Source organism: Dromiciops gliroides, chromosome 3 (genome assembly GCF_019393635.1).
Source record: "Dromiciops gliroides isolate mDroGli1 chromosome 3, mDroGli1.pri, whole genome shotgun sequence".
Lineage (NCBI taxonomy): Eukaryota > Metazoa > Chordata > Mammalia > Microbiotheria > Microbiotheriidae > Dromiciops > Dromiciops gliroides.
The window spans coordinates 649,496,587-649,629,245 of NC_057863.1; the positions used below are offsets into that span (position 1 = coordinate 649,496,587).

Sequence of the window (132,659 nt, forward strand, 5' to 3'; positions counted from 1 at the left end):
GAATCTGTAACTGCAGCAGACAGTTGGGGACCCAATGGAGAGACGGGGAACCAAAGAGGGTCCACAAAAGATTCTGTATTTTAATACTTTGGACCCTGGATTAAATGATTTAGCCCAAATGTAGACACCGCCACATCTTGGGTTTGAGGGTGTGGTACCCAGTGGAGGGTTCAGTGTCTTCTGGTGATGAACAGGAATACTGATGTTTCTTGGAAAAGTGATTTCTAAGCAACATGCCTGACAAGGTTCAATGGTTGACTCAAGTGTCACTTGGTAGGCAAATCAGATAATCAAATGCCCATATTGGATAATTAATACTGTGACATGCCGTCTATCAGAAGTGGAACCACACAACCCAAAGGGTCCAAGTGGGGCACCAATGTCACAAAAAGGAAGTTGATCCTTATATTGACCCTAAATCTACTTCTCTGCAATTTCCATCTACTGATCCTTTTTTTACTCCATGAGGCTAAAAAGAGTAAGTCCAATTTCTCTTCCAAGTAAGAGCCTTCCAAATCCCTGAAGATAGTTATTATAACCCTCCCAAATCTTTCTTTCTCTAATCTAAAACATCCCTGATCCCTTTCAGTGGTTCTCACATGAAATGAACTTGACTGTCTTCACTGTCCTAGTTGACCTCCCTTTCTCTAAAAGCTGGTGGGATGGCAGATGCCATTCCAAATCTATGGTGTGCAAAATTGAGCACTATACTCCAGGTGTGCTCCGAATAGGGCACTGGTACTAAGACCTCTCAATGCTACACCCAAGAGCAAACTGACTTCTATTGAACCTGAGAGCACCACTCCACTTGCACATAGGAAGCATAGATAAAGTACCCCAGGTTCAAGGTACTAGGGATTGAAGGGCCGGGCTTCATTGTTCAAAACAAAGCTCAGGAGCCTGCACCAGTGTGTCTACTTTTGCTAATTATCCAAAGGACAGAAAAAGCTCAATGTAAAGGTGTGTAATAAAGAAACAACATGCATTCCCCCATAAACCCGGGGCACATTCTAAGTCAAATATGTTCATTCATTCAGTTGTGTCCAACTCTTTGTGATCCTGTGGACCATAGAATGCCAATAATGTTCATGGGGTTTTCTTGGCAAAGATACTGGAATGATTTACCATTTCCTTCTCTGTTGAATGAAGGCAGACAGAGATTAAGTGACTTGCCCAGGGTAACACAGCTACTGTCTGAAGTCGGATTTGAACTCTTCCTGATTCCAGGCCCAGTGCTCTATCCACTGCAGCACTTCCTAGGTGCCCTCTACCACAAATATACACCCCCTAAATGAGAAAAATAGACACATGCAGGAATCCCAGGGGAAGCATACACATAGGGAATATCTATGTCCAGGGTGCTTTGTAGACTCCAATGCTGCTGCAGGCTACACTCTCTCCTGGGGATGTTGTCCTGAGCCTCCTTCCCTAGGAACCTTGAGCACAATGCCTAGCACAGAGTAGGTGCTTAACTAGTGCTGGTTGACATGACCAGTTCTATTGAGCCAAGGCAGCCCTCTATGCACCTCTGCTGCCACCAACTGGGCTTTGGGAAGTCCTCAGCTGAGGTCCTGCCACTTTCTGTTTCTCTTTGACTAAAGCCAGAAGCAAAGCTCAGGCTCTTTAAAAATGGCGAGTCTCCTCCCGCACTCAACATTCAAGGTTTTCTGGAACATGGATCACTGCCCAGTGACTTGCGAGTTTTTCATTCTTTAGTCTTGGAAATCCCTCTGATTCAAGTCTCTTTCTGACTTTCTGAGTTAAAAGATTCTTTTGCCTCCCCTTTGATCCCTTGGGGGAATCCTATGTCCCCACTACCCATACCAGGGGGCTGTACCCAAGAAAGACTACAGAGGTGAATGGTTCTGAGGGACCACTGAGACCTCTCAAATCTTCTAGAACAGCCATGAAAATGAGACAAGAACTAAGAGGCTGGAGTACCCCTCTCCAATCAAGGGATCTCAGAGATCATTTACTTCAAGGCTTCTTAAACTTTTTCCTCTCATGGCTCCTTTGCACCTGAGAAATTTTATGCAGCCCCAGGCATATAGGTATATAAAATAGGTATATGTAACCTTTTACTATTGCCAAATTTTTTGCAACCCCCACATTCAGTTATGTGACCTCATATGGGGTCATGACACATGAAGCTTTGATTTAGTTCAATCTCCTTACAACATCAAAGTGATGTGGGATGGAATTAGGGTGATCAGATTAGGGTGATCGTGAGTCGTCCCAAAAGAATTACAAGATCCAGTGACTCAGTTTCCCAAGTTTTATTGCAATACTGTGAGTGACCACAGGGAGAGCATCATGGAAGTATCTCTCGAATAGGGAAAGGAAAGACAATTATATTTATAGTTTAGATAAACTGATTATCAGTCTCATTATAATAATCTCCACCTTAGGGGCAGCTAGGTGGCACAGTGGATAGAGCACTGGCTTTGGACTCAGGAGGACCTGAGTTCAAATCTGACCTCAGACACTTAACACTTACTAGCTGTGTGACCCTGGGCAAGTCACTTAACCCCAATTGCCTCACTAAAAAAAATAATAATAATAATCTCCACCTTAGGGAGGTACAAGAGAGGGCCTATCCTAATTTGGAGTTCCTGGGGTCCTAAGCCAACCCCCAAGGTGGGTACTTTTTTCCATGGAGGTGTGTTTTGGGGGTTTTCATGTCATAAGGTGAATCTGGAGACAAATTTGGCCTTTTCTACACATGTGACCTCCTATGTTTTTCATTCTCAGGTGTAACGATTGGAATGACGCCACCTGCTGGATACTTACTGTAGAAGAGTTCTGCCCATGAAGCGAAGGTCTTTGAGGGCAAGACCAGGAGTCTTTTCTTTGGCATCAGGAAGTGACAGGGACTAGTGGGAGGAGGAAGGAAGAGACTGGCGCTCAGTCTCGGGCTCTTTCCTTTGGACTCTGGCGGAGAAGGGAGCGAGAAATGTGCTCTCCCTTTAATAGATAGATGAATGTAGGCCTTTCTCTCTCTCTTTACCAAATTCTTATTCTCCTTAATAAATGCTTAAAAATCTAACTCTTGCTAAAGCTTATAATTTATTGGCGACCACTCATTGGATATTGTAGACAGACTAGCTAGAATTTTAACCCTTAACAGATGGCTGACCACGAAGAGGAAAGCTAAACCTCAGTCTTCTTCTGATCTTCTGGTTGGGTAAGAAATTTCCCCTACCCTTTAAATTGCTAAGTACTGGTGTACTGGCTGTGTTTTCCCTTTAAATTTTTTCAAATGGACCTTTTAAACTCCCTAATTACCTTATTTTTTATTTTAGTCTGTTTAACCAGACAAATGGGAGATAAGATCATGTTAATGCTTTGTTTTTGTGGATTTTCTATTTTTCTTTTTCTTTTTGTTAAAAGAGCCAGCAACTTACTCACACAAGGAACCATGCTTTTTCAGAGAAACCTGAAGAGATTCCCGCAGCTTTTCCCAGTTCTAACAGTAATTGTTGCTCTAATTTTGCATGCCTGGAGGCAATGACCCACCCTCTAGAAGCTTTTAATCCCCTAGCACCTGGAGGCAAAGTGGGGGAAGAGGAATCCAGGCCTGAGTTCAAAATCAAGTCTGATTCAAATTGCTCTGGTCCCTCCCCTCCTCTCCAGACCCCACCCTCTATTCCTCCTATGGCCAAGCCCATTGCTTCCCCTGCCTGGAAAGTCCAGAGATCTAATGCTCATGCGCAACTTTCTCTAACTACATTTGCAGCTTCAGGCTCAGCCCTTCCCCAGCCTGGCTGTGCTTCTGAGACAACCTTAGAAAACCCTTTAAATTCCAGATATGCTCGTTTTGTTCATAATTTTGCTAACCTGCTTTTCTCTTTCATTAGTAATCTTATAAAGCATTTGTATGGTGAAAAGACTGACAGACAATATAGAGGGGTTAAAGAAGAAAAACTTACGCTGAATAAGAATGACAATCATCAACATAGTTCAAGACTCTGCTTCTTTTGCCATGGAAGGGTAGATATTATACAGAAATGTAGAAGTAAGAAGCAAGGTATTGATATGAGTATTGGGGATTTTAGATATCGGAATCAAAAGTGTTCTGAATTCACTCAGAGTAATAATGTCAGTTCAGAAGTTACATAGGATTTCTATGCTATCACATATACATTTTGAAATTAATGGTATGGGTTTATTTTCATAGAGATTTTCATGATTTTGAGATTGTGTTTTATACTTAGTTTTTAAAACAAGGAGAATATTTGTAAAAGCTTTTTATAGTCATGTGATCAAGTTTATATTTTATAATACTCTTATTAATATTAAGTTCATATTCATTTAGATTTCCCTAGTTTGAATTTCATTGTCTTTTATTATTCCACGTGTATTTTCTTCTATTCATTCATCTATCTAATTTTGAAACATGGTTTTGATTTCATAATACAATGTTAATTCTAGGAGTATTGTGCTCCCATATTCTGAGTTGTTTGTTTTTGTTATTTTTTCTCAACTGATTATTTGATCAAACTCTTTAAAGCATTTCCTTGGCAAATTGGTTGCCATGGCAAGTGTAAATTGATTCTAGAAGTATTATTTTTGATAAGCATATTCCAAAAAAAAAAAAAAAAGAGGGGAACATTTGTAAAAGTTTTCTTTGAGATTCTGTTGTGCTTTAACTTGTATTTAAATATGTTCTGATTTTTCACAATAGTGAATGTATACTAAGTAAAAAAAGGGGTATTATTTGAAATTGTTGCATAATTATATATTGTGTTCTGAGTCAAGATGTATTCACATTTTTTGCAATTATTTATTATCCTCAATTTTTAAATCCATATGAGACTTAGATTATGGGAATTTATCATTTAAGACACTAATTGCCTTTATTCTGAGTTATCAGATGCCAGTTGGCCAAGATGCCATCCAATCACAAGAGGAATACATGCAAGAGCAGACACTGAACTGTCACATGAGGGGAGACATGCATGAAGTCAAGGTATGGCCGAGAGAACGGCTTTTGACAAATGTTGAGGTTGGATTCTCTTGGTTTAATATTTTATTTTATTTTTCCCCACAATATATTGTACAGATGGCTGGAAGTATTGATCCCACCCATCTCACTTCTACACTTGGCTTCTATGCTCCCTCCTATATGCCTGATGCCATGGACCATCTCAATCCCATGCATCTGATTAAGTCTGACTCAGTTTCCTCCAATATGTTCGGTGGCATGGACATATATTCCATCCACCTATTTTAAGCCTGGCATACTGTATGGGTAGTACATATTGCTCAAGTGTGGGAATGCTCATATCCCATCATTTCTCTGTTCTTTTATGGTAACCCCCATAATTATCTCAGGTGTCATGATAAATACACTGTTGAATTTGGCCTTGACATCTGTTACCAATTATATAAGATTTAAAAATTTCTCATAATGGCATGAGGATAATTAGGCAGATGATGCAAAAAGTGATGAAACAGATAAAAATTATTTTTAATAATTAATATTGCAGCAATTGTCTTCTCAATTACCCTCCATAAGGGGGGGACTATAGTAATATTATAATTTTAAAGAATGTTTCAATTTTTGTTTTATTATATGTTTCATGTGTAACAACTAAGATTCTGTATTCCCTTAGACATGTTTTTGAGAACTTTCATTGTTTGATTTGATTATTGACAAAGCTATTTTAAAGTTGTGTTAAGCTCAATTTTGTAGGAAATTTTCCTGGCTGATTACCAGCATCCACACCTCAACCCCTGAAAAGACTTCCATTCCACGACTACACCTAGAGGACATCTGAGAAAGGACTTTCAGAGACTTTAAATGAACAGTTTTGTTTTGTTGTTTTTGTTGTTTTTTTTCTCTTTCTGTTATAATATACACCATCTGTAACATGTATTCTCTGCAGAGGCCCTCCCTTTGCAAGACTAATGTCAAAGCATCGGTTCATGAGGACAAAAAAAAATCGCTCCTCTGGACAAAACTTTCCTCTCTTCCTTTTCTATATTGTTGTTCACATATTATTAGTTAGCAATAGTTATTATATTGTTTTTACTGTTCCGTCAAGGAAACATTTTGTTTCTTGAGGAACAACAGGGGGGACTGTAACGATTGAAATAACGCCACCTGCTGGATACTTACTGTAGAAGAGTTCTGCCCATGAAGCGAAGGTCTTTGAGGGCAAGACCAGGAGTCTTTTCTTTGGCATCAGGAAGTGACAGGGACTAGTGGGAGGAGGAAGGAAGAGACTGGCGCTCGGTCTCGGGCTCTTTCCTTTGGACTCTGGTGGAGAGCGGAGCGAGAAATGTGCTCTCCCTTTAATAGATAGGAATCTAGGCCTTTCTCTCTCTCTTTACCAAATTCTTATTCTCCTTAATAAATGCTTAAAAATCTAACTCTTGCTAAAGCTTATAATTTATTGGCAACCACTCATTAAATATTTTAGACAGACTAGCTAGAATTTTAGCCCTTAACACAGGCCTAGTTTAACATTTAGCAATTAGAATTTCTATAGCCTGTCTCTGTTTTTGTTATAACTAAGGTATCTATGACCTGCCTCTTTATGTTCTTGTTATGAGTGGTGATTAATGTGGGTAACAAGAGCCTAGGCCCTGACTTGTAAGGCCCAAGTCTTTAAGTTATCCATTAATCCCTTTGGGAGCTGGGGTCTGTAAGTTATAGCCCATCTTGGAGCTCAGATCTAAATTAGAGCTTGGGTCATAAGTTTGTCTTCTAACCCTTTTTTTGCCTCCTACATCAAAAGGGGAATGAAGCCTTTCTTACAAATTCTTAATTTCATATGAAAATGTAGTAGTTACCAACCACAAGCCCTCCAGGCTAGGAGCTGACAGATACTTATTTAGTTACCATATCTTTTTTTTTAACTTTAGAATTTTTTTCCCAAAATTACATGTAAAAACAAATTTTTAACATCAATTTTTAAAACTTTGTGTTCAAATTCTCTGCCTCCCTCCCTTCCCAACCCCCAATAAGAACACAAGCAGTTCAATATAAGTTATACATGTGTAGTCGTGCAAAACATTTCTCCATCTTTTTTTTAATTTATTTAATTTATTTATTTATTATTTATTTATTTGTTTGTTTGTTTGTTTTAGTGAGGCAATTGGGGTTAAGTGACTTGCCCAGGGTCACACAACTAGTAAGTGTTAAGTGTCTGAGGCCGGATTTGAATTCAGGTACTCCTGACTCCAAGGCCGGTGCTCTATCCACTGCACATGCAAAACATTTCTACATTAGTCAGGTTGTGAAAAAAAACAGACAGAAAACCTTCATAAAAAGGAACTAAAAAAATATTATGCTTCAATCTGTATTCAGATACCATCAGTTCTTTCTCTGTAGATGGACTGCATTTTTCATAAGTCCTTCAGAGTTGTCTTGGATCATTTTATTGCTGAAAACATTAGTAACCATATCTTACTTGTTTAGTTCTTTTTCAATCCTGTCCTACTTTTCTTGACCCATTTGGGGTTTTCTTGGCAAAGATATTGGAACAATTTGCTGTTTCTTTCTCCAGCTCATTTTATAAATGAGGAAACAGGCAAATAGGGTTGTGACTTGAACAGAGTCACACAGATAGTAAGGGTCTGAATTCTGTCTCTGACTGATGGAGAGCAATTGCTAAGAGGATACAGAGGATCATGAAAAAAAACACTACTGGAGGGAAAGCAACTCCGGCACAGGTGCATTTGTGGAATCAATAAAAGGTTCCAAGAGCTGGGGCAGAGAAAAGAATTGAGGGAGACAAAGGTAATAGTGACTGGGTGGGGCTAGGCAAACAAGTCTGGACTTCCTCTAGAAAGTCAGGGAGAATCATATCACCATAATAATAGTTGTATTTAGGTTAAACTATTGGGCTTGCAACACTTTACAAGTATTATCTCATTCGATCTAATAGCATGAATGTTCCAGTCCTTGCTAGCAGCTGCTGTTAAAATAAACCATCACAGTATAGAGACAGACAGGGAAACTGCAGTTTATTAATGATATATACCACTAGCAGGAAATGGACATGCACATCTCACAATTCTGCAAAAGACATGTAGAGTGTGTGGTGCGTAAGGGGCTAAAATTCTAGCTAGTCTGTCTAAAATATCTAATGAGTGGTCGCATTTATTTTATCACACAAGGGCAATGTGCCTAACCAATTTCAAATGAAGCTGCTACTTTTATAGTCAACTTTTCTTAATAAGAGCAAGACAATCCTGATGGGTACATGTTTCCAAAAGGGGATGGGCCATTGATTCTCAGCATTACAGCATCATAGGGAAATGAGATTAGCTATAAAAGAGGTGAGATGAAAGCACGGGTGACTGTGCTAACAGCACTTGATACAAAGGACAAGGGCATGGGATCAAAGTACATGATGCCTCTTCCAACAGCCAAGTTGACTTCTACCAGAAAGACAAGCAAGACTGGAAACAATGGGGTCACTCAGCCCTAATCAGCACAAATTTCAATAATTGCATTGTTATATCATAATTTCTTTGATCATTCTCCAACCAATGGCCATGCTCCCTACCCAGTTTCTCATTTTTTTGCCACTACAAAAAAGAGCTGCTATAAATATTTTTTTAGTATATGGATCCTTTTTCTCTTTTGGGGGGGGTGTGGGGGGGTGGCATTAAAGACCTAGTTTAACCAATTTTGGGGTGTAATTCCAAATTGTTTTTCATAATGGTTGAAATAGTTCACAGTTTCACCAACAATGCCCTGGTACACCTATTTTCCCACATCCCCTCCTTTCCTTTTTTTTTGTCACCTTAGTCCATGTGATGTGGCTAAGTTGTTTTAATTTGTATTTCCCTAATTATTAGTGAGGGCAGCTAGGTGGCTCATTGGATAGCACATGGGCCTGGAGTCAGGAAGACCTAAGTTCAAATTCAGCCTGAGATCCTTTTTGCCAGTGTGATCCTAGGCAAGTCACTTCACCCTGTTTGCCTCAGTTTCCTCATCTGTAAAATGAGCTGGAGAAGGAAACAACAAACTACTCTAGTATCTTTGCCAAGAAAGTCCCAAATGGAATCACAGTCAGTCATCACTGAAAATCAGCACCAAATTGTTTTAATCATTATAGCTTTGTGATATAGTTTAAGATCTGATATTGCTAGGCCCCATTCATTCCCATTTTTAAAAATTTATTCTCCTGATATTCTTGACCTTTTTTCCTCCAGGTGAATTGTTATTTTTTTCTAGCTCTATAAATTAATTCATTACTAGTTTGATTGGTATGGCACTGAATAAGTAAATTAATTCAGGTAGTAGTATCAATTTTATTATATTGGCTCAGCCCACCCATGAGCAATTACTATTTCTCCAATTATTTAGTTCTTTATTTGTGTGAAGAATATTTTATAATTGTGTTCCTATAGTTCTCATGTATTTCTTTTTCTTTTCTTTTTTGTGGGGCAATGAGGGTTAAGTGACTTGCCCAGGGTCACACAGCTAGTAAGTATCAAGCATCTGAGGCTGGATTTGAACTCAGGTCCTCCTGAATCCAGGGCTGGTGCTTTATCCACTGCTCCACCTAGCTGCCCCAGTTCCCATGTATTTCTTGACCGGTATACTCCCAAGTATTTTATACTGTCCATAGTTATTTTAAATGAAATTTCTCTACCTTTTCCTGCTAGTTTTTGCTGTTAAATATAAAAATGCAGATGATTTGTGTGAATTCATTTTATATCCTGCAAACTTTCCTGAAGTTGTTCATTGTTTCCATGAGTTTTTTTAGTTGACTCTAGGGTTCTTTAAGCAATCCATCACATCTGCAAAAAGTGATAGTTTTGTTTCTTATTTATCTATGTTTATTCCTTCAATTTCTTTCTCTTGTCTTATTGCTATCACTATTATTTCTAGCAAAAAAAAATATTGAATAGTAATTGTGATAATGGACATCCTTGCTTCATTCTTGATCTTCTTGAAAAGGCTTCTAGCTTATTGCCATTACAGATAATACGTGTTCTTGGTTTTAGATATTACTAATCATTTTGTTTAATTTAAAAAAAAACCTTTTTCTAAATCTATTGAAATAATATTCTTTTTGATGGTTTTATCATTAATCTATCATTAATGGTCCATCATGCTTATAGTTGTTCTAATACTGAACCAGCCTTGCAGTCCTGGTATAAATCCATTCTGATAATAGTGACTAGTCATGGACTTTGTGATGGATTTCTGCAGTCTTCTTGCTAATATTTTATTTAAAGCTCTTTATTTGCATCAATATTTATTAGGGAAATGCTGCATTGCTTTCCAGTACAAGAATGTCGATGGAAAGAACCCTTGGGCTCATTTGGTCCCACCTTATTTCATAAATTAGGAAAATGAAACCTGGAAGATAACCCACATCCTCCAAGGTTACACAGCTAGTTTGTAGCAGAGAGGAAAAGAGTATAATGTCACCTAACTTTCTGAGTGAAGAAGCAATGTGATAAATATGCCAGGAGGCTTACAAAGGTGCTCTAGGCATAGGAGCCTATAGCTAGGGCAAAACTCTACCAAGTTCTTTGAGGGCCCAGAATTTATATGTTCAACTGAAAACAACAAGGAGGTAAACAGTATGAAAAGAGTAGAATACATTATAAATAGAGAGAACAGGCTTCAAGACCTGGTTTTGCACTGGAAAATCAGGAGACTGTTATTGACTGTGACTTTGGGCAAGTCCCTTCTCCTGTCTCTCTGTGAGACTCATTCCCCACTTGAAAAATGAAGCAATTTATTTAGATTATATAATCTCTTAAAGTGAACAGCATAGAGGTCCTTTCCAAGTTCTAAGATTGTCTATTCCAAGGCCCCTCCTTAGCATTAACAGTCTATAGTCTTTCCAGTTCCAGCATTCCACTTTCCAAGGCTCCTTCTAGGTCTGATATGCCAATGTTTCACATTGGTATCTCCCAGTTCTGCCATTCCATGCTCTAAGGCCTAACTTCTCAAACAGGGCAACTAAGTGGTGCAATGAATAGAGCACTGGCCCTGAAGTCAGGAGGACAAAAAAATTGGCAACAGTAAAAGATTACGTATACCTATTTTATATACCTCTATACCCAGAGTTCCTTTTTCTCAGCCAAAAAAGGATTGCAGGCAGTAAAAGTTTTAGAAGCCCTGTTCTAAGGGCCATCCAGTTCTAGCATTTCCCAATCTATAATCTTTACCCCCTACCACACTTTCTTTCTCCTTCTCTTCTCCCTCTCTCCTCTGTCTGTCTGTATATATACATATATATTATACATATAATACACATATACATATATATGTCTTTCCCTCTTTGTCTCTGATTCTCTGTCTCTCTATTTCTATGTCTCTTCCTCTCTGTCTCTCTTGGTTTCTCTGTCTCTGGTTATCTCTGTCCATATACCTTTCTCTGTGCCTTTCTTTGTGCCTTTCTCTCTGTCTCACTCCTTTTTCTCTGTGTCTCTTTATTCTCTCTCTTACCCTCTCTCTGTGTCTCTGCTGCTCTCACTGTCTCTATCCCTCTCTGGACCTCCTCATCTGTGTGTGTGTGTGTGTGTCTGTCTGTCTGTCTGTCTGTCTCTCTCCCTCTGTCTCTCCCTCTGTCTCTCTCTGTCTCTGTCTCTCTCTGTATCTGTCTCTCTCTCTGTATCTCTGTCTCTCCCTCTCTCTGTCTCTGTCTCTGTCTCTCTGTCTCTGTCTCTCTCTCCCTCTCTCTCTCTGTATCTGTCTCTCTGTCTCTCTCTGTCTCTCTGTCTCTCTCTCCCTCTCTCTTCCTCTCTCTCCCTCTCTCTCTCTGTCTTTCTGTCTCTCTCTCTGTCTCTCTGTCTCTCACACACACACACACACACACACACACACATTTCAGAGTCAGCTAGAAAAGCTCCTTTTCATCTTAAGATGCAAAGAGGAAGAAAAGAATGTGAGATGTGTTTACAGATTGGATTTCAGTCTCAGCTTCAAGCCTTCATATCTCAAGAACCCCTCTGGCTCTGGTACTGGACAGCGATCATGCAAAATATTAGTGAGGGAAGTCTGCCCCCTTGTGGCAATACATGGAGTATGCTTCTACTTTGTTTTCCACAGACCACCACCAACCAGAAGATTAAATCCAAAACTATAACCATTCCTTACAGAGAGGAATTGCTGAAGATGGAAGGTTTGCATTACATAAGCAAGCCTCACAAAACAGATGTCAAGCAGCTGGAAGCTTGGGGCAGTGTGGGCAAGAGACTGCAGGGGGTCTATGAACTAGGGTAGGGAAGAAAAAAAACATCTCTATGTACATTTATATATATTTCCATTTAATTGGTTTATTTTGTAATATTATGTGTTTTATTTTATGAATTTAAAAGCAGTATTCTGACAAATTCATAGGCTTCACCAGACTGACTACCAAAGGGGTCTAAGATGTAAAAAAGATTTAAGGGTGCCTAACCCTCCCCCTCCCCCCGCCCGTGTCCCACAGAGATTAAAGAAAAAGGAAAAGTACCTATATACACAAAAATTGTATATATACAAAATTGTAGCCTCTCTTTTTGTGGTGGCAAGGAATTAGAAATTGTGGAGCTGCTCATTAATTGGTAATGGCTGAACAAATTGTGGTATTATGATTGTGCTTTTGTTTTGTTTTGTTTTTAGTGAGGCAATTGGGGTTAAGTGACTTGCCCAGGGTCACACAGCTAGTAAGTGTTAAGTGTCTGAGGCCGGATTTGAACTCAGGTACTCCTGACTCCAGGGCCAGTGCTCTATCCACTGCTCCATCTAGCTTCCCCTGCTCATCATTTTTTTTTTTTTTGGTGGGGCAATGGGGGTTAAGTGACTTGCCGAGGGTCACACAGCTAGTGTCAAGTGTGTGAGGTGGGATTTGAACTCAGGTACTCCTGAATCCAGGGCCGGTGCTTTATCCACTACGCCATCTAGCTGTCCCCAATTGTGCTTTAAGAAAAGGGGGCAGCTAGATGGCGTAGTGGATAAAGCACCGGCCCTGGATTCAGGAGTACCTGAGTTCAAATCCCACCTCACACACTTGACACTAGCTGTGTGACCCTCGGCAAGTCACTTAACCCCATTGCCCCGCAAAAAACAAAAAAAACTGGGCAAGTGACTTAACCCCCATTGCCCCACAAAAAAAAAAAAAAAGAAAGAAAGAAATGATAAGCAGGGGCAGCTAGATGGAGCAGTGAATAGAGCACCGACCCTGGAGTCAGGAGTACCTGAGTTCAAATCCGGCCTCAGACACTTAACACTTACTAGCTGTGTGACCCTGGGCAAGTCACTTAACCCCAATTGCCTCACTAAAAAAAAAAAAAAAAGAAAGAAAGAAAGAAAAGAAAAGAAAAAGAAATGATGAGCAGGATGTTCCCAGAAAAATCTGGGAAGATTTATATGACTTCATGCAAAGTGAAGTGAGCAGAAAGAAGCGAGAGAAGATGATATACAGTAACAACCATGTTGTAATAATGATGATCTACTGTAAATGACTTAGCTACTCTGATCAAGGCAATGATCCAAGACAATTCCAAAGGACCCATGATGAAAAATGCTATCCACCTCCAGAAAGAGAACTGATGAACTACGAATACAGATTGAAGCATACTCTTTTTACTATATTTGTTTTTATTGTTCTGTTTTGTTTGTGTTTTCTTTTGCAACATGGCTAATATGGAAATAAATTTAACTTGACCTCTCATGTATAATGGAAATCAAATTGCTTGCCTTCTCAAAGCAGGGAAGGGGTGAGAAGGAGAGAGAGAATTTGGAATTCAAAATTTTTTTAATGATTATTGTTGGGAGGGGGTGTTTTGTTTTTGTGGGGCAAGGAGGATTAAGTGACTTGCCCAGAGTCACACAGCTATTAAGTGTCAAGTGTCTGAGGCTGGATCTGAACTCAGGTCCTCCTGAGTCCAGGGCCAGTGCTTTATCCACTGTGCCACTTAGCTACCCCCTAAAATGATTGTTAATAAAAAGCTTATATGTAATTAGGAAATATCTAATGAAATAAATAAAAATAGTTTCAATTACTTTGGAAATATCATTGTGTTAGAAATATTCATTACAGGGGACAGCTAGGTGGCACAGTGGATAGAGCACTGGCCCTGGAGTCAGGAGGACCTGAGTTCAAATCCAGCCTCAGACACTTGACATTTACTAGCTGTGTGACCCTGGGCAAGTCATTTAACCCCAATTGCCTCACCAAAAAAAATTAATAATTTTTTAAAAAAAGAAATATTCATTACAGGCTCATAATCAGAAAGACTCATCTTCAAATCCAGCCTCAGACACTTAATTGTGTGACCCTGGGCAAGTCACTTATCCCCATTTGCCTCATTTTTCTACTCTATAAAATGAGCTGGAGAAGGAAATGGCAGTATCTTTGCCAAGAAAACCCTAAATGGGGTCATGGAGAGTCAGATGCTACTGGAAAATGACTGAACAAAAAAATTCCTCTGGTCCTTTTTTTAAAAAATACAAAGCATGGGGCAGCTAGATGGTGCAGTGGTAAAGCACCAGCCCTGGATTCAGGAGTACCTGGGTTCAAATCCGACCTCAGATATTTGACATTTACTAGCTGTGTGACCCTAGGCAAGTCACTTAACCCTCATTGCCCTGGAAAAAAAAAACAAAAACAAAGCAGGGCAGCTAGGTGGCACAGTGGATAAAGCACTGGCTCTGGAGTCAGGAGGATCTGAGTTCAATTCCAGCCTCAGACACTTGACACCTACTTAGCTGTGTGACCCTGGGCAAGTCACTTAACCCTCATTTCCCTGCCCCCCCAAAAAAAAACTACAAAGCATCTTCCTTACTAGAATCCTGTTTTGTAAGTGTAATGAAGTTGACTCGGGCCCACTCTCTCAAGGCCAGGCTTTCTATATCACCCATGAGGATTTCAGGGTGCCCTGAGGGCTTGGGGGTATCTCTTCTCATCACTGACTCAAGCCCCCACCAGCTGTGTTCCCCCTATTTTAAGGGGGCAGCAACCAATACCCAGGTCTATTAAACCAGCTAAAATCTATTGGGTTTTTTTTTAGAAAAGGATATTAAATAAATGCTTTTTACTAAGTGATTTATCAGTAAGTGGCTAAGTTGGAACCACATTATGCCTCATTTGCTGTCAGTCCTCCTGGGTTTAAATTCTGACTCTTACTAACTACATGTAGGGTGACCTTGGACAAGTCCTCCCTGACCACAGTTTCTTCCTCTATAAAATAATGCTGATTTCTAGGATCCCTTCCAAATTGGAATTCTATGTCCAATCCTCTGCAATGGAAGGGTAGGTGATGGGAAAATGGGAAAGAAAGAAAAGGGGGAAGAAGTAACCCCGAGTCCTTATAGCTAAGTCACAGCAATAAAGAGGAATGATCTGGGCCCTCTGAGGCATAAGCAGTTCTTTGTCTTCCAAAGAATTAAGCTGTGGGTCCAAAGATACTTTCAGGTATGAGCTCACCCATGAAGGAACAGAAGAAGAAGAGCTGTGTAGTGACTCTCAGCCCAAGAATACTAAGGCAGCTATTTGTCAATCTGACAATAACAAGAGGGAGGTCCTCTACTGCCTTCTTGAAGCATGCAACCTTCCAAGATTCGTTCAGCTTGATGACTAATACCTATTCCTGGTAACATACATGGGCAAAAAAATGATACTGCCAGAAGGAATTTAGAAAGCATTGCAAAAGATTATGAAATTGTGAGCGAGATCTTAAGGACACAGGACAGGTGATGATCACTGCTGCCTATCAAAGAACAGGAAGGACAATTTGAGTAATAATAGCTGGTTGAGAAGATGGTATCTGAAAAACAGGATTTTGGAATCCCATACTAGAAGTGTCAAACTCACAGGAACAGAACCAGATTAAAATCTAATCGAAAAATGCTTAACAAAGTAAGAGTACAATATGACATAGGTAATGTTAATTTGTGGCTTTCTAGGACAGAATGTAGCCTGCAGGGAGTTTGACACCACTGTCTTAGACCATGACTGAAAATATAGGTATAACAGGTTCTTGGGAAGGGATGGAGAGGACCTAACAAGGGCCAGTAAGAATATATTTGCCTTGAAGGTTGAAAATCTCTTTACAGGGATTTAAGCATCAGCCCACTTTCCAGACTGATGTCCCATTACTCCAGTCAGACTAGTCCCCATACATGAAATTCCATCTCCCAATTCTATATCTTTGCACAAACTGTCCTCCATGCCTGGAATGTTTCCTATTCACCCTTACTTCTTGAAACTTGTAATTCACTTCAAGGTTCAGCTCAGTTGTGATATACCTCCCTAGACCTCTCCCATTTTCCCCAATTCTTGGTTCCTAGGCTTCACCACTTCCCTCAAAAAACACTTTGTAGGTGATAAGAGTTCTGAGCCTGGAGTCAGGAAGACCTCATTTCAAATCTGGCCTCAAACACTCACTCACCCACTCACTAGTTGCATGACCCCAAGCAAGTCACTAAACCTCTATTTGCCTCAGTTTCCTCACTTGTAAAATGAGGATAAAATAATAGCACCAACCTCACAGGGTTGTTGTGTGGATCTAAGGAGATAAAAATTATAAAGTGCTTAGCACAATGCCTGGCACATAGTAGGCACTATATAAATGTTAGTAATCATATACTTATCTGAGAACACGCTGAATCTCCCCAATAGAATGTGTGTTCTATGAAGAGAGGGGACACATTGTAAGCACTATATGTTAGTTGTTGTTGTTAGTATTTTTCTTTTTCTTTTTTTCTTTTTTTTTTGGCCGGGCAATGAGGATTAAGTGACTTGCCCAGGGTCACACAGCTAGTAAGTGTCAAGTGTCTGAGGTCAGATTTGAACTCAGGTCCTCCTGACTCCAGGGCCGCTGCTTTATCACTGTGTCACCTAGCTGCCCCCTGTTAGTACTTTTCTGAGAATACACAATATCTCTCCAGCAGAACATGCATTCTGAAGAAAGGGACTGTCTCATTGCTGTCTTTGTCTAGCACTTAACGAATGCTCATCCTAGCTCGGTCATTGGCAACAAACTGACCCTGGGCACATTATTCCCCCTCTCTAGGCCTCAATTTCCACATCTAGACAATGCCAAGATTGCACCAGGTGACATCACAGGTCTCTTTCTGTCCCTAACTCGATACTATTATGACTGACTAATTGAGGTGACATGTGGGCTGAGCTCTGAAGGAAGCCAGAGATGCCAAGAGGCCAAGGTGAGAATGAAGAACATTCCGTGAATGGGAGGCAGGGTGTGGCAGGGGTGGGGGGGGGGGTTGAGGGAACAGAAGGGAAGGAGGCCAGTTCTGAGGAAACAGGGAGGGCATGAAGGGGAAGTACGATGAAGTAAGTCTCAAAAGGTCCACTGGAGCGGATGGTGAAAGGCTTTAAATGACAGCCAAGAGAGTTTGTTTTTACCCCCTTTGGAAACTAAGCTCCTGAGAAGTGCCTCTACTTCCTTTCCCCCCTCTCTTCTAAACTCTCTGCAGGCTTCTGACCTCACCACTCAACTTAAACCTCTCTCCAAACTTACCGGTCACCTCTTAATTGCCAAGCTCTTTTCTCTAATTTTCCCCCTTCTTGACCTCTCTGTAGCCCTTGAGATTGCCCAGCACCCTCTTCTCCTTCCTCTTCTCCTCTCACCTCCTTCTCTTACCTGGCCAAGCCTTCCTTCCCAGTCTTTTTTTTTTCTTTTCTGGATATTCTTGCAAGTAACGGCCACAAATCATGACTGTCCCCCAAGGCTTTGTCCTGGAGCCTCTTTTCTTTTCCTTCTGGATTTTTTCAGTGATCTCATCAGCTCCTGTAGATTCAATGATCATCTCTATGCAGATCACCCTCGGATCTATTTATCAAGCCTCAATGTCTCTGCTTCCTTCCAGTCTTGCACCTCCAACTGTTTACTGAACACCTTGAACTTCAAGTCCCATAGAGATGTGACCCTCCACATGTCCATAACTGAATTCATTATCTTTTCCCCCAAAACCCTCCCCTCATCCCAAATTCCCTTTTACTGCCAAGGGTACTGCCCCTCTCCTGGGGTACCTAGGCTCCCAATCTAGGCGTCATCTTTGATTCCTCAGTCTCTCTCACCTTCCAAATCCATTCTGTTGTCAAGTCCTATCAATTATTCTCCTTTTGTAACATCTCTCACATATGCCCCCTTTTCTCCTCGGACACTGCTCCACCCCGCTGTAGGCCCTCATCACCTCGTGCCTGGACTATTGCAATAGCTACTGACAGAGAGGGATCGCTCCACTTCAAGTCTCTCCCCACTCCAATCCATCCTCCGCTATCACCAAAGTATCTTCCTAAGGCATAAGGCTAACTCTTTAATAAACTCCAGTGGCTTCCTTTCATCCCCAGAATTGAATATACAATCCTCTGTTTGGCTTTTAAAGACCGGAATAACCTGGCCCCTTCCTGCCTTCCCAGTCTTTGTCATGCCTTCCTCCTCTCCACGTACTCGGAGATTCAGAGACACTGGCCTCTTTGCCATTCCAGGGCACGCCAAGCCAGAGAAATTCTCTCCTCATCTCTTATCTCCTGACTTCCCTGGCTCTCCTTTAGGTCACAGTTAAAATCCCTCCTTTTTCCTGAAGCCTTTCACAATCCCCTTAATGCTGGTAATTTCCCTCTGTTGATTATTTCCAATTTATGCTAGGTGTACATTGATGTTTTCATGTTATCTCCCCATTAGACTGTAAACTCCTTTAGAGGAAGGACTGGGTTTTGTTTGTTTTGGGTGGGTTGGTTGTTTTGGGGGAGTTTTGGGGGGGAGGGGTGTTTATTTACTTATTTAATTGATTTTTGCATTTTCCCATATCTCCGGTCAGTGCTTAGCCCCATGTAGGCTCTCAATAAATGCTTCTTCTTATTGTTTGTTGTTCAGTCGTGTCCAATTCTCCATCACCCCTCTTTGGGGGTTTTCTTGGCAAAGGTGCTGGAGTGGTTGGCCATTTCCTTCTGCAGCTCATTTTACAGAGGAGGAAACTGAGGCCAACGGGGTCACACAACTAGCAAGTGTCTGAGGCCATATTTGAACTTAGGAAGATAAGTTTTCCTGACTCCAGGCCCAGTTCCAACCACTGCTGCCACCTTGTGATTGTTGATTTGATTTGAATTAGGAACCGCTGAAGATTCATGAGGAAGGGAGGGGTGTGGTCAGACTCGTTGTGCCTTGGGAAGACTGTGGCATCTGGTGGCTGTGTGGAAGAAATTGATGGTACCCCAGAGCAGAATGGCCTAGAGCGGGGAGGCTTGAAGCAAGGAGAGATCGGTTCAGCACCTCAGGCAACAGTTCAGGTGAGAGTCAATGGCCTGAGGGCCTGCACTCAAGGAGGATGAAGAAGAGGTTGAGGAGGGGGAAAGCAGAGGGAGGGATTGAAACACTGGTGGCCCAGATCCAAGAGAAGGATTTCTGAGTCCTGGCGATGAAGGAAGAGCAGTTACCGGGGATGGTGAGATAACAATGTATGTCTGAAGTGGAAGGTGAAAGTCAGGGGAGTCAAGGAGGCTGGTGACCATGGAGGCCAGGATGGGGCTGGCGACCATGGAGGCCAGGATGGGGCTGGCGACCAGGGAGGCCAGGATGGGGCTGGCGACCAGGGAGGCCAGCATGGGGCTGGCGACCAGGGAGGCCAGGATGGGGCTGGCGACCAGGGAGGCCAGGATGGGGCTGGCGACCAGGGAGGCCAGCATGGGGCTGGTGACCAGGGAGGCCAGGATATTCATGTAGACAACTACCTTCATGTTAAAGTACCAAGTACTTGGGGCAGCTAGATGGCGCAGTGGATAGAGCACTGGCCTTGGATTCAGGAGTACCTGAGTTCAAATCCGGCCTCAGACACTTAACACTTACTAGCTGTGTGACCCTGGGCAAGTCACTTAACCCCCATTGCCTTACTAAAAAAAAAAAAAAAAAGATAAAGTACCAAGTACCAACCAGTAAGTCTTTATTAAACACCCACTATGTGCCAGCAAACAATCTAGGTGCTAGGGAATCCAAAGATAAAAATGAGCCATGTATGAGCATGGGAGTTGGGGGGGAGAAGGTGATTGTGAATCAGGTACTAAGCCTCTTGGGGAAGGTAATATGCCAGCACAGATGAGAAGAGGGAAGAGAGAGCTGACATTTCGATAGAGCTTTAGTTTGCAAGCATCTTATTTGAGTCCAACTAGGACATTGGCAAATAGCTGGTATTAACTCAATGGAGAAACTGAGGCTTAATAAGTTCAAGTGACAATAGTTACACAATGACTAAGGGCCAATGGAAGAATCTGAATTCCAGTCTTCCTGACTCCAGGTACAGTACACTAACCATTCCACCGCCTCTCAGGAAATGACTGCAAGCAGGCTCTGGACAGGGTGATGTAGACAGATAGAAGAGAGCTTCCCAGTGATGGAGAGAAAGGGAGATAGGATGTGACTATAAGTGTCAGTGAGACGACAAGAGGATGCCTATCCTTCTCCTGGTCTAGAACAAGCAAAGGAGCACGCAGGACTGAAAAGGTCTATTGGGTCTTCTGAAGAAAGCCAGCAAGAAGATGGAAAGGAGGGGCAGCTAGGTGGCACAGTGGATAGAGCACCGGCCCTGGAGTCAGGAGTACCTGAGTTCAAATCCGGCCTCAGACACTTAACACTTACTAGCTGTGTGACCCTGGGCAAGTCACTTAACCCCAATTGCCTCACTAAAAAAAAAAAAAAAAAAAAAAAAAAAAAGAAGATGGAAAGGATGTGGGGGAAGAGACCTGGGCTGAAAGGAAATTTGTTAACAGTAGAGCAGGTTTCTAGGGGGCCCAAAGGGCATGATGAAAGGGGAAGGAAGAATAGGACAGGAACTTGAGAGGGCCTAGAACAAAGAAGCTGCTTGATTAGTGTTTACTGATTGCAGAACAGAGCTGAGATGAATAAGAGCATGGATAGGGCACCAGGGAAGGGGGTCTTCTCTCAGGCAGCTGGGCATTCTGAATCATAGGGTTTGGAAGAGAAGGTGGAAGCTTTCTAGTCATAGAACTGAGAAGTAAGATTCACAGAGTTAGAGTGTGAAGGGATCTCAGGCCAACCCCTTTGTTTTATAGATGACAAAAATGGTACGGAGGATTTGCCCAAGGTGGTGCAATGGATAGAGCATTGGGCTCAAAGTCGGGAAGACTTATCTTTACGAGTTCAAATCTAGCCTCAGATATTTACTAGCTGTGTGACCCTGGGCAAGTCACTTAACTCCGCCTCAGTTTCCTCATCAGTAAAAGAAGCCAGAGAAGGAAACACCAAACTACTCCAGTATCTTTGCCAAAAAAAAAGACAAAAAGGGATCACAAAGAGTCAGACACAACTGAAAAACAACTAAACAATACAACAGAGGTGGAAAGTCCTATTTTCAAGTATCTAAAGGTATACTCTTCACACGTTTGTAGGCTGTCATGTGAAAAAAGAGATTGAATATGTTTGGCTTGGCCAGATTTTGGATTGCTCTAAGGTGGTGGCGATGGGCTTGATGCAGACCAGCCCTTCTCCACTCACAGCTTTTACCGCACCAAAAAATATACTATAAATATGGCCTTTTCCCTGGACAAAGACCTGAAGTTTGCCTATAACGGTTACAGCTGATGAGTAATTGTGAAGCAGGTCATTTTCCACATTCTCTAAGCTCTTTTTTTATCATGGTTTTCAGGTAGTCCAATAATTTTCAAATTATCTCTCCTGGATCTATTTTCCAAGTCAGCTGTTTTTCCAAGGAGATATTTCACATTGCCCTCTATTTTTTTCATTCATTTGGATTTGCTTTATTGTGTCTTGATTTCTCATAACGTCATTAGCTTCCATTTGCTCAATCCTAATTCTTAAGCAATTATTTTCTTCAGAGAGCCTTTCCATTTGGCTTTTCAAGCTGTTGACTTTTTTTTTCAGGACTTTCCTGCATCACCATTTCTCTTTCCATTTTTTCCTCTACCTCTCTTACTTTATCTTCAAAGTCTTTTTTTGAGTGCTTCTATGGCCTGAGACCAATTCATGTTTTTCTTGGAAACTTTGGATTTAGGAGCTTTGACGTTATCTTCTTCTGAGGGTATATTTTGATCTTCCTTGTCACCAAAGAAACTTTCAATGGTCCACATTTTTTCTGTCTGTTCATTTTCCTAGCCTATTTCTTGACTTTTAACTCCTTTTTTTTTTCAGTGAGGCAATTGGGGTTAAGTGACTTGCCCAGGGTCACACAGCTAGTAAGTGTTAAGTGTCTGAGGCCGGATTTGAACTCAGGTATTCCTGACTCCAGAGCCGGTGCTCTATCCTTAACTCCTTCTTAAAGTGGGGCACTGCCTCTAGGACACAATGTCCCAAGCTTCAGGAGTCATTTTCCATACTCTCAATGTTTGTCAAGGAAGTAATTTTGCAGAATCTAGTGATGCTCAAAATGTTCCCTAATGTATCAATCACTTTGGAACAAATTCAAAACACACATAATAGCATAACCAACTGACCAGGGGTCCTAGGTTCCCTTTACTAGGATTTGCCAAGCAAGGCTGGATGGTCCCTGACGTCCCCCAGCTATCTCTGAGGTCCTTCAATACTATAAATTCCCCCAGATTTCCTGGACAGTCCTCTCTGAATCTCTCTACCCTCCAAGGTCCAGATCAAGCCCCACTTCGCTCAGACAGCCTTCCCTGCTCAGCCCAGCCCATAGCAATCAATTCCTGTCCTGACGCCCCCCATAGCTTGTTGGCTGGTAGGGGTGTAGTGTGGGATTGACCTTCCTGCTCTCTTGTGCTGCTGCTCTGCTTGTTTGAACTTGGAATAGCCAATGGTCATTTTTTCCCCTTCTGGCTCCCTTTCTCTGCCCCAAAACATGAACCTTTGTGTGACCCCTTTACCTTTCCCCAAGGAATTAATGCTTAAAAATTCTGACTTTAAATGAACATTTTAAAGTGATCTAAAAAAAAAATAATGGAAAGAGGACTAGACTTGGAATCAGAAGACCAGAGTCCATATCCTTAGCTCTGTTTCATCAACAAATCAGCAAGCATTTTGGAACATCTCCTATACAAGAATATAGACATCTACAAATACTTGTGACCTCATGTGGGATTTCCTAGGCAAAGATACTGGAGTGGTTGGCCATTTCCTTCTCCAGCTCGTTTGACAGATGAGGAAACTGAAGTAAGCAGAGTTGAGTGACTTGCCCAGCATCATACAGCTAATAAGTGTCTGAGGCCAGATTTAGAGTCTTCCTGACTCTAAGACCAATGTTCAATCCACTGCACCACCTAGCTGCCCTGACATTTACCATTTGTTGTTTTCTATTGTTCCACTTTGGGTTTTTAATGTGTATATATAGGGTATGCTGGAGACAGCTCATCCTGACTCAAGAGAACCAACTGTTAAGTTTTCAGTTTGATCATTTACACCTTGGAAATTAGTCCATGCTGTAAATCAGGGCTTGGTTTGTCATTTTGATGATTTGTCTAGACTTAAGAAAGTCATGGAGGACACAGTAATACTGGAGCTTAAACTAAAAATGCACAGGGCATACATTTTTCTTTCAGAGAGTCAGTAAACCCTTACCAGCACACAATCATATGTACTTCACTGCTACTCCCCTCCTGAGCTAGCTGGCTCCTTGCAGGCCACGACTGTCTAAAAATCTACAATTCTGGTCAGACTAGAAGGGATCTTAGAGACCAATTAATCCCACCACCTCATTTTAAGATATGGAAGCATATCAGAAAGCCTTTTTGGTTTTTTTCCTCAAAAGATGAAGAAATACTATTTTTCAAGCCTAAAACTTCTCAGATTTATTCCTTTAGGAAAGTAGGAAGAACAAAAGCTGAGACCTTCCTCATTTGAAAGAGAGTAAGGCTGATCACCAAACCCAACTCTTGTCTAAACAAGATCACTGCCTTCCCACCAACCTGGAGAGCCTGACTCCACCACCCACTGGGGACAGCATCGTCTCTCTTTAAATTCAAGGTTAAAGGGGCAGTCAATAAAGTCACAGTCAATAAAGCACCAGCCCTGGATTCAGGAGGACCTGAGTTCAAATTCAGCCTCAGACACTTGATGTTTACTAACTGTGTGACCCTGGGCAACTCACTTAACCCTCATTGCCCCACAAGAAAAAAGAAAAAGAAATTCAAGATTAATATATTGATCACTGGAAGGGACTCTTAAGGGTCAGTGGTCCAGGAAGGAACTGAATGGGGAGCAATTAGGTGGTGCAGTGGATTGAGAACTAGCCCTGAAATTGGGAAGACCTGAGTTCAAATCTGACCTCAGACACTTATTGGCAATTGCCTTAAACATCTGGGGGCCATCTCCAGTCATCCTAGTATATATCTTGCAACTAGACCCAGATGGCCCTGGAAGAAAGTGAATTTGGTGACTTTGCACAACCCTGCCTCACTTAAATCCAATTCAGTGGAAGTCATGACATCACCCTGAGGTCACAGTCCTCTTGGAGAATGAAGGACAAACAACAACAACAACGACAAATGGTGGCCATTCTGGAATGTTTAACCCAAAGCAGTATTTTAACATACCATGATCTTTGCCTCATTCAATATTCCTATAAATGTTACCTCAAATTGTCTTGGGGGCAATCAAGTTAGAAAGCCTGGGAGACTATACCAGCTTGGACATCTCTAAGCTAGAAATGCCTTGGATACATATTAAATAAGATTATGTCTGGGAGACCTGACCCTAATCCCAGAATATATTATTACTATTAATTTTCAATATAAATTAGCACGAATTTTTTCCACCCAGATGAAGAAATGGAGGCTGAAAGAGAAGGTTCTAAGTTAGAGGCAGGCCTCCCGAACCCCTGCTTTACCAGGCCATGTCACTCTGTGTCTTCCTTTTCTCCTCCCCCACAGTACCAGGCACAGCGCTCTGCACATTTCTAGACACTCGGTAAATATTTGTTGATCCACTGCAAAGTTTCTACAAGGAAGGAACTCTTTAGAAAGTAGGAGAGCAAGGAAAGTTTTTCAAGTGTTTGGCCTATTCCTTGTCCTTTCATTTCATCTATAGGAAACAAGTCATGCTCTTCTTTCCCCCTTTTGCCCAGACTCAGTTCTAGGAAAGATCAACTTTAGGAACCAGACCTTCTAGCCCAAACCCTCTGATTCCCTAAGGGTAGGCCCTCCCTTTCTTACCCAGCCTTGGAAATAGGTGCAAGGCCTAACACACTGGGGAACACTTGACATTTCACTTTTTAAAAAATGATAGAATTATAAAATATTATGTTCAGAGCCTCATCCACCATTTCCCTCAAGCTTCCAGACACAATCTAGGAAGCCTGCATGCCTCAAGTAGTTCTAAGGACAAAGGCTGCCATCACTACCTGCTTCCTTCCTGTAGTTTCAATTCTCCAAAAGCCTCTCCCTTAGCCCCTGGGTCAAAGCTAGCTAATTCTCCCATTGTTCCTTAGAGGTCCTGTGGGGAGAAGAAATTAACCTGGTCTCCAGTTGTGAAAAAAGGATACCTTGATTTGTTTGAGCCCCCACCCCCAGTCATACAGATAAACAGAAGGACCGTATGAGGACTTGGCTGACATACCAAGATCCTTTGCAGTGACCAAGAGGAGGCCCAGCTGGACAATAACTCTGAAGCCCTCTGAGCACATATCAGCTTATCTTCAGAAACTCCCCCCACCCAGTTCATTTGGTGGTTTGTTGACTTTCCAGAAATATCCTTATCTGCAGATACTTCTTGTTTTGTGTTTCTTTGTCTTGTCATTATCAGCACCACTGGCAGATTCCCCTTGCACAAGCATCTTGTTTACCAGAAGAAAAAAGCCACAGAACTTAACTGTACCCCCTAAAACTGTGACCCTACTGTTAAACTATTCCCCCTTTCCTTAGTTTGTGCTGAACTCCTCTCCTGAGCTGTTCCCATGCATGCATGTGTACTGGTTTTGCTGAGCAGAATAATAATAAATGGGTGCTTTGTCTTACTAAGCTGTATCTTACCCTGTTTTCTGTGAAATTTCTGTTTCTATAAGGGACAGGTTGTTTTTTTCTATTTGACATAATAAATGGAAAGATAGTAGAGGATGGAAGGGCCTGGCATGCTATGGTCCATGGGGTCATGAAGAGTCAATGACTGGGGCAGCTAGGTGGCGAAGTGGATAGAGCACCGGCCCTGAAGTCAGGAGTACCTGAGTTCAAATCCGGCCTCAGACACTTAACACTTACTAGCTGTGTGACCCTGGGCAAGTCACTTAACCCAATTGCCTCACTAAAAAAAAAAAAAAAGAGTCAATGACTGATGGACTCAAAACCAACAACAGCCCAGCTCTTGAGCCAGTTACTAGCTCTCTGAGCTTCAGTTTCCTCATCTATCAAACGAACAAGTCAGACAATATGATTTTTTTTTTTTTGCGGGGCAATGGGGGTTAAGTGACTTGCCCAGGGTCACACAGCTAGTAAGTATCAAGTGTCTGAGGTGGGATTTGAACTCAGGTACTCCTGAATCCAGGGCCAGTACTTTATCCACTGTACCACCTAGCTGCTCCCAAAGTTCTTTCTTTGAAACCTCAGAATATAGTCCCAATAAAATTCATGTCTATGTAATAGGAAAGTGGCCAATGAGGTGGCTGTCTGGTGAGCCTGCTTCCAGGCCTATGTGATGGAAGGTCCTGGGAAACTATAACTGTCTGCGCTCCAGGTAAGGAAAGCCTTGTAGACTGGCTTCTGAGCAGGAACTGAGTACACATATAAAAGGTCTCGAAGACTTGATTTTGCTTTCTTTTTTTCATGGCTGCATCCATGGCAGTGAGGGGGCTAGCTGCTGTAGGCCTCCAGGCAGAGAAGGGACCTCAAGCATCTGGGCCCTAAACCTAAGCCCATGGTCCTGTTGTTGTCTCTGTCCTGTTATAAACATTCTTTCCTGCCTTAGGTAAAGGAGCTTCGGAGATGGGACCAATTAGCTGCGACCACGTGAGCTCAGAAAGGTCAAGAGAGTACCAAGGGGTCCAGGAACTAACAGTCATATCAGAGTTTACAGGCAGCTGAGCCCAGGGAGAAATGAAACCCTGAACAATACTTATGTCCCATTCTAGCAGGGGCTCAACGCTGGTTTAGATACTAGGTTTTGCCAACAAGAGAGTAACTTACTACATGCACACATTGTGCTTAGTGGGGCCAAGGGACCAAAGTGGCATCACCAAGGGTGCCTCCAGCTGGAGGGGGGCAGGGAGGAGGGGGGCAATGTTTGTATTCCTATTCTTGCTACATCTTTTTGCTTTATCTTCTCTACAGATATTTCTTGGTTAAAGCCAATTGATGTTCATTGGTTAAATAACACTAATAATTGGTGGTTGATATAGGGTAGAATACCCTCGAATGGGAGCCCAAGCCAATAGCATTAGAGAGATCGCCAACTCCTCAAGTGTGATAGGCCCAGCTCTCCCTTACACAGCTCCCTCCTCCACTCTTCTCCCCCACTTCCCCACCCCAACAGAAAGAGACTTCACCCAAAACAAGAAAAAGCTGCCCCTGGGACCTGAGTGGCCCAAGCTTCCCTGACACAGCTTCCTGATCATCTAGGAAAAGGAGAAATTCAAACCACATGGAGTCAGGCCTCTCAGTCTTAGTGGGTCCCTAAAACCAGAGGTGTCAGCCTGAACCAGATGAAAATGTAACTAGGAATTTGTGGGAGCTAATGCAAAGTGAAGTAAGCAGAACCAGGAGTACATTGTACCTAGTAACAGCAATATTGCAACAATGACCATGGCGACTAGGTGGTGCAGTGGATAAAGCACCGGCCCTGGATTCAGGAGTTCCTGAGTTCAAATCCGGCCTCAGACACTTGACACTTACTGGTTGTATGACCCTGGGCAAGTCACTTAACCCCACTGCCCCGTAAAAAAAAAGAAAAAAGAAACAATGACCAACTGTGAAAGTCTCGGGATTAAAAATGCTCTCTGCCTCTGGAGAGAAATAAACCCCAAGGGTGGATTGAAGTATATTTTTTTCTTTTTCTTTATTTTTCTTGCTTTCCTGCCTTCCCCCACCCCCAACCCCCAACAGAGCTAATGTGGAAATATGTTTGGCATGATTTCATATGTATAATGGGTATCATATTTCTTGATTTCTCAATGGGTGGATGAGGGGGTGAGGGAGGGAAAGAATTTGGAACAATTTAAAAGGTAATTGGGAAATATTTAACAAAATGAATAAAAATCTAATAAGACAGATAATATCAATTATATGGGTTTCTAAAGCAATATGAGGCTCACTCATAAGGGATCCTTTTGTATAATTTAGTGGCCCCCATTTCTTCTTGAGTTTGACATCACTGACTAAGACCATGTGAGCCTTCATTCCCTGATAACCTACTGAACAGACACATTTCCATAAGGAGACAAGGGAGGCTTCATCCAGAGAACCTTGGTGCCAGTGTGTCCTTTGGTGCACACGTCCTTGCTGTGTTAGGGCATGGTAAACCTCCTTTTGTAAATGGTCAATAACTTCCAAGGGCCTCGTTTCATCCACAAATCAAACTTGAACTAAGAGAATGTTGGCATTAGAGCTGTTGTGCCTCTTAAGAATCCCTAGGAACCCTGTAAGATTGTTCCTTCTTCTGGCAACCCAACTTGCCAACAAGAGCAAGAGTTAGAACAAAGGGCCTTAGAGTTGATGTGGGCTGCAGGAATGTATTTCTACTTCTGATCTTGCCATATCATCTCAACAAAAGCTAATTGAGAGTCATTGGTTAAATAACTCATCTAATCAACTAATCATTGCAATTCTTTGGGTAGGAAATATATCGGAATAAGGGGTTGAGCCAATAGCCTTAGAAAGACACCCCAACCCCTCAGGCTATAACTTTGCTCAAATATAACTTTGCTCTGGGAATCTGACTTAACAGAGAGAGTGGAAATTGGGATAAAGACCCCCAGAGTCCATAGCCCGCTGTGCCCTTGGGGACCTGATTTGCTGATGGGAGTGAGAGATGGGATAAGGAACCTCAGAACTTAGAAAGGTGACAACCCCTAGATGTGACTCAGAGGGTACTAAGCTTCTGGGCAGATACAAGAGAATCCCTGATTTCATCACACCTATGCAAGAAATGCAGAAAATCCCTAAAAGACTCTCAAATGCCTACAAACAGTCTGATGATTAATCCCCCTCCCTCTCCAGTGAGTCTTGTCTCCTACCCTGGCTCAGCACAGGCCCCTAGACTAGGGGCAACATGCTATTGTTCAAACTCCCCTCAGAAAGGCTTCTGGGGGGCAACCTTCCCAACTGCTTGTGAGCCCCACTTTACTGCAAGGACTTGGTAAAGATGTCCAGCCTTGGAGTTCTATCCTGAGTCCCTAAAGAGGCAACTCCCTTCCCATGAAATCTGCATTGTTCAAGTGAGTCATGGCCAGGAACCAGATTCTCACATACTGTGCGTTCATCTCTCACAGCTCTTCAATCATTTTTGTCACCAAGCATTTATTTAATGCCAGGGACCTAGGACCCGGATACAAAGGTGATCCAGACCTGCATACAAGGAGCTCACATTCTCCTAGGTGAGGGGAGACACAACACATTCACAAAGAAGTGAATGCATAATGTACACTAGAAAATACACAGTTGGGGGGACTGGGGAGAGTATGCTAACAACTAAGGGAACCAAGAAAGGCCTCTTGACGGGTGTGGCATTTGAACTGAACCATGAGGGAAGCTGAGATTCCAAGAGGCATCTGTAAAGTGGATTGGACAGCCTGTGCAGAGTCAGGGTGGAGTCACATGGAAAGAGCCTCAAGCAGGCTTATTTGGAGACAATGCAGAGTGAGGGATCTCAACTGGGTGGGAGAACTTGTTTTGTATTTTATGTTTTGCATTTAAAGTCATGCTTCTGAGAAGGGGTCCATAGACTTCACCAGACTGCCTGCCAAAGGGGTCTAGGACCCGAAAAGGTGAAGGTAAGGAGTAAGATAGCCAAAGAGACAGGCTGGAGGCAAACCATGAAGAGCTTTAAATGCCCAACAGAAATGAGAGAGCCCTTGAAGCTTCTTGGGCAGAGAAGTGACCCTACTGACCTCCAGCGGGTAGAGAAGGGTGTGTATGATCCCAGTAGGCTGATCCTTCCTGGGAACTCCCCCTTCTCTCTGGGAAACTGGATTCCTGGATTCTCCTGGACAATACCAGGAAGCTAGTACTGTGCAGAAACTAAAAATTGTCTAGAAAATCTCTCTCCACCCCCATCCCCATCCAGAATTCAGGCGCTCTCCTCATGGGCTGAGTGAGGGCACCCAAGACTGCTATTTGCCAGTGTCCCAGGTCAACCATTACTGGCTCCCAGGATGACGATCAGAGACTGTTACAGGCACAGGCTCCCAGCAATCCTCACCCCTGGGGTACAGGCTGATTGTAGATTTTCTAATGTTTTTTCAACAAAGATGGGAAGAGGAAAAGGCTAACTCTTCAGATAACCTCTATTTTTATACAATAGCGCAGAGGGGTGGCTCCCACAGTCCAGCCCACAGCCAATCCACAGCCACCCAAACCAATCACTTCATCTTCCATTGATGACCCCTGTCCAAGCCCTTACACAGAGATTATCAAATGTGTGGATCTTTTGAAGGGAGAAGGAACACTAAGAACTGGAAGAGATGGTGGGTGAGCTGAGCCCTGATGGAGGATCAAGACTTTGAGAGGCAGAGATGCGGAGGAAGGACATTGGAAGCAGCCAATGCAAGGGGGCAGGAGATGGAATGTCCAGTCTGAAGAATAGCTTAGTGAGTTAGTTGGGCTGCAGCATCAAGTCTATGAAAAAGAAGAATTCCATGACATAAGGCCTAAGGGCAGGTTGGAGCAGGCCTGGGAAGGGACTTCAATGACACGCCACAAAGTTCAGATTTTATCCCAGAGGTAACAGGGAACCCTGAAGCTTCTTGAGTAGGGAAATAACATGGCACCTGCATAGATTGACCAGCCTGTGCCTGAAGATGGTGATTATGGCACCTCTGTGGAAGAGGAAGGAGAAACTCAGAGCAGCAACACCAAGCAGGCAGCTGTCATAGCTGTAACAATCCAGGCAAGAGAATCATCTCAACAAGAGCAATGGACATGTGAGTGGAAAGAAGGGGAGGGACTAAAGAAACACTATGAAGGTAGGGACAGCAAGATTTGGCAACTGACTGAATAAGTGAGGTCAGGGAGAGAAAGTGTTTAGGACCACAGGCCCATAGGTGTAGAACTGGGCGGCACCTTGAAGACCATCAACCTCTTCTTTTTACAGATGGGGTAACTGAGGGCTGGAGAGGTTTAATGATTGCCCAAGATCATACAGCTGGTCAGTATCTGGGACAGGATTCAAAACCAGAGTTTTCTGCCTGAAAGTCCAGGCCCCTGTCTTACTCTCATGACTTGAAGGTTTTGGTCATTTGGAAGATGGTAGAGCCTGTGACCAAACCAAGGAGGTTTGGGGAAGTGAGTTTAGGCGAGAAGATGTGCCCCAGTTTGACATGTCAAGTCTGAAGTACCAAGAGAACAACAAAGCCCATTAGGCTGTCATCCCCCTGGCTCTCACTGAGGATCCCTTCCATTTGTAGGGGTACCCAATAGAGACGCAAGCAGGGAATAAATCCCCTGTCTTCCCCTTCTTCCTCTCCACCCATTTCTCTGTTGGACTTCCAGCTGTCCCCCCAACAAGAAAATAGAGACTGGCAGGAGAAAGTGTAGTCCACAAGAGGTGGAGAGTAGGTACACTCTGAGGGACCTGGGGCTGCTGCCAAGCTGTCACTCACTTACCCAAACTCTCAAAGTTGTTTTTCTTTCCTTTGTTTAATCACTTTTGCCTCTTAGGTTCCCATAATACACATGGTCTCACCTGTAACCTGAATACCAACTTCATACCACCCTCCAAGCCAGCGTGCTCCTCCAATGAGAAGACCTGCCCAGGATTAAAGAGCAGGCCACCACACCCATTAGCCCACACCTGAGCCAGCTTCCTCCCCAACTAGGACCCAACTCCCACACACTGGAGCCAAGACTCAGTAGGACCAGCAGCAAAATGAGAAGCCCACTGCTCTCCCTCCTCTTTCTCCTCCTGCTGCTGCTGCCGCTGTCTATCGCCTCCTTCAGCCCCAATCCAGGTAAAAGAAAGCAGCTTTCCATGTGAGGGAGAAAGAAGCTCCTGGGCACCCCATAAGTAGAAGCAGGAGGTACAGTCAAGATCGGGGAAGGAGGGAGAAATGCTCTCACTTTCTGAACAACGTTGGCTAGAAACCAGGGAGTCCACACGCAGGCTTCAGTGTCCAGACCAAGCCCATCAAGGGCTCCAGCCTCACAGAGCACCCTGCCCAACCTTCCTGGTCTGGGCTTGACTCAGAGATGGAACTAGACTGGGACTCAGAGGATCTGGGTTTTCATCCTGAGTCTGCTCTTGAAATTGGCCATTTCCATTCTCCTCTCTCTGGGCCTGTTACCTCATTAGTAAAACTAAGGTATGAGACTAGGCATTCTCTAAAGCCAAGGAGGCACTGCCATTCCACATTTCATGAGGAAGACAGCGCCTGGTAGAGTGAAAAAGGGAATGTTGGGGGCCAGCTAGGTGGTGCAGAGGATAAAGCACTGGCCCTGGATTCATGAGGACCTGAGTTCAAATTTGACCTCAGACACTTACCACTTACTAGCTATGTGACTCTGGGCAAGTCACTTAACCCTCATTGCCCTGCAAAAAGAAAGAAAGAAAGAAAGAAAGGAAGGAAGGAAGGAAGGAAGGAAGGAAGGAAGGAAGGAAGGAAGGAAGGAAGGAAGGAAGGAAGGAAGGAAGGAAGGAAGGAAGGAAGGAAGGAAGGAATTACCCTCACTGAGTCTCATCTCCCTCACCTGCAAAATGTCCATGGGGGAAGGGTGGGGGAGGGAGAGGTGATTGCTAATGTCCATTTTAGCTTTAAAATTCTAATTTGTATTGTGATACTGTTACCTTGGACAAGTTATTTAATATCTCTTTTCTGAGGCTGTTTCTTTATCTGAAACCCTTGAAGGTTTGGTCAAAGGAGGAAGCAACCCATCCTGGTCATCCCGTCCCTTGACTATGGCCTCTTTGTGGGCTGAGAAGGCAAGGAGGCTCCCTCTTTCCCACTCCTAAGGGAATCTGCCTAAGGTTTCATGGAAAGGGAGAGGTGCAGTAAACCAGTTTTCAAGAGTCAGCAGGGCTTGGGCTGTACACTTTCCCCATCCCCCACTTGACCACACTGCCTTTTTACCAAAAAAAAAAAAAAATTGAGGGAATTTGAGTCTAAGGCCCTTTCAAGCAGAAATTCCAAAAAAGACTTGTGCCCTGCCATATCAAGCAGGAAAGTGTCTAGTTCAAGCCCTCACATTTCATATACAATGACTTCTTGACAGTCACACAGTTTGTAGCAGAACCAGGGAAAGAACCAGGTCTCTGGACTCCTAAGTCCAATATTCATAGTAAATGGTGATCAAATCACAGTTTTAAAACTCTTTAGTTAACCCAGTCACAGAAGGGTAAAGCTTGAGTGAACCTCAGAGATGCTCTAATTCAGAGGTGTTCAGTTAGAAGCCTGGAGCCCAATCAGATTAAAATGTTGTTGGGAAATATTTAAGAAAATAAATTAAAAAGACAATACAGCATAGATAATGTTAGTCTGTGGTTTTCTAAGTCCATATGCACCTGCAGGGATCCATTTCTACTTGAATTTGATTCCACTGCTCTAAAAAGCCCTTGTTTTACAGAAGTAAACTCAGAATGATGGGGAAAGAACACAGCCCAAGGGGGCCAGAAGGCTGAGGGAGTTTGGGTCCTAAGGTGGAAAGAGCCCTGAACTGGAGGGACTGAGGTCCTCCCTCAGGTTCTCCCAGTAGCCACCTATACAACCTTAGAAAAGACATTTTCAACCCATCAGCACTAACCAGCTTTCTCACCTGTAAAGGGAAGGGTTATATTAAATTATTGTTGGAGAAATGACAATGTTGAGTTTAAGATGTCAATGAGAGCTTTGAATGTTGCACAGATTTTCAGACTTTTTCAATATATTAATCAGTTGTGTCTAATCCCCCCCATTTTCTTTTTTTTTTTTTTTGCCTTAAAAATACTATTTGTTATACAAAATTACTCTGGAAGAGGGGAAGCTATGGTGATATTAAAAAATACATGGGGGAGCGGCGCTGCAGCTAGGTGGCACAGTGGATAAAGCACTGGCCCTCGATTCAGGAGGACCTGAGTTCAAATCCAGCCTCAGACATTTGACACTGACTAGCTTTGTGACCCTGGGCAAGTCACTTAATCCTCACTGCCCTACAAAAAACCCAAAACCATATAGATAGATAGATAGATATATTTTGTTTAATTTTTAAGCCAACTATTAGGCATCCAGTTTGAGATGTCCAATAGGCAGTTGGGAATGTAAGACTGGAGGTCAGGAGAGAAGCCAGTGTTGGACAAGCAGATCTGAATCATCTGCATAGAGATGAGAATTGACACCCAGAAGCTAATAAGATCACCTAATGAAATACTATACAGAGAGAAGAGGGTCCAGGCCAGAGTTCCTGAACCAGACCTCTCTGACCTGGATCAAAAAGGAAAAATCATACAGGGAAGAGAGGAACCAGAAAGAAGCAACGTCATGAAAACTTAAGAGAAAGAGAATATCAAAAAGAAGAGTGATTCACAGTGTCAAAGGCTGCAGAGAGATCAGGAAAGGGGAAGGTTGACATTTAAGAGATCTCCCGGGGGGTGCAGCTAGTTGGCACAGTGTAACACTAACACTGACTAGCTTTGTGACCCTAGGAAAGTCACTTAACCCTTATGGCCCCGCAAAAAGAGAGAGAGAGAGAGAGACAGAGAGAGACAGAGAGAGACAGAGAAAGAGAGATCTTTCAGTTGATGACTTTGGAGAGAACACTTTCAGTGGAATGATGAGTTTGGAAGCCAGACTGCAGAGTTAAGAAGAAAGTGAGAGGACAAGAAGTGGAGGTATCGAATGGGATTATGAAGCAATTGGTGAGGTGTAAAAAGATTGTCTTGCCAAAGTAAAGACTCAGTGAGATTATGTGAGATAAATTTGAGCCCTATGACACTGAGTGTCACCTCCTCAGGTAACTGGGAAAACCAGGACTCAGAAAGGGGAAACAGATTAGCCTGAAGTCACAAAGTAAGCTGGTCTATCCATCTGAAAGGTGCTAAGGAAAGGACTGCATTTACAGCCAAGAGATCTAAGAAGGGACCTCAGAGACCCTCTCTCCCTAAGCCCAACTGACAGAGGAGCCCTGCTACTACATCTCCAACAAGTGGTCCCCCAGCCTTTGCTGGCATGGCTCCAGTGAGCAGGATCCCCAGGGCCTTGGCAAACAGGTTTGAAAGTTTGTCACTAGCCAGAAGGGCAGATTCTCTTGCCCTCCCACCTTTCTTCCTGCTGCTTTGCTGAGGGATTTGGCCCAGTATCAGCCTCTGTCCCCAGGACCAACTTCGAGCTAAGATCCTCGGGCTGGCTACCCCACAGTTGTCAGAGAGAGAGAGAGTCAGCATTACAATGAAGAGAACAAGGCAGCCCTGGGTCAGAGGAGTCCAAAGTGGGAAGGAGAGAATGGTCCAGATATGGGGCAAAGGGAGAGGCTATTTTTCTAAATTAGAATTTTAGATTCAGCTTCCAGGTGACCCAACAACTTAGGAGATTAAAGGGAAGGAAGTTCTGGTTTACCAATCTCCTTAATTCTTTTTTTTTTCTTTTTGGTGAGACAATTGGGGTTAAGTGACTTGCCCAGGGTCACACAGCTAGTAAGTGTCAAGTGTCTGAGGCCAGATTTGAACTCAGGTCCTCCTGAATCCAGAACTGGTGCTTTATCCACTGTGCCACCCAGCTGCCCCAATCTCCTTAATTTTTTTTCTTTTTCTTTTTTCTTTTTGGTGAGGCAATTGGGGTTAAGTTACTTGCCCAGGGTCACACAGCTAGTGTTAAGTGTCCGAGGCTGGATTTGAACTCAGGTCCTCCTGAATCCAGGGACGGTGCTCTATCTACTGTGCCACCTAGCTTCCCCAATCTCCTTAATTTTTAAGGTTACCATGAGGCATTTATGGTGAGAGAAAGAGATTCCAAATCTTTAAATTCTACCAATCTGGAGAAAAAGACAATCCTCATCTCCTCGATGCAGACTGTGAAATCCAATTTCTCATCCCCAAAAGTGAACAGCCTAATCTCCCTGCAATAGGAGAGGAGGTGAAATAATGAGACATTGACAGAGTAGTTTAGGACTCACAAGATGCCTTCCATCTGTTATCTTCTTTGCTTCTCACACTCTATGAAATGGGGATTGTAAATGTTATTGTTCCCATTTTATGGATGAGGAAACCGTTAGCCTATTGAGATGGATTAGCTTGCCTATGATCATACAGCTAGATGGGGCTGAATTTGAACCCGAGTCTCCACACTCCAAATGGAGTACATTTTCCAGTCAATCCCCCCACCAAATGCAGTGCAAAGTGACCTCTGTTTCCTTCCCACAGAGCTTGTTGAAGGCCAGAGGGACCGCAAAGTGCCTGCAGAGAGGCACCGCAGGGGCAGAAAGCAGGAATGTCGGTGTGAAGGTCAGTGACGGCATCTATGCATGCCATCATCCCCCCTCCTCCCTTGAGGCCCTCTCAGCACTGGGGAAGGGGGTCAAGATGCCATCTCATTGACAGCCTTTCCCCTTTCTCCCCGCACTGGCATCATCAGATGCTGTGCTCACATTTCTGTTTCCTAAGGGGTGGAGTGCCAGGCAGCACTGGAAGCCCACTTAAGCAATACCCACAGCATGATAAAACCCAAAGATTCGATGAACTCTGAAGTTCTCTCCCATTCTCAGTCTAATACGCTCCTCCTTCCAATTCTAAAGCCTAGCTAGGAGGAGCTAGGAGGAATTCAATGGCACCCTTCAGCTGATGGATGGGAAGACTGATGCCCACAGAGAGGAAGGGACACTCCCATGAGCACAATGACCCCCTTCCATGTGTCTCTGCCAGTACAAAGAACCACAGACTCTCAGCTGGAAAGTTCAGGCTAACATACGGCCCGCTCCACCTGCACAGAAAAGCCCTTAACAACAGAGCCAATGACATGGAGCCACCCAGGCTTTATCAATGATGAGGTATCAGTTAAGCCCTGCACTGCCCCTTCACTTTGGGGCAGATTGGAGAAAGGGCTTCTGGACAGCCTCCCCGGTTACTTCTAGGCTTGTCCTTCGGGCTCAAAGAGCCTGAGTCTGTGCTGCTTCTTGAATGAAGGAAAAGGCCTATGTTAAGTGCTCATTCTATGCCAGCTCCACGGCTCAGCACTGGGGGCATATGTACAAAGGCCAAGGAAGGGGGTTTTGTTCTGGAAAGCCACAAGGATGGTGAGCGGATCAATGGGACAGGCCATTAACATGGCCAAGGCAGGCAGCAGGAGGGGAGGTGGGTACGGCCTGCTCCACAGCTGGGCAGCCATCATCCGGGCGGCCAGGATGCTACCTGGGCTGAGTCCTCAAGGTGACTTAGCCCCTCTAGGGCCCTGTTTCTGGAGCTCCTCTCAGGCTCTGAGCTCTGCTACCCAGCCTGCGCACAGCTTCCCACATTTTCCCAATTCACTTGTCTCACTCGATTACTCTGCTGCCTGGAAGCCTTCAAGGGTCCCCTAATGTCCATGGGAGAAAAGAGAAACTCCTTTGCCAAGAACTTTGATCCTTTCCAAAATCATTTCATTCTCTTCTCTTTCCCACACTCTGTTTTCCAACCAGACCAGACCAGACCAGACCAGACCAGCTCTAACTCAGTCTCATCCTATGCTCTCCTGGCTTTAGGTGGGCCCTCCCTCCCTCCCTTCAGGAGGTCTGGAAAGCATTTCCTCCCATCTCTGCCCACTGACATGCTCCTTTTCCTCCAAGTCCCGGCTCAGGCGCCACCTCCCCACCCCAATGATTGAGGATTCTCCCCAGATTCCTGAGAGTGGTTCATCTTGGCTTCTCCTTTCTACCATGCATCCAACTTATCTGCGTGTCTCTCCCCTATTAGGCAACAAGTTCTCTGAGGTGTCATTTTTTATTTAATATCCTTGGCAGCTAGTTGGATACCTTGCAAATCATATGTCCTTAATACGTTTGCTAAATTTTCATTTGATTGATGACTTTTAAATGAAGTGCAAGGTCCCCGTGAAATCCACTCAAAAATTTTAAGGAACCTAATGGTGAAAAACATGGTCTTCTCCAAGTGACCCTTTGAGCCACTGACGACAGTGCTCAGAGCCCCCTCCACCCCACCCCACAGGGAGTTATCTCCTTACTAAGTAAAATACCCCTCATTCTTTTTTTTTTCTTTTTTTTGTGGGGCAGTGAGGGTTAAGTGACTTGTCCAGGGTCACACAGCTACTCAGTGTCAAGTGTCTGAGGCTGTGGGCAGCTAGGTGGCACAGTGGATAAAGCACCAGTTCTGGATTCAGGAGTACCTGAGTTCAAATCCAGCCTCAGACACTTGACATTTATTAGCTGTGTGACCCTGAGCAAGTCACTTAACCCCCATTGCCCTGCAAAAAAAAAAAAAAAGTGTCTGAGGCTGGATTTGAACTCAGGTCCTCCTGGATCCAGGGCCAGTGCTTCATCCACTGTGCCACCTAGCTGCCCCCCCACACCCCTGCCTTGTTCTTTCAACTGCTCCTTGTAGACCATGTTGCAATCCTGTAAGAGCCCAGCTCTGGGCTCTCCCCTCCCTTCTCTAATGCCTCAGCTATAAAAAGGCGATGCTAATGCCTACACTGCCTTCTGCACAACTATTCCAATCGGCAAGCATTTATTAAGCGCCTACTATGTGCCAGGCATTATGCTAAGCACTGAGGCTCCAAAGAAGGGCTCTCCAGAGCTCCTGGCCTAATGGGGGAGACCGCATATATACAACGACATACAAACAAGCTACATACAGGCCAAATTGGAAAGAATCTACAGAGAGAAGGCCCTAGGAGTAAGGACATTTGAAAAGGCTTCTTGTACATGAGGTTTAAACTGGGCCCTGAAGGAAACCAGGAGGCAGAGGGACAATAAGGAGATAGAGTACGCAGGTATGGGAGTCAGCGGGTAAAGATGCCCAAAGTCTGGAGGTGGATCATCAGCCAGGAGGCTGGGGTCGCCCTGAGGAAAGAACTGGGCGGTCACTCAAGTACCCTCTAACTCCAAATCCTTGATCCCATATAGACATGGGTTGGGAATAATGACCAGTGTCAACTTGGGCAGACAGTTTCCTCTCTGCAGGGCTCAGTTTCATCATCTGTAAAATGGGTTCGATGATCTCTAAAGGTCCTTTCCCGTTCTAAATGTCACAACCCTTTTATTAACTGTCCTTACCCTGAACTTGAGGGCTCCAGAGTGGGAAATGGGGGTATTTCAGATGTCTTCCAGAACACTCATGGAGGAAAGAGGGTACGGGTAGCCAAGCCGCCTTCAAGCCACTGCCCATGTGACCATCTTAAATACAAACGGAAAAAAACAGGTGAGTTGTTGGAGAAGGGCCAGTCTAAATAAGATGGTCCTTTGGGAGGGAGGGGGAGTAAATCCAGGAAAGTTAAGACTGAGCCCAAGATTCTCTGCTTAGTCATGACTCAAAGAGTTTAGAGCTCTTGTCGAAGTCTATCCCTCTGGGAGAAACTGAGGCCCAGCAAAGTGAGGGAGTTTGTTGGAGATTACACTGTAGTCAATAGCACAGCTGTAAACTCAGGTCCTTTGACCCCAAACACTTCCTCCTCCCTATCCCACCCTGGCCCTGACCAGTCTATGTCTAAGCAGGGAGCTGTTGGGGGGAGACCTGAAGGAGAGAAGATGCTCACTTGGACTAACTTTGCATCCTCCTCATGCAGGGGAGGTGGTAACACCCTGAATGTCCATCACTGTGTCACAGACTGACCTCCATAAGACCTAACTCTGACTCCCCACCTGTAGGACTATGGGCTTCCCATTTGACTGTTCTAAGCCTCAGTTTCCTCCTCTGTCCAATGAGGATAATAATCGCCCTGAGCCATTGGGAAGGAAACAGTCTTCCTTTAGAGCACAATGATGAAGAGAGAGAGGTACCACACGGCTGCAGAACCAATGTACCCCAAGGGCAGGTACCAGCTCTGGCCCTTCCAAGGCCTGTGACCATCAGAGGTGGCCACCTCCCAGAGGCTGCTTCTGCCTCTTTCCCAGGGCTGTCCAAGAAGTGCTTCACACACCTCCAAGTGTTAAGAGAAGCATGGGGGATTCTGTTTCAAAAGCACCAGAACAATACTGAGGTCCACTAAAATTTAGCTGGTTCTAAGTATCTTGTGTGTCTTGGCTGCCTTGGGCAGTCTGGTGAAGTCAGCAGAGCCCTTCTCAGAATAATGCTTTGAAATGTGTAAAATGAAGGACAAAAGATTACAGTGGGAACCCATCCTATTGAAAAGGTTGTTAAAATACTAAAAAAAAATGGACCCCCCCCATGGGAAGAATCCTTGGGCTAAGTGAGTGGGGGGAGGAAATGAGTTCTAAAAGATTATGGGGGGCAGCTAGGTGGTACAGTGGATAAAGCACTGGCCCTGGATTCAGGAGGACCTGAGTTCAAATCTGGCCTCAGACACTTGACACTTACTAGCTGTGTGACCCTGGGCAAGTCACTTAAGCCTCATTGCCCCACCAAAAAAAAGACAAATGGAAGGGGGAGTGTGTCCTAAGTAAAGGAAGTGGCCTAAGCAAAAGGATGGAGATAGGCAGGCACAGCAGGACAAGAACAAGGATGACTAGAATGGAGGAAGAGAATAAGCATTTATTAAGCACCTACTATGTGCCAGGTATTATGCTAAGTGCTTTTTTTTTTTGATCCTCACAACCATGGGGGAGGGGGGTTGGTGCTATTAATATCATCACCATTTTACAACTGAGGTAGCTGAGGCAAGCAGAGGTTAAGTGACTTGACCAGGGTCACACAGGTAGTGTCTGGGGCCAGACTGAAACTCAGGTTTTCCTGACTCTGGATTCAGCACTCTGTCCACTGTGCCACCAGCTGCCTCACAAAGGGCGAGCTTCAGTGAGATTGTGGTGGACCTTGAATGCCAGAGCGAGCAGCTTAGACCCTCTAGTAAGATCGTGAAGCTAAGATGGTGGAGGGAATGTCCACACCAAAAGAATCATGGGTCTTTGGGAGAGGCCAAGGAAGAAGGTTAGACCTAAAAGGCATCACAGGCTGTCGTGGTGAAGAGAATCTCACTTGTCACGGGAAGAACAGGAGGTTTGGAGAGGAAGACTGAAGCCAGTAAAGGCAGAGCCAGAAGGGAGCACAGCACCATGGGCAGGACCCCCTAGCACTTGCTGCCCCTGTGGTCTTGGGCAGGTCACTTAACTTTTCTTCTCTGTACAACCCGGGGCTCTGAAGCTGGGGATTTCTGGTGGAAGCCCAGCTTTCCCACCTTCTAGTCCCAAGTCCTTTCTGAGCCCCAGACCCAGCTCTTGGACCAGAGAAGGGCTCACCTCGAGTCTCTCACCCTTCTGGGCTTAGGGCATCAGAAGCACCGGAGACAAAGCTGCCTCAGGTTTCTGAAGCAATGTCAGCTGCGGGACATGGTTCTGCCTTTGTAAGAGCTCAGCCCATCCCTCTGAAGGTAATTAATATCACCGGGGTCATGTGGCCTTGGGTGGCCAGTCCTCAGCTTGATCCCTCCGGGCAGAAAGCACCTGACCTCTCTTCCCTATCTCTGCCTGTCCTTTCACAGCTCCAAGATGGGCCAAGCAAGCATCAGTCCTTGAGATCTCTAATCACCCGGGAAACTTGCCTCCCTGGACTTCGGCCTGACTGAACATAGCCAGGCCAGCAGCACACAGCTCAGGGGCCTTCAATAAAGACACAAACATTTCACCAGCTGCAGTGGTTGGATTGGTTCCTAAGGCCTGGCGGCCCCCACTTAACCTAAAGAAGCCTGCCTGAACCCCTCGGGCCAATCCAATTCCCCAGACACTGGGGAGCCCTTAGGAGAGACCAGAGGCATCAGACCTGAGAGAAGTCTTGGGAATCACCACCAACTCCCACCTTGTCTTTTATTTGTTTTTGTTTTTTGCAGGCAATGGGGGTTAAGTGACTTGCCCAGGGTCACACAGCTAGTAAGTGTCAAGTGTCTGAGGGCAGATTTGAACTCAGGTACTCCTGAATCCCAGGGCCGGTGCTTTAACCACTGCGCCATCTAGCTGCCCCCACCACCTTGTCTTTTAAAGAGGAAGCAGGCCGGGAAGTGGCCTGAATTTTCTCCAGGATGGAGGATGGAGGATGAACCCAGAACCCAATCGAATGAACAAGAAGTCACTGATTCTCTGGCATCTGGGATGGGTTCTAAAGAATGGGTGGGAGGGTCCAAAGGGGCATGGCACAGCGCCTTGGAGCCTGGCTCCTGGCTTTGTGTGCTCTGGAGGAAAGCGTCGGCTCTCGTATCAGGGCCCCAGACAACCCTCAAAGCTGTAAATGCCTGAGTCCGCGCAGAGCTGACTTAGCATAGGGAGTCTATTCACCAGGATTTCCCCACACCAGAACAGTCACAAGCCCCCTACAAAAACTCCAATAATAAACGACCCATTCATAAGGAACCTGCATCACCACAAGTGCCCCTTTGCATGCAGGAAGGTCGCAGTATCAGGGCCATGGTCAAGAGCACAGAGAGGCAGGCCCAGATGCCAAAGATATCATGGAGGTGAGAACATCTATAGGAATGGTTTGGCTAGGGGAGATAGGAGACAAATCAGAGACAACCCCAACAGAGGCCACCCCAGGGGAGTGGGAAACCCAGCTGGCTTAAAGGGAAAGGGCATGAGCCCGGCACTCAGTTTGGGGCATGTTAAGTTTGCGGTGTTGGGGGGACCAGGGGAAGTGTTCTCTGGGCGTCTGGAGATCAGGAATGATTGCTGATGCAGATGGGAGAACCACCTGGTAGAGAGGCCCAACCGCCTCTGAAGTCATCTGACCGAACAAGATGGCCAAGAGAACAAAGGAAGGAAGCCTTTATCAAGGGCACTATGTGTATGCCAAGAACTGTGCTAAATGCAGGAGATATAAAGAAACAAATAAGTCTCCCCTCTGAAGGAGCCCTCACTTTCATTGGGGGTGACAATACCTGAAAGAGCTGAGGTCCAGGCTGGAAGGAAAGGCCCCAAACCCTAGGGGAGCAGCAGTGGGACAGGACAAGCCCAAGGGTCTTTAGGGATGGGGACCGAGCAACAGGGCAGACGGGAGGGCCCAGAGGCCCTGAGGACAAGTGGTGAGGCCTGGTGGTCAGTCGCCGGAAGGAATCCAGTTGTCACTTCCTTCCTCACTCAAGTGATGTAAGCAGCTGTGTCACTTTGCCCAACCAGTGCTCCCAAATGGAGTCGAGGCATGCCAGGGGTCTTAGGGCAGGGCAGAGACATCCACACGGAGCCAAAGTTGCCCAGGTGTTGGAGAAGACTGGAGAAAGGGTGGATCTCTAGCTAATAGGTCAGAGCCTTGGGAAATGAAAGAGGTCATATCAAAAGAGCATTCAGGGGGCAGCTAGGTGGTGCAGTGGATAAAGCACCAGCCCTGGATTCAGGAGTACCTGAGTTCAAATCCAGCCTCAGACACTTGACACTTACTAGCTGTGTGACCCTGGGCAAGTCACTTAACCCCCACTGCCCTGAAAAAAAAAAAGAGCATTCAGACCCCAACTCAGCCACTTACCTGTGTGACTCTGACAAAGTCCCTTCCCCCTCTCTGGGCCTCAGTTTCTCATTTGTTCAATGAGCTGGTGGGACTCCCTTCCACCTCTAAACCCTATATTCCTAAGGGTTTGTGAAAAGATGTTAAAGAGGTCCCTAGAGAGGTCAGCAGGTGGAGAAGCAGAAGCAGGTATCAGCTCTAAAGGCAAGGCATTAGAAAGTATCCTCTAGGAGGGCAGCCCGGGTGTCAGAAGACCCCCATCTATCTCTGTGACCAGCACCCTTTCCTCAAACACCAAGACACTCTTCCAGAAAAGAGAGGCCTTTGTTCCAAGGCCCAGGACTTTACCTCTGAAAGACCATAAAAAGCAGGGGACAAAGTCAGGATGCCTGCTGGGGAGAGGAGATGGGGTCCCCTGCATGGATGAGGGGGCGGGGCCCTGTCTATGACACAAGAGACCAAGCCCCTCCCCTGCCAGGGGAGAGCCAGGAACATGGGCCCCTCCTTTCCTCACCCCAGTGGAAAGGACAGAGGTGGCATCATTGGGCACAACAGAAGGGGTCAAGTGTTCAACACACACACACACACACACACACACACACACACACACACACACACACACACACAGAGCAGCCAGTCTCAAGTGTGGGGAATCAGAGATGCCAGGATGAAGGAGAACATGGAAATCCAAAGGATGCACAGACATGAGGAACCAGTGAGAGATCTGTGAAGGGGGTGACCTGGGGGGTCAGAGGGATGGAGGCTGGGCTGACAATGTCTCCCATAACAACAGAGGAGCAGGGGCTTAGATCACAGCAGGGATCTGCCTCTGAACAAGGACCCAGATCACAGAAGGGCCCTGCCTCCAGGCAGGGACCTGGATCACAACAGGAAACTTCATTAGAGGAGGAACCTGCCACTGAGAATGAACCTGTACACCAGCAGAGCTCAGCATCTGAGCAGACACCAATAGCAGAGCTGGGACCATGTGCCCCTGAGCAGATCCCTCTAGCACAGCTGGGACCGTGTGCCCCTGAACAGATCCCTCTAGCCGAGCTGGGATCACATGCCCCTGAGCAGATCCCTCTAGCACAGCTGGGACCGTGTGCCCCTGAACAGATCCCTCTAGCACAGCTGGGACCTGCCTCTGAACAAAAGCCAACATTCCAGCCAGGATCTCTATCCCAGCCAGAATCTGTCCCCGAGAGAGGCCCATCCCTCCTATCAAAGCACAGCCATGCCTTCCAACACCAATCAATGATGCATCTAGAACTTAAATCCCTGCAGGACTCTGCCTCAGAGACAGGATTCCATCAAGGCTCCCAAGATGGATATACATCCCAAATCAGAGCTACAGCAGAAGTAACTGGACCCCAGCCCGAAGAGGCCTCCGAGGGCAAGCCTCCAACACAGCCCAGACCAGACTCTAAGCAGGAGACCATAGTACAAGGGGAATCCACCGGGAACCTCATATCCAAGTCAAAACCAGAATCTACTTCTGAGCAAGAACCCGTTTCAGGGCAGTCCTCTCCCTTACAGCAGAGACCCACCTCACAGCCAGAAGCTCCCTTACAGCAGCAACAGACCACGCGCGAGCAAGAAGCCGGCTCCGAGAAGGGCCCTATCCCCCAGTGGCCACCTACCCCCCAGACTTCCCCAGGACAGCCGCTTGTAGTGGAGAAGGAAAGCAATGCCCTGGACAGCACAGCCAAGGAGGAGCCTCCCGTGCTCCAGGATCCTCCTTCCAGCCAGAACTATGCACCCCATAAGGCGGTGTCAGTGGCAGAGGGGACCGCAGGTCACGACGGGAAGATGCATATCAATCAGGGCGTTCGCAGGGATGCTGGTGAGTAAGGGATGAAAAGAGGTGAGTGGGGGAGAAGAAGGGCAGCGACGGGGTCTAAGCCGACTCCCCAAATCCCAAATTCAAAGACTCCAAGAGTTAGGGGTTGGTGCTGTCCAAGGGCCTGGGTTCGGTTGTCACGGTGGTCACTCAACCTAGGCAGCCTTGGGCAGTCAATTTCATTAGGCTTGAAATCTCCTACATGCACCAGGAGGGTCGGCCCTTTCCAGCCCTAACTCTACGGATCCCTGGGGGAGAGAATGGGCAGGAAGGAGGGGAGGGAAGTCACGTGAAAGATGGGGGGCTGACATCTCACTGTCCCCAAGTGGCTGTGGTCTGCTCTGAAACAGGCATGTGTAGGGCCTCTGGGCTCCCTTTCTTGGGGTGATGGGGGAGCCTCAGGCCAGCCTCTCAGGGCCCCCGGGCTGTGGGCTCCAGCGCCTTTGGGAAGCACCCCCACTGCAACCCACTAAGCCTGTACCCCGACTAAGGCCATGGTGGTGAAGCCGGGAGTCCTAGCTCTCCCGCTGACATCCTACAAAATCTCCGCCCCCGCCCATGCGAGGGGTCTGCCCCCAGAGGCTCAGACCCTGAGCCCCCTTCTGGGGTGCTGTGGTCAGACCCCGCAGACCCACCCCCGGGCTTCCAGCCAGATGGTTGGGGGCGGAGGAATGGATAAGAATGGCCCACCCCACCTGCCGAGCCATGCCCACACGTCTGCGCCACCTGGCCTAGGCCAAGCCTCTCTTTAAGTCGCACGTAAATACTCCCCAGGCCACGCCTTCACTTAGGCCACACCCACGACTAGACCACGCCCTATGCTGGGCCCCAGGCCCAAGACTGGGACAGAAAGACCTCGCACTCTCCCTTCCCGCTTTTTCCTGGCCTGTGTGAAACAGAGATCACGTGTCACCCATGCGCAGGCGCTATGCCCGGTCCCTCCTCGCTTGAATGGACGCGGCACAGGGCACGCACGCGCAATCCATAGGGAGGGCTGGGGGGGGGGCGGGTTGGAGGAAAATAGCATGTGCCCCATCATTCTCTCTCGAGGAAGACAGAGGTGGTCCCGCCCCCGCCTTCTGCCTCGCTCTAGGGAAGCGCGCCTGCGCAGTGCCCTGAGCCCTCTGTAGCTTCCCTCCAGCTTGAGGAAGGATCAGCATGGGGGTGAGGGAAAGAGTAGCGGCTGCTCAGCCCGGGCCCCGCCCCTACTCCCGGGTCAGAAGAGAGCGCAGAGGGCGGGAAAGGGGAGGAGGGGGTCGCGGTAAGGCCATCCCATCGGCTTCCGCCCCCGCGGCCCTTTAAGGGCCTTGGAGGGCGGGGCCCCAACCGCCCAGATTCGACACCGATTGGTCCGCGGGGCAGAGGCCGGGCTGTGGCGCGGGGAGGGGATTGGTCCGGCGGCAGGGAACGGCCGAGGACGATGGAGCCGGCGGGGGGAGACGGGGTCTCCGGGACCAAGGAGAGACCGGGCAGCCGCAGCCGCCGGAGATGGCGGCGTGGCCGGGCCAAAGGTGAGAGGGAGCCGAGCTGGCCTTGGGTCCGAGTGCGGGGGGAGAGCGGGGCTGTGATCCGGCCCGCCTGTCCCACTGAAGGGTCCCCCTGTCACTGGTGGGAAAAGAGCAGGGTGTCCCACTGTCACTGGACACGCGGGGGAGGAAGGGGTGTCGAGGCAGTGGGATGTACCATGTGAGGGGGAGATAGGGATAGGGCGGAATTGTAGAGTGGGATGTACCATGGGGGAAGGGACTTAGAATGGGGTTTCGGGGGTTAGAGTGGGATGCCCCATGGGAAGGGGATACGGAGCGGGATGTCGTGTCGGGGCTGGAAGATCGGGAATGGAACGTCCCGTGTAGAGTGGAAGTATGCTGGAGAGTGTCGGATATACCACTGTCCCCTGGGAGGAAGCGGGGAGAGGTGGGATGGCCCACTCTCTTGGGGGGCAGGGTTCATTGTCTAGGAGGCCGAGCGGAATGCCCCCTCCCCACCCCCATCCCTGTGACCTGGGCAAGGGGAGAGGGGGATGCCTCTGAGGCAGCATGGGTAGGGGAGTTGGAGCTCTGGTTCTTGAAGTCAGGGGCTCAAGAAAATGACCATGGGTCCCGTCCCAGCTTGGGCCAATAGGATTGTGAACCTTTAAGGGAATCCCTGACTTTACAGAACTAAGTCGTTGCCCTAAGTCACACCAGTACCAAATGTTTGAGGCAGGATTTGAACCCAAGCCCCTAAGACTGTAGGTACAGTGTTGGAAAGAACCCCAGAGATCATTCTGGTTTAACTTCATTTTACAGAAGGGGAAACTGAGGTGCAGGGAAGTTGTGCCTTGCCCAAGATCATATATGGAGTAAGCATCAGAGCTGGGATTCGAACCCAGATCCTCTGACTCTTTCCAATGTCTCCTAATTCACCTCTCTGAAACTCAGTTTTCCCATCTGTATGGTAAAGACAACAGCATCAAAAATGTGAGATATTCATTGGGATGTCCCAAGGGAAAGGAGGCTCACTCTAGGGGGGAACTACTTGTCCTTGCATTACATTTGGGGGTGTCCTCCAGATACCTAAGGAAGCTTGGGATGGGATGACTCATGTATATGGGAAGAGGAAGAAGGGGATGCCCACAATAAAAACCCAGCTTGATGAATCCTCACCCCGCCCCCACAACCTAGTTTGGAGGATATGGTCCAGCTTGGAAGACCTTACCCCAGCCCCAGCCCAATGGCCCTGGGTATACTGGGAGACTAGTCCCCCCGGGCACATCCATAGTCATCTTTGGGTATCCACCCAAGCCTCCCACAACAACTTCTCCACTGATCTCCTTGATTCCCGCCCCTACTCCCCGGTCAGAAGAGAGCGCAGAGGGCGGGAAAGGGGAGGAGGGGGTCACGGTAAGGCGATCCCATCGGCTTCCGCCCCCGCGGCCCTTTAAAAGTTGGGGTGACACTGTTCCACTCCCTCCATACAAGGAGGGTAAGTGTTGGAAGGGTCATTCTCCCCTTACCTACTACCCAGGACAGGGTGGGGATCCTGAAGCTAAGTTTCTCTAGGGTTAAGCCCTGGGGACCTGGGGTGGGGGGAGGATCCCTTTCAACAAAAAAGCCCATCCTTATACTTTCTCAGAGAATCCCAGGACTTCTCAGGAACTAGAGAAACCTCTCTCCCAATCCATAAAAAAGAGCCTGCCTTGGGGCAGCAAGCACCCCATGCCATCTGGGGCCACAGCTCCACCTCAGCACAGAGAGTGGCTTCTAACAGGAGATCCTTTTCTATCCATAAAAAAGAGCCTGCCTTGGAGTAGCAAGCACCCCACGCCATCTGGGGCCACAGCTCCACCTCAGCACAGAGAGTGGCTCATAAGAGGATGGGACCAAATGAGGCAGATGACTGTACACTATTATGATGCCCACACCCCCCTGACAGTCTGAGACACAGGCCACGCATGCCCTGGTGTTTTTACCCAGCCCTCCCTGGAGTCAGCAGGAGGTGATATTGAAGAATTTGGCAGAGGCATCTCCCTAGCTTGGGCCCTGCCCCCAGGGCCATATCTTACCTTTCCAGACAAATAATTAAGCAAGGGGTAGATGGGAATCACCTTCCCAGACACGGGGACACCAGCTCCCTGTCCAGGGCCCGGGGCTATACCCACACTGAGCTCTCTCACACTTATATCACACTCCATACACCCTTTCCCCTGAGCCCTGGGATTATACCCACCCACACCCTTCTGAGTTCCAACCTGGGGCCCCAGGACTATACACCTCCACAGGCATGCTCTGGGAGCCCAGACAGTGGGCACAAGGTCCACATTGTTCCACTGCCCACTTCCTTCTGATCTCAAGCCCCAGGGCTACACAGTCACACTCCCCAGCTCCCCTAAGCTCCTGAACTGGGATAACTGGCTAGGCCCCCCCACCCCCACCCCCGGCCTCAGGTCTCCAACCAAGCTCCATCCAGCTCCCTCCTGCAGCTCACTGACCCTCCTTCACCTTTCCCTCCTTCTTCCCAGGAAATCCTTGTTTTCTGACTTCTCACACACTTGCTACCCCAGGAGACTCTCTCTTGGCTGCTGGCCTCCTCTGTCGTCATCCCAAGCCCTCACCCTCCTCTAACCCTTCTGGGACAGACTGGATCCAAGGCTTCATGCCCTCCCCCCATGCCCTGCCCAGGCTTTCCTGGGACAAAGTCTAAGACGTTGGGTTAGGCCGCATACATTCCTTTACAGGGCAAAGGGACAAGCTGGCCCTTCCTAGGCCCTGGGCTCCTCCCAGGCCGCCTCCCCATCCTGCCCTTATTCCCCAGCCCTCTCCCTCGTGCCTTCACTCATTTCTGAGCATCTATTTAGAGTTGGAAGGCAGATGAGAGGGCCTGAAGAAACAGGCCCAGAGTTAAGTGACTTGCCCAGGGCCACACAGGTAGAAGTGGCCGAGGCAGGCCAGGCCCTCCCACTCCAAGGCCAGCTCACAAGTTGTTTTCTGCCCTCTGCCCCAATCCCTCACCACCACCCGTGCCCCCTGTCCCCATTCCCTCTGTCAGTGTCTCAATCTCCAGACCTCTGGCCCATTCCCGGTCAGCCCCTTGTCCAAGCACTGGGCACCCTCTGGCCCAGTTCTCCAATGGGCACCTACCCCAAACCACAGCAGCATCTGCTCTCACTCCCCTCTAACCCAGTCTCTCTGTCCCAGGCGGCCCTAGTGCCCAGTCTGCTCCCTGGCCACCCCTGCCGCACCCCAATAGTCACCAAACAGGTCAGCCCCCAGCCCTAACCACTGGACCTCGAGCCTCCCTCCCCACCCCTGCCCCCAGCTCTGGCTCTGAAGGGCTTGCTGCTAATCAGCTTTTGTTCTTGAAGCTGGGGGTGGGAGGAAAGATGGGGCACACCCTCAGCTGGATCACCCAGTGCCAGGCAGTGGGGTGGGCCCCAGCCCTCAGCCTGAATGGCCCTCTGTTAGTTACCCCTCAGGCTGCAATGGAGAGTAGGGGTGATCCAGCCTCCCCCCCACATGACCAGTTATTTTGACTCATAACACTAAGTCACACAACCAGCATCCACTTTTTAGTGATCTGCTCTCTCTCTGGTGCCTCACTTTCCTTTTCTGTTAAAATGAAGAAGAGGTTGGAGTAGATCTGTAAGGTTGTTACTAGCTGGAGACCCACTCATCCATCCATCCATCCATCCATCCATCCATCCATCCATCCATCCATCCATCCATCCATCCATCCCTAGGAGATGGAGGCCAAGGATGATATCTGGCTTCTCCTTGGGGAGTAGGGGGGCAGGAACTAGGGGCTCAAAGAATTCTGGGGGGCCAGACTAGACCATTGAGCAGCCAGGGGGTGGAGCCAGGTACTGAAATCCCAGGCTTGTAGGATAGAGAAGGATGCCTGAAGTCTGGAGGCTGGGGCCAAGGTGGGGGACACTTGGGTCCCTGAGAGCCAGAGCAGGAGCTAGGTAAAGGAATTGGGGTGGGGGAGGGAGGACTAAATGTGGGACCTACTATGTGGCAGACACTGCGCTAAGTGCTGGGGTTACAAAACGGCAAAAATTCAATCCCTGCTCCCTAGGACCTCAGTCTGGTGGGGAGGCAAGAGGCAAACAAGCTAGAGACAGTGTAGACTGAAGACAGTTAGCCACTAGAATTAAAGGGGGGGGGGGCCTTCCGGTAGTTGGTGGGATTTTAGCTGGTATTTGAACAAAGCCAGAAGGAAGGGATGGGGAGGGAGAGCCGCCGGGCATGAAGGACAATGCCTGGAGTAGAGAGTGGCCAGCATCCCTGGAATTCCAAGCTGGGGAGGGGGCGCAGACGATTTCCTATTGGATCCTGGAGGGGATGGGGAGCCCTAGAGGTTTGTTGACATCACGTGCTTCCCCTCCATGTGCCAGAAACTGCCGCCAGAGGGGGAAGGAGGGGACTGGGGGCGTGGTCCTTGCCCCAGTGGGTGGAGTCCGGTCCCCTCCCTGCCTTTATAGGCCAGGAGGGAGCGCCTCTCTGGGCAGGCTGGAGTAGCTAACTGCCCCAGGGCCTGGATTCGTCCGGGAGATGCTGGGGATAAACAAGGAAAGGAAAATGGGTGAGTGCATGGGCCCTGGTCTGGCTGACTGTCCCACATGCCCGGCAGCCCTCCCTCCTCACCCCTTTCTTCTGGCTTTGTTCAAGCCCCAGCCCAGATCCCACCTTCTACAGGAAGTCCCCCCACCTTAATTCTAGCGGCTGACTATCTAGTCTATCTTCAGGAGCCAATGGAGAGGACGATGAATGGCTGGGCCCTGAGACGGGAGACGGGGCTTTGCCATGGTTTGGGGGGCACTAGAGGAAGAGGACTTGGGGAGAAAACCAGAGCCTGAGTCCTTCTAGGAGGGGGCAGGGTAGACCAGACACCTGAGGCTTTGCAGGGAGAGAACCTGGAATCAGACATCTCTGACCTGGAAACAGGATGCTCGGGTCCTTGCAGGGAAACCTAGAAACTGGATCACCTGGGCCCAGGGAGGGGGGAGGCTGGATGCTCAGGAGAGAGGGCTCCGACCTGCATCCTTGGGGAGAACTGGCCCCGAGAGTCTGGGGTCTGATGGCAGCAGGGATGGAGGAGGGAAAGTCTGGAGAGGGATGCCCTGGTTTCCTTGGACAGGGGACCACAGGGGTCCCTGAGTGGCACTGGGCCTTTGGGTCCTGGGGACAGAGACAGGAGGTGAAAAGCACTTGGCGTGGGGGCCTGTGCCCATCCCCCAGCCACCATCCCTGTCCCCACCCACCCACAGCCTCCCGCCTGACCCATGGCATGGACCTACGGGCCATGACGCAGTCGCTGGTGGCCCTGTCGGAGGACAACGCCACCTACTTTGCCAGCCAGGGCCCCGGGGAGACCGCGCGCCGCCTGGCAGGAGCCTTCACAGGGATCCGGGAGCAGGCGCTGGGCCTGGAGCCGGCCCTAGGCCAGCTGCTCGGGGTGGCCCACCTCTTTGACCTGGACGCCGAGACACCGGCCAATGGCTACCGCAGCCTGGTGCACACGGCGCGCTGCTGCCTGGCCCACCTGCTCCACAAAGCCCGCTACGTGGCCGCCAGCCGCAAGAGCATCTTCTTCCGGGCCGGCCACAACCTGGCCGAGCTGGAGGCCTACCTGGCCGCCCTGACGCAGCTGCGTGCCCTGACCTACTATGCCCAGCGTCTGCTGGCTGCCAACCGGCCTGGCGGCCTCTTCTTCGAGGGTGATGGGGGGCTCAGCGCTGACTTCCTCCGCGAGTACGGCACCCTGCACAAGGGCTGCTTCTATGGCCGCTGCCTGGGCTTCCAGGTGAGAGGGGCGGGGTGGGGCGGGCTCCCCAGGGCAAGGGGGAGAGGGGGCTCCCCAGGGGCCAGGGGAGGGGTGGGCTCCCCAGGAGCAATGGGAGCAGAGTGCTCCCCAGGGGCCAGAGGAGGGGTGGGCTCCCTGGGGGGGCAGGGGAAGGCAGGGCTCCCTCTCGGGGGAGCTGGGCAGGACCCCCCTTTTCTGAAGCCTTCTCCCCCAGGGCAGACAAGGCCATCTAGCAGAGGGGACTTTGGGACCCAGAACAGAGCTGGGAGGAACCCTAGGATGGGGTGGGGGTGTCCGAAGTGGAAGCTCTATTGACCACAAATGGAGAGGAAGCAGGGGCCCACTGAGGGGGCCCAGCCTCCCCAAGGGCAGAACCTTGAAGCTCCTTCCCACACTGCCTCTCCCCCCACCTCCGGAATCTCCCCAGTGTCCTCGGCCCCAAAGGGCCTGTGCCCATGGCCACGACCTCTAGGGAGTTCCCTGGAGTTGGCAAGAACTTAGCTCACCTGCAAGGGGGCTCAGGGCCTCCAGAGAGGGCTTTGACCGGGATACACGGGACCGGGATACACGGGATCTGGACATGGCCTTGTCCTCCACCCTTCCCCCAACCAAAAAGAATAATAATAAGTCAGCAGATGTTGACCGAGTGCTTGGCACATGGACGAGAAGGGCCCTGTGCTCATAAATACCCGGTTCTGACCTTGGGGTCCCAGGGCTTTCTTCAGAGTGCCAGCCCTCCCCTCCCCCCACTCCCACCCCCACCCTAGGAATCCCCTGGCAGGCCCGCTGACCTTTCTCTCACTGGGCCAGGAAGCTCCGAGTGGGTGGTTCAACTGGACCTGCCCCGGCTGGGGGGGTGGTCGTTACAGGGAGACAAGCCCCCCTGGGTTATCGTGTCCCTGGGGGGCACAAGGGGGCCTGTTGGTGGCCTGCAGCCACTCTGTGTCTCCCCGTCTCTCTCCTCTTCCTCTCTGGCTGCTTGGATGTATCCCCGTCTCTCTTGAGAAGTGTGAGAGTGACAGCCCTGCCCCCACAGCACCTGCCCCACTGGTGGAGAGGTCATGCAGACCCCTGCATGAGGCAAAGCTGTCAGCATGTAGTATGTCTGGGGGTGCAGGTCTGGTTCAGGACCCTCTCTGTACTACACTGGCCCAGGAGGCCCAAGAAGAGGTGTTGACCTACCCTGGTGGCAGGAGTTCCCTCCTGCGGGAGTCCTCTGTGCCAGTGAAATCCAGGGTGAGGCCTTCCAGCCTGAGCTGGAAGTGGGCTCAGAGCCCACCGGTCCAGCTTCCCTCATTTTACAGGAGAGGAAACAGGCCCAGATGGGGCAGGTGGGCCATTCCGCTGCCCCCCCTCAGCTTTCCGTCCACCAGGACTCCCCTTCTCCAGAACTCCTATCTCATCATCTCCTCTCACTGTCCCTGTTCTGACTCCTGTCTCAGCTTCCCAGGGCCCCGGCCTGGCCAGGCGCTAATGGAGGATCTGTCCCTGCCCCCACACTCACACTGGCAGGTTTCCCCGACATCTGGCCTCAATCAGCCTCCCTTGCAGCTTCCGCCTATTGTCCCCAGCACTGCCCTCCTGAGGCAAGGTCCCTCCCAGCGGAACAGCCCCGCAGCACCAGATTTTGTGCAGCCCTGCTGCGTGCCAGGCCTCGTGCTGCATGCTTCCAATGCAGGCACAACCAACCTGAAGATGCTCCCAGTCAGTCAGGAGACAACATGCGCCCAAATACTGAAACAAACGACATGTGAAATAAGCACAAGGGGATTTGGAGGAAAGGCTGGGGAGCCAAGGGGCCAGGCAGGGCCGACTGGCAGAGGCAGGGTGTAAGGCAGGTCTGGAGGGAGATGGAGATGTGCGAGAGGTGGAGAAGAGGATGAGCAGGGAGAAGGCCCTTGGATGCCCGACGGGGCACGAAGCCTGCTCCCAGTCTGGCTCCTGAGCATCATGAGTGCTCCTCATGGGCCAACATGATCCCAACAGGCCAGGAGACAGCCCCACCACTGGCATGAATGCCAGGGAGATGGGACCAGGCCTGAAAGCAGGGCTGCCCAGGGACCAAGAAGGAGCCCTAGCTAGAGCTGAAGCCAGTGCCCATTTGGGGCCACCAAGATTCAGGCAGAAGCCAGAAACTGAAGCAATGAGTGGGGCCTCGTCCCCGGGGAGCCCTAATAATGAGCACCTCAGTGGTTCAGTGGATAGAACGCCAGTCCTGCAGTCAGGAGAACCCGAGTTCAAATCTAGCCTCAGACACTTCCTAGCTGTGTGACCCTGGGCAAGTCACTTCACCCTGTTTGCTTCAGTTTCCTTATCCGTAAAATGAGCTGGAGAAGGAAACCAAACCACTCCAGTGTCTGCCAAGAAAGGGGGTTGAGACTGAAATGAACACCTGAACAAGGGCAGCCTGCACTCACAGACCCCCCCCACTCACCCAGCAGGGGCCCAACTGCTTCTCCCAGCTCAGGGCTGCCCGAGGGGCCAGAGCTCACTCTCCTATCAGTGTGAGCCCCCATTCCAAGGCTTTCTCCCTGATATCGCTGGCCCCCCCAAAGATCCTTTAGCCAAGCAGCACTTGGAGAAGATAGAGACGGGCCCTGACACTGGCAGCTCTTCTTTGCCATGTCGGACCGGCTAGGGTCCTGGGCAGCTGCCAGACGCCAGTGTGGGCACCGACCTCCCCGCCCTCTGGAGCTCTCAAGGTCATGGCTTCATCTGCCCTACCTCCAGTAGTCCTCCTGAGAGTGAGAAAGAAGGGAAGTGGCAAGAGGCCTCCTATGGACTGGGCTGAAACCTAGACATGGACCCTCTCACCTTGTGGGGGCCAGGGAGCACCACCCCCCCCCCAGCAGCAAATCAAAGTGGGCCTTTCTTGGCCAGGTAACAATAATGATAACAATAGCTAACATTTGTATGGTGCCTACTGTGCGCCAGGCACAATGCTAAGGGCTTTCTACAAATGTGATCTCATTTGAGCCTCACAACAACCCAGGAAGGTCGGCACTCTTATGATCCTCATTTTACAAATGAGAAAACTGAGGCAAAGAGAGGTTAAGTGACTTGCCCAGGGTCACACAGCTAGGAAATGTCTGAGGCTGGATTTGAACTCAAGTCTTCCCAACTCCAGGCCCTGCACTCTATCCACTGTGGGCACAAAGGAGAGTTCAGCAGGCAGTCAATTCCTAAGGACACACCAGCTTCAGGCCCAGGTCCTGGTAGGGCTCCACTTCCTGGCCCAGAGAGCAGCCTCGTGTCAGCTGACCTCAGAGGACACAAGGCTGGGATGCTGCAAACTAAGTGACCTCAGTCAGATAGTCAGGATTTGTCAAGGGCAGCGTTCGAATTCTCTTTCCTGTACAAATGACATCCAGCCCTCACCTCTATCGTTGTATTCTGGGGATGAAGCAAACTCCACATTGTCTAATCAGAGCCCAGGTCCCTCCCTGCTGTCAATCCACCCTCTTCCCCCCTCCCCCCCCAGAAGCCCTTGCTGTTTCTTCCTGTTCTTAGGCCTCATGTAGCCCCGCCCTGGGTGAGGGTCTCCTCCTGGGTGGTCCCCCACCTCAGGTGTGCTCAACTCTGTCACTCTTCTCTATAAACTCTGTGGCTCCCTATTCCTCCAGGTTGGCAGTGGTAGGGACATGGGTCTCCCACCTGGTGCCTCTGTCTTGGCTGGGAACACTTGATAAACAGTGTTAGCTATTGTTAGTGCCACCTCCTCCCCACCCTCCCAGGCTTCTGATTTGTATGAATGGAAGCAGCTACAGGGCAGGACTGCTTCATCCTGGTCGGTATCTTCTGAGCCTGGGGCACATAGGGCCGTCCCCCATCCGCCTGCCTCTGCCCCCTTCCCCGGTGATCATCTCTAATTCCCTTGCTCTTCCTCCCCCCAGTTCACTCCAGCCATCCGGCCTTTCCTGCAGACCATCTCCATCGGGCTGGTCTCCTTTGGGGAACACTACAAACGCAATGAGTCAGGAATTGGTGAGTGCCCCCCAAGCCTCCTGTGCTCGGACTCCCCCTCGTCTCCTGCTGCTCACCACTCTCTCCCCTCTTGAACCCTCCCCTTCCCCCCAACCTAAGCTGCACAGAGGTAGCAGTCCCCACCCGTGGTAAGTCCAGGGCACCGGAGGACAGGGGCCTCGACACCATGGCCCTCCCTGAGCACCCCCCTCCCCCTGCCTTTCCCAGGTGTGGCTGCCAGCTCCCTCTTCACCGGTGGCCGCTTTGCTATCGACCCAGAGCTGCGAGGGGCCGAGTTTGAACGGATCACCCAGAATTTGGACGTGCATTTCTGGAAAGCCTTCTGGAATGTAACAGAAATCGAGGTCCTGTCGGTGAGTCAGGCCAGCCTGTGCAAGGAAGAGGCAGGGGAACCACTTACTTTATTGACCCACCGCGTGGACTTAGGCAGCTCTCCCTTCTCAGCCTCTATCTCCCCATCTGTAATGTGAAACAGGAGAGGCTTGAACTAGATGACTTTTTTTTTTTTTTTTTGGTGAGGCAATTGGGGTTAAGTGACTTGCCCAGGGTCACACAGCTAGTGTCAAGTGTCTGAGGTTGGATTTGAAGTCAGGTCCTCCTGACTCCAGGGCCGGTGCTCTATCCACTGTGCCGCCTAGCTGCCCTAGATGACTTTTAAGGTCTCTGTTCTAATTGCCCTCCCAGCTCTGACATCCCCTGTTCTAAGGCCCCTCAAAGCCTTGATATTCTAATAACTCCCCTGGGTCCAGCATTTTCCTCTCTGTTCTTTCCTTTGATCCCTGAATGCTGTTTTGAGAGGGGTTTTTTCACCCAGACCATCAGGGTTGAGAACTCTGCACGAGGCAGCTCCCTTGGGGTCCCCCCCTGACCAGCCTCAGACCGTCCTCCCCCCGGCCCCATCTCCCTGCCACTAAGGCCGTCCCTCTGTCCATCACACAAGGGGTTTTTATGCTTGTTACAGAGGATAGAAGGGAAGGGACTCTGAAAGTGACCAGCAGAGCGAGGCCTAGAACCTGAATCTTGGTCTGGGCCTGGGCCTTGTTCTGTGACTCCGCGCTGTGGTAGTTGGGGAGGCGAGGAGAGGTTCAGCAGGTCTCAGAGGGAGGGCAAGGGGCATGACCCTTGCCCATCATTCCCAGCTCACCCTCGCCACCCTCTCTCCCACAGTCTCTGGCCAACATGGCATCGGCCACGGTGCGGGTGTGCCGGGCCCTCAGCTTGCCTCCTCAAGCCTTCGAGATACCCCTGGCCAACAACCCCCAGCTCAATGTCACCATCTCGCCACCCGTGGCCCACACGGGCCCAGGCCCTGTGCTGGTGCGACTCATCTCATATGACCTTCGAGAGGGCCAGGTGCGGGCAGGGGACCCTCTGTCCTGCCTCCCATTCCATCCCCCTTTCCAAGCCCATCCACACCTGCCACCACCCCCATGACCCTTCTCCTAACTATCCATCCCCTTTCAGGCCCGTCTCCTGTCTCCCATCCCTCAGCCCCCCTTTCTCCTGTGTTTTGTCCCATTGGCCCCTTCCCCCATCTCTCCAATCCCCCTCCCCATCCGTGATGAGACGGGGGGGGGGGGGGCCATTAAGAGGAGGTTATACCCACACTCCCTTTGTCTGCCCTCCCCCAAGGACAGCGAGGAGCTGAACATCCTGGCACGGTCGGAGGGCCCGAGGAGCCTGGAGCTGCGGCCCCGCCCCCACCACGCCCCGCGCTCCAAGTCCCTGGTTATCCATATTCATGGCGGGGGCTTCGTGGCGCAGACCTCTAAGTCCCATGAGCCCTACCTCAAGAGCTGGGCCCAGGAGCTGGGGGTGCCCATCCTCTCCATCGACTACTCCCTGGCCCCTGAGGCCCCCTTCCCCCGAGCCCTGGAGGAGTGCTTCTACGCTTACTGCTGGGCCCTCAAAAACTGTCGCCTCCTGGGTGAGCTGACCCCTGCCCTCCCAGGAGACCCAGACCCTGCCAGCCAGCCTCCCCTCAGGAGGCCCATTTAGGGAAGAGACACCCCTCATCTCTGACCCCACCCTGCCTCCCGAGCTGGCCAGTGACTTTGTCTCCCTCTCGCTGGCTCTAACCCTCCTCATAGACCTTTGATCTCTGAATGCCCAACCTCTGACCATACGGGCCACCATGGAGCCCAGGGGCAGTGCCTCTGTTCTTGGGACTCCCCATTGGGGTGGGGTAGATGGGACCCTGCCCATGAGGCCAGCAAGGCTGGGGTGGAGATCCCAGATACTCAGCAGCGCCATGTTAGGCAAGGGTCCCCTCTCTGAGCCTCCCTGTCCTCCCCTCTAAAACGAGGGGGCTGCACCTGGGGGCCTCTGAAGTCCCCGTCAGCCCTAAATCTAGAAACTCTGACCTCTCAACTGCAGCAGGCCCCCAATTTCTAAAGCCCAGCCCCTGCCCATCACTTCCTCAACCTCCGACCTCCGTCCTCCCAAGTTCTCCAGTGATTTCTTGGACTGAGAGCCTTCTTGAGTTCTTAGCCTCCCTTGAATTCCCTGAGCTTCTGAAATTCTGACACCCCCCCCCCAAATTTGGCCTCTGATCTCTGACCTCCAACCACTGGCCAACCAGCTGGGGTAGGGGGGTCCTGGCTGCTGCTAGCCCCAGCCCCTTGTGTTACCATTGGGGGAACAGGTCGGGTGACTGGGGATGTTCATCAGTCAAGTCAGGTTATGGGCATCAGATCCAATCCCTGGCCAGGCTACCTGGGAATGCAGGGCTCCTGGCTGCACCAGCGGGCTCTCTTCCCACTGGACCATGCTGAACCCCGGCCTTTGTCCCCAGCTCTCGGTTTGGGGCAGTGACCCCTTCTCCTCTGCCTTCCCACAGGCTCGACAGGGGAGCGGGTGTGCCTGGCCGGAGACAGCGCGGGGGGTAACCTCTGCCTCACAGTGTCCCTTCGGGCGGCAGCCTATGGCGTGAGGCTGCCCGACGGCGTCATGGCCGCCTACCCAGCCACCATGCTCCAGGCCTCTGCCTCACCTTCGCGCCTCATGAGCCTCATGGACCCCCTGCTCCCCCTCAGCGTCCTCTCCAAGTGCCTCAGTGCCTACGCCGGTGAGCTGGGGGCCGGGCACCGGAAGGGTGGGAGCTGGTGGCCAAGACCCCCAAGGAGAGCACAGGTGTGGGAAGCTGGAGGGGCAGCACCTCCAGGGGATGAGGATGGGACCACCCAGAGGGGGAGGAGCAGGAGGCCTAAGGGGCCCCTGCTCCTCCCCCTCCACTCCCCACAGGCGTAGAGCCCGAGGCTCAGGAAGACCAAGAGCAGCAGGCCCTGGGTGTGATGGGGCTGGTGAAGAGGGACACAGCCTTGCTGCTCCGCGACCTGCGCCTGGGCGCCTCGTCCTGGCTCAACACCTTCCTGGAGCTCGGAGGCCGGAGACCCGCCGATGACTGCTCCCAGTCAGCTACCGGTGAGTCCCGTGGGGCCTGCCCTGGGGGCACTGGGACCAAAAGGGGACGCCCAGATGAGAGGAGGAGGCAGAGCTTCAAAAAGGCTACACGGCCTTAGGCACACGATGTGCCCCCTTTCCGGCCCTCGGTTTCCCCTCATGAGTGCCAGGACGTTGTCTGAGGCACTGTCGGCTCTGCCAGCCTGGATGTTCTGTGATTCTTAGGCCTGGGCCGGGGCCCTCCCAGCAAGAAAACCAGGAGACAGCAAAGGCCCACCTGGGGAGTGGGGATGGGGAACATTGCCCCCACAGAGGGAGCAGCCAGGCCGGTCCACGAGTCCTTTTTTTCTTTTTCTTTTTTTTTGGTGAGGCATTTGGGGTTAAGTGACTTGCCCAGGGTCACACAGCTAGTAAGTGTCAAGTATCTGAGGCTGGATTTGAACTCGGGTCCTCCTGAATCCAGGGCCGGTGCTCTATCTACTGCGCCACCTAGCTGCCCCCACAAGTCCTTGAATGTTGGGGAAGGCTGTGGTGGCCTCAGAACCAGGTAGACCCAGCATCTGATGCCTACTCAACAGATGACTGCCTTCCCACACCCCAGACTCAGTTTCCTTCCCTGGAAGATGGGGCAGCACCTACTTGCCAGGGTTCCAGGAAGATGATGTGTGGAAATCTTGGGGTGGGCCTTACAAGTTCTATGTCAGGGGCCACTGTGAGGATTTTCAAGTATATGCAGGACTACCCTGTGGAAGCAGGATGAGATTCGTTCTTGGCTTGAGAGGACAAAACTAGGAGCAGTGGGTGGAATCAGACAGACCTCAGTTTGATGTGAGGAGAAAGAGCCCAGCAGCCATCCCAAAGAGGAGTCGGGGGAAGCCAGCAAGGAGTGAGCTTCCCATCGGCTAGCTGGATGACACTTGTGGGGAATCCCAGAGGTTCTGGTTCAGGTCGCCTCCCAAGTCCCTTCTCAGTGAGTCTGGGAAGAGGAGAAAGAACTCAATCATAGCCTTCCTCCACCATGGCAGAAGGGTGGCGATGCCCAAAGTTCCTGTTTCTAGTATTTCAAGGTTTCTGGCTGAAGGACTGGGGCTCATCTGGAGGTTAAGTGGTGCTCAAAACAAGAAAGTTGTCAGAGCCTGGATTTGAACCTGTGTCTCCTGAGCCAACTGGGGTGGGGTGGGGTGGAAACGGGGATCCAACTTGAGAAGGTAGGAAGGAGGGATGATGGGGACACGTCAGAGACTAGGGAGGGAGGGAAGGGACTCCGATTGGTGGTGGAGAGAAAATGGATGGATTGGACAAGAATGAAGAGACCCCCCCCCCAGGTCCAACCCTAGGAGAGTTTGATGGAGATAGAGAAGAGGACAGGGCTCTAGAAGGGCCAGGAGCAGGTCAGGGTCTGGTGGGACAGCTGGCCACATCCGGACTTAGAGCGCCCCAGATGGAGAGCCAGGAAATGCCCAGACGCCCCCTAAGCCCACCCCCTCATTCGGGGATAAGAAACAGGCCCAGAGAGGGGAAGGGGTCTTTCCGAAGTCACACAGCCAGCCAGGGCCAAGCTGGGGCTCGGACCAAGTCGTTTGCCAGCAGCCGGATCCTGTGACCTGTCGCAGGGAGCTGGCCGCCGGAGCTCCGCGCTGGCTGAGCCACAGGAGAGCGGAGGGGCCTGGGACGTCCCCAGGAGGGGGAGGCTGCAGGGCCAGGGAGCTCACCACCTTCTCCCTTCCTCCCGACTTCCAGAGACGATGCGCCGCAGCGTGTCTGAGGCCGCCCTGCAGGACCACTCCAGCCTGCCCAGGGAGTCCCCTAAAAGTTTGACCTTACAAGACCTGAGCCTGGTGGGGGGCTCCACCCCCCCAGTCCTGTCCTCATCAGAAGAGACCCTGTCATCGGTCCCCCAGGAAGTGAACTTCTTCCTGCCCCCTTCGGGGACCGAGGATGAGACCACGGAAGAAGAGGAGGATAACAGGGAGAATCGGGACAGCCTGGGCTCCACCTTCCCCGACGGCTTCCAGCCCCGGCGCTCCAGCCAAGGCAGGGCCAACCTGTCCCTGCAGACGTCCCCCATTGTCAAGAACCCCTTCATGTCCCCGCTGCTGGCCCCTGACTCCATGCTGCAGTCCCTGCCCCCCATCCACATCGTGGTGAGCTGGGGGGGGGGGGGGCGCGGGGCGGGACACTGAGATGGGGGCGGGTCTGAGATGGGGCGGGGCCGGCCAGGTCTACCTGGAGACACAAAAATGGGGAAGTAAAGGGGTCAGAGAGGGAAGGGGGAGGAGCCCCTCCTAACGGCTCTCTCTCTCCCCCCATCTCATTCTCTCCCTCTTTCTGTCTCCCCCCCCATTCTCTCTCTCTCTCCCCCCCCCCCCCTCCCTCCCTCCCTCCCTCCCTCCGTCATCTGGCTTGCTGTTTCTCTCACCTCCATGCTGATGTCCACCCTCTCCCTCCTGGTCCGTCTTTGGCTCTGTCTTGGCCATTCTCACTCCCCTCCTTTGGGGGTTTCTGCATCGCCCTCGTCTCTGGCTCCCTGTCTCTCGCCCCCCCCCCTTCCTCCTGGTCTTCTTTCCTTCCTCTGTGCTCTATCCTCCATCTTCTCCACCCCCTTCTCTCGCTCCTTCCTGGCTGTTGATCCCGGCCCTGGTCCGGCTGCCCGGCCCCCTGCACCACGTGGCCCCGCGTGCCTACGCCAGGCCTGTGCCCTGGACCCCATGCTGGATGACTCGGTGATGTTTGCCCGCCGCCTTCGGGGCCTGGGGCGCCCGGTGACCCTGCGCGTGGTGGAGGACCTGCCCCACGGCTTCCTGAGCCTGGCGGCCCTGTGCCGTGAGACTCGCCAGGCCACCGCCCTGTGCGTGGAGCGCATCCGCCTCATCCTCACGCCGGGGGCAGAGCCGCAGGTGCCCCCCGCGCCCACCAAGCCCCGGTGGTCTGAGCGGTCCCGGAACAAGCATTCCCCTCAGACCCCGGCCTCAGCCGCGAGCTCGCCCCCCAGCCTGCGGAACCCGGGCCTGAGCCAGGCCCAGCCTTCCCGTCATTCTGGCCTCAGCCCTGCCCGCTCCTGACTAAAGGCCTCATGCTCTCTCGGTCGGTTTTGTTTTGCACTGTAGACTCATGGTGATTCCTGGGGTGGGGGACCCCTCTATCCCCACTCCACCTCACACTCCTCCCCTCTGGGGGGGGGGCTAATACTCCCGGGGGGGCCGCCCATCCCAGCGCTCTGTGAAACCTGGGCAGGTCAGAGTCACCAATGCTAACACTGGAAGGTGCTTTGAAATCCAGCGTCCTCACTCTACTAGGTGGGAAACTGAAGCAACACTCCACAGCGGGAGGAGCGATGAATTCAGGTCGGGGCCCCTGTGTGACCTTGCAGGCCCCAGCTTCCCCCTAAGTACAATGAGAGCTGGGCTGGCTAGCGCTAAGTCCTGTGCCTGCCCTGCAGGAAGCTCCCAGTTCTGGGCCCAGCTCCGCCCCAGCCTTGCCTGGGGACCTAGGACAGGTTATGGAATTGCAGATTGTGAGAGGGGGAAGGTGCTGCCCAAGTTCCCCACCTGCTTCCCCTCTGGGCACCCGTTTCCCTGTGTGTGATAGTTGGCCCATTACCACTGGGGAGGGAGTGCCTTAGGCCCAGTGGGGGGGGGGGAGGGAACTCTGATGCCCTGTGCCCCCTGACGCTTTTCACTCACTGTGAGCCCCAAGTGGGGGGGAGCCTCCCAAGCTGCTCTCTCCCACCCCCAGCCACTGCCTTCTGCTGCTGCTGCTGCTGCTGCTCAGGGAGGCCCCTGGGCCTCCTGTGCTCCCTGTTTTGTAAATAAATGTATTTGATTCACCCTGCTCCTCCATGACTGGACCCTAGAGGGAGGGTTCCCCAGGGAGGCACAGTACTAAGACCTTCCACCAGGGGGTGGCTCACACCTGGGCAAGCTGGCTGCCCAGAGGACTGAGGGATGGACCAGGCCTCCCAGATGCCTGTGTGGGGTTCTGAGGGGGCTTGGAGGCCAAGATCAGAAACCTGGCCTCCTGGGTCCTACAGACATCGAGGCTGGAGGGGATGGGCTTTGGGACCTGGGCTTTATGGGGCTGTTTACAGGCTGGGGCCAAACCACAGGGAGCCTGGGGCAGGAGTGGGGATCCTGAGCCAGAAGGGGAGATGCAGAAGGGAGGCTGAGCCCCGAGGGTTCCTCCTGACACCCTAGACCCCAAGGCAAGAGAGAGAAGCTGGAAGAGACAGCCCAGGGGGAGAGACTGAGCTGCCCAACTGAGAGGGAAGGACCTAGTGCTGGGGCAGGCACGAAGCCTTCCAGGATTCCTGCTAGGCACTGGTACAAAAACAGCCCCACCATGAGGGAAACTGAGAAAGATGATGATGATGGACAACAGCAGCCTGCTTCCAGGCTCAGGTGTAGTGAGGTGTCCTAGGAAAGGTGAGCGAAGATTTGAACCCAGAGCTCCAGACTCCAAAGCCAGACCCCATGAGAGATCCCAAGGGAGCAGAGTACATGGGTCAGAGACAAAGGGACTAACCAACCAAGATGGGAGGGATCCCCACACCATAGCAACTGGGGCCCCGGTGAGCCTTGAATGGGTTGGAACCATGGTTGGGAGGGGACTGCTTCCTCAGGGCAGGTCACCATGGGCAGATAAAGCATCTAAGGATGACCAGTCTCACCTCATTCCTCAACCAGCTGCCCTGGGTGCGGATACTCCACCCCAGCCTGGCCCAGCTCCTGGAGAGAACCCAGTGTCAATGCCTGGGTTCATGACTGTCACCACCACCAGTGGGAGCCAGGAGATGGGGACATCTCTGTCCTTAGGGAAAGGCTTTGGTATCTGGACACCAAGGTCTCGGAACCTGCCTCCAGCCAATCGTGGAGCCAGAGGGGAGGTGTGGGCCCAGCCAAAGCTGGAAATAGTCATTAGGGCTTGTGGGGGTGTAAAGGGGGAGCAGGGAAATAGGTCATTAACCCATTAGGAGTTGATAAGAGAGTGAGTCACGGTGATGGGGAGTGGAGAGAGATGCTGAGGGCCTTGGGAGTGGATCTTCCCAACCTCACCTCCCCTGGCTCTAGCTTGAGGTCTTTGGCTGGGGTTGGAGGGGGCAGTAGGGTAAGGATGGAGTTAGGGGCCTCCCTACCCCTTCTGTATCTCAGGCCTGTTTCTTCCTCTTTCAGTCCCTCTGGTTCTGTTTCCGCCTCCATCTCTTTTTATATAATCATAGATGGAATTCAGGGTTACCTGGTTTAGCTCTTATTTTACAGGTAAGGGAAACTGAGGCCCACAGAGGGAGGTACTGGGGCAGCCAGGTGGCGCAGTGGATAAAGCACCAGCCCTGGATGCAGGAGGACCTGAGTTCAAATCCGGCCTCAAACACTTGACACACTAGCTGTGTGACCCTGGGCAAGTCACTTAACCCTCATTGCCCTTTGAAAAAAAAAGGAGAGAGGGAATACTTGCCCCAGATCATATGCCAAGTCAGGGGGCAGATCCAAGTGGGGTCTGAATGCCAACCCTGGACTCTTTCCCACCATGCCTTGGGGTTTCTATGTGGGTCGGAGACAATCGGAGATTGTGACTGTGTGTCCGTCTCTGTGTGTGCAGTTGTGTCTGTGTTGGGAGTAGGGGGGAGGAGGGAAGGAAGAGATTGTGTATGAGTGAAAAGAGTGCTGGGGGGTTTCAAGTCAGAAGCCCAGAGTTCAAAGGCCACCCAATGCAGCAGCCACTGTGGGACCCTGAGGGGGCTTCCTCCCCTCATCTCTAAAAGGAAGGTGTTGGGGCAGCTAGACGGCACAGTGGATAGAGCACCGGCCCTGGATGCAGGAGGACCTGAGTTCAAATCCGGCCTCAGGCACTTAACACTTACTACCTGTGTGACCCTGGGCAAGTCACTTAACTCCAATTGCCTCACCAAAAAAAAATTAAAATTAAAATTAAATAAAAATAAAAGGAAGGTGTTGGGACTCAATGCTCACTAAAGAGCCAGCCCTTCCACCTCCCAAATTCTATGGGCTGTGTGTGTGTGTGTGTGTGTGTGTGTGTGTGTGTGTGTGTGTGTTTGACATATACACACTGGTCTGCTCTTCCCTCCATCTGTCCTCCCTTTCACCCCCATCTTGGTTCCTCTGGGCGCCTCCCTCCCTCCCAGCTCCACCCATCCAGTCATCCCCATTCCTGGAGAAACTGAGGCTAGGAAGGAATGACTCCCAGGGTCCACCTCCAGGGCAAGGGAGGATCCCTGCAGGACTGACTTCCAGGTCTCAACACTCACACACACACATCTACCTTCTATCCCCACCCCACCTGCAGGAGAAGATCAGCAACTTGAGGGCAGGGGGCTTCTTTTTGTTTTTGCAGCCCCCTCGTCCTAGAACAGTGGATGGAGTGCCAGCCCTATAGTCAGGAGGACCAAAGTTCAAATCTTGCCTCAGACGCTCACTAGCTGTGTGACCCTGGGCAAGTCATTTCACCCTGTTTGCCTCAGTTCCCTCATCTGTCAAATGAGCTGGAGAAGGAAATGGCAAACTCCTTCCAGTATCTTTTTTTTTCTTTTGGTGAGGCAATTGGGGTTGTGACTTGCCTAGGGTCACACAGCTAGTAAGTGAGGCCGGATTTGAACTCAGGTCCTCCTGACTCCAGAGCTGGTGCTCTATCTACTGCACCACCTGGCTGTCCCCCGCTTCCAGTATCTTTGCCAAGAAAACCCCCAATGGAGTCACAGATCAGATATGACTGAAATAACTCAACAACAACATCCTAGCACAGAACCTGTTATTCAGTAAGCACTTAAAAAAAATACTTATTCTATTCAATTAGAAGGGGCTGGGGCAGCTAGGTGGCACCGTGCATAGAGCACAGGCCCTGGATTCAGGAGGAATTGAGTTCAAATCCAGCCTCAGACACTTGACACTACCCTCACCAAAAAAAAAAAAGAAGGGGCCTTAGGAGGTCCCATGGAAAGTAGTCAAGTGTGAATTCAAATTCAGGTCCAGAGAGAAGCAGCAACTCCATGCCCAGGCTGTACCACACTGCCCCTTGTTACCTCAGAGACAGAGAAACCAGCAAATACAGAGAGACAATAAGCCCCCCGCCCAGAGACACACAAATGTAAACACTGGAAATACAGCAGTGAGATGTGCTAACCCCCCCACCCCGACCCCTAACACCTTCACCCGAGACTTGCTCAGAACCTCAGAATATCAGAGCTAGAAAGGACCAGGAACGTTGTCTGGTGCCATCTCTTCATTCAGATCAAGGGGAAACTGAGGCCCAAAGAGAAGTGACTTGGTCAAGGGCACTCGGCTAATATAAACTGCTGAGTGAGGAAGTGAGACACCAGATTCCCAGACCAAAGCCCTCTCCACTCACACATGACCCACAGATGCAGCTGGTCTTTCCAGTGAGATGTTCACACACAGGGAGACTCCAAACAAGGGGAGGCGTCCCCTTTGGTGGGCTCTTAACAATCAATTAACAGGAGCGATTTTCCAGTGCCTCCTCACTGCCAGCCACTGTGCCAGGCCCCGAGGGTGCTGCCACAAAAGAGAAGCAGGCCCTGCCCTAGGGGACTTCCATTCTACAGGGAGAGCCCTCCACAGAGCAGAATAGAAGGAACACAGATCATATGTACCTTTACCCAGAGGCACACTGTGGGTCACACACGAGCACGCGCACGCACACACACACGCACATGCACACAGTCAGCCTCACAGGACCAGCTTGAGCACTGACAGGCACACCCGGGTGTCTCCCATTCCCTATCCTGGGCGGAGCCAGGAAGAAGCAGCCAGTTTGGGAAGGGGAGGGAAGGGGGTGCTGGGCTACCCCGCCTGTCCCCTGTCCTGTCTGCTTGGCTCGACCGGTTTCCCAAGGAGAGCCCGCCTGAAGTAACCTCCATTGGGCAACCCCTCCCTTCAAGAACTCAGGCATCCAGCTTCCCATCCCCCATCCAATCAGAGACCCGGGGAGCCCTAGGCTCTGGATTCCTAGGCCCTAGGCCTTTAGGTGTGTGGGGGCTGGGGGCTAAGACGTCTGGGTCACTGAGAGAAAGGGGCCGGGGGCCAGGACCCCAGAGCCCCAGAGCCACACCTATCCCCCCCCACTCCAGCCACCTCACCACTGGGTCAGTCTCAAGTTTCCTCACCGGGCCTGAGCCAAGTGTGGCTAATTGGTGCCCCGGGGGTGTGAGGGAAGGAGAGGGACGGGGGAAGTGGAGGGCATACCAGGCCCCTGTTAGCATTAGCTCATTCCCTATGCTTTCCCCATCCAGGCTTCCCAGAGGATGCCATCAGCAAGGCAGGACTAGGGTTGGGAGGGCATGAGGAAGTGAGGAGGCCAAGGATGGGGGACAGGGGAACCCCCCAGTTCAGAGGTGGAGGAAACAAAGACAGAGACATAGACAGCAAGGCTGAGAATGGGGATGCAGGGAACAGAACTACGGAATAAACTACTGCTTCCCCTTTTGGGACCTCAGTTTCCCTTTCTGTACAATGAGGAAATTGGACTAAATTTTCTGACTCTAAGAGGCACAGATTCAGAGATTAAAATTTAAGACTAAGACTTAAGGAAAGAGACCAATACAGGAAGGGAACAGGCATTTCTTAAGCGCCCATGTTCCAAGCACTGTGCTAAACCATTTACAATTACGACTTCATTGGATGCTCACAACAACCTTGGGAGAAGGATGGGAGGCTCAAAGTTACCCAGAGATCTGGAGATGAGGATACTGTGTTCCTGAAGGGGTGGGGACTGGGGCCCTGGATGCCTGGGTCCCTGAGAAGCGGCTGCCCCACCTAGGCCAACAACATCACCCCATCCTTGCCCAACCCTGCCTGCCAGGTGACAGCACCTTCTCCCCAATGGGTGACTCCCCACTTTTCCGGTGGCTCCAGCATTTCTGGGGGTGACACCCACCCTAGGGACCTCACCCAGTCCTGACGCGGCTTCCCTGACTGAGTCACCCCCCCCCAACCTGCAGAGCTTGTTAGGGTCAGGGGTGAACCTCATGAAGGGTCCTTGGAGGTGCCTAGATTTTTGGACCCTCAATCTTTTCCCCAGAAAGGACACAGGGGTCTGCTCCCTCAGCCACCAACCTTCTGGGTTTGGTGCTCAGGAGGGCATATCACCCCACAACCCACTGGGAGAGGTCTCCATAACAGCCCCTTCCTGTCAGCCTCCCCCCACCTCAACTGTACCTGACTAGTGGGAAGGGTCAGGTGGGCAGGGGGAGTAAAGGGAAGCAAGAGGCCACCTAAGGGCCTCCCAATAGCCCCCACACAGACTTATATAACCCAACTTTCTCTTCTTGCCTCCCTCTTGTTCCATTTCCCCACTTCTGAACTACAGTCAGAGAAATTCAGAGATGGCCTCACCCCTGGTGAGCAGGAGATAGAGCTCGAAGACTCGAGGTTATAATTCAGCCTCAGACGCTTCAGAGTCGTGTGGTCCTGGGCAAATCACCTCACTCTGTCTGTCTCAGTTTCCTTGGCTGTCAAATGAGGATAATAATAAAAGTGTCTACCTCCCAGAATGGTTGAGGATCAGATGAGATCATGTTTGAAAAGTGCTTAGCACAGAGCCCAGCACACAGTGGGGGCTTAAGAAATACTTATTCCTCCCCCTTCTTGTTTCTGTTTCTCCTTGCCCCTCCTGCACATCTTCTTCTTCTTCTTCTTCTTCTTCTTCTTCTTCTTCTTCTTCTTCTTCTTCTTCTTCTTCTTCTTCCCCTTCCTCCTCCTCCTCTTCTTCCTCTTCTTCCTCCTCCTCCATCTTTTTTTCCTTTTTCTCTTTTTCTTTCTCTGTCTCTCCATCTCTGTCTCTATGTCTCTGTCTTTCTGTTTCTGACTGTCTCTGTGTCTCTGTCTGTGTGTCTCTCTGTGTCTGTCTCTCCCTGTCTCTGTATATCTCTGTCTCTGTCTCTCTGTGTGTCTGTCTCTATGTCTCTGTCTCTGTGTCTGACTGTCTCTCCCTGTCTCTATATATCTCTGTCTCTGTGTGTCTGTGTCTGTGTCCATGTCTCTCCCCCCCCCCATATCTGCTTCTATCTCGGTCTTTGCACATTTCATTAGAACTAGAAGGGACTGGGGGATTATTGTGTTCAACCCCCCTTATTTTCATACGGGGAAACTGAGGCCCAAGGAGAGGAAGGGACATGCTCTCAATCACACAGGTAGTAAATGCCAGGTTCGATTTCAGGCAGTGTCCTTCCCTTCCTTGTGTTTGTCCTTGCTTATCTCTTGAGAGTCGGTGGGGAGACTCCTGAGCCTCAGAAGACCTGGGACACGAGCGCCTGTGCTGCTACCTAGGAGTTCTAAACACTTGCATTTGCTTCATTTGTAAAATGGGACTAATGTTTTTCCACCATGGGCTCAGCAGGGTTATGGTGAGGGAAGCACTTTGTACATACACCCTAACCATCTGTCAGAGCAAGAAGCTTTTGCCTCGCTGTTCTCTGGTCCTTTCTACCTCTATCTCCCCATCTCCTCGTGCCTCAGTTTCCCCATGTTTTCCTTGCACCGATCTTGGCTTGCCTCCAAGGCCAGGTCTCTGTCCCTCGTCTCAGTGATCCCCATATCTGTCCTGAGGTTTCCTCCAGGTGAGCTGGCCAGCAGGGATGCCCTAAGGGGGTATGGGGGAGGGGACTCCCCATCTAAGCAGGGCTCCTGGCGCTTCCTTCCCCTTGTGTCACTGTACCGCCCCGCCCCTGCTACCTGGCCAACCCATATAAGATCAGGTCGGGATGAGAGCGCACAACCAGCTAGAGCCAGGTACGAAGCGAAGAGGCCAAAGCTGAGCGCAGTGCTCCTCAGCCCGAGACCCGCAGCGCCCCCGCCCAGAGCTCCTCAGGTAGGAAGGAGCCCCACCCAACCCGGGCAGCCCCCGCCCCCAAGTCTTGCTTCCCGCAACCTGGCTTCGCTGGCCCGAGGCGGCTCCCGTGGCTGCCTCTTGGACTCTGCCGTCTCTACGTTTGTGTCTCTGAACTTTGTCTCGGGGTCTCTCCCTTACGCCGGCTGTCTCTTGTCACTCTAGTTTTCTCTTTCCTTGGCTCTCTAACGCAGATCTCTCAGGCTCCTAGTCAGCCTTTCTATCCGTGTCTCTGTCCCCGGGTGTCTCACAGCATCTCTCCCTGATTCTCTCTCTCTCTCTCTCTCTCTCTCTCTCTCTCTCTCTCTCTCTCTCTCTCTCTCTCTCTCTCTCTCTCTCTCTCTCTCTCTCTCTCTCTCTCTCTCCCCCCATATTTCTGGGGTGTCTCTGTGTCTCCCTTATCTCTGGGTGTCTGTCTCTCTGTTTTCTCTCTCAGTGCAGTTTCTTCTACTCTGCCTCGATGTCTTCGTGGAGGCCACGGGGGCCTTGGATGTGGAAGTCCTCACTCTCCCGCGATATCTGTCTTCCTCCACCTCGGGATGCCTGCAGCTCTCTCCATTCTGCAGCTTTCGGTCTCTGAGCATCTTGTTTCCTGGCTGTGTCTCTGCAAATCTCTCAGTCTCTGGCTCTATTGGGCCAGAAAAATCTCTGACTTTTTATTGAGAGTATCTGTGTCTCTCTCTGCCGGTGACTATTCCTAGGTGTCTCTGTCCGACTTAGCTGAGTCTCTCCTTATCTGTCTCCTCTCAATGACATCTCAATCTCGAGGCGTGGGGATGGGGGCTGGGGGCGGTGTGTGTGGAGATTCTCAGAATCCTGATGGATGAATCTTGGTACCAAGAGCTTCACTGGAGGAAGCGGGAAAGGATGATGGGGGCTCTGACCCGGCCTCTTTCTCCCTCCCCAGCATTCCCTTCGCCTGCCACAGTCCATCCCTTTACTCCAGTGCCCTTGCCCCCGCCCTCCCCCCACCCCACCTAGTCTCCAGGTGCCCCGGGAAGCAGCTCCTCAGCGCCTCCTCTCTGCCTCGGCCCACACCGTCTCTGCAGGGATGCAGTTCGAGATGCACGACAACGTGAAGGGCAAAGGTGCGCTCGACTGAGAGATCCCTACCCCGCCTGCTCCCTCTCCCCTCCCCCTTCTCGGGGTTGTGTGGACACCGCCAAGAAGTCGGCCTGGGCCCCCAGAAGTGCAGGAACAGAGCACCCCACCCCCAGATGTGGAGGAACGCCTGCTCCCTCCCTCCTCCCAGATGTGGCCCTCAGCCCAGATGCACAAGACGCCCCTTGGCCCCAGATGTGCAAGAGGAGGCCCCCATTTTCCCCAGCTCCCATCCTGACTACTGGGAGGGAGAGTTCCCCTGGAACCCGCCTGCAGGGAATGTCATCAGACACCCTCCCCCCTGATGTGCAAGAGCCACCAGCTATCCAGATGTGCAGGAGGACCCACGCTCCCCAGCTCCAGAAAGCCAGAGCCTGGGAGGGGGAGGGAGATCCTCAGTGCATCAAAGAAACCCCAGGCCCCACCCAGATGTAACTCCAAATGCAGATGTGGAACCCCCTCCCAGATGAGGGCGGTGGCTGCAGTGTGATTCCTCAGAGCCCCTCCCCTTCTCTCCCCCTCCCGTTGACTGAGCTTTCCAGATGTGCCAGGGAGGGAGGAGGGAGCTGTGGTAAGAGGAGGGAAGGAGAACCAGATTCCAAAGCACCCCCGTCTAACCTTGTTTCCTCCCTTACTCTCCCCAGCCATGTCCTACCCTGTGACCAGCCAGCCCCAAAGCCAGAGCACCTGCTACCAGACTCAGCAAAGTGACTGGCACACAGAGCTTACAGACTGCTGCAATGATATGCCCGTGTGTGAGTACCCAGGCCTGCCCCAGCATCCCTCCTGTCTACAGGCTCTGGCACCTAGAACTTGGGCTAGCAAGGCCCCTAGAACAGGGAATGTCAGAGCTGGGAGGGGCCTTAGAACAGGGGATGTCAGAGCTGGGAGGCACCTTAGAACAGGGAATGTCAGAGCTGGGGGGGGGTGACCCTTAGAACAGGGAATGTCAGAGCTGGGAGGGGCCTTAGAACACCGGATGTCAGAGCTAGGAGGGACCTTAGAACAGGGGATGTCAGAGCTGGGAGGGACCTTAGAACAGAGAACACTGTCAGAACTGAAGACTTTACAACTTAGAATCTCAAAGATGGGAGAGACCTTCCAACAGAGATCACAGAATGTCAGAATTAGGAAGGGCCCTAGAACAGAATGTCAAGAGTTTGAGATTATTCGGTCTAACCTGAGAGACAGAGAGAGAAAGAGACACAGAGACACAGAGAGAGACAGACAGACAGATGAGAGAGACAGGGGAGAGAGACGGAGAGGAGAGAGAAGAGGAGGACAGGACAGGAGAGGAGAGGCGGGGCCTCCTTCAGGCTTGGGGGTCGCCCTGACCTCTCCCTCCCCTCCCCTTCCCTCCCCTGCAGGTCTGTGCGGCACCTTCGCTCCCCTGTGCCTGGCCTGCCGCATCGCTGATGATTTCGGGGAGTGCTGCTGTGCGCCCTACTTGCCTGGGGGTCTCCACTCCATCCGCACTGGCATGAGAGAGCGCTACCACATTTTGGTGAGGAGGCTTGAAGGTGCCGGGGAGGTGTGGGGCGGAGTCGGAACCCCCTGGGAAGGGGCGGGGCCCTGTGCCAGGATAACGGGGTTGGGGGCGGGGCAGATCTTCAATCCCTCTCTAATCTCCTTCTACCTTTTCCCCTCCAGGGCTCCGTTGGAAACGACTGGGCAACGCTCACCTTCTGCCTACCTTGCGCGCTCTGTCAAATGGCGCGGGAGCTGAAAATCAGACAATAAGGAGCCGCCCCAGCCCCGCCCACTTGGTCCTTGACTCTCCACGCCCTCCCTCCCTCCCTTTGCCCCCAATAAAATTGGAAACCCCAAGCTGTGTCCGAGTGGTCTGGGAAGTGGGAGGGGCCACGACTGGGGGGCGCGGCGCCGGGGCTCCAGGCTGACCCGGGGTCCTCAGCTCTGGCGCAGAGCGGAGGCTCAGAGGGCTCTGAGCGGCCGGTGAGTCCAGCCTTTGCCTGGATGAGAATTCTCTCCACTCTCGTGCCCGGCAAGCGCCGTCTGCCTTGGCTCAAAGATCTCTAGAGAGGGGCCAGCGCCTCGGCCCTCGGGGTGCTCCACTCGGTGGAACAGCTCTTGTTATTCACTCTTACCCCCACGCCCTTTGTGAGCGAAGGGAACAAGCTTGACCCCCCCCCCCCCCCAGCGCTTCGAATACTTGAAGATAGCTGTCGTCTCTCCCTCTCTTCTCCGGGCTAAACATTCTGTACCTTCAACCTTTCCATGAATGAACAGGGACTCGGGCCCTTACATCATCCTGGTTGCCTTCCATGAACACTCTCCAGGCAGCTAGGTGGCACAGCGGATAGAGCATTGAGGTCAGGAGGTAGTGAGTTCAGATCTCACCTCAGAGACTTACTAGTTGTGTGACCCTGGGCAAGTCATTTAACTCCAATTGTCTTAAACATCCAGGGCCACCTCCTGTCCTCCTGATGTATACCTTTTTTTTTTTTGGTGAGAAAATTGGGGTTAAGTGACTTGCCCAGGGTCACACAGCTAGTAAGTGTGTAAAGTGTCTGAGGTCAGATTTGAACTCAGGTCCTCCTGAATCCAGGGCTGGTGCTCTATCCACTGTGCCACCTAGCTGCCCTCCTCTGATGTACATCTTGTCACTGGACCCAGATGGTTCTGGAGGAAAGAGTGAGGTTAGTGACCTTGCAAAGCCCTCCCTCATTTAAATTCAATTCCCTTCAAGTCAGGATGTCACTCCCATGTCATGATCCTTTTTGAGAACAAAGGACAAACAACAACAATGAACACTCTCCAGCTAATTAATATCAAGGAGATCTGGGTTCGAGTTCTGACTCTGACACTTAGAAGTTACACTTGTGGGTTGACACAACCCATGTAAGCTGCCATTTTCCCATTTTCTCAGGGGGTACCTACCTCACAGGGCTGCTGGGATATTAAAGGAAACTATACTGAATTTTAAAAGCATTAAGCACCTACTATGTGTACAGCACTGTACTAAGACCTAGTAATATGATTTGTGTAAGGGAGGTACTGGAGCCATCAGGGGAGCCCTGGATTTGATGAGTTTATATCTCTATGTAAGGGGGACTTGATCAGAAGAGCTTCCTGCCAAGTGGCATCCATTCGACCCCAAGAAGGGGTGGGGGAAGGGGAGCAGGCGGGGTGGCACCTTTGCCCTTCGCATCACCAATTTGAAATGACCTAGGGGATGCTCTGAGCCACCAATGACATCCAATGCCAGTTGTTATTCTTCCTTTTGGATGGAGTCCCTGATCTAGACCGAGGCAGTTCAAACATCTCATCTTGTATTTGGCCCCTTGCCTATCTTCTCCCCACACTGCTCCAGCCCCGCAGGTATTTTCTAACAATCAGAGCAGGCCCCAAGGACACTGGGCCTTCAGGAAGCCGCTTGAGGAGAGAGGACGGATGCAGCTGTTCAAATCCAGGCAGGATCACACGTTGAGTATGGTACAGAGGATGTTCTCTGACGGGTGGGAGGTCAGACAAGCTGGCCTTCTGGGAACATCGCTTCAGACATCTGGGCCCCACCTCTGACCTGAGCAAAAAGCACGCAGGGTAGAGCTAGAACGTTCACACTGGCGGTGGGGAGCACGGCAGAGGGTGACGGAGCCCAGGGTGTGGAGTTAGCAGACCCGGGTTTGGAATCGCAGCACCAACACTAAAGTGAATGTCTCAGGGGTAACTAGCAAAATACCCCTCTCAGTCTTGACTTCCTAAACTGTAAAGCAGCAATGCTCATACTTGCACTACACAGGGATACAGACAGCTTACCTTGGAGCACAGAAGGGATACACCTGGAGTCAGCGCACAAAACAATCCACTTAGTGGATCCTACGGGCAATAGACGAGGATCTGGGTTCAAATCCTGGCTCTGCCATTTACTGTGTAACACGTAAGTCTCACACCTCCACAGGCCTCAGTTTCAATGCTAAAATGAGGGGGTTGGACCCTTCCACATCTCAGATCTATCCTAGAACCCTTTTCAGACCTCCCAGACAGGATCAGATACACGGACAATGGCAGCCAGGTGGCCCGGTGGAATCAGGAAGACCTGAGCTCACATCCAGGCTCAGACACTTACCAGCTGTGTGACCCTGGGCAAGACACCAAAGCTCTGCCTGCCTCAGTCCCCTCAACTACAAAATGAAGACAAAATGTAATTCACACGCGTGGCATACAGCTGGCACTTAATCAATGTTTGTTTCCTTATTTCTTCATTCAGTGATAGCAGAAGCCAGTCACTGACACCAGAACAGAAAGTCACTTGAGCAACAGGAGGGACCGGCCCTGCCACACCCCGCACTCGACCAAGAAGCCTTGTCTGGACGCCCAGTCTCAGTTCTGGTGCCAAGATTCCTCCCTTCTTAGTCTGGGTCTCGCCCTGGCAGAGACTGAAGGTCCAACAGTTCAGCGTTTAAGGGTCACTGTCGGGGGGACCCTGGATCTACCCTCCCATCTGACTGGTTCCTCCACCTTCTCCTGGGCCCAGCCCGGTCTCCAATTTAAAGAACCAAACACAAGCCTCATATGCCCTCAAAGGTAGGGAGGGACGTTCTGTGTTCCTGATTGGGACAAGGTGGGGACACCCTAGAATGGCCAAAGAGCCCAACCCCCTTCCATTGTTGTCATCAGAGGACCAGAGAAGACAATGAGGGAAAGGCCTTTCCTTGCCAGGGGCACACACACACACACACACACACAGCCAAGCTGGCTAAGAGGTTCTGGCCCTCCCTTCCCTGTACCCCACACGATACAGACGGAACCACATGCGAGAACCCCAAAGCCATGACTGAGCTCTGAGGGACTGGGGGTCCTGGGGCCAGGACTTGGGACTGGGAATGGAGGCCAGAACCCCAGGGGTCTGCACAAGAGGCTGCAGCCCATGGCAGCACTGACCGAGGGGCCAGAAGCTCAGAACCTTCCCACATCTCTATAGAGCAACCAGACAACGGGGTCCCCTGGTAATGTTTTATTTGGCAATTGGGGCTTCTTCCTCCCACACACAGCACCCGTGACCTCCTTCCTAACCACTCAGAAGAGCAAAAGGGGGGGGTATCAGGAGTTAGGAAAAGACCAATGGGATTTTGGAGAGAAAAGGTGGGCCCTGGAGTCCTGAGTTAAGGGACACAGGGACCAGAGAGGTTTGTTATCCAAGCCACCGACTGAGGAAAGATGAGGTCTGGAGTTCAGTGAAACAGTGGTTGGGAGGGAAAGGAAGTGGCTTTTCTGTGCGCTATGTGCCAGGTAGTGTGCTAAGGGCTTCACAAGCATCTCTTGGGGGTGGGGGGAGAGGGGGGTGAGGCAGGAGTTACTGAACCATAAGCACAGAAAGGGCTTTCCAAGGCTGCCTGGCCCAAGCTGCAGAGGAGCAGGATTCTCTCAGATGCTCCCAGTAAGGGTCATCCAGCCAGAGACCAGGGGGCAGTGAATGGGCCCGCCCCTCCTGAATCAGAAGCGTCCAGCTTGGCTGGCTGGGACCCTAGCAAAGGGACAGGGAGGCAGAGGAGGCTCATCTGCCTCCAGAGACTCAGAGGCTACTTGGAGAAAAGCATTTGACACCCTTGCTGAACCTGGAAGTGACAGGACAGCCGGGAGGGATTGTTCTCTACACACGGGACCACAGACCCCCAAAGGCCTCGAGACAGGAGCCAGCACCTGGCTTCAGAGACAACTTCCAAGCCTGAGTGAAGGCCCTACAGTGTGATGCAGTAGCTGGGAGAGACCCTACCCCTGGTTATGCTCCGTGAGATGAGACCCGGAGGGGAGAGTGCTGGGGAGCCCACCCTGGGCCGCGGGGTTTAGCTCAACACACATCTCAGGAAGGAGGCGGAGAGAGAGGGCGACCCTAATGGAGAACAGATGCTTCAAGAGGATGGGTGGAAGGGACGGCCCGGTCAGAGCCGCAGTCCTGGTGTCAATATATGTGAGGGGCTGTCATGCAACAGAGGGCCCAGGAGCAGTGAGAGGAGGCGTCCCGGGGCACACTGGGCTTCCAGGCTGGAGCAGCCCGCCTCCAGAGGTAGTGAGGGCCCCCATGCTGGGCTGGTTTTCAGGAACCGAGGGCCCCTTCAGGGCTCTAGTGCTATGATTCCTCCCAGAAAGCTGTGGGGCATCTAAGGGAAGCGAGGTGGTCCAGTGTCCAGGTAGTGGCTGCTTGGGAGAGCCGAGGGGAGGCCACAGGGCTAGAGTCCACGCTGTGGAGTGGCTACTTTGGGAAGGAGGGGCTCCGGGGGTCAGAGATGATGGGTTCAAGGTGCTGGGTGGGGGGTGGGAGGGGACGCTGCCTTGAGGGAAGAAACCTAGCCTGGAGTCCAGAGGGACAGAGACCTGGAGAGGCCTGCCACATAACACGGGCCCAACACGGGGCTGACGGCCAAGGGCGCTACCAAACCAAAGATGAACTAGGTGGGGGTCTATGGAATCATCCAGAGCCCAAGAGCCCGGCCACAGAGGGAATTCAGAGGCTAGGGATGGGCAGGGAGCAGGGACTAGGTGACCCTCCCCACCCCCGGGCCCTCAGAGCGACATGCTGGTGAGGTTGTCATGAGTCAGCAGTCCCTTCCTCCCACCCCCTGCCCCATGCCCACTGGCCCCAGGTCCGCTACCACCTCCACAGTACTCCTGCAGTCGGTGCCGCAGGGTGACCAGGGCAGAGCCCAGGCAGGCCCGGTTAGGGGTGTAGATGCCGCCCGGCAGCTGCAACAGGAGTGTGGCGACCCCTGCCATGCCGTCCTCGGTGGGCTCCAGGGTGATGGGCCCGGCCCTCAGTGTCACAGGGCAGCAGCCCCCGCTGCCAGCTCCCCACGGCCCACCACCCCCGGTCAATAGCAGTGGGGCCAGGAAAGGCTCCGAGCGGCGGAAGGTGGGTGGCGGGAGACCCATGCCAGCTGTTTTCCAGGGGACGGTAACAGCCGGGTCGGGCGGGAAGCAGACCGTGACCTTGGCAAAAGGGCGGCTGGCCATCTTGGTCATCTCCTGCAGGTGTCGCCGCTGCTCACGCCGCTGGTCCAGGGCCTGCTTGGCCTTCCAGAGCAGGACACAGAGGGACAGGAAGAGGAAGAAGCAGGAGAAGAAGACGGAAAAGAAAACAAAGAGGTCGATGTGCGCCTGGTCTTGGCGGAAGAAGAGCAAGCCCTGGGAGTCTGCGGAGCCGTTGGCGCCGGGTGCCCTGGGGTCCCCAACGCCCAGCAGGAGCAGGTAAAAGCGGCTGGACTTGAGGGCGTGCTGCTCGTGGGGGTAGGTGATGACGAGCCGGTCCCGCACCCCTCGCACCACCAGCACGGCAGCGGGCTCCATCACAGTCACGTAGGTGATGAGCCCTCGTGGGCGCACCTCCCGGACCCGAGGCTCAGGGGGCGGGCCGGCCCCCCCGGCGCCCGCCTCACCCGCTCGCAGGCCGGCCTCTGCAGCCACAGGGGGTGGGGCCGGTGGAGGGGGCTGGATGTGCACAGAGTGGACACCAGTGTCCGGGTCCACGCGGACCACAAAAGTGTCATAGGATGTGGAAACATAGAGGTCGACGGCGCCAAAGGTCACATCCAGCGTCAGGCGGATATCCACGTTGGTGAATTTTGGCTGCACCCCAAAGAGCACGGTGCGCCCGGGGCCCAGGGCCCGCCTTTTGGGCTCGTGAAAGCAATTGGTCTGGGAGGTGGGGTCCAGACAACACTCCTGCTCCACGGAGATCAGCCGGTAACACTGCTGGCCCCCCAGGGGGCTCCCGTGAAAAGACTCCCGGCACTTGGCGCACTGCGGGGGCAGGAGAGGCAAGAAAGCAATCTCCCTCATCTCCACGCCTGGTCCCCACTCCTCAGCCGCCTTGGCATTCAAGGCCTCCTCCGCTCTGGCCTCTTAACCCCCCTCACCAGTTTAGAGCTAGCACTACATGGCCCAGACCTGGGCCACCTCACCCCACCCCACCCCCTCCCGGGGCTCCAGGGGCCCAGCCCACCTCTCAGCGACAGGGCCCCTCCAACACTCCACACCCTCTCTGTGGCTGCTCACCTGATACTTGTAGCAGTCCCGGCGGTCGCTGGGGGAGCTCCCCTGGCAGGTGCCCGTCTCTGTGTTGTTCTGGCAGGGGCAGCCCGTCCCATCCTCATTACAGGTGTCTGCATGGCCGTTACACTGACACCTGTAGGGGGAGGGAGGAGGGAAATGGGGGGAGAGGGAGGGAGCAGGGGAAGGAGGGCGAAGGGAGGAGGGGTGGTCTCAGTCTAGTGGGTCTCTGCCCCTCAGGGCTATCTCCCCACACAGTGGTCAGAGGGGCTGCTACTCACTTGGTGCACCGGCCGTCCAGAAGGAAGTACCCCTCAAGGCAGCGCTGACATTTGTCCCCGTAGCTGTTGTTCTGACAGTTTACACACACAGCCTCGTCCTCACTGGGCCCCTCGGACACCCACTTCTCAATCTGGGGAGGGACAGACCCCCTGAAATCCAGAGGCCAACGCCTCCCCACCTCCCCATCAGGCACCGCGGGGTCCCCAGCTTCCACCTCCTCCCTGCCCAGGTCACTTGCCTCCTCCGGGTCCAGGGAGTACGTCTCTGGATCTTCCCGGGCCATTTCCAACTCCTTTTCAGAGACACAGACATCACTATTCCCTCTGCAGAAAGCTCGGCAGGGGCGGCAGGTGCCACCTCCCAGGGCTGAGCCCACGAACAGTGGCCGACAGCGTTCACAGTGGGGACCCTGCGGGCAGGGATCATGGTCAGGTGGTGGAGGATGGGGCCCAGGCAGTCCCACTAGGGGAGCAGGCAGAGGCCTGACTCACTGGTTCCAGAGTCATGATGCCCCCTAGGTGGCGTGAAGAGGCACAGGGTCCAGAGCCAGGGAGGCAATGATGCCTCACCACTAAGCCCCGGTCAGAACGTGCTCAGGGGTCAATGTTGACTCATGGGAGCCTCGTTTTTGAAAGTAACTAGAAAGGGTGGACAACAGCCATCAGAGAAGAAGCCAGTGGATGGAAGAACATCCCATTTAAACATCCACTGAGGTAGCATGGTCAGGTGGTCAGCGGGGAGTGGAAACTCCCAAATAAGCAGACAGACAGACAGATGCCCTCCAGGGGTCCTCCTGGGCCTGGACAGAATACAGCCCACATCTCAAAGGAGATAATGTTATCACAGAGGACTTTGCAAGCTAATGTCAAGTTATTATGCTAATTATTATTTAGGATAAAAGAACTGACAGATGATTGATAAGCTGCTCTTGGTAAGACCTTCCCAGATAGTGGGAGGGGTCCCACAGGTTCGAAAGCGGGCAAGTGTTTTCCTGATTCTTTAAAAAAGGGAAGAGGGTGAAGTCTGCAAACAATGGGCTAGTGTGTCTGGCTTCTTTTTCTGATGAAATTCAAGACCACACTGGTAAAGGGAAGGTTTGTGAGCATCAGAAAGGGAAGCAGAGATCACTAAAAGTTATCACAGCATCATCAGCAACAGGTCAAGTCAGTCATTTCCTTTTCTGACTGGGTAACTGGCTGGACAAATAAGGGGACCTAGAGGTGTGGACAGACTGTTCTTTGACTCCAGGAAAGCGTTTGACCAAGTTTCTCATGCTACAGGGCAGTCTAGGCAAAGGGATATGAAACAGGTTGAATGAGCAGCCCTAAAGATGAGACACCGGAGGCTCAGTTTCAGCTGGGAAGGAGCCGTCTGTGTCCTGGGTGGGGCGAGGATGTGCTCAAGGCGCAGAAGGTGCCAGGTTTGGAGGGACAGCTCACATGCTGAATAAAAGGTGCACAACTCCCTGCCTCTTCACCGGCCAAGTAATGGACCAAACAAAACACAGCATAATGGAAGAAGGTCAGACATCAAGTTCTAAACTTGGGGTTTTAAAAAAAGTCACTTCGGGGCAGCTAGGTGGCGCAGTGGATAGAGCACCGGCCCTGGAGTCAGGAGGACCTGAGTTCAAATCCGGCCTCAGACACTTGACACTTACTTAGCTGTGTGACCTTGGGCAAATCACTTAACCCTCATTGCCCCACAAAAAATAAATAAACATAAATAGATAAATTAATTAATTAATAAGCCAAAAATAAAAAAAATATATAGGATAAGGGCTGTGTGGCTGGTTGGTTTCTGTTTTTAGAAAAAAGGGGGGGGGCAGGTAGGTGGCTTAGTGGATAGAGCACCGGTCCTGGATTCAGGAGGACCAGAGTTCAAATCCAGCCTCAGACATTTGATACTAGCTGTGTGACCCTGGGCAAGTCACTTAACCCTCATTGCCCCACCCCACCCCCCAAAAAAGTATGATCCTTTAAAATAAAAAAAAGATAAAAATATATGTTTTAAGAGGGTATTTTCCAGCTCAGCTCACTATGAATGGAGGGTACTACAGAGCGGCCCTAGGATGCTGTTTGGGCTGAACTGAGAGGACAGTGTAGGAATAGGCAGGAAGGGGCAGGACCTCCCCAGAGGTCACCAGGATGCTGGCAGTTCTGGAGACCCGACTGCCGGGAGGGACGGAGGGAGGCATGGCTGTCTTGGAGGCTTGGAGGGGGAAAGGAATTACACTTGTTCTCCTCGGACCCAGAGGGCAACACTAGGAGTGATGGACACCAAGCGAGGAGGGGCAGAGAGCCTGAGGGTCAGCATCCTGATGACAAGAGCTAAGCCAGAGCGCAATGTGCGGCCTTGGGAGGCGCTTCTCACTCACCGTCTCGTCTGAGCCCGCCAACCACCCTGGGAAGCAGGTGGCTGTTATTATTATCCCCATTTTACAGATGAAGAAACCGAGGCAGGCAGTGATGGGGTCACACGGCCGGTCAGTGTCTGAGGCTGGATTTAGACCCGGGCTCCATCCCCTGCCTGGAGTCACCCTGACCGGAAATCTTCAGGCAGGGCCTAGAAGACCGCTTCTTGGGGACAGTGTAGACCACATAGCTACTGAGGACCCTCCAACTCTGACACGCTCTGATTCTGTGATGTGCCAAAATGGTCATGGAGCCTCTGTCTGAAGACCTCCAGGGACAGAGAGATCACTACCTGCTGAGCCAGCTCATTCTACTCCTAAGCATCTCTGATTGCTGGGACATTCTCCTTTTCCGACCAGTCTAATTCTACCTCTCAGAGCTCCCCTCTAGCTCCAGCCTGCCTTCTGGGGCCAAGAGGCACAAGTGTGGTAGGAAGCACACTGGCTCTGGGTTCAAATCCCAGCTCGGAGCCTCCTTACCTGGGTGGCCTTAGACAAGCCACGTCACTTCCTGGAGCTGACCTCAATGACCCCCAAGGTCTCCAGTTCTCAATCTCTGAGCCTCTGTCTCCCCCTGCTCAACCTCCACCCCAGGCTCATTCTTCCCAAGACCAGAATGCCATTGGGGACCCGCCTCCTCTAACACCATCACACCATGATTTAACCTAACTTCTCTTTCCTACCTGACCCATCAAACACACCCCCCTAGGAGAGAAACAGGGCAGCTCACAACACCTATGCGGGGCCGTGGGACTTCTCTAAAAGCAGACCGTTGGCCGGAGGAGGCAGGGTCAGGGTTTGGATTCTGTTCTCTGGGTGGGGCAGAGCTGGTCTTTCCCTCCCACTCACTCTCACAGACCTGCCTGCTCACCCCCCTTCCCTTCCTCCCTGGACCCACTCCAGTCTGTCCAGGTCTTTCCTCAGCCGTGCCACCGCCAGACCCTGTGTGCCAGGGCTGATTTGGCCAGCACAGAGAGACTGATGTTTGCCTTGCTCTGTAAATGGCCCAGGAACCCAGACACCAAGTCCCCAATTAGGAGATCTCCCAGGGCAGAGCCACAGAGTGAACACTCACTTCCACTCTTCACAAGGACTTCCCTGTTTCCTGTTCCTCCCTCACCCCTCCAGCCCTCCTCCCGCTCGGAAAGCAGCAAGGGATCTTCTCTGGGCACACACCCCATCCCCTACCCTTTGCTCTGTGGACAGAGGTCCAGTTTCCTCTGGCCAGCTGAGCAGTGACCCTTGTTGGGCAATCTGGAGAGCAGCCATTCCTGCTTCAGGTTGGACCAGTTCAAGTCTGAGCTCCCGCCCTGATCCACAAAGCACCTGGCACCTCCCCAGCCCCGTGGGATGGAAAAAGTACCACGTGCTGAGTCTGACATCTGGCCACCATGGCCTGGGTGATTCTGGGCAAGTTCCTTCCCTCTCCCAATCCTATTCCCAACGATCCATTCCCGGGGGGCTCTCAGACCTGCCCAAGGCTCCCCTGAGGCAGAGGGGGTGGTTCGGTATGACGGGTTAAGTCAGGCTCTCTGAGTCTACATTCCCAGCTCGTGCGTCACTTGGGTCCTCCCCAAAGCAAGGACCCTTCATTCCTCCCTCCAAGAGTACTCTAGCACTCCCCACCTTGGGGCTCCCACGTTTCCACTCCCCTCACTGCTGGCTAAAGGCCTTTGACCCTACTGAAGACACTGAGGCCACTTGACACGGGCTTCCTTTCCAAACCTTTTCAATCACCTCCCACGCTCTCCTCCTTTGTCCCTTCTCCTGGCCAAGACCAAGGCCTCCACATGTGCCCTTCATCCAGGGGCGTGCTGATACACGATCGACAACCAGATCGCCAAATAAAAGACAAATGTGCCCACGACACATTTCTACATGCAATCTGCATCATGAGCATTTTCTCCATCATTTCTTAAGTCTAAACAATCAATAAAACAACAAATTAATTCCAGTTTTCAGGGTACAAAGGCTCACCCTGAAAAGTTAATCATCGGTTTTCGAGGGCCCGTTCAAGCTGGCTCTGGTACCCCCCCTACACCTTCGTCCAGTCCACTCCCATCTTCTCCAGCAGGGTGAATCCTCCATCACACCCTCTCTCCATAACCTTCAGCTGCTCCCCATCTCTAGGCTCCTTTTCTGCTGCCATCACACATGCCCAAGTTTCCCCTTCACTACCACACTCAAGCTATTGTCCTATAGTCTTTCAATTCCCCAAACGCCTAGAAAAAGCTATTTACATTCACTACCTCCCTTTCCTCTCCTCAATTTTCAACCATCTGCAATCCAGCTTCCCTCGATTAAAACTGCCTCGATCGGCTGGCAGCTCTCACCCAAGAGCTCTTCTCCTTTTCGTGGCTCAGCTCCATGAAAAGACCACCTACAACCGGTGACTGGCTGGCCTCTCCTCTCATTGTTCTTCCGACCTCATCTTCCCACAGGAACTGTTCTCTCCAAAGCTGCTCAATCCAATGGCTTTCTCTCCACCCTGCTCACCCTCTCTGCAGCCCCGGACACGATCCATCAGCCTCTTCTGGGTGGTCTCTTTTCTAGGTTCTCAGGAACCCACCCCCCTTTCTCCAGGACTTCTCCCATGGTGATCTCATCCACTCTCTTGGTTCAATTGTTTTCTCCATGTAGACGATGCTCAGGTCTATTTATCCAGGCCTAGCCTCTCTCCTGATCTCCAGTTTCTCATGTCTAAGGGCTTACTGGACGTCCCACAGCCACCAGAAACTCGACACGTCCAAAACTGACTCATTCTCTTTCTCCCCGAGCCCTCCCTTCCTCCTAATTTCCCTGGCAGCATCACCTCAGCGCCCCCCAGCCTCACACCCTGGTCGGCCGTCGCTCCCCCCTTCAAAGTGGCAGCTCCTCTTGTGATGAGGCCCGGGCTGCTGCTTCATTTCTGGCCTGTTACAAGTATCGCTGGCTGCTCTCCAGCCCCAGGTCGCCCTCCACTCAGCTGCCAAACTGACTTTACCAACCCCAGCGGCCCCCATTGCCTCCAGGATCCAATAGAAGTCACTGCCTGCCCCTCCGAGCCCCCGCTCGCCCCCTCCTGCCTCTCCAGCCTTCTTACAGCCCCAGCCCCAGCTCTCCACACGCTCCCCAGCCCAGGGACCCCCGGTCTCCCGGCCGCTCGATCTCGGCTCTGGGCACTTCTGTGCATGGGCTGCCCTCCCTCCTCACCCGTACCGCCTGGCCTCCCTCAAGTGCCAGCTAAAATCCACCATCTGCAGGAAGCCCCTCTCCCTCTTCCTGCTGGTGCCTTCTCTTGGTCAGTCATCTCCAAGTGATCCTGTGACCAAGGCTGCACGTACTGTTTGTGACTACATAGTCTGTGCACAGTTCCCTGTACTGTGTCTCCCGTTACCGAGGGAGAGCTCTGGGGGGCAGGGCCTGGCATCCCACAGGTATCTCTGGCTTGGCACAGCCAGAGCAGAGGGCACTGTCTGTCCCCCAGCCTTGGGACTGGCCTGCACTCCACCCCCTCCAACCTGCTGCTTCGCTCTGCCCCCCACCCCATGACCAGAGTCTCCTCATGTCTTCCCCCACACCGGCCCAGCCTCCATGCTGCAGCTACTGCCACCAAGTGCTAAACGCAGACTGGACCCTGTCACTCCCCCATGTCCAGGCTGCCTGGCTCCAATCTCACCGGATCCGCCCAGACCGGGCTTCTCTGTGGCCCTCACACATCCCCTCCATCTCCTGCTTTGCTCCGGCTGCTTGTCCTGACACATACTGGCCCCTGCTCCAGCTAGTGCTCCCCCTGACAAGGCTCATATCTAACCACTCTAAGGACTTGGACTCATTCTCTCACACGTTTATTTTCTGTCTATTTGGAGAGCTGGGGCGGGGGGGGGGGGCAGTGGTAAGAGCACTGGGCCCAGAGTCGGGGAGACCCGAGGCCAAACCCTGCCTCAGTCACGTCCTAGCTGTGCGACTCTGGGCAAATCTCACCTGTGCCTCAGTTTCCTCATCCATAAAGTGGGGATAAAAATGAGCATCTACCTTGCAGGGCCGTTGTGAAGATCCGTGAGAGAAGAGGGACAAAGCCACTGCCAGCCTCAAAGGGCTGCAGAACTGCCACAACGATGCCCATGTCACGGCTCCCGGGAAAGCATTTGTCCCCAGCACGGGCCACGAGCACACGAGGCCGCGGCTGGGGGAAGAGCTCAGGAGGAGGCAGGGTCTGCTGAGCAGGTGGGCGACAGAGGTTGGGGGAAGGCAGGGCCGGGGAAGGGACGGAGGCTGCAGATGGGTCAGGAGGCCAGCAGGGAGGCTCCGAGGCTCAGGTCGGGGGTGAAGGGAAACTGAGGGCAGGGGCGCCCAGGCCTGGGTCCTCACCGCAGTGTTGTTATGGCACTCGAGACAGCGGTCCCGGGCCCCCACGCCGTCGCAGTTACTGTGCCTATTGCACCGACACTCGGTCGAACAGTTACGGCCGACGAAGCCAAAGTGGCAGAGACAGTGGTCGGGCTCTACGCAGGAGCCGTTCACGCAGCCTTGGGCGCAGACCGGGCGGCACTGGCCCCGCACGCTGCCGAGGGAGGAGGCAAGGGTCAAGGGCCAGGAGCCCAGCCCAGCAGTCCTCCAGCCCCCACTCCGTCCCCCTCCCTGGTCCTCAGTGGCCCATGGCCTTTTACCACCCCCCCATCCTCACTGGTCCATGGTGTAGCCGGTCTTGCAGGTACACTCGTAGCCATGGGGCCGGTCATGACAGTTCTGGGTATCATTACAGTCATGGTGTCCGTTGGCACACTCGTTTTCAGGAGGGCAGGACAGGAAGGCCCAGGAGGCCCTAGGATCTCCCTGGCCACATGTCAGCCCTGTTGAGGGGGGGAAGGGAGAGAGATCCCACTAGCACCTCCCACCCCACCCCGCCCTGCTGAGCCTAGCCCCACCCCCTCGCTCCGCCTCAGAGAGACCAGGCCTCCCATCCTGACCTGACCGCTGCCCCTGCCAGTCCTCAAACACCAGAGCCAAGGAAGTTCAGAAAGCAAATCCACCCCCTACTTTGACACGCACAGAAATGGGAGATCCAAAGTGTGGCAGAGAACTGAGGGAGCTGGATTAGAACCTAAGACTTCTGCCTCCCTCCCCCCCAGCTCTTACCACCACTTCAAGCCCCCCTCCACATCTGGCCCAATGACCCCATGCTCACCATTTCGGGGCCCGCTGAGGCCACCCTCCATACACAGTCCAGCCCCATCCTGGCCTGGGTCTCCCCTGGCACACCAGCCACAGTGTGGACGTCGGAGGCAGAGGGCACATTGGGGGGCATTACCACAGCCCAGGGAGCAGCTCTCTGCCCCTCGCAGCAGCCGCCCACAGCCCCCCGCCAGGCAGCGCAGAGGTAGAAAGGATGGGCTCAGACACTGCAAGAGGCAGAGAAAGGGCAGGGGTGGCAGGAGGGAGAGGAGTGGGGCAGAACCCCCAAGCAGCAAGAGAGACACAGAGGAAGAGGAAAAGGTGGCAAAGAAGAATCAGATTTGGAATGTTTGGAGCAGCCCCTGCCTGCCCCTCCCAGGGACCCCTGCCCCCTCTCCTGGGGTACTTGCCCCTCCCAGGGACCCCTGCCCCCTTTCCTGGGGTACTCGCCCCTCCCAGGGACCCCTGCCCCCTCTCCTCCCTGCCCTGCACCTGCTGGAGGCTGCTACTCCAGACACAGTGCTGCCAGCCCCCATCAGCACCCTTGGAGTCGAGGCAGGAGGAGCAGTTAGGGAGCCGGTAGCAGGGCGTCGGGCAGGGCATCGGGGGCGAGGACTCCACAGGCATCGGGGACACGTTGAGCAGTGAGTGGCTGAAGCAGGTCCAGTCATAGGTGGGCTGGACCGAGAGGATGCGGCGGGTCTCACCTGGGGAAGGGCAGCAGAGCTAGGACTGGGCCCAGCGCCCCCAGCCCCAGGGCCAGCCCCCCTGGGGCTGTCACTCACCGGTGCGCTTGAATTGCCGAGTCCACATGCACCTGCCCTCCTGAGTGCACTGCTCGCAGTCGGCCGCCCCGCACGCCGCCTCCGAACAGTTGCCGGCCCAGAACACCTCCCGCTGGTTGATGCGACAGTCGTTCTCCGAGGTGCAGGAGCCACTGCGGCCGATGCAGGCCCCCTCGGGACAGTTAGTGCACCATTTACACCGTGGCGGGGCGGCCTGGCGGGGGGAGGAACGCTCAGGACTTTGCCCTGGTCTTTGCAGCCCCAGGTCTCCCACCCTGCCCTTCCCTATGCTCCCACTCCCCCATACCCACCCTGTCCCCTCAGAAGGCACAATCAGCGCTAGCCCCTCAGAGATGAGTAGGGTCCCCCCAACAGCCTCCAGGACCTCCTCTTTGGAGACCCCAACATCCAGGAGACTTAAGAGTCGGCTTCTCTCCTCTCTCTCGGAGTTGAGGCCTCGGGACCCCAAACCGTGGCAGCTATCTGCCTGGGACTCCCCTGGCACCTCACCTCCTCCCCTTCCCCCAGCCTCAGGGTGCGGGGGTGGCGGGCAAGGCACTCGCTACAGGTACGCAGGCGACGGCACTCCTCGGATGTGCGGGGCATGGGAGAGCAGGGGGGGCTGCTGCAGCCCAGCCTGGGGATGAGGGGCAGGCAGCATGTGAGCATCAGGCCTGGGATCGGCCTGGGGTCACGCTGCTCCTCTCTCCTCCCTCCCTCCTTCCGCCCCCACCCCCACATCCCTCCTGGGTTACTGGGAGTCCTCACCAGGCTCTGTGCACACCCTGTTCCATGCCTGCCATCCCTCCAGCCCCTGGCCCTACCACCTGTCCCGTCACCTGTGGGCCTGGTCTCCTGACAGACACGCTCCGTGGCACCAGCTGCAGGCACCTGAGGTGTTACAGGCCTCAGGGGAGTGCACCAGGTGGCAGGGGTCCAAAGGCAAGCTCAGTGACAGCAGGCGCCCCAGGGCCACTCCACCAAAGCCCCCCGAGATGTAGAGGCGGCCCCCCACAGCTGCCACGGCATGGGCCACGGACTCCTCCATCATGGGGCCCACGGAGGCTGGACCTGGGGGGCAAGAGAGAAAGAGGCTCAGACAGGGCTGAGAAGGCCGCCGGGGGGGGGGGGGGCGAGCGGAGAGACCACTAAACAGAGGTGGGATGGGGCCAGAGGGGAAGGGAGCCAGAGCCCTGAGCTAAGACAGACCAAGAATCAGGGGGGCCCGTGGGCCAAGGGAATGGGGAGCCAGAGAGCAACAGCAAGAAGCAGACAGAGGAGAGATGAGGGTCCGAACAGAGACCGGGAGAGGCCCAGAGATGGGCACGAACGGGGCTCAGAAGGTGTGGATGGGGGTGGAGGCAGCGGGCGCCCAGGCTGCAGGACGAGCCATCGTGGGCCCTGGGAAGGGCCGGCCTGGGCTGAGACACGTCCGGCCCAAGGGGCAGCCTGGACTGAGCCAAGGTCAGGGACCGGGGGCCGGGGGTCACTGGGAACATTTCCAGCCCCACGAAGAGAGAGCTGTCTGAGCACAGGGGGCCAAAGGCCAAGGGCCAGGCAGGGGGCTGGCCTGGGAGAGAGCTGCCCCCTGACCAGACAGAATGGGGCAGTGGTCAGAGTGCTGGGCCTGGACTCCTGTCCCCTGAGCCACTGCTCCCTGGATGGGCGCCCTGGGGCGGGTCCAGGCACTTCTGTCTGGGCCTTAGTGTCCTCCTCTATAAAATGGCCAGGCTGGACCACACCGCCTCTGACTCGGTGACTGATGATGCCCTCCTGGGACGTGGGCTTCACCCAGAGCTTGGGGAGCCTGAGAGGCCAAGCAGCCCCGCAACCCCGGCCCCGGCCCTCCCGGGGCTCAGGCACTCACGAGTCAGGTTGGGCAGCAGCCAGGCGTTACAGTTGACCTGGTACAAGAGCACATCGCTGCTGAACTCGTCCGGCTCTGAGCGGCCCCCTAGGACCACCATCGTATCCCCAAGTAGCGCCGCCGCGTGGAACAGCCGGGGCCTGGGCTAGGGTCAGGGGGCAGGGTCACAGACAGAAGGGCCCCATCGTCCCGGTGGAAGCCCTCCCCGACTGCCTCCGCTCAGGCTTTGCTAAGCTCTCCTTCCTCTGAGCCCTCCCCTCTGGGGGGCCTGGCTCAAGCCTCCCCAGACCAGGGCCCCCACCACCCCAAAGAAGCCCCCCAGGCTCTGCCCCAGTCTGCAGCCTTTCCTCTGCCCCACCCCTCCCCCCCCCCACACTGAGCCTCCCCGCCTTCAGGATCTGGCCTATGTGTCCCCAGCCCAGAAGCCCTCCTCCAGCCTGGGACCCCCGGGAGGCTCTCGCTCTGCTGAGCTCACCTGACCAAGCTGGGGCAACACAGAGCAGGCCTCAGCTCCTCCCGCCCTGGGGGGGTAGGATGGGGATATGCCTCCCACCTGCCGACTCCCCTCCCCAATCTCAGCCACCTCGTCCAGACCCTCTACTTGCTGTGGGAGTGTGTCCACCCATCCTCTGCCTCCCGGGGTGCCCGGTGACCCTGACCTTTGCCCCTTGGGAAGGGGCCAGCAGGCTCCAGGTGCGGTCAGGGCAGTGCAGGGAGTAGAGCTCTGGGGATGGGGCGGCCAGCTCGACGTGAAAGCGGAAGCCGCCAAAGACATACAGCGAGTCTGTGGCCTCGTGGTAGACGGCGGAGTGACCATAGAGGCCTGGGGGGGTGAGGAGTCGCAGAGGCGGGCAGTGAGAGCCTGCGGGGCCGGAGGCTCCCAGCCCCAAGCTCCTCCTGGTCCTCACCTGTGGGCGGTGTCCCACTTGAGGGCCCAGCCAGCCATGTGCCCGTCGCCAGCTGGTACTCCAGGAGTTGTTGGTTAAAGCCGTTTTCAGGCGAATATCCGCCAACGAGCAGGAGGGACACGCCTCGCCGGGAGGTCAGCGTGTGGCCGGCCACTGCGGGGAGCAACAGGGCCTGTGGGGTCTGAGGTCAGAGAACAGGGATGAGGTGAGGGTGGGGAGGGCAGGGGGAGGGAGGGACCTCGAGAAGTGTGACCACACTTTGGGGAGGTCACAGGGCAGGGGATGCGAGGAGACGAGGGCTGGGAGGGAGGCAGGGACAGCTACCGTGGCCAGGTCTGTCAGGGGGGAGGTCACAGGAAAGGAACTGACAGCATGGGGAAGAGGAACCAGGGCAGACACTGGGGGAGGGTCAGTGGCTGGTCACCTTCTCCTGACGCCACTGCAAGGTGGTGAGGTTGAGAACCCAGAAGTCGCGGGCAACCCCCACCGCCGTGAGGCCACCCAGCAAGTACACGGCACCACGGCCGGCGGGCACGTAGGCAGCCGCGTGGAAGGAGCGGGGCGCGGGCCCGGGCCCCCCATCCTCCGAGCCAGCCAGCATCTGGGTCCAGCGCCGCTCCCCCACTGAGTACCTGCAGAGGAGCCCCAGGCACGGTCAGCCCTCAGCTGGGCGGGGAGAGACCCAACAGTCCCTGGAGACCACCCTCACCTGTACAGGTTTCCCAGCAGCCCCTGAGGCAGGCCCAGGCCCCCGAACATCCACAGGGTCGAGTCAGGCCCCTCGACCATGGTGTGGCCCAGACGGTGCAGGAAGCGGCTGGCGGTGTCCTGCAGGGAGACCAAGGGCTCAGGCTTGGCAAGGGAGTGTGCACGGGTGTGTGTGCACACATGTGTGTGTGTGCACACATGTGTGGGGAGGGGTAACATGTCTGACCTAAAGGTCGCTCACCCCCTCAACCTGTAATGGGCAGCGGGTGAAGGCCAAGTGCCCTCCGAGCACACTCTGGCCTCACCCACTGGGGCCTCGGCCTGTGTGTCATCTGTCTCCTCTCTCCTCACACCCCCTCTCTCTGCTCCCCTCCCATCACTTCTCTGTCTCCCTCCACACACCCCAACCCAGTCTGTCTCTCACCCCTCCCATCTCTCTCTCTCATCCTCAGCAGGACCAAAGGGCTGATGTGAACAGCCACACCCACTTATTTGTGTCTTAGCCTCTGGGGTGACTATGCTGGGCAGGAGGGAGGGGGTCACCCAGAATCACGGGGTCTCCACTCAGACTGTGAAGAACGAGAAGGAGCTTCCTTGGGATGGGAGCTGAGGGAGAGAGCAGATCCTGGGACCCACTGGGAAGGGGGAATGTGGGGGCTGGCCTGGGTTCTGGGGGCCCCCCAGGAAGGACAGGCCACTCCCGGAGCAGTCGGGGCTGGGCCGCAGGGCAGGACTCACGGCAGAGCGGCGACTATCCAGGAGCGTCTCCCAGACAAGCTGCCCCCCATCTAGGCGTGTGGCACAGTCTGCTCCCCCAAAACCTTCAAAGCAGACACACAGTCCTAGGCTCTGAGGAAGACATGGGGGGAGTATGGGGTCAAAGAAGACTGTCTCCCCTGAGGGTGCTCCCTCCCTGAGGCCTTGTCGGCCCTGCCCCTGCCCCACCCACGGCTCCCCACCTGCTCACACCTGGTTGCAGACGCCCCCCCCAACGTGGGCAGAGCAGTTCCCGGGGCACAGGGCGAGGGTGCAGGCAGGGCCAGCCCAGCCTGGGGGGCAGCGGCAGCGGCCGGCCCCCCCTCCTCCGGCTTCCTCGGGGATACACTCCTGGGGAGGCGGGCAGCTGCCAAGGCCTCCCGGCCCCATCTCACAGCGGCCGGAGCCCACGGACGCGTTGAAGCCCCACGAGGAGGAGCCGTTCGCCTCCCAGTGTAGGACCAGCAGGCCTGGGGAGCAGAGGCACAGGGAGCGGGTGAGCCGGCCCACCCTCACCAGGGAGCCAGCTGCAGAAGGCCCCCTTCTCCGGGGCTGGCTCTACATCCCCGGTGCCCATACCCGACAGCGCCTGCACAGTGAGGGGCCGGTCCCGCCGCTGGCCACAGAAAGCAGCAATGAGGCTCCGGTCGGACTGCACGACACCCGTGTCCAGGAATCGTGGGAAGCCATCAAAGGCCAGGACGTAGCTCAGCTGCGGATGAGGGACAACGGCAGGTCAGTCAGGCCCAGGGCTTCAGGGGCAGGGTAAGGCAGAAGAGCAGCCCTGGCCCCACCAGGACGGGCCCCTCCACGCTGATGCTGGGGCACCTGAAGCCCGCTCCTCCCTGACCCCATGTGCGTGAGGACAACCCCAGGAGGCCCGGGCACAGTCTGGATGGCGGCACGAAGACCTCAGGCCCTCCTGAGCCAGCCTCCAACCAGGCCAAGTAGGATCTCGTATGTGGGGGGAAGGGGGAGTCTCTGCTCATCAGCACCCCACAAGGAGAAGCCTGAGTACTGGGGGTGTCTCCAGCATGAAACACCCTGAGTCTGAGTCCAAGTGTGTGTGGGGGTCTCAGGAAGCAGATAGAATGCATCCCACTTAGGTGCCCCCTACCCAACAATGCCCTCTCCAATGCTCACTGTGCAAGGGGTGCTGCTGTCTGGGGAGAAGGTGAGGGTCAGTGGGGGGCAGGGAACCCCAGGAGGGCAGGGCTCCAAACTTTCAGAGGCCGACACCACCCACACGCAGTAGGCCAGCCCGGGCCCAGCCTGACTGCCCGCCTGGGGGGGTCCCCCCGCTCGGCGGGAGCCCAGCGCCACTGACGACACGTTGGTGAGCAGGGCTCGGCCCCCACACTCCCGGAAACATGAGCCCCCAGCCCTGTAGAAGAGGACAAGGAGGAGTCAGAGAGTTCACCCCCACCCTGATCCAGGGCCCTCAGCTCCACCCTCTTACTACCCAACCTCCATCTCCTGAAAGGCCCCAACTTCCTGCCTCACTGTGCTCAGTTACCCACCAGGAACAGCCGTGTCTCAGGTTCCATTCATCTCCATCCTCTCCACACCACACCCCCACTCCTCCTAACAGGGATTGGCCCCCTGTCCCCACTGCCTCCCCCTACAGTCCCAGAGTCCACCCCGCCCTGCATACTCACCGAGGGTCCCCGTAGTAGCCCGGTGCACAGAGTTCACAGTGGGCGCCCTCAGTGTGGTCCTGGCAGAAGCAGAGGCCAGAGTGGCTGTCGCAGTGGCCCCGCTGGGGATCCCCGTGCCCATTGCATTGACAGGGCTGGCAGCTGCTGGGTCCTGTGGCATTGCCAAAACTGCCTGGCCGACACCGCTCACACTGCTCACCCCAGGTCCAGTCTGCAACAAGAAGGACAGAGGCCATTAGGAGAGGATACCCATGGGAGCCAGGAAACAGAAGGCATTTTCAATGCATTTGCAACATAAAACTTGGGGGCAGTTGGAAGGAATCTCTGCTCAGAGAAAGCGGCAGCTGAACCAAGAGCTGAGGGGCAGCTGAGCCTGACATCTCTGAGTAGTCGGCCTTCATTAGAATGAGGTCAATGGGAGCTGCACTGCCTGCTCCCCACCCACCCACCCCGGGCCTGGTCCAGAGGGCTCTGACATTCCCTGTCCTAAGGCCCCTCCTGGTTCTGACATTCCCTATTCTAAGGTCTCTCCCAGCTCTGACATCCCCTGTTCTAAGGCCCCTCCCAGACATGACATCCCCTGTTCTGAGGTCCCTCCCAGCCATGACATCTCCTGTTTTGAGGATCCTCCCAGCCATGACATCTCCTGTTCTGAGGCCCCTCCCAGCCATGACATCCCCTGTTCTAAGGCCCCTCCCAGCCATGACATCTCCTATTCTGAGGATCCTCCCAGCTCTGACATCTCCTGTTCTAAGGGCTCTTCCAGATATGACTTTCTGATGTTCTATGGTACAACTGCTCACCTTGCCCCCAGCCTGTTCCCAAGGCCCCCCAGTGTGGGGCTCTAAAGTTTTATTTCAGGGTCTATGAGCCAGAACAATTTAAAGACAGCTAGAAGAAGCCTCAGGAACATCTAAGCCCAACCCCCCATTTTCCACTTGCCAATCCTGAGGCCCACATCACAGGCCTGGGCTCCTAATGGCCAGCCCAGCACCCTTCCCCCATAGCTTCATGCCTCTGGACGTGGTAGGCCAAGGAAAGGGCTGCAGGCAGGTGCTCCTCCTTACCCTGACACTCATCACAGATGCCCGGCCCCTGAGTGTAGCAGTAGCTATGGAAGTTACAGCCACAGTCTCGGGAGCAGAGAGGGGCAGGGGGCCCAGGGGCAGGTGTGGGCAAGGGAGGATCTGAGGTCCAGCCCAAGTCGCACACACAGGTGAAGTCAGGGGGGCCACTACACGTGCCATGACCACAGTCCTCCAGGCACCTGTGGGATCAATGGGGCAAGGAACAGGGGTGAGATGAGCAGGTACAGGTGGGCTCCCCACCTCCACCTTCACATGCAGAAAGGGCTAATCCCCGCCATCCCCATGGTGACCCACACAACACCATGGATCCATCTCCACCATTACAGCCTGCCAACTGGTGACCCAGGTCTCCATGGCAACCCTATCACATTTTGTGAGGCTTGACCCAGAGTCATCCCTTTGGGGTCCCAAATCTTAAAGGGCAGCCCCTTCAACATGAGCTAGGCCTATGTTCCAGTTACCACCTCCTCTCCCACCAAAGTGACCCCCACCCCTTCTCACGTCTGGTTGCAGTGGGTGACCCCATCACCATGGTAACCATGCCCACAATGACACTCGTAGCTGACTGGTGTGTTCAGGCAGGATGCCAGGGGGTGGCACCGTGCCAAGCCCAGGCGGCACTCATCCACATCTGGGCACTGGGCATATGACCAGTGGGCAGGAAGTCCCGGAGGCAGCCCCTCGTCAGCTCCCAGGGAGCAGGGACCCCCTCCCAACGGTCCTGAGAAGTCTCCTGGGAGGCACCTGGGAATTAGGAAAAGGGAAGGGCAGGGGAGAGGGAGAGAAGGGGGAGAAGAACCAGGGCAAGGGAGAGGGATAAAAGATGGGGAGAGACGATGAATGAGAGAAGAAACAAAGGGAGGAGGGAGAGGGGAAGAGAGAGAGGGAGGGAGGGAGAGGGAGAGGAGGTGAGGGGAGGGGGAGGAGGGGAGGGGGGAGGGGGGATGACACACGAGGGGACAAGGGGATGGAGAAAGAAAACACCAGCCGTAGGCACGTGCCCAGAAGCTCCCGCCCCCACCCCTGCCCCAGCTTTGTGCTCACCTGCCCAGTGTGGGGTTGTCCTCATTCCCGCACCAGCCGCACTCGTGGCTCTGCAAGCACTCATGGCAGGAGAGGAAACGGGCACAACTCATACACCGCGGCTCCGAGTGCACACTGGGTCAGGGAGGGACCGTCCATCAGCATGGGAGGACCCCTGCCTCTGGGTGCTCCTGCTCTCTCCTGGGCCCCCTCCCACCACTGCCTGCACACTCACTTCACAGATATTCTTGTGCTTCAGCCGAATAACAGCCCTGGGATATGGGGCTGGCGTCACCCCTATTTTACAAATGAGGAAACTGAGGCACACAGAGGTGCCTCACCCAGGGTCACACAGCTGGTCTGTGTCTGAGGTCGGATCTGAACTCGGGTCTTCCTGACTCCAGGTCCAACACTCTATCAACTGGGTCACCCAACTAGCTCCTGACCCTCTCCCGCCCCTTCAGTCTCTGATCTGACCCTGCCCACCTGTCATCCCAGCCCCGGCAGCCCCCGTGAGGATAGCGGGCCAGGTAGGCAGCAAAGAGGAAGCAGGTCTGTGTGGACTGGCACCAGGCACACTGGCTGGAGTTGGCCAGGCATGTCTCACAGGAGTGTCTCCTGAAGGAGGGGGCCGGGGGTCAGAGCCTGGGTCTGGCTGCCCCCCCCACTCCCCTTCCTCCCGCCCCGTCCATCGCCCCCCCAGGCCCCGGAGCCCCTGGGCCAGGCCTCACTGGTTACAAAGTGGGGGGCAGTCAGAGGGGCTCCTCACAGCTGACCCAGCCCGGCCCCGGCGGCTGCATGTGGCATCTCCCTTTCGGCTCAGACTCTGCTGCCACTCACAGAAGGGATCCTGAGGGAAGGAGGGTCAAAGGCTCTGGCCTGTGGCCTTGCCCTGCTTCTTCCCCCCATGCCCACTTGCCAGGCTCTTTCGCTCCAGTGCTTCTGCTCCCATCCCTCAGGCCCTCTGTCCCCATCTCATCTGCTCTGCCTGCCGAGCAGAGAGGGTCTCGAGGCCCCCCTGGCACAGCCCACCCCCTCCCTCTTTGCCTTATTCTCCTCAGAGACCCGCAGGGACGAGAGCCCCACCACCGCTCCACCTTCCACCCAACCCCAGGCTGCCAGTTAGCACCTGGGCACAGGCATGGCAGTCCCGGTGCTCCTCACAGAGAGGGCACAGGGCCGGCGCCAGCACCAGCAGGGCCCCGCCCCCGTGGCAGCGTGCGCCGTCTTGGCGAAGGAGGCAGGAGGCGCTGAGCGGGCACCAGCCGCAGCCCTGGTCTGCCAGACAGCCCAGGCAAGAGGTGTAGGAGGCGCAAGCGGACGAGCGGAAGGGCTCCAGGAAGAAGAAGGAGATCTCCTGAGGGAGAGGACAACCAGAGGTCAGCCCAACAGATCAGGTCAGCAGCTGACCAGTCAGCATAGGGGTGGACAGCTGGAGGGGTCAGCGGCTGACCAGTCAGCATCAGGGTGGACAGATGGAGGGGTCAGCAGCTGACCAGTCAGCATTGGGGTGGACAGATGGAGGGGTCAGCGGCTGACCAGTCGGGCATCGGGGTGGAGCACTCACGCTGCCCCCAGGCACGCCAGTCCGGTCCCACAGCAGGGTGAGCTCGCTGTTCCCAGACCCCGCGGAGCTGTTCAGCTGGCCCTGTATCTCCACCGCGTACTTGTGGCCACGGCCAGGGAGGGGGAAGAGGCGGGCTGAGCCAGGGCGCTGCAGCCTCCGTATCTCTTTATCCTGCTGGGCTACCCAGCGCCCCACTTCCTCCTAGTGGTGGTTGGAGGACAAGGAAAAAAGCCTGTGGGTTCTGTGCCTCAGACCCCATCAGGCCCCCCACCATCTCGCCCAAGTCCCCCCCAAACAGCTGTCTGGCCCCTGACAGATGCCCACACCTCCTTCCCAGACTCTGATACTTCCTGCTTCTCCCCAATGCCCACCCCAGACTTAGCCCCTGTCTCATCCCACTGCCCTCCTAGACTCCTAGATACGAGCCCTAGCCCATGAATCCCCAACTCTCCCCCTAGGACGCATCAGCCCCTCTTCTGGGCACTCTGAAAGCAAAGCCACTCCCCTGAGCCCCATCCCGACGAACCCTGGGGACCATGAGGCTCCCTCCTGAGAAGCCCCAGGGCCAGAGTGGGGGTCTCCATGCCTTGGGACCTCTGCCCAGGACTGGCCCCACCTGGCCCCACCTGCCCTCCTGACTCAACAGAGCGGTCAGCAGCAGGGGGAAGGCCGCCCATGCAGGCTGGGCCCCTCAGTGCATGTCTGTGGGCGAGCCCCTCACAACGTCCTCCCAGAGAAACGGGAGCAATTCTGGGAAAGCGGTGCCCCGCTTGCCCGCCTGTCCCCAGGCGGGCCTCCTCTGCTGAGGGAGGGGCCTGGGGAGGCCGGGGAGCGGGCTCATCTTGCCTGCCCAGGCTGAGGAGCACACGGAGCTTCCTCCCAGCGAGGACCAGGCCAGACTCCGCCTTGGCCCGGGCTCTGGGAGCAGCCAGCATCTTCTGCAAGCTCTGTGTCACCTCAGGGGCATGTCCTTTCAGAGCCCCCCTCCCATCTAAGAGCCCCTGCCTCAGGCCCTGGTCCCACCTCCTCCAGCAGATATCCCCAAAGCCGCCCTCCTCCCCCGCTCAGGCCGCCGGCCACCCTCACCATGTGCTGGCTATCAGGTCCCCGGGCCATGCGGGCCAGGACCCTCAGCCTCTGAGCCCGGGCCCACACAATGACATCATCAGCCCCTGAGCCTCCCGGTCCCCCAGGCAGCAGGGGGTGGATGAAGCCCCGGTAGACAAGGGACACGTCTGTCTCTGTGTTGGACGTCTGTGACAGAGTGATGGTCGTGCTACGGACGATGGACACCTGACAGGGATGGAGGAGAGGGCGGCAGTGAGGGCTGGGGGAGGGGGAGTAGTGAGTGCCCACCATGGTGCCCTCTCGCCACCCCCCAAACCCCCTGGAGTGTTTGCTCTTTGAACCAGCAGAGCCCTTCAGGATCTGCTGTCACAGGGAGGAAGAGACCCTAGTTGTGCCCAGGGTGGGCAGAGCCAAGGCCAGCAGTGGCCCGGGCCATCACCCCCTTCCCAATGGGGCCCCTGACCTTGTCAGGCTGGGAGGCATTGGGGGGCTGCTGGAAGGTGAGCAGGTGTAGGCCAGGCAGGAAACTCTGGGTCACACAGGCATCGAGAGTTGTGACGAAGACAGGGGCTGCCCCCCACCAGCCCACAGTGCCAGAAATCTGCTCCCCGCGGCATCGAGCCTGCTCTGAGGGGAGGGGAATGCAAGCCGAGGGGGGGACGGTCAACTGGACACCAGGCCTACTCCTCCCTCCCTCTTAACCCCAACCTCCCCCCACCCCTGTCCTTGGTCCTCTCACTGGTTCCCAGACCCCAAAGGATCCCAGCCTCAAGCCCACCCTCCCCCATTGGGACTACCCAACGTCCACACCATCGCTCACCAGGTCGGGGCAGGCAGCTCTCATTGTGGACGCACCAGCCCAGGGCTCCGGGCCCACGAGGTGGGGGGACGGCACCGCTGAATGCCAGGCAGGCCTGGCAGTCACCCAGAAGGCGAGCCAGGCCGAGGCAGCCAGCCGCTGGACACTGCAGGGAGGGAGAGCAGTGTGTGTCAGGGGTCCTGTGCATGCAAGGAAGCAGGGCACGCAGGATCCCAGAAAAGGGGGTGTTGAGTCCACTCACAGCTCCAGAGGGGCTCCCGGGGGGCGGGGCGGCCTGGCAGGCTCCTTGGCACCAGCTGCACTCAGGGTCCCTGGCACAGACGCTGTGCTCCGTGTACATGGAACAGTAATCTAGGTGGTACTGACGGCGGGTGGTCAGGAGAGGGAAGGAAGCGGGGGTCTCAGCCTCCTCCTGGGATCCCCATCATCCCCCCCAACACCCATGTCCCCCCAGACTCCTACTATGTGCCCCAGGACCTCCCTTAGCCCCCAACCCATCCATGGCTCAGCCGTGACCCCCACCCGTCATCTCTGTGACCCTGACATAACCTCCGTCACCCAGAGTCCAAGCCCCCTTCCCTTGACTGGCTCTGGTTCCAAGCTCCCTCCTCTGGCCACCCTAAGGCCCCCCAGCACTGATTTCTGTGCCCACCCCCAGTGAGAGCTCACGTCGGGGGCCGGCGCCTGGAACACGAAGGGGGGCACCTTGTAGGCCAGCAGGTCCCCTCGGGGCCGCCCGCTGTAACCGCCGGCCACCAGCAGCACGCTGCCCCCCAGCACGGCCGCCACGTGGGAGTACCGGCCCCCGGGGGGCGCCGCCCGGCCTGGGGACAGGGAGGAGGGTGAAGTCAGCGGCTGCTCCCCCCTCCAGGGCCGGTCCCTCTGGGCTGGCCCAGTCCTGGCTGCCCGAGCCTCTCCCTGGGTCCTCGGAGACCTCTAAGGGTCTTCCTCGTACCCTCAGTGCGGGATCAGAACAGAGCATGTGGAAGGGGCTTCTCAGAGAGATGGGGGCAGGGGCCAGACTGGGGCTTCCCGAGGGGGGCTGAGTGCAGAGAGGGCTCTGAGAAGCCCCAGACATGGGCCATGCAGCTTCTGCTACCTTCGGGGGTCCCCGGAGGGGCCAGCTCAGCACCCGACACCCACTGGTGGCAGCCAAGATGGTAGAAGAAGATGCCATCCTCGTAACACTTCTCCTCCTGGTAGTGAGTGTGCACATTGCCACCTAAAACCAAGGGAGAGATCAGGTAGAGATGGGGGGAGGGGGTCAGGCACAGCTGGAGAGGAGGGGAGGGGTCAGGCACAGCTGGAGAGGAGGGGAGGGGTCAGGCACAGCTGGAGAGGAGGGGAGGGGGTCAGGCACAGCTGGAGAGGAGGGGAGGGGGTCAGGCACAGCTGGAGAGGAGGGGAGGGGGTCAGGCACAGCTGGAGAGGAGGGGAGGGGTCAGGCACAGATGGAGAGGAGAAGGGGTCACACTGCTGGAGAGGAGGGGGAGGGGGTCAGGCACAGCTGGAGAGGAGGGGAGGGGTCAGGCACAGCTGGAGAGGAGGGGAGGGGTCAGGCACAGCTGGAGAGGAGGGGAGGGGTCAGGCACAGCTGGAGAGGAGAAGGGGTCACACACTGCTGGAGAGGAGGGGGAGGGGGTCAGGCACAGCTGGAGAGGAGGGGAGGGGTCACACACAGCTGGAGAGGAGGGGGAGGGGGTCAGGCACAGCTGGAGAGGAGGGGAGGGGTCAGGCACAGATGGAGAGGAGAAGGGGTCACACTGCTGGAGAGGAGGGGGAGGGGGTCAGGCACAGCTGGAGAAGAGGGGAGGGGTCAGGCACAGCTGGAGAGGAGAAGGGGTCACACACTGCTGGAGAGGAGGGGGAGGGGGTCAGGCACAGCTGGAGAGGAGAGGAGGGGGTCAGGCACAGCTGGAGAGGAGGGGAGGGGTCAGGCACAGCTGGAGAGGAGGGGAGGGGTCAGGCACAGCTGGAGAGGAGAAGGAGTCACACACTGCTGGAGAGGAGGGGGAGGGGGTCAGGCACAGCTGGAGAGGAGGGGAGGGGTCAGGCACAGATGGAGAGGAGGGGAGGGGGGTCAGGCACAGCTGGAGAGGAGGGGGAGGGGGTCAGGCACAGCTGGAGAGGAGGGGAGGGGGTCAGGCACAGCTGGAGAGGAGGGGGAGGGGCACATGGAGTTGTCAGGGGCTCTCCCACACGTGATGGGGATCAGGCAGAAAGGGGGGAGAAGTTGGGGGAGACAGTCACTGAGGGAGGACTGGGGGATGCCCTCACCATAGACCACCATGTAGTTGCCCAGCACACTGGCCGTATGGAAGGCTCGCTCCCGGGGTCCCCGCTGACCGTCCCGACCACGCAGGGAGGTCCACACCCTCAGGTCCACATGGAAGAGCTCGGTGGAGTTCACTCTTACGGAGAATCTAAAGGGTAAAGACAGGGGATAAGTAGGGTGGGATCTCACATGGACACCCGGGGGGCAGAGCGGGTGGGACAGGGCACCAGCCTGGGCCACTCACCGGGCCGTGGAAGGCCTGTGGCCCCCATAGACGAGCAGAGCCCGGGACGGCGGGTGGAAGATCATGGAATGGCCGGTGGCGGCGGGGGGCCGGCCGCCTGCTGGCCTCACCTCCTCCCAGTGGCCCCGGCCCCCGCCGGGGCCCTCGAGGCGGAAGCGGAAAAGGCCGGAGGAGAAGAGATCGTGCTGCCTGCGGCCCCCAAAGATGTAGAGCCAAGAATCGTCCACCAGCGCAGCAGCGTGTCCGGCGAGGCCAGGGGGTCCTGGGGGCCCGGATGAGGGCGGGGCCAGCAGCTCCCAGTGGCCCCCAGCCCGTGGGGTGAAGGCCCACACGTCGCTGGTCAGAGAGCCGTCGGCCAGCTCTCCCCCCATGAGCACCAGGGAGCCAGCCCAGGCCACGGCCACATGAGAATGACGAGCGGCCTGGGGGGGAGACAAAGTCTGGCCTCAGTGGGGCCCGGGAGGAGCGGAGAGGATCCATGGGAGGGCAGAGGCATGCCAGGACAGACAGACAGAGGGCACACAGAGACCAGCAGACAGTGGCTGGTGGCTGTCCTCACCGGGCCGGGGCTGAGGTCCCACCGCTCCCAGGCGTTGGCAGAGAAGTTGTATAGGACGAGATCGCCCAGAGCCGAGTTCAGGTCCTGACCTGGGGGGAGGGGGCAGGAGGCTAGGTTGGTGCAGGCCTGCCCCCCCCCCCAGTCCAGCCCACTGCTGCCCAGCCCCTACCCGCACCTCCAAAGACGGCCAGCAGCCCCGGAGGCGAGAGGAAGGCACCGGCGGCCCCGACACGGGGCGGGAAGGCGGCATCCTCAGCGCTCACGTTGTGCCACCAGCCGGCCCCCTGGTTCTCCCACAGCCGCAGGTCACAGGCACGGCCCAGGAAGCCCGGCTCACAGCGGCAGGGCCCTGCCTCCTGGGGGGAGATGCTGGGGTCAGATGCCACAAGTCTGGCCCGGCGGTCAGGGTCGAGAGCAAAGCCCGGCCTGGGATCCTCACCGAAGTACAGGTGCCGTGCTCGCGGCAGTAGGCAGAGCAGTTCTGGCGGGCACAGGCGGGGCCGCCCCAGCCAGGGTCACAGGTGCACAAGCCTGAAGGCTCACACAGGCCCCGGCCTGAACAGCCGCCCGGGCACAGGGAGAAGGAGAACGAGGCGTTGAAGCCCAACAGGTTGTAGTTGGCATCGGAGAAGAGGTGGAGCAGCATCTGTCAGGGACAGGAAGAGCAAGGGCTGGGGGGGAGCTGGCTCTGGGTGAGGAGGGGGCCGGGCAGGGCAGGGGGACCAGGAGGGGGAGGGGGATGGTGGGGGGGGGTGGGACAGAGGGACTAGAACAGAAGGACCAGGTCAGGGGACAAGGCAAGGCAGGGTAGAAAAACAAGTTGGGGAGAGGGATGAGGCAAAGGGCAGGGGTCTGGCAGGGGGGAGGGGGGCCCTGCAGAGCAGGCTGAGGGCAGGGGTCCGGGCAGGAGGGGAAGGCCACCAGGACAGACTGAGGGGAGGGGCCCATCGGGAGGCAACAGCAGGGACACCTTGCCCGAGGAGGCCTCGATGCGTGGGGGCCTCGTGCTGCCACTGAGGCTGGCTAGCAGGGGTCCGCGGGGCGAGTCTCCGTCATACACAAAGAGGTAGTCATAGGTGCACTCTGTATCCAGGAAGAGGAAATCCAGCAGGATGCGGTGTCGGGCGCTCGGGGCTGGTGACAAGCCGGGGCTTACTCTCAGCTCTTTGCTCCAGGACCCCCAGGTCCCCCCCCACCCCCCAGACCAGGGGCTGGCCCAGGGCGGAGGCGCTGTCCCCAGACTCACCCTCAATGAGCCACTCGCAGTTGCCATTGACACTGTAGTTTCCTGCACCATCAGACACGTAGCCCGGGGCCTCCCGCAACACCTGTCTCTGGCCCTTGCAGTCTCCGGCCCCGGCCAGTGGGGCCAGAGGCCACAGCAGGACCACTGCCACCAGGGCCACCAGAGTCTGGGGGCTGTGGCCCTGAGCAGAGGCCATGGCCAGGCCCCGGGGGCAGTGGGCACTCAGAGGAGGGGAGCTGAGGGCATTGGGCCTGTGTGGGGAGAGAGGAGGGATGAGTGCAGGCCCTTCTCTAGAGGGCCACTGAGTGCACAGGGGCCTCTTCTCCTCGGCCCTAGTGAGGTCCTGCCCCACTCTGGACCATTGTCCATCCCCAGAGCCCCTCACCACCTCTGCCAGCCATGTTGTACCAGCCCTTCCAACAGAGAGAAGAGCATCCAGAGCAAGGTGACCACAGTGAGAGGACCTGAGGCCGTATCATATACAGGCATTTCAGCCTGACGAAAAATAATCTGATGGCTAAAAAATTTAGAAGCAGCTGGGGGGGGCAGGGGGTAGGGTATCACAGTCCACAAAGGCTCAAGTTCAAATCCAGGCCCAGACACTTCCTAACTGGGTGACCCCGGGGCCAGGCATTTCACCTGTCTGCCTCAGTTTCCCCAACCCTAAAATAAGCAACGTCATAGCACTTCCCTCCCAGAATTGGTGTGAGGACCAAACGAGATGAGATGACTCATTCAGACAGACTCAGACCAAGGGGGAGTCTCAAATAGGACGATTTAGGTGGGATGTCCAGAAAACCTTCCTGAACCACAAGAGCTGCCCCAAAGAGGAAGGTGCGTCAGGACCAGCACCCTCCACGAAGAACACTTATTAAATGCCTACTGTATACTGGGCTCTGCACTATGCGCTCAGAATACAAATAGGGTCGGTACAGTCACAGAGGTGGAAGCTCATTCCTCAAGCGAAGGTGACTCTCTGTCGCCAGTGGGTGCCCTACAAAGGAGGGAGGACCCCTCTACAGGGGAAATACTCTCAAGAGAAGACAAGACAGTGGTCCTGTCCTAGAAGGAAGGGCCTTGATGGGATGAGAGCCTCCATGGGAAGGAGGAGTCTCTGAGAGATGCAGCAGGATCCCCCGGGGAAATGAGTCCTCCTGAGGACAGGCCTTCTGGATCCTGGCAACGCTTAACCTCCTGGGTGTCATGGACCCCTGTGGCAGCTGGGCTGGGAAAGCCCACGGACCCTTGCTCAGAATCGTGTCGTTAAATAAGTCAAGGAAATGCTGAATTTCAGTAATAGGTTAGTTTTTTAAGATGGTAACTTGGTGATGCATAGAGCACCGGGCCTGGAGTCAGGAAGACTCATCTTGTGAGTTCAAATCCAGCCTCAGGCACTTCCTAGCCATGTCACCCTGGACAAGTCACTTTTACCCTGATTGCCTCAGTTTCCTCATCTGTAAAATGAGCTGGAGGAAGTAATGACAAACCACTCCAGTGTCTTTGCAAAGAAAACTCCAAATGGGATCATGGAGAGTCAGACATGACTGGAAAATGACTCAACATAATAAAATATGCCATTTCCCTCCCCATCCAAGTTCAACAAGCCCCCCCCCCCGAAATTGGGGATCTGTGGAATTCACATTAAAAATTCTTTCTATAGAGAGGGAGGAGTCCCAGAGAGAGAGAGAGACAGAGAGAGAGATAGAAACAGAGACACAGAGAGAGACAAAGATAGAGAGGCAGAAACAGAAAGACAGAGGGACAGAGAGAAAGACAAAGAGACACAGACAGACAGACAGATAGCAGACATGGCTCGGAACACTGATATTCTAAGTTCCGTGTTATCCTAGGATGACAGGATTCCCCACAAAAAGAGGAAAGTCTTCTGTAGGGAAGACAGATCCCTCCTTAAAGAGAGGAAAGGACCCCTGCCACAATGAGTCACAGAGTTTTAGGGTCAGGGACCTCAGCAGCCCCCTAGGCCCATGCAGACAGCTGGTAGCCTCAGGGACAGATCTGCAGGCTGGCAGTTGGGAAGAGCTGAGTTCAAATCCACCCGCACACACTTGCTAACCCCAGACAAGTCACTTCAGCTGTTTGCCTCGGTTTCCACAATGAGGATAATAACAACTCCTCCCTCCCAGGGTTGCTGTGCGGTGAGGCCAGTGCCTGGCACACAGTATAGGCAATCCATAAATGCTCGTTCCATCCCCTCTCCCCCTCACCCAACCTATGGTCTTTCAGCCTCCGCTCTCCCCCTCCACAGCTAGTGACCAGCTCCCCACCGTCCTTCTGGGGATGCTCCATGTATGGGTGGCCTCCTTTATGGGGGAGGGTCCCCCAGGGAGCAGAGGGTGCCCACCAGAGGCCCATACAACCCACTGGATGGATCCCCACCTCCCTGGTGATGGGTGGGAGTTATGCTCTGTGCTTGGGTTGACTTATACTGACCTAGAGCCCACGACCATCCCCCAAAACCTCAGCGGACTACCAACTGTGGCCCCTACATCCCAGCCCCCCTCTTCACCCCAAGTGTTCAGACTGTAATCCCCCAAAGGGGTATCCTGGACAGGAGAAGGGGGCGACCCCTCCCTCCAGGGGAGATTCCCCTCTATATGGGTCCCCTAAAATGGGGAGAAACTTCTCTGGGTATCCCCTAGAAACAAGCAAAGTCCCCTCAAAGCTCGGAGGCGGTCCCCCCCTCCCCCCAGAGATGGGACAGGGCCACTTCCAGAGGGGAGGAGGTCCTCCATACCGAGAGTCCCCAGCCTATGGAGGTCTCCTCCACACGGGGAGTCCCCAGCTTATGGAGGTCTCCACACAGGGAGTCCCCAGCTTATGACGGAGGTCCCCTCCACACGGGGAGTCCCCAGCTTATGGAGGTCTCCACACAGGGAGTCCCCAGCTTATAGGGGAGAAGGTCCCCTCCACACGGGGAGTCCCCAGCTTATGACAGAGGTCCCCTCCACACAGGGAGTTCCCAGCTTATGACAGAGGTCCCCTCCACACAGGGAGTCCCCAGCTTATGACGGAGGTCCCCTCCACACAGGGAGTTCCCAGCTTATGACAGAGGTCCCCTCCACACGGGGAGTCCCCAGCTTATGACGGAGGTCCCCTCCACACAGGGAGTTCCCAGCTTATGGGGGAGAAGGTCCCCTCCACACGGGGAGTCCCCAGCTTATAGGGGAGAGGGTCCCCTCCACACGGGGAGTCTCCAGCTTATGACGGAGGTCCCCTCCACACAGGGAGTTTCCAGCGTATGGGGGAGAAGGTCCCCTCCACACGGGGAGTCCCTAGCTTAAGACGGAGGGTCCCTTGAGATGGCGTCTCCTACAGAGAGGAAGGGAAGCGGAGAGGGTCTCCCCCAAATGGCAGAGGGTCCTCAGCATGCAGAACTGGGGTGCTTACGATGGGAGGGGTCCCCTTGAGAGGGGGAGGACTCCCTCCGAGTGGGTGCAGTTTCCCTCTAAATAGGAGAGGGTCCCCTGGGGAGGAGGGGGCGGCCTTGGGCCGCGCAGGCCCCGGAGCCTCTGGGAGGCTGCAGGGCACCCGGGGCAGGGCCGGATCGGACCGGGCGGGGGCAGGGCCGGGCGAACGTCCCAGCAGGTCCCCCGCGGGCCCCCGTAGCCGGCGCGCGCACTCACCGCCTCCTCCCGGAGCCGAACCGACCCGACGAGAACCAGCGAGACGGCGGAGGAGCGGGAGAGAGCGGCCCCGGGGCCGGAGGAGCAGCGAGAAGGGGGCGGGCAGAAGGGCCCTGGAGGACCGCGCCGGCCCCGCCCCTCCGGCGTCGCGACCCCTCCCCCTCCGCGTGCACATGCGTGAGCCGTGTGTGTGTGTGTGTGTGTGTGTGTGTGTGTGTGTGTGTGTGTGTGTGTGCGCGCGCGCGTTCGTTCTCAGAGAACAAGTGACTTCATTCTAGCACATAGCCAACGAGCATTTATTAAGCACTTGCTGTGTACCAGGCACTACGCTCGGCGCTGGGATACAAGTGCAAACAAAACAATCCCTTCTTCCAAGAAGCTTCCCTTCCAATGGAGGGAACAAAAAGTATGCGTGAAAATACATGCAACGTAAAGAAGAAAATAATAAATTTACATCTTCAAAATAGTTGATATAAATGGTTAAATATAAAATAGCTTGGGAAGGACTGTGCTGGAAGCTGGGTAATCAGAGAAGGCTTCTGGTAGATCGTGCCTTGAGCGGCTGCATCTTGAAATAAGGGAGAGGCGGGAGGGCAGCATCTATCTGGGTGGCAAAGTGGATAGAGCACTGGCCCTTAAGTTGGGAGGACCTGAGTTCAAATTTCCCTTCAGACTCTTAGCTGTGTGACCCTGAGCAAGTCACTTCACTCCAATTGTCTTAAAACATCCGGAGCCATCTCCAGTGGTCCTGATCTATATATCTTGCCACTGGACTCAGATGGCTCTGGAGGAAAGAATGAGTTTGGTGACTTTGCAAAGCCCTGCCTGACTTAAATCCAATTTAGTGCATCTGTCATGGTCCTCTTCGAGAAAAGCAGAACAGGGGAACTCTGAAGCAAGGGATAGGAAAGACCTGGTAAGTGAGAAAATATTTATTAATAATAGATTTCTTGGGGGACCTAGAGATCAGTCATTTCTGACCCCCACTCCAGAAAGTGCAGATCTTATTTGGGACAAACCCAAGGGAACAAAAGAAATGGAGACAGCCTCCTCAGTCTAGCTCAGTGAAGGACCACACCTAGATAATGGACTTTGCCTTGGGCAACTTGAATGAGGGACTTCTTCCGGATATCATCTGTAGAGTTCATTTTAATTTAGACCACCATCAAGTCATGTCAACCAATGGAATTGAAGGATGCTAACCAATGAACTTTGATCAATGTATAATGACCCACCCTCTATCAAAAGAGGATAAAAACCCTTGGAAAAGGCCACAGCTCTCTCTCTTGGCCGGCACTTGGCTCTGTCTCTGTCTCTGTCTCTCTCTGTCTCTCTGTCTCTGTCTCCAAGTTCTCTGCTCTTGGCTCTCCCTCTTAGGACAGTATAGGTCTTTGGAACTCTCCTTTAGACCACATGCTGTCTCTGAGACAGCATGCATCTTCAGGGGCTTTTCTCCTGTTTGTGCTAACTGCCATGCAGTCAGTTCTTTACTGGTATATATATTTATGTGTGTGTGTATGTGTATATGTATATGTATATATATTTGCAGGGCAATGAGGGTTGAGTGACTTGCCCAGGGTCACACAGCTAGTAAATGTCAAGTGTCTGAGGTCATATTTGAACTCAGGTCCTCCTGAATCCAGGGCTGGTGCTTTCTCCACTGCACCATCTAGCTGCCCCCAGTTATATATAATATTAATTACTAAGAAATACTTACTGCCAAGACTGGTGCAGGGGCAGCTAGGTGGCGCAGTGGATAGAGCACCGGCCCTGGAGTCAGGAGTCTCTGAGTTCAAATCTGGCTTCAGACACTTAACACTTACTAGCTGTGTGACCCTGGGCAAGTCACTTAACCCTAATTGCCTCACTAAAAAAAAAAAAAAAGACTGGTGCAATAGCAATTGATAAAAACTACAGTTTTAGTTAATTAATACCAAAACATGTAAGGCCAGTGCAAAGGCATGGAGACTAAATGGAGTACTATGTGTGTGGTACACAGAGAAGGCTGGGTAGGTTGAAACCAAGAGATCTAGGGCTTTAACAGTTAGTAGTTTTATATTTTATCCTAAAGGTAATAGGGAGCCTTTGAATATGGTTGAATGGGGGAGTCACATGGTTAGATCAGCATTTAAGGAAATTCACTTTGGCCATATTGAATAGGATGAACTAGAGTGGGGAGAGACTTGAGGCAGGAAGACCGGTTAGTAGGGAGTGAGAGAGAAATCAAACCCTGATTTGTAAGGTTTGTTGACTTCCAACGTGTAAATGCTCATAGAAAATTTAACAATTGGTTCTGGGAGCAGGTAAGAACTGGTTCCAGCACAACCCTGTTTGGATGTGAGAGCTTTTTATGAGGTAGAAAGGGCAAGATCAGGCAACTGGTTGAGAATAAGATTAAAGTTAGAAGCCTGGGAGACCAGGGGAATGGGGATGCCTTTGACAGAAATAAGAATGTCTGGAAGAAGGGAGGGTTGGGGGAAGGGGAAATTATAACAGTTAAGTTTTAGACATGCTGAGTTTGAGATGTCTCTGGGACATCCAGTGAAATGTCCAATAGTCAACAAGCATTTAAGTGCTTACTATCACATACAAGCATAATGTACATTCATTAAATGCCTGCTGTATGCCACCACAAATATGTGCCAACCTCATAGAGTTGATAGTTAAACCTGTGGCAAACAGAAAAGGTTCCCAAGAAGGGGAGTACTGAGAGAGAAGAAAAGGGGGTCTAGGACAGAACCTTGGGGAGTACCCACAGTTGGGACACTTGATATGGATGATGAGCAAGCAAAAGGCTGAGAAGGTACAGTCACAGAGAGAGAAGAGAACCAGGAGAGAAAGGATTGTCAGGAAAACCCAGAGGAGAGACTGCCCAGGAGAAGACAGCAGTCAGCATTGTCAAGTGCAGCAGATAAATCAGATGGGAGCCGAGAGACCATCGATAATTTTAGAAAGACCCATTTCAGTTGAGTGATGAGGTCAGAAGATAGACTGTAAAGGGTTAAAAAGTGAGCTGGAAGAAAGAAAATAGATTCAGCAGATGTAGACAAGAAATATGACTGAGGAAGGGAAGCAAGATGCAAGACAATAATAGGGCCTAATGAAGGGTTTTAAGGATGGAGGAGACTTGGGCATGTTTGAAGCCAGCAGGGGAAGAATCCATAAAGAGAGGCAGAAGATTAGGAAGAAAACAAGCATTTATTAAGTACCTACTATGTGCACTGTGCTAGACATTTTTCACACATTATCTCATTTGATCGTCATAGCAACCCTGTGAGGGAGATGCTATTGTGATTCACATTTTACAGTTAGGGAAACTGAGGCAGGCAGCGGTCAAGTGATTTACCCAGGGTCACACAGGTAGAAAGTGTCTGAAGCTGGATTTGAACTCGTCTTCCTGACTCCAAGTCTGGCACTCTAATCACTGCACCACCTAGCCAAATATGGTCAGAAGAGGAGTAGAACCAGAGGTAACAGCCTGAGGAAAATACTAAGGGGAAGAAGGATTGAACATCGCAATGAGGGTAAAGAACTGATGTAGGACAAATGCAACCTAAGTAACAGCAGTATCTAGTGCATGACCCTCTGTGGGTATAGCTGAGCTGGAATAAAGGTACAAATCATGGGACTGGAGAAGACCAAGGAATTAGAAGACTAAGGAGTGTGAGGGACGGTCTGGGCGGATTTTTTTTAAACATATATATACAAAAAACAAAATATATATATAATATATAATTATTTGTTATTATATTATTATATATATAAAATATATATAATATATATATTTTTTAAGTGAGGCGATTGGGGTTAAGTGACTTGCCCAGGGTCACACAGCTAGTGTCAAGTGTCTGAGGGTGGATTCGAACTCAGCTCTTCCTGAATCCAGGGCCAGTGCTCTATCCACTGCACCACCTAGCTGCCCCTCTGGGCAGATTTTAAAGACCCCTAGTCTAGGAGCAAGAATTGGGAAAGAGGAAGGTGATGAGGCAGGTGCTGAAGTCCTTGCGAGAAGAGTAAACATGCCCTAGGGCCAGTAGACTGTAGTCACCATGCCTTGGATGGCACAGTTGCTGGAGTGACCTTTAAAGGAGGAATGTTTGTGAAGGGAAGGAGGTGAAGGGAAAGTCTGGAAATGAGTGAGGAGAAAGGGATATTCTGGCTCCTCCTTGAGGATCAGAACGGGGTGTGGGCAGTGAGGAGGAGGTGTGAGAGAAGGTGTGGCCAGTGCCCGGGATCATAGCCAGGGACGCAGCATTATCAGAGCAGGGATTTGTGTCAGATGTATAGAGACGCGAGCGATCCACACAAGAGTGGATGGAAGTCATCAGCAGCTCGAGGGACCTGGAAAGACCTCCCGCTAGAGCTGGGATTGGAACTGAGTCTTTTGGGGGGGGGGGCAGGGCAATGGGGGTTAAGTGACTTGCCCAGGGTCACACAGCTAGTAAGTGTCAAGTGTCTGAGCCGAATTTGAACTCAGGTACTCCTGAATCCAGAGCCGGTGCTTTATCCACTGCCCCCTGGAACTGTCTTAAAGGAAGCCAGGAAAACTATGAGGCGGCAATGAGGATGAAAAGCATCCCAGCCATGGAGGACAGACAGTGCAAAGGCGAGGAGATGGGAGATGGGGGACATGTGAAAGGAATCACAAGTCAGCCAGATAGTTGGATCAGAACGGGCATAGAGAAAAGTCTAAGGATATGGGAAAGGTAGAGGGGTCGGGCTGTGAATGCCCAACAGAGAAATTTCTATCTGGTCCTAGAGAGAATAGGAAACCACTGGAATGTATTGAGTAGGAGAGGGGACATGGTTAGACCTCATTTTAGGAAACTCACTTTAACATCTGAGTAGAACATGGATTGGAATAGATCTGAAGTCTATGGTAATAATACAGCTGTGAGGCAATGAGGACCTCAACTTGGGTGGTAACCATGGGAATAGAGACAGGGCGACCTATATGAAATGTATTGTGAAGGTAAAAATGGGAAGAATTATTAATGGATTGGGTATATAGGGTAAGAGAGAATGAGGAGGGGCAGCTAGGTGGCACAGTGGATAGAGCACTGGCCCCGGAGTTAGGAGGACCTGAGTTCAAATCCGACCTCAGACACTTAACACTTACTAGCTGTGTAACCCTGGGCAAGTCAACCCCAATTGCCTCACCAAAAAAGAGAGAGAGAGAGAGAGAGAGAGAATGAGGAGCCTAGGTGGACAACCAGGTGACTAGGTGATTGGGAGGATGGTGGCATACTTAGCAATAACAGGGAAGATTGGAAGATAGGAGTTTGCGGGGGGCAAGATGGGGAGAAGATGTTAAGTTCCATTTGGGACAGGTAGAGTTTGAGATACCTCCATGGCATCCAGTTTGAGATGTTCAAAATCAGCAGTTGCTGATGTGGGACTTTCTAAGGAAAGAGCCTAGGGATAGCTATTTAGATCTGAGAACTATCTCCATGGAGATGATAATTGAACCAAACCCATGAGAGTTGATGAGGTCAGCAAGTAAGATGATATAGAAGGAAGAAGGGGAGAGAAATAATGAGAGAGAAAGAGGGAGGAAGAGAGGAAGGAAGGAAGGAAGGAAGGATGGAAGGAGGGAGGAAGGAAGGAAAGAAGGAAGGGAGGAAAGAAAGAAAGAAAAAGGAAAGGAAACAAGTAAAAGAGAGCAGTGTGAGAAAGAATGAAAGAGGAGGGGTTAATAAGAGAGACAAAGGATGAAAGAGAAAGAAGGAAAGAGTAACAGAGAGGAGTGTGTGAGAGAAAGAATGAGAGAGGAAGGGAGAGGAGAGAGAGAGAGAGAGAGAGAGAGAGAGAGAGAGAGAGAGAGAGAGAGAGGCGCTCAGGACAGAGCCACAGTGGGCATGACATGGATGAATCCCCAGAAAGAGATGAAGAAGTCAGACAGGCAGACAGGCAGGAGGAGAACCAGAAGAGAACAGCAGCACTAATGCTAGAGAGCAGGGCTTAGAAAATAGCCGGTGTCATGCAGAGCTTGCCTCCCTATTCCCCCATCTGGGGAATCAGGCAAAGCTATCCAGGCATGTCAGGTGCTATGGGGATGCTGCAGGATCAGTGAAGGAGAGAGCAGGCAGGAATGTGGCCCTGGGAGCTGACAACAAAAACTTCCTATCAGTTGCATATAGAAATGTGATTGGAACCACAAGAGCCTCGTGAAGAATAATGAGCAGCACTGAACAGAAGGGGGAAGACCAGACGACCTATAAAGAATTGGGGAATAACGGCAGATGACTGAGCCAGAACTAAAATGGCTCAGTTGGGACATTCTAGACAGAGGTAATACCTCGTTCTAGCAGCAAACGCTGACGAGTCCAAAGTTTTCTATTATAAGATAAAACCTATGCAGCTAGGGAGCCCAGTAGAATGAATGCTGAACTTGGAGTCAGGAAGTCCTGAGTTCAAATCCAGCCTTAGACACTTCCCAGCAGTGTGACCCTAGGCAACTTTATTCACCAAGGGTTGTTGTATGGATCAAAGGAGATTCTATTTGTAAAGTGCTGTAAAGGCTAAAATTCTAGCTAGTCTGTCTAAAATATCTAATGAGTGGTCGCCAGTAAATTATAAGCTTTAGCAAGAGTTAGACTTTTAAGCATTTATTAAGGAGAATAAAAATTTGGTAAAGAGAGAGAGAAAGGCCTACATTCATCTATCTATTAAAGGGAGAGTGCATTTCTAGCTCCGCTCCCCGCCAGAGTCCACAGGGAAGAGCTCGAGTCAGAGTGCCAGGCTCCCCCTTTTTCCTCCCACAAGCAAATGTCACTTCCTGACAGCAAAGAAAAGACGCATGGTCCTGCCTTCAGAGACCTTCACCTCATGGTGGAGCTTTTCTACAGTAAGCCTCCAGCCGGTGATGTCATTCCAATCGTTACAGTGCCTTTTAAACCTTAAAGTGCTATTGGGGGCGGCTAGGTGGCGAAGTGGATAAAGCACCGGCCCCTGGATTCAGGAGTACCTGAGTTCAGATCTGGCCTCGGACACTTGACACTTACTAGCTGTGTGACCCTGGGCAAGTCACTTAACCCCCATTGCCCTGCAAAAAAAAACAAAACAAAACAAAACAAACAATAAAACAAAACAAAAAAATGTAGGCTATTATCATTAACTATTATTAGGAGACCATCACAGGAATCTGGCTGAATTTTCCAGAGGGAATGGTAGGAAGGACGTTGCAGAGAACAAACTGGTGGTTTAGAAAGCTGTTAATGATAATGAAAGTTCTTGCATCCAATGCATGTTGTCCAGTGAGGTCTCTCTCTCTCTCAACTTTTCTATGTTGTACAAGGAAGGAAGCTAGGGCCATTACGTGACACATAGAGCCATAGTCCTGTAGTCAGGAAGACCCATCTTGCTGAGTTCAAATCTGGCCTCAGACACTTCCTAGCTGTGTGACCCTGGGCAAGTCACTTCACCTTGTTTGCCTCTGTTTTCTCATCTGTAAAATGATCTGGAAAAAGGAATGACAAACTACTCCACTATCTTTACCAGGGAACCCCCAAAAGGCATCACAAAAGAGACAGACAAGACTAAAAAACAACTAAATCTTCATTTTCTGTATCTTTGTCAGCCCAGCCTGACCGCACATCTGCCCGTAGTAACACATGAGGAATGTGTATTCATGGGATGGTAGAAAAAATGCTGGGCTTGGAATGAGGAGAAAAATCCTCTCTCCAGTTCTGCTCTCCATATTTGGGCGACCCTGGCCAGGCGATTCCTTGACCTCCGGAGGTCCTCTCCTTTCTAATGGGGTGGCCTCACACAAATCACTTAACACTCCGAACAAGCCCCTTCTCCCTCTGGACCTCAGTTCCAGCTTCCTGGGGGATGTCATTCCCTTCCATCTCCTACTTCTCTCTGGTTTCAGGTGAAAAGGTGGGCCTCCTTCTGACCAAGGACAGCTCCCACCTCCTCCCATCTCCCCATCCAATTGGCCCCTCTATCACCCCGACTCTATTACATTCTCTCTTCCTATTTGCTAGCCCCTTCCCTGCTGCCTATAAACTCTACCATCTCCACTAACCTGTAATTTCCCCTTCCCTTGGTGGCTAAATTCCTCGAGAAAAGTGTCTCTACTTTCTCTCTCACTTTCTTCTAATTCAGTAGAAATGACTCTTCTCATTGTTAATAATGATCTCAATCGCTGTCCTCATGTCCTTTTTGAAACTTCTAACTCAGTTGAGCACCTTCTATCCTGGGTATCAATTCTCTCGAGGGTTTACTTTTGACATTCAAATTTAGGTTTGTTTTATCTAAACTTAATGCTCATTCCATGTAGTAACAACACAGATTCTGTATCTGCAGCTCTAGTTAGATAGCCAGTAGTAAAAACTCTCTTCAAGTTAGAGGCATCTGGTGGCTCAGTGGATTGAGTGCTAGGCTTGGAATTAGTAAAGCCTGAGTTCAAATCCAGCCTTAGGCACTTGCTTGCTATATGACCCTGGACAAATCACTTCACCTCTGGTTGCCTCAGTTTCCTCAACTATATAATATTAGTGCAATAACAACAGAGTTGTTGTGAGGATCATATGAGATAATATTTATAAAGTGTCTGGCAAATGATGCTATCTAACTCTTTGTGTGCCCATTTGGGGTTTTCTTGGCAAAGATACCCTCACCAGCTCATTTTACAGAGGAGGAAACTGAGGCAAACTGGGTAAAGTAACTTGGTCAAGGTCACACAGCTAGGAAGTGTCTGAGGACAGATTTGGACTCAGGAAGATGAGTCTTATCCATGCTATTAGCTTTGATTTGATGATGGTTCCTAGAGAAAGACATGGGTAGCATAGCACGGAGAGAGGATGACCAGATGGGTGGCAAGAATATGGCCAGGGTAGATAGCTGGATGGTATATGGTCAGGGTCAGTTGGATAGGTATAGTGGGTTATGGGAATTTTCTACATGCTCATCAATCAGGATGACTTCGTCCCAGGATGGGAGTTCTGAAACTGCATGATTAAGGTCCCAGGGAAGAGCCTCTGGAGGTGTCTGGGGCAGAGGATGCCGTAAAGGTGGCAAAAGTGAGTAAGATCTTGCTCAAAACCTACAGTTCCATTTTTCAGTTGCTCAGTGTCCAGGCCACAAGGACCCTTAGAGACTAAAATGATCCTCTTATTGTATCCAGGAAGGTACAGACCCTAGTCTTGGCTCTTTTCCTACCTAGTAGAATGGGCCAGTCTCTCCTGACCTCAGTTCTCTCTGTGCCTTACAGATCTATAAGGGGCTAATGTAAGGACAGATGAAATAATGGATATAAAAGCACATTCTCTCTCTCTCTCTCTCTCTCTCCCCCCCCCCCATGTCTCTCTGTCTATCTCTTTGTCTCTCTCTGTGGGTCTCTCTGTCTCAGTTTCTCTCTCTCTCTCTCTGTCCCTCCCCCTCCTCCTTCCCCCCTCTCTCTTTCTCTGTCTCCATCCCCCTCCCTCTCTCTCTCTCTCTCTCTCTCTCTCTCTCTCTCTCTCTCTCTCTCTGCCCCCTCCCTCTCTATGTCTCTCTGTCTGTCTCTTTGTCTCTGTCTCTTTGTCTCTCTGTCTCTGTTTCTCTCTCTCTCTGTCCCTCCCCCTCCCCCTTCCCCCTCTCTCTTTCTCTGTCTCTGTCCCCCTCCCTATCTGTCTCTCTGTCTCTGTCTCTTTGTCTCTCTCTCTCTCCCTCTCCCTCTCCCTCTCTCTCCCCCTCTCTCTCTCCCTCTCCCTCTCCCTCTCCCTCTCTCTCCCCCTCTCTCTCTCCCTCTCTCTCTCCCTCTCCCTCCAGTATCTCTGCCAAGAAAACCCCAAAAGGGGTCAGGAAGAGCTGGACACAACTGAAACAACTCAACAACAACAACAACAACTTCCTCCCATTGATCCTTGGTACAAAACCAAGCAATCTGCTCCTTCCTCTCTAACATGATACTGGGAATACACTGGAGCTTTTCCAACCCCGTGCATAAGTCTTCTCCTCCCCAGGGTGCCCTCCCTATCCTGGCTGACCTCCCTCTGTTAATTCTCTCCAACTCATTGTGTTTATAGCTTGCTTGTACATAGTTGTTTGCATGTTGTCTTCCCCATTGGATTGAGTGTTCCCTACAGTGTTTGGCACATAATAAGGGTTTGGTAAATGTTTGTTCACTGATAGCCCCTTATCTGATCTCACCTGAGTTGGTCAACATAACTTCCCTAAAATGTAGTGCTAAGAACCCCGGGGCAAGTTACCTCATCTCTCTCTGTCTTAGTTTCCTCATCTGAAAAATGCAGATAATAAAAACAAGGACAGAGCTATTGTGGGGATTATTAGGCTCTTGGATTTAGAGCCGGAAGGAGCCTTAGAGGTCATTGGGTTGAACCCACTGATTTTTACAGATGAGAAAGCTGAGATTTGAAGACTTGCCCCTGGTCACACAGCTGGTAAGGTGTCAGAGGTGAGATTGGAACCTGTGTCTTATTTCTGCCCTCTCTCCACCCCAATACACTATCTCTCCACCAAAGTGACGGGGGTAGAGTCTGGCAAACTAGGAAGTCCTCTCTCAGTGTTAGCTAGTGTTAGACATTGGTGAAATGTTGCATGGCAGTGATTTTAAATGTTAAGCCCCAAGTTGCTCTGAGGAGAGCCTAGGCAGGTGCTGATCAGGGTCAGAGAGCCCTTCTCAGGCCAAGTTCTGAGAAGCAGAGAATTCCCCGCCCCCACCCCCCACCCCGGTCCCACCCTGGTGAGGCTGTATGCAAGAGGTCTGATTTGGAGGAACAGGCTCAGAGCACCATCTCGTGGCCCATGCTGGCATCACACTCTGAGTAGACAATCTCAACCACACTTTTGGGACACACCTAGACCCTGATGCCCACCTACCTGTCTTTCCTCCTCCGGTGCCTATGAAATGTACAGATGCTTCTGAAAACAGGAAAATTACCTGTATAGGAACCAGCAAAACACCTTCACGTGTGGGAGTGAGTAACTAATCCTTTAAATATGCAATAACCACCTTGGTTCCAGAGAACAGATAGATCATTCTTCTAAAGCTAGGAGGGATGTCAGAGGCTATTGATAACCCAGTTTCCTCACTTTACAGATGAAGAAACTGAGACCCAGGTTGGTGAAGTAACTTGCTTATCTGTCGCACACATAGTGTCAGAGGTGGGATTTAAACTCAGACCCTCTGACTCCGGCACCAAAGCTTTTTCCACTCTAAGACACTCCCTCCCAGCTGCACCACCTTGTCACTTAAGCCATACCACTCTATGGCTGAGAATGGTGGAACATGCTTCTTCCCTCTTTGTTTCTTTGTTTTGTTTTATTTTGTTTTGGTTTTTTTGTTTTTGTGGGGCAACGAGGATTAAGTGACTTGCCCAGGGTCACACAGCTAGTAAGTGTCAAGTGTCTGAAGATGGATTTGAACTCAGGTCCTTCTGAATCCAGGGCCAGTGCTTTCTTCACTGTGCCACCTAGCTGCCCCCTGTAAGCATTTATTATTAATTAATATTATATATACCAGTAAAGTACTGACCCCATAGCTGCACCCCCCCTTCTTCCCTCTTTGTAGAGAGGCCTAGGACTATAGATATGTGTGCATATGTTGTCGGGCGCAGTTACTATGTTGGTAAATTGTGTTAAACTGGTTTTTCTTTGTTTCAAGGGAATGTTCTGGGAATAGGGGGTATTGCGAAGGGAAAGGCAATTTTTAAAAAAGCATCAATGAGACACTTAAAAAAAGAAAACCTACAATGCAATTCTAATAGCTGTAAACTGACCTATTCAAATGATCTATTGATTTCAAGTCTGATAAGGAAGAAAAAGGAATGAGGTCTAAAAAGAACTGTGTGGATGCCCAAGCAACTTACCAACCAATTTTTTTTTTTTGGTGGGGCAATTAGGGTTAAGTGACTTGCCCAGGGTCACACAGCTAGTAAGTGTCAAGTGTCTGAGGCCGGATTTGAACTCAGGAACTCCTGAATCCAGGGCCGGTGCTTTATCCACTGCTCCACCTAGCCGCCCCCCTCAACCAATTCTTAAGAGACATGGACATAAGATGGGATCAAGTATGAGTAACACAGGATGGACACAATGGTATATCTTGATCCTTAAAAGAATAATCTCGGGGGCAGCTAGGTGGCACAGTGGATAAAGCAGTGGCCTTGGATTCAGGAGGACCTGAGTTCAAATGCAACATCAGACATTTGACACTTACTAGCTGTGTGACCCTGGGCAAGTCACTTAACGCTCATTGCCCTAGCAAAAAAAAAAAAAAAAAAGGAAGAAGAATATCAGAAGTCCTAAAGCTTGGAATGAGCCAAAGTTGGTAAAGACAAAACAAAACAAAAAACAGCAGACAGTTGTTTAAAAGGTAGGAGGAAGTGTTGGCTTGCTTATTTAAAAAAAGAGGATCACTGGTGAAGGTGAGTAGAACAATGAACACTGGCCAAAGAGAGAAAGCAGAGCTGCTCTATTCTTATGAAAAGCTTCTGCCACCCCTCCTCCCCAAAGTGTTCTACTAAAACAAAAAGGGAGAGTAGAGGGGAGAAAATGCCTGATCAAGCCACCAGGTGGCACCCTAAACTTGAGCTCGGTTGACTTCACCCAGCTGGACATTTGGGAATACTTCGCATCATCTCATCCTTGGGCTCCAGATTCTCTCACCTTTGTTCATGCATAGACTGACCGCTCTAGCTATTTTAAATTCTCTACATTCCCTAGTACATTATGAGCCCTTTTCTTGGGGTATGTTAATTCTAGTAATAATTCACAAATCTCTCAGAGTGAAATGTCTGCCTCCACTTTTTTTTGTTTTGTTTTGTTTTTTGGTGGGGCAATGAGGGTTAAGTGACTTGCCCAGGGTCACACAGCTAGTAAGTGTCAAGTGTCTGAGGCCAGATTTGAACTCAGGTCCTTCTGACTCCAGGGCCAGTGCTCTATCCACTGTGCCACCTAGCTGCCCCTGCCTCCACTTTTACTGACCTCTTCTCCTTCTGATCCCACCTAAAGCTCCTCCTAATGTGACTGACAAATCTGGAAGTCCAAGGTTTTAGTGCTTCCATGGACTGTTCTCTGGGTCACTCACGTGGTCAGATTCTTGCATCTTCTCTCAGCGGTTTTCAGGTCTTCCTGAACCCAGGCCTAACATTCTATCCATTGCACCATCAGCTGCCTCCTAGGTAAGACAGGTGGTTGATGGTAACTGTCTTCTTATAGGAATTTTTTATCTAATTTCCTTTTCTATTTTGCACTCTGCACAATAAGCAATGTGATCGTTGTATTTTAAGGCTATGGATCTATGAATGAAGTAGGAGTTAGATATAGATAGCAAATTTCATGTTTTCATATCGAGCAATATTCCATTTTATCGCCTAGATTAAGCCAGCAACGAATGCCTCTTTTTATACTTTGTTGGCTTACCATGTTGAAAGGAAGAAGCCTAGGCAATTTTAGGTAGAGAGTCTTCTAGTTCCATCCAGGAATGCTATAGCTATACTTGCATCTTAAACTATACACCATTCATAATGTTTTACATATTTGCACATGTATAACCTATATATAATTGCTTACTGCCTTAGGGAGGGGGGAGGGGAGCCTGGAGGGAAGGAGGGACAAAATTTGGAACTTAAAACCATAAAGAAAAAGGTTTATTTTGTTTTCTGGTTTGTTTTGGTTTTGGTTTTTTTAGTGAAGCAATTGGGGTTAAGTGACTTGCCCAGGGTCACACAGCTAGTAAGTGTTAAGTGTCTGAGGGCTGGATTTGAACTCAGGTACTCCTGACTCCAGGGCCAGTGCTCTATCCACTGCGCCATCTAGCTGCCCCAAAAGGTTTATTTAAAAAAAAAAAACTATATTCCATTCAGAAAAACCTAGAAAGACTTAGATATAGACTGAAGTGACCAGAACCAGAACATCATACACAGTAACAGCAATATTGTGTGATGATCAACTGTGATAGACTTAGTTGTTCTCAACAATACAATGATCCAAGACAGTTCCAAAAGACTCATGATGGAAAATGCTCTCCACATCCAGAAAAAGAACTATGGAGTCTGAATGCAAATAGAAGCATCCTATTTTCACTTTATTTGTTGTTTTTTTCTTTCTTGTGGTCTTTCCCTTTTGTTCTGAGTCTTCTTTTACAACATGACTAATATGGAAATATGTATAACATGATTGTACATATATAACCTATATAATATTGCTTCTGGGAGGAAGGGAAGAGAGGGAGGGAGAAAAATTTGGAATTCAATATCTTACGAAAATGAATGTTGAAAACCATCTTTAAGAGGCAGCTAGGTGGCACAGTGGATAAGAGCACCAGCCCTGGAGTCAGGAGTACCTGAGTTCAAATCTGGCCTCAGACACTTAACACTTACTAGCTGTGTGACCCTGGGCAAGTCACTTAACCCCAATTGCCTCACTAAAAAAAAAAAGTGAAAACAATCTTTACATCGGAAATAAATAAAATACTATTTAAAAAGAGAGAGGAACAAAAGAGGTATAGATGGGGGAAACTACATACCACAATAAGCTCAAAATGAATATGTAACTTCAATATGAAAGATCATACCATAATGGAAGAGAATCAGATCATGTATATTTCACACCTATGACTAGTGAGTGAATTCTTAGGCAAACAAAGTAAAGGAGATCACAAAAGATATATTTTATAATTTCAAATACATTTTCCAAAATGCTTCTGCCTAAACCAATGAACGGGGATAAAAAAGTAAATTGATAATTGGTGGGGGAGGAGGGGCTTTTCATCAAATATTTCTGATAAGTATCAGATATCTAAGATATATGTAGGAAATTAACACAATTATGCAATACCAATTTCCCACTGAATAAATGGTCAAAGGATATGAATAACCAGTCCTCAAAAGAAGAAATTCAAACTGTTAACAACCACGTGAATGATCTCTGCAAACCATCTGTTTTAAAAGACACTGCTCAGGTAGTCCTCAGGAAAACAAAAAGTCTCAAAGCCTTCAGGCCTTGCAAAGCTCACAAGATCCTCCTCTGATCCAGGTGGAAGAAGTCTGAGGCTAAGGCCAAGGATGCTTCTCAACCCCTCCTCCCCAAAGGAATTCCTCAGTATTTATAAATGAATCAAAAATTATGACTGTTATGGGGGAAATAGGTGGTGGGGTCCTTAGTATTCCTCTTTAAAGAATTATACCAGGGGCAGCTAGGTGGCACAGTGGATAAAACACTGGCCCTGAATTCAGGAGGACCTGAGTTCAAATATGACCTCAGACACTTGACACTTACTAGCTGTGTGACCCTGGGCAAGTCACTTAACCCTCACTGCCCAGAAAACAACAACAAAAAAGAATTATACCCTCTTGCACACAAATCCAATTAGAATAAAATAGCCTTTTATTTAGGTGCTTCACCAAGAGAGAAGTCAAAGACTTGGCTTAGAAACCACATGATTTCTTCTTGACTAGATGGGAGGCCAAAGCCTTAATAGAGGACAGATAGTGGCCAGACAGATGGGGTGACCACGTGACAATAGAAAGTTCCCTTTGGGTGTGGGGAAAGCTTGAGTAAGGAGTGGTGGTTCTAACTTCTGGAGTTATCTCTGTCCCCTTTCCAGGACAAGTCAGCAAGCATGCTTAATGGGTTTATCTCCCTTACTTCTCAAGGTGTGTCTGTCCTTTATCTAGTAGGCCAGTTTAAATTTTAATAGTCCCAAATTCCTTGGTATGTCCCAACCCCATATCTATGACCATATTTCCTGAGCCAGTCTAAATATACTTCCTGCAGTGTCACTGCAGTGATGGCTTTCAAAGATTTTTTGCAATTAGTCTAAAGTCATGCTTGCTTGATTGATTGATTAATACATATTCTTCCCCTGGTTAAGGTATCACAGTATAGCATCTTATGACTTATTTTAAATGGAGTAGGGTAATTGATCCACAGATTCAGTGACCCACATATACCCTTTCAACAGAAATAAAAGTCCAAAATATTCATAGCAGCTCTTTTCTGGCACCAGAGAACCAGAAACAAAATACAAAATACATGCCAATTGATCTGGGAACAGCAAAAAAAAAAAAAAAGTTGTGATAGTATTACAGAATATTACTGTATCATAGGAAATGACTAATGTGAAGAATCTGGAGCCATGTGAGAAGACTCATCCAAAATGTTATGGAGGGGCAGCTAGGTGGTGCAGTGGATAGAGCACCAGCCCTGGATTCAGGGGGACCTGAGTTCAAATCTGGCCTCAGACACAACACTAGCTGTGTGACCCTGGGCAAGTCACTTAACCCCAATTGCCTCACCAAAAAAAATGTTATGGAGTGAAGTAAATAGAACTCAGAAAGAGTGAGAAGACTTAGCTGAACTGATACAGAGTGATGTAAGTAGAGCCAGGAAAGAGATGCATGTTCTAATCTGAACATTTCTACTGAGAGACAGAGGGAACCAAAGACAGGCAAAGACAGTCCAGGACTCTGAAAATCTCTCTCTGCTACAAGCCATTTGAGAGAATTCCAGACAATAAACAAAATTCCACAATGAGATAGATTTTACATAGTCACTGCGGCTCTTCCTAGTAGTAAAAGTAACAATTTGCTTCCTGTACTTCAAGGAACAGAACAATAGAACTTTGGGCACACCGTTGGAGAATCATTTTCCTAAAGTCATTCAGTGCATCTTTAACCACCCCTTTTATGGATTCTCCTTTCCAGATGGTCAAAGGTGAACCCAAAAGATACTTCCATTAACTGAAGGAATCAAAGAGATGTCTTCCCTCAAATCCTTAACCTAATCTCTTAGGAGAATGGGGAAAGACAGTCAATTCTCTCAGGTGAATCTAGCAAAGGCCCTTTGTCCCTGTCTGGTCTTCTCTCTAATGGCTTCAGGGAGGATTCCTTTCCTGGGCTGATATGGAGAGAAGGTCATTGTTTCAGAACTGATAGAATAAGATTGATAAAGCTTTTCTTTCAGATCAGTCCAAAGGCTTCAGACCGGGACAATTTTCAAATGCTTCCTTTATTTTTATAAGAGGTGATGGGAGGCAGGGTAGGGGGTTAATATGCTTCCATACCAATGGTCTCTTGGTTGCCACATCTTTTTGGGGTTTTTTTGGTGGGGCAATGGAGGTTAAGTGACTTGCCCAGGGTCACACAGCTAGCAAGTGTCAGGTGTCTGAGGCAGGACTTGAACTCAGGTCCTCCTGAATCAAAGGCCAGTGCTTTATCCTCTGCACCACCTAGCTGCCCCTTGGTTGCCACATCTTTCCCAGTCCCTATCCTTCTTGACCTTTCTGAAGCCTCTAATGCCATTGACCACCATTCTCCTGGATACCCTCTGCTCCCCTGGTGTTCCCATAACATTAATCTCTCTCCTTTACTGACCCATTAGTGCTGGTGACTTCCCTCTGTTGATTATCCCCAATTAATCCTGGATAGATCTTGTTCACATAGAGTTGTTTGCATGTTGTCTCCCACTTTAGACCATTGGCTCCTTGGGAGCAGTGATTTTTTTTTTTTGCCTTTCTTTGTATCCCTAACACTTAGCATGGTGCCTTGCACATAACAGGCACTGAATAAATTCCAGCCAACTTACAATAGATCTCACATCTCTTTCCTTTAAGGCAGCTGGTAGGTAGAATGCAGGACCTGGAGTCAGGAAGACCTTAAGTTCAAACACAGCCTCAGACACTTAATAATAGCTAGGGGAGGGGCAGCTTGGTGGCGTAGTGGATAAAGCACCGGCCCTGGAGTCAGGAGTACCTGAGTTCAAATCCAGCTTCAGACACTTAACACCTACTAGATGTGTGACCCTGGGCAAGTCGCTTAACCCCAACTGCCTCACTAAAAATAATAATAATAATAATAGCTAGTGGACCCTGGGCAAGTCACTTGACCAATGTCTACCTCAGTTTCCTCCTCTGTAAAATTGGAATAATAACAGCACCTACCTCCCAGGATTGTTGTGAGGATCAGATGAGATATTTGTAAAACAAAACAAAACAAAAACACTTAGTACAGTGCCTGGCATATGGCAGGCTCTATATTATAAATACTTCTTCCCTTCAATTTATATCACCATTCAGCCTTCATTGCCTCTCACCTTGATTATCACAATAGCTTCATGGTCCATCCTACTCTGAACCATTCTCCATAGAGCTGCCCAAGTGACATTTCTAAGGACAGGTCTCACCCTCTTACTTCCCTCCCAAAGAAGGTTCAGCAGCTCCCTACTGTCTCCTGGAAAATAATATGAACTCCTCACTCAGTATTTAAAGCCCTTCACAGTCTGCCTCCAACCAATCTTTCCAAAAGTATTCCCCTTCACACATTCTGCATCCTGGTCAAGCTGGACTAGTTGCTATTCCACAGAAAGGATCTTTCATCTCTTGTCTGTGGGATTTTACCCAAGCTGTCCCCATCCCTGAAATGCCCTTTCTCCTCATCCCCACCTTTGGTAGCCCTGGCTCCCTTCAAGGCTTAGCTTTGGTGTTCAGTCCTCACCCACAGGGCCTTTCTTGCCATAAAATGTTTGTTCTTCAGCTTTAAAAAATATTTTAAAACACTTGAACATTGTGGTTGATAAATGGCTTTTTCTATGCAATTAAATAAATCTATGCATCACACAATCCTCAAAATATGAATGAGGAAGAAGAGAGGTAGCATTATACTCATCTGACAGAAAAGGAAACTATAGAAATGATTAAGCAACTTTCCCAAAGGTTTCCAAGACACCTGTGGGACACTTAAGATCAGAGTCCAGGCAATCTCCCCAGGACAGACACACCTAAAGAGATAAGTAGCACCCAATCAGGACTGAGTTAGCTCCCAGGTCTTCAATCACCTATAAAAATGATAATAGCTAGCATTTACATAGCACATTAAGGCTTGCAAAGCATTTTAACTGATCCCTGCAACAACCCTATGAGGTAGGTACTATTATGATCCCTGTTTTACAGATGAGGAAACTGAGGCAGACAGAGATGAAGTGTCTCACCTGAGGTCACACAGCTAATAAATGTCTGAGTCAGGGTTCCATCTAGGATCTTCTTAACTCCAAGTCCCCACCACAACACCACCTCAATCTATCAATTTTTTTTTTTACGGGGCAATGGGGTCAAGTGACTTGCCCAGGGTCACACAGCTAGTAAGTGTCAAGTGTCTGAGCCCGGATTTGAACTCAGGAACTCCTGAATCCAGGGCTGGTGCTTTATCCACTGCTCCACCTAGCCGCCCCCAATCTATCAAAATTAATTGTTGAAAACTGTGCATAAGAGAACCTCACAATTTCAAATACGATTCTCTTTTCTGCTCCTCTTTGTATATTGAAATATGCATGTTTAGGGATGCCTGTTGAATTCAGATTAAAAAGTGTTTTTTTTTTAATTGTGAAGAAAAAAATTAATTGTTGGAAGAATAGCATCCCAAAGATACCAAGAGGGCCACTGTGTTAGTGTCGACGCAGAAGCTTCCATTTGAATCAGGCAGGTGGGTGACATGGTAGATAAAGTTGATGATGATCGTTGTTGTTGTTGTTAATATTAAAATGTGTAGAATTTTTTTATAAAACAATTCACATCCAAGAGCTGTTAGTGTCCACCTATCTCAAAATGACACTTTATGAGCATAGCCTGCTGCCTCCCTCACCGTTTGATCTCTGTGGAGATCCTGAAGCATCCCAGGAAATGATTCACAGAAGGAGATCAATGGAGCAGAAATCATGAGACTTTCTGCAGGAAATGAGATTACTCTTACCCTCTCCAAGATAGAAAGGACTCTGCAAGGGCCCTGCCCTGAGCTCTCTCGGAGCCATTTGAGAGGATAAAAGGAAGCTTTCTGTACTTCGTGCTCCTTTTTCTTTTCTCCTTGACTTTGCAACTGGAAGTTCTAGATAGCACCAGTGGAGGCCAGGACAGAAGGCTCAGGACCTTGGACAGTGAATTCAAGCAGGTTGAGGGCAGGGCCCTGCCAACTGGGGAAAACAAGGATCAAAGCCCCAGGCAACAATATGCCCACTATCAACCCCGTTTGCCCAAAAGCTGGTGAACTGTTGGGTGAACTAAATTCCCTGTTTCTCCTTGTTCTGGGCCCGGGTGTACCTCAGAAGTTTTCTGGGGTAGATCAAAGAACCTTCTCCTTGAGAAACTAAACCAAAGGACAGTGCCCCAAAGAGATAAGTGGCACCCAATCAGGACTGAGTTAGCTCCAGGACCACCACCCTTCATTCCAGTCTCCCCCACCCCTCAGGGGAGATAAGATTAGGTGTGGCTGCTGCCTTTGTGGCATAAGGGAGAGAGATGGCTTGAGAGATCCAAAGCTGCCCCTCACCCAAGTTCCCCTAGCCACCACCAGTGGGGGATGGTCCTCCCCCAATAAGGGAACTTTCCACATCAGACCACCATCGGTCCTCTATAAAAGTATTTGCCTGTCTCCTGCTCCAGGAGAAAGATATCTCAGAGAGCCATGCCTGAGTGCCATGCCTTCTCCAAATTAAGAAGAAGTCCAAGGACTTCTCTCTTGGTTTCCTTTCCCTAGCACCTAAATAAACTATTATTTTATTCTAATTGGATTTGTGTGAAAGAGGATGTAATTCTTTAAAGAGGAATTCCTAAGGACCCCTACCCCAACCCCCTACTCATTTCCCCCATAACATCCTTTTTAGCCCATGAACAAGGAAGTGAATGCCCCTTACCCCTTTTCTTTTTCTACTATCCCAGGGGGTATGGACAGCTGGGACTTCCCACTTCCCCCCATCCTCACCCAACTATCTAGGAGAAGGCAAGAAGGAAGATCAGGAGAAGAAGCTACTTGGTGACCACTGTTTCTACTAGCCTAATTTCTTTTTTTTACTTTATTCTATGAACAGTATTCTGCATTATCACAACAAAGGAAGGATCTGAATGCAGTAAGAAGGGAACTGAGAGAATAAAAGACCTACTTTGGGATGGGGGCTATGAATCTGCTAAATAATGGATCTCATTTCATCTAGAAACAGTAAGACCCCAGATAGCAAGGGGTTCACACAAAAACTGCCTAGCACTGAAATGGCAGCCCAGGAATTTGAAGACTTGGGCCCTCCTAGTGGCCAGTGAGGGTACTGAGACCTGTTAGAGAGGGTCATCCCTCGAAGGTAGTTATGTTCAAGTAGAAGGCTACCCAGTAGGCTGCTTTAGAGATTGCCCTCTGTTAAATCAAACCTCTCAGCTGGGCAGTTCACTCAGTGAATGATGTTTCTCTGTATGGTTGAGGGAGGCAGCCCAGAGTCCAAAAGATATTTCCTTATCTATGTACCTGTTGTTTCTCCCAATAACACAATAGCTCCTCAAGGGTAGGGATGGTCTCATTCTTGGTTTTGTTCTCGGTATGTAGCACAATCTCCTCCATGTTGTGGGCAGTTGACAGAGGCTTGTTGAATCATAATGACCTTCCACTTTGTCCAAAAACTCTGCTTGGTCCAGAGACAGCAGCAGCAGGGCTGAAAGGGTCCCTGGGATTGGGGGTTGGGCTTGCACAGATCTGGAGACATACCCCACCAAGGACCCGAATCCCCTCTTGTGGGTAGTCCTTCTGCATTCCTCTCTAGAAATTTTCCTTCCTCTATGTTTCCCTGCCTTCCTGTGAGATTCGATGTGCAAGGAACTTCACACCTGCACCCAGATCAATGCCTAGGTCTCACTACACTTAAAACTCTATCACTACAAAGCACTTTCCTTAAATATCCCCATGAGATAATTTTAGAAAGGCCTGGAAAGACTTGTATGAACTGATGTATAGTGAAGAGAGCAGAACCAAGAGAACATGGTGCACAGAGACAGCAATATTGTTTGATGAAGAACTGTGAAAGACAACTATTCTCAACAATACAATGATGCAAGACAATCCCAAAGGACTATTGATGAAATATGCTATCCACCTTCAAAGAAAGAACTGATGTTGATGGAACGCAGACTGAAGCATGTTATTTTTCACTTTCCTTCATTTTCTTTTTTCTTTCTTTTTTCTTTTTTTAGGTGAGGCAATTGGGGTTAAGTGACTTGCCCACAGTCACACAGCTAGTAAGTGTCAAGTGTCTGATGCCGGATTTGAACTCAGGCACTCCTGACTCCAGGGCCAGTGCTCTATCTACTGCGCCACCGCTAGGTGCCCCTTTTAGTTGTTTTCTTGTAGAAAATGCCTAATACGAGGAGCAGCTAGGTGGCGCAGTTGATAAAGCACAGGCTCTGAATTCAGGAGGACCTGAGTTCAAATTCGACCTCAGACATTTGACACTTACCAGCTGTGTGTGACTCTGGGCAAGTCACTTAACCCTCATTGCCCTGAAAAAACAAAACCAAACCCTTATCATAAAATAACTGATATGGTAATGTTTTACATGATCATACATGTATATCTGATTACTTAATACATAATTAATACAGTAATGACTTAATTACATAATCATACATATCTGATTACTTGCCACCTCAGGGAAGGGGGAGGGGAGGGAAGGAAAGAGGGATAAAAATTGGAACCCCAAACTATAAATAAAATGTTTGTTACTTTAAAAAAACACCCCCATGGGGTAGATAACTTATTAATATTCTCATTTTATAGATGAGGAAATGGAGGCATGCAAATCCGAGATGACTTGCCCAATCACAGAGCTAGTAAGTATATGAAGCTGGATTAGAACTCAGAACCATTAGATTATAAGTTTGTTCAGGGCAGGAACTGTCTTTCTTTTTATTGTTTCCCCAGTGCTTAGCACAGTGCCTGGCATATCATGGGTACTTAATAATAAATGTTTCTTGGTTCAATTTACTGGTTCTTTCCAACTCCCAGGTCCAGCACTCTATCCACTGTACTCCCTAGTTGCCCAAATTCAGTGACTTGCCATGTTCACATAGCTAAAAAGTGTCAGTAATCTACAAATGTATCATAACATACTAAGGGTCTGATTGCAGTAAGAAGGGACCTGAGAGAGTAGAAAACGAAGAATGGGATGGGGGTTCAGAACCAGATTCAAACCCAGGTCTTGCCAATCAGGGACCAGGATTCTTTCCACTGTCCTAAAACACATCTCTCATACCCACTCATCCCCCTCATCTTATAGAGGAACACCCTGAAGAGGAGGGCAGAGATTTCCCCAGGGTCAGGATAGCAGAGTCAATGGCAGAGCTGGGACCGAGCCACCAGGTTCCTGGCTCTGAATGTTACCAACCAAAAATGGTTGAATGGATAGAGATTTAGCTTCAGAGTCAGGGAGAACTGGCTGTGAATCCCATCTCTGGCATGCAACAGCCGAGTAGCCCTGGCCAAGACACTTACAACTCCCTAGGACTTTTGGGGGGGGGGGGGCTATGAGGGTTAAGTAACTTGCCCAGGGTCACACAGCTAGTAAGTGTCAAGTGTCTGAGGCTGGGTTTGAACTCAGGTCCTCCTGAATCAAGGGCCAGTGTTTTATCCACTGCCACCTAGCTGGCCCCTCCCTAGGACTTTAATGGGCAAAAGAAATGCCATTCTGCACAGGGAAAAGGAATTTTCTCACTGGGAATTACTCACACCAATGAAATTACAGGTCAAGAAAAAAAGAACCAATGGTTCTATTGCCGTGATTGGTATTTCCTCTCTTCTTCCTCACCACCCCTTGAATAGTACAAGGCTAGCCACATAGCAGCTGGTCAGCATTTATATTATATAAAACTATATTATATATATATTATAATATATATCTGGTTTTAGATCTTATTCCTTCAACTAATAAAAATAGAGCCAGCTAGATGGCTCAATGAATAGTGTGCTGGAACTGGAGTCAGGAAGAGTTCAAATCCTGCCTCAGACACTCTCTAGCTGTGTGGACCTGGGCAAGTCACTTAACCTCTGCCTCAGTTTTCTCATCTGTAAAATGAGCTGGGGAAGAAAATGGCAAACCACTCCAGTATCTTTGCCAAGAAAACCCCAAATGCAGTCAGAAAGAGTCATATAGGACTCTCGTTTGATCCTCACAACAGCCCTAGGATGTAGGTGCTATTATTATCCCCACTTTACAAATGAGGAATCTGGGACAGCTAGGTGGCGCAGTGGATAGAGCACCGGCCCTGGAGTCAGGAGTACCTGAGTTCAAATCTGGCCTCAGACACTTGACACGTTGTAGCTGTGTGACCCTGGGCAAGTCACTTAACCCCAATTGCCTCAAAAAACAAAACAAAACAAAAAACAAATGAGGAAACTGAGGAAGAAAGCGATTGAGTGATTTGCCAAGGGTTACTCAACTAGCAAGTGTCTGAGGCAGGATTTGAACTCAGGTCTTCCTGACTCCAAGTCAGCACTCCATCTACTATAACACCAAGCATCAGGAAATGCAGGAATCAAGTGTCATGCACAGCTAAATCCTTCTGTATCCCCAAACATAGGGTCCAGCACACAGCACACAACAGGGGATGTTTTTAGATGAATGAATGAACTTGACCCTGCTCTCAGAGAGCCCCAAGGATGACTGGGAAGGTAGCCCTCTTCCCCCAGGGAAAGGTACTGACTGGTCAGTCATGTATGCTCAGAGCTCAAGCGAAGGGCTTATATAGTTAGGATGGAAGAGAGCCCTGGAGGTTGGAGCAGCCCAGGAGGGCTTCCTGGAGGAAGTGGCCCACTCACCTTCTGGC

The 132,659-nt window shown here is 51.7% G+C and overlaps 4 protein-coding genes across 5 annotated transcripts; 3 read left to right on the forward strand and 1 right to left on the reverse strand.

The window, feature by feature from the left end:
* The first annotated feature begins 19,144 nt into the window (after positions 1-19,144).
* Positions 19,145-41,688, forward strand: CXCL17 (C-X-C motif chemokine ligand 17). Its single transcript, XM_043991340.1, has 6 exons — positions 19,145-19,220; positions 31,716-32,005; positions 36,382-36,462; positions 39,268-39,364; positions 41,378-41,491; positions 41,603-41,688. Exons 2-5 carry the CDS (start codon positions 31,924-31,926, stop codon positions 41,466-41,468), a joined length of 351 nt encoding a protein of 116 aa, XP_043847275.1. The 5' UTR covers positions 19,145-19,220; positions 31,716-31,923; the 3' UTR covers positions 41,469-41,491; positions 41,603-41,688.
* Positions 41,689-46,495: 4,807 nt separating this feature from the next.
* LIPE (lipase E, hormone sensitive type) lies at positions 46,496-63,887 on the forward strand. 2 transcript variants are annotated; one of them, XM_043997618.1, is made up of 10 exons: positions 46,496-46,902; positions 52,140-52,675; positions 56,569-56,659; positions 56,867-57,012; positions 57,827-58,012; positions 58,292-58,586; positions 59,499-59,726; positions 59,903-60,082; positions 61,802-62,205; positions 62,752-63,887. In XM_043997618.1, exons 1-10 carry the CDS (start codon positions 46,812-46,814, stop codon positions 63,121-63,123), a joined length of 2,529 nt encoding a protein of 842 aa, XP_043853553.1. In that variant the 5' UTR covers positions 46,496-46,811; the 3' UTR covers positions 63,124-63,887. The 2 variants fall into 2 exon arrangements, with proteins under 2 accessions (XP_043853553.1, XP_043853554.1); XM_043997619.1 differs by lacking the exon at positions 46,496-46,902 and adding an exon at positions 51,269-51,454.
* A 6,852-nt stretch (positions 63,888-70,739) lies between these two features.
* On the forward strand, positions 70,740-73,806 carry CNFN (cornifelin). The gene is made up of 5 exons (XM_043990749.1): positions 70,740-70,897; positions 71,823-72,003; positions 72,661-72,771; positions 73,384-73,520; positions 73,667-73,806. Exons 2-5 carry the CDS (start codon positions 71,967-71,969, stop codon positions 73,754-73,756), a joined length of 375 nt encoding a protein of 124 aa, XP_043846684.1. The 5' UTR covers positions 70,740-70,897; positions 71,823-71,966; the 3' UTR covers positions 73,757-73,806.
* Positions 73,807-76,976: 3,170 nt separating this feature from the next.
* MEGF8 (multiple EGF like domains 8) lies at positions 76,977-108,198 on the reverse strand. The gene is made up of 42 exons (XM_043992562.1): positions 108,083-108,198; positions 104,439-104,689; positions 104,163-104,326; positions 103,632-103,838; positions 103,368-103,548; positions 103,193-103,281; positions 102,634-103,055; positions 102,392-102,537; positions 101,214-101,336; positions 100,784-100,938; positions 100,356-100,475; positions 100,115-100,259; positions 99,758-99,921; positions 99,313-99,519; positions 98,227-98,427; positions 97,789-98,016; positions 97,391-97,509; positions 97,146-97,277; positions 96,681-96,794; positions 96,138-96,380; positions 95,616-95,815; positions 94,549-94,759; positions 94,034-94,274; positions 93,470-93,602; positions 93,104-93,360; positions 92,873-92,983; positions 92,136-92,254; positions 91,851-92,058; positions 91,427-91,607; positions 91,178-91,341; positions 90,519-90,663; positions 89,491-89,722; positions 89,162-89,288; positions 88,652-88,865; positions 88,359-88,573; positions 87,880-88,093; positions 87,379-87,544; positions 87,063-87,255; positions 80,541-80,711; positions 80,302-80,432; positions 80,027-80,156; positions 76,977-79,771 (listed from the first exon to the last, which is right to left on the reverse strand). Exons 2-42 carry the CDS (start codon positions 104,632-104,634, stop codon positions 78,539-78,541), a joined length of 8,352 nt encoding a protein of 2,783 aa, XP_043848497.1. The 5' UTR covers positions 104,635-104,689; positions 108,083-108,198; the 3' UTR covers positions 76,977-78,538.
* Positions 108,199-132,659: the final 24,461 nt, after the last annotated feature.

Coding starts and splice junctions, on each gene's coding strand:
- MEGF8 (XM_043992562.1), bottom strand. CDS start 104,634: ATGGCCTCTGCTCAGGGCCACAGCCCCCAGACTCTGGTGGCCCTGGTG. Junction 97,510..97,788: donor ACTGCCATGCCTGTGCCCAG/GTGCTAACTGGC, acceptor TCCTTCCCTCAG/GATCCCTTCTGTGAGTGGCA. Junction 96,381..96,680: donor GACAACCCCACACTGGGCAG/GTGAGCACAAAG, acceptor CCTAATTCCCAG/GTGCCTCCCAGGAGACTTCT.
- LIPE (XM_043997618.1), top strand. CDS start 46,812: ATGGAGCCGGCGGGGGGAGACGGGGTCTCCGGGACCAAGGAGAGACCG. Junction 60,083..61,801: donor CTGCTCCCAGTCAGCTACCG/GTGAGTCCCGTG, acceptor CCCGACTTCCAG/AGACGATGCGCCGCAGCGTG. Junction 62,206..62,751: donor TGCCCCCCATCCACATCGTG/GTGAGCTGGGGG, acceptor TGCCTACGCCAG/GCCTGTGCCCTGGACCCCAT.
- CXCL17 (XM_043991340.1), top strand. CDS start 31,924: ATGAGAAGCCCACTGCTCTCCCTCCTCTTTCTCCTCCTGCTGCTGCTG. Junction 32,006..36,381: donor CTCCTTCAGCCCCAATCCAG/GTAAAAGAAAGC, acceptor TCCTTCCCACAG/AGCTTGTTGAAGGCCAGAGG. Junction 36,463..39,267: donor GCAGGAATGTCGGTGTGAAG/GTCAGTGACGGC, acceptor GGGGTATTTCAG/ATGTCTTCCAGAACACTCAT.
- CNFN (XM_043990749.1), top strand. CDS start 71,967: ATGCAGTTCGAGATGCACGACAACGTGAAGGGCAAAG. Junction 72,004..72,660: donor CGACAACGTGAAGGGCAAAG/GTGCGCTCGACT, acceptor TACTCTCCCCAG/CCATGTCCTACCCTGTGACC. Junction 72,772..73,383: donor CTGCAATGATATGCCCGTGT/GTGAGTACCCAG, acceptor CCTCCCCTGCAG/GTCTGTGCGGCACCTTCGCT.